Source organism: Oryzias melastigma, linkage group LG9 (assembly GCF_002922805.2).
Source record: "Oryzias melastigma strain HK-1 linkage group LG9, ASM292280v2, whole genome shotgun sequence".
Lineage (NCBI taxonomy): Eukaryota > Metazoa > Chordata > Actinopteri > Beloniformes > Adrianichthyidae > Oryzias > Oryzias melastigma.
The window spans coordinates 6,121,495-6,260,492 of NC_050520.1; the positions used below are offsets into that span (position 1 = coordinate 6,121,495).

General features: G+C 36.4%; 11 protein-coding genes and 2 long non-coding RNA genes across 18 annotated transcripts; 8 read left to right on the plus strand and 5 right to left on the minus strand.

The window, feature by feature from the left end:
* Positions 1-25,328: 25,328 nt before the first annotated feature.
* psat1 (phosphoserine aminotransferase 1) lies at positions 25,329-34,317 on the minus strand. Its single transcript, XM_024275377.1, has 9 exons — positions 34,122-34,317; positions 31,054-31,114; positions 30,884-30,953; positions 30,607-30,812; positions 28,346-28,518; positions 28,098-28,267; positions 27,759-27,887; positions 25,788-25,925; positions 25,329-25,705 (listed from the first exon to the last, which is right to left on the minus strand). The coding sequence occupies exons 1-9, from the start codon at positions 34,176-34,178 to the stop codon at positions 25,603-25,605; spliced, it is 1,107 nt and encodes a 368-aa protein (XP_024131145.1). The 5' UTR covers positions 34,179-34,317; the 3' UTR covers positions 25,329-25,602.
* Positions 34,318-36,728: 2,411 nt separating this feature from the next.
* Positions 36,729-41,277, minus strand: kiss1rb (KISS1 receptor b). The gene is made up of 7 exons (XM_024275375.2): positions 40,785-41,277; positions 40,469-40,682; positions 40,257-40,381; positions 38,331-38,466; positions 37,997-38,235; positions 37,780-37,932; positions 36,729-37,578 (listed from the first exon to the last, which is right to left on the minus strand). Exons 2-7 carry the CDS (start codon positions 40,680-40,682, stop codon positions 37,348-37,350), a joined length of 1,098 nt encoding a protein of 365 aa, XP_024131143.1. The 5' UTR covers positions 40,785-41,277; the 3' UTR covers positions 36,729-37,347.
* A 3,074-nt stretch (positions 41,278-44,351) lies between these two features.
* On the minus strand, positions 44,352-49,669 carry isca1 (iron-sulfur cluster assembly 1). Its single transcript, XM_024275374.1, has 4 exons — positions 49,511-49,669; positions 47,245-47,298; positions 46,567-46,672; positions 44,352-45,249 (listed from the first exon to the last, which is right to left on the minus strand). Exons 1-4 carry the CDS (start codon positions 49,589-49,591, stop codon positions 45,101-45,103), a joined length of 390 nt encoding a protein of 129 aa, XP_024131142.1. The 5' UTR covers positions 49,592-49,669; the 3' UTR covers positions 44,352-45,100.
* A 1,153-nt stretch (positions 49,670-50,822) lies between these two features.
* On the minus strand, positions 50,823-69,914 carry tut7 (terminal uridylyl transferase 7). Of its 3 annotated transcripts, none has more exons than XM_024275601.2 (29): positions 69,801-69,914; positions 67,734-68,178; positions 66,356-66,519; positions 66,130-66,246; positions 65,877-66,054; positions 65,702-65,790; positions 65,499-65,550; positions 65,302-65,371; positions 63,344-63,470; positions 63,144-63,263; positions 62,931-63,065; positions 62,632-62,809; positions 60,292-60,947; positions 60,047-60,197; positions 59,137-59,223; positions 58,958-59,058; positions 58,792-58,849; positions 58,087-58,190; positions 57,502-57,591; positions 57,306-57,419; positions 57,151-57,228; positions 56,904-57,081; positions 56,784-56,831; positions 56,618-56,709; positions 56,422-56,537; positions 56,155-56,351; positions 55,790-55,866; positions 55,650-55,713; positions 50,823-52,013 (listed from the first exon to the last, which is right to left on the minus strand). In XM_024275601.2, the coding sequence occupies exons 2-29, from the start codon at positions 68,107-68,109 to the stop codon at positions 51,955-51,957; spliced, it is 3,876 nt and encodes a 1,291-aa protein (XP_024131369.1). In that variant the 5' UTR covers positions 68,110-68,178; positions 69,801-69,914; the 3' UTR covers positions 50,823-51,954. The 3 variants fall into 3 exon arrangements, with proteins under 3 accessions (XP_024131369.1, XP_024131368.1, XP_024131367.1); XM_024275600.2 differs by lacking the exon at positions 50,823-52,013 and adding an exon at positions 53,754-54,063 and having other exon boundaries at positions 55,790-55,863; XM_024275599.2 differs by lacking the exon at positions 50,823-52,013 and adding an exon at positions 53,755-54,063.
* A 1,101-nt stretch (positions 69,915-71,015) lies between these two features.
* On the plus strand, positions 71,016-72,735 carry LOC112148556 (cyclin-O). 2 transcript variants are annotated; one of them, XM_024275764.1, is made up of 4 exons: positions 71,016-71,567; positions 71,740-71,925; positions 72,005-72,241; positions 72,368-72,735. In XM_024275764.1, exons 1-4 carry the CDS (start codon positions 71,088-71,090, stop codon positions 72,536-72,538), a joined length of 1,074 nt encoding a protein of 357 aa, XP_024131532.1. In that variant the 5' UTR covers positions 71,016-71,087; the 3' UTR covers positions 72,539-72,735. The 2 variants fall into 2 exon arrangements, with proteins under 2 accessions (XP_024131532.1, XP_024131531.1); XM_024275763.2 differs by having other exon boundaries at positions 72,005-72,735.
* Positions 72,736-73,594: 859 nt separating this feature from the next.
* LOC118599137 lies at positions 73,595-74,135 on the plus strand. The gene is made up of 3 exons (XR_004948430.1): positions 73,595-73,846; positions 73,918-73,990; positions 74,062-74,135. It is a non-coding gene; the product is annotated as an uncharacterized LOC118599137 (long non-coding RNA).
* A 382-nt stretch (positions 74,136-74,517) lies between these two features.
* LOC112148101 (multicilin) lies at positions 74,518-75,807 on the plus strand. Its single transcript, XM_036213443.1, has 3 exons — positions 74,518-74,817; positions 75,017-75,127; positions 75,207-75,807. Exons 1-3 carry the CDS (start codon positions 74,584-74,586, stop codon positions 75,621-75,623), a joined length of 762 nt encoding a protein of 253 aa, XP_036069336.1. The 5' UTR covers positions 74,518-74,583; the 3' UTR covers positions 75,624-75,807.
* A 3,502-nt stretch (positions 75,808-79,309) lies between these two features.
* LOC112147940 lies at positions 79,310-81,220 on the plus strand. Its single transcript, XR_002919555.2, has 3 exons — positions 79,310-79,910; positions 80,333-80,375; positions 81,017-81,220. It is a non-coding gene; the product is annotated as an uncharacterized LOC112147940 (long non-coding RNA).
* A 2,104-nt stretch (positions 81,221-83,324) lies between these two features.
* On the minus strand, positions 83,325-85,989 carry gpx8 (glutathione peroxidase 8 (putative)). The gene is made up of 3 exons (XM_024275656.2): positions 85,554-85,989; positions 85,153-85,414; positions 83,325-83,764 (listed from the first exon to the last, which is right to left on the minus strand). Exons 1-3 carry the CDS (start codon positions 85,758-85,760, stop codon positions 83,601-83,603), a joined length of 633 nt encoding a protein of 210 aa, XP_024131424.1. The 5' UTR covers positions 85,761-85,989; the 3' UTR covers positions 83,325-83,600.
* Positions 85,990-89,117: 3,128 nt separating this feature from the next.
* On the plus strand, positions 89,118-94,506 carry LOC112148902 (cell division cycle protein 20 homolog B). The gene is made up of 7 exons (XM_024276321.2): positions 89,118-89,151; positions 90,199-90,416; positions 90,715-90,809; positions 90,907-91,135; positions 92,075-92,200; positions 92,271-92,404; positions 93,560-94,506. Exons 1-7 carry the CDS (start codon positions 89,118-89,120, stop codon positions 93,708-93,710), a joined length of 987 nt encoding a protein of 328 aa, XP_024132089.2. The 3' UTR covers positions 93,711-94,506.
* A 1,237-nt stretch (positions 94,507-95,743) lies between these two features.
* Positions 95,744-113,313, plus strand: mthfd2l (methylenetetrahydrofolate dehydrogenase (NADP+ dependent) 2 like). 3 transcript variants are annotated; one of them, XM_036213667.1, is made up of 9 exons: positions 95,744-95,988; positions 97,761-97,945; positions 98,028-98,150; positions 99,350-99,502; positions 102,485-102,592; positions 106,634-106,702; positions 107,797-107,889; positions 112,936-113,061; positions 113,169-113,313. In XM_036213667.1, the coding sequence occupies exons 1-9, from the start codon at positions 95,846-95,848 to the stop codon at positions 113,282-113,284; spliced, it is 1,116 nt and encodes a 371-aa protein (XP_036069560.1). In that variant the 5' UTR covers positions 95,744-95,845; the 3' UTR covers positions 113,285-113,313. The 3 variants fall into 3 exon arrangements, with proteins under 3 accessions (XP_036069560.1, XP_024132087.1, XP_036069561.1); XM_036213668.1 differs by having other exon boundaries at positions 95,936-96,074; XM_024276319.2 differs by lacking the exon at positions 106,634-106,702.
* Positions 113,314-119,126: 5,813 nt separating this feature from the next.
* Positions 119,127-120,424, plus strand: LOC112148660 (protransforming growth factor alpha). Its single transcript, XM_024275913.2, has 5 exons — positions 119,127-119,252; positions 119,350-119,475; positions 119,565-119,685; positions 119,783-119,938; positions 120,067-120,424. Exons 1-5 carry the CDS (start codon positions 119,219-119,221, stop codon positions 120,116-120,118), a joined length of 489 nt encoding a protein of 162 aa, XP_024131681.1. The 5' UTR covers positions 119,127-119,218; the 3' UTR covers positions 120,119-120,424.
* Positions 120,425-124,336: 3,912 nt separating this feature from the next.
* Positions 124,337-133,993, plus strand: LOC112148513 (proepiregulin). Its single transcript, XM_024275696.2, has 5 exons — positions 124,337-124,519; positions 128,665-128,751; positions 129,478-129,601; positions 129,682-129,828; positions 133,101-133,993. Exons 1-5 carry the CDS (start codon positions 124,480-124,482, stop codon positions 133,165-133,167), a joined length of 465 nt encoding a protein of 154 aa, XP_024131464.1. The 5' UTR covers positions 124,337-124,479; the 3' UTR covers positions 133,168-133,993.
* The last annotated feature ends 5,005 nt before the right edge of the window (positions 133,994-138,998 follow it).

Sequence of the window (138,998 nt, forward strand, 5' to 3'; positions counted from 1 at the left end):
ATTATTTTGCCCCTGCCTTTTGTTCCAGACCTTATGAAACCCAAATGTCAAGTGAGGCGAGGGCCTCATATCAAGTCCTGTCAATCACAGCCCCCTGCGCACCTGAAGCTCCGATCCCGGATTATTGGCTTCAACACAAGGGCTGCCTCCGGCACGCAGACGCCACGACCGTCTTTTTTCTTCTAAAGAGGAACTTCATTTGGCAGCTGATGTGCAGAACATTGTAAAGAAGCTGGATGATGTGTATCAAGCTAGAAAAGTGCATGGAGGGGTATGTATGCCAGGGAGGTGCAGAGAGGCTTATTGAGGGACGGGTGGGGGATTAGGAGGAGAGAGGAAGGTCTAACAGGGTATAGAGAAGGTGGCGAGAACTCCCGACCTTACATCTCTCTCAGTGCACTGATCCCAACCAGATATCAGCAGCTTTACATTTATCTCTTAATCTTTCTGTCCCTTCTTTGGTCTTTCTCTCACACAAATACACACTCCTCACTTTATACGGTGCTTGCTTTTCTTAAACAACATATTTCTTCACTTTAACCTTTTGACAGCCATCATCTCAAACTTGCCCCGTGTTACATTCTTTATCTTACTCTGTTTTTTAACCTGATCTTGACTCTTTAAATGCAGCTTTCTTGTCCCAGGAAGCACTGAAGTTGCAGCTGGTGTTCTCTTTTTGCACAGCGATGTGGTCTTGGAGTCACTTTCCATTTTAGTAGCGCCATCCAAGTATGTGGCTTTAGGAAAAAACAATTCAGTCACGTTTTATTTTTCCATATATTGACCTCATGTGCAAAAGTGGTTGAAGCTGAAATGCCACATGAAATAGAAAACATTTTTAGATGCCTTTTTATCGCAACAAATATGCTTTTTCTAGAGATAGTTTATATTTTCATGTGTGTCTCTTTATTTAAAAGATTGGACTTATAAATATAAATTAGGGGCATAACAATTAATTTCAACAACTCTATTTACATCATAAGTTGTGGTTGATGATCCAATTCATAGTCAACATTGAACAATCAAATTCAATCGTATTTACTGACCAAAGATCAATCCAGGACATATTTAGCCAAAACCATATGTGACTCAGATAAATATTTGGTACTGAACATCACAAGTGAAGTTTTCTGCAAGATAATAAAGCATAAATTAAATATGTGTACAAACAAACAAGTAAACAAGAATTAATGGCAAATCCATTAACATTTTAGCTTCATAAAGTCCAACGTCAATATATAAACGGAACATTATACAACACTTTATAGTCATGTCTTTGTAAAATTTAATGATTTTCTTAAGCTTTTCAGAGAGAACTATATCCATATATATGGTCATAAATTACCTTTGGAACACTAAAAAACTAATTATGTATGAAATATTAGTTATTTTTGTGAGAAAAGTAGTGTTTTGTGGCGAACATTATTTTCGCTATAACCCTGTTTACATGTCTTTCATTATGTTATTGTTCTTGTAATAGATCAAATGTGATACTTTTTTTATGGCTTTCAAACCTTTAAATATACGATCTCACAATTGCAGCCTTATTGTTTGCACAACAGCTTATAAATGTGGCATAAATATATGTAATAAAAAGATTTTTTAAATTCTTATATTTAATAAAAGCATGCCATTTCATCTGTGATCCTGCAGCTGTGTTCCCAAAGGTCAGTGGGGTGTGCAGAGACATATTTACTGGCAGTAAAGCACATTGTCCTTTCACCGGCACATCACCTTGGTATATGAAATGTAATAAAAAACAGAGCCCCTGTCTGTAATTTGTCTGTCGTGGCTGCAGTGTTCCACTAATCTTAGCTAATCTGAGCCCTAACCACTGGTTCATGCTCTCAAATCTCCTGTCCTTACAGCAAGCTGCATCCAAATCCCCCATGGTTGCCCCTTTAACACGTCATTAATCCCCGGCGGCCCCCTCTTTGAACAGGGAGCTTGTGTGAATGGATAACCAGGCCTCCTCAGACACTGAGACAGAAAGGCGGAGGCAGCGGAGCGCTGGATTTACTTCGCTACCAGCAGGTTAATCCTGCCTCCACACCGAGAGAGCTGGAGGTGGAAGGGGGGTTGGCAGGGTGTGTGTTTGAGGGGAAGTGTGTGCGTCTTGACTGGAGACAGTTAAGGATTGTCTCCATCTTGGTAACGACTCCGGGGTAATATCAGCATCTGGTGCTCAAAGTCATCCACCAACCCCACCCCTGAAATACAGATTGCTGCCATTTCTTTGATTAGATTACAATGGAGAGATGCAGGAGTTGAACAGAGAGGAAAAAAAACGGAAACAGCATGAAGCCACCAAACGACAAACACACCAAGATGCTGACGATGGAAATGAAAAGAGGCAGATCTGGATGGAGAATAATTAACTGCTGGTAAAAGCAGGTACAAAAGATGTGCAGCCAAGCAAAAACTGTGAGGTTAAGTTGAAAGGTTGATCATAGGAATGAAGATGTCATTTTAATCCAAGCTTTTGGTGATTATTTCTTCCGTTTAGCGCATTTATGAGGCACCGGGGCAGCTGCTACCCAAACCACAAGTCCTTTTCTTTATCTGCTGGGTCTTCGACAGTCAGTTGGACTTTTAACATTTTGTCTCCTCTTCAGTTTAAAAGAATAATCAGCCACTCGGCAGGGCTCTGGCAGCTAACCAGGACTAATTCTGCCTCCTGCTGGCTGGTGACACACACTGGGACAGCTATGATTGGCTGTTAAGCGCCAGGGGGTACACCTCTGATTGTCTGCTTAGCATATTTTCTCCTTTCACACTGATGGCACACACCCGCTCTTATCCTCATTAAGCATCGCCACGCAAAAGGAAGCGAGGAAGTTATGGATAGCGGTGAGCACGTGCTCGTAGATTGCACGCCACAAGGGTGAGTGGGAAAACAATATTCCAGCAAAGTCCCTCTTCCCCACTGCCGCCTCCTTCTTCTTTTCCGTTGCTCCTCTTCCAGCTCAGCACAGATCAGACAGAATGTCACCTCTACAAACTACCACCAGCTAATTAGCTGTTAGCCGTGTTTGTGTTCTTGACTGATGACAGGATCATTTACTCTGGTCTCCAGCTGGCTCTGTTTGTCAGAGCCATCTCATTAACATGGCAAATTAGTCCCGCTCAGTCAGGGTTCTGCCTCGCCCAATGAGAACTGAGTGGAATGTAAATCAAGCGGGAGGCGGAGACATGGAAGTCGCACGTTTATAGTGAAGAGAAGTAGAAAAAAAAACATTAATGTGAGATTGTTTACAAAAAATTTGAGACGAACAAATGATCAGCCTTTCTCTGCTTTTGAGCTGCTCCGTGACCATTTTTAGCCCAAGGACGTCAAGCGAAAATGGTTAAATCATTACTCTAAATTTGTGAGATTCATTCCTCTAAAACAAGCGTGTCATAAACTCAATCGCACAAGGGGCCAAAATCCAAAACACAGCTTATAGGATGTGGGGCGAACAGGATAAACATTCATTAGATGCTCTAAAACTAATTTAAAACAATAAAACCATAACTTTTTAACATAATTATGTACTAGATCAATAGCATTACCTGCAAAAATGCTAGTGTCAATGCTGTAAGCTGAATGTGGCGGCTGAAGATGCTGAAATTGATAGCTAAAAATGCTGAGGGTGATAGCTGAAATCACTGAAGTTATAATTTCTGAAAACACTGAACCTAACAGCCAGCTAAAATATGAGTCAAATGCCAAATTAGCCTAAAAAATGAAATAAATAAAAAACCCTAGGTTAGCTAAAACAGCTAGCATTTTTACGGAAAAAATAGGTAAACTTCAAAATAGCCTATAAAACTGAAAAAAAGCCTAAATTAGCCAAAACAGCTAACTTGTAAATAGTATGCTAACTCAAAAATAGCCTAAAAAACTTTAAAAAAGGAAAAACCTAAATTAGCCAAAACAGCTAGCATGTAGCTTAAATTTTAGCTAATCTCCAAAATAGCCTAAAAATGTTGGGAAATGTCAAAATAGTCCAAAAAGCTAGCAGAATGCCAAATTTTAAAACTTTACAACCATAACTTTTTAACATAACTAATAAAAGAATATTATTTCAGAATAAATAAACTTAAACCTTAAATAATTTTCAATATTTTACTCTCTTATTTTGTCAAAATTATACAAGGTAAAAATAAATGAAAGATAACATCTGACCATTAATAACAATAACATAAAACGATCTGGAGGGCCGGATATAATTACCCGGAGGGCCGGATCTGGCCCCCGGGCCTTGACTTTGATACTTGTGCACTTCCCAGTCTAAAACCCAGATATAATCAACAGCAGCCATTCATCAAGTCAAGGCCAAGCAGATACAGTGTATCTCTGAATAAAAAATAATAGTAATAAAAAACCTGAGGGAGAAAAAAAAATCAATAAAATAAACAAGGCACAACGGATTAGCAACCGGCATAGCCTGGCAAAGGGAATCGTGTTTGTCATCATTGCTTCATCATTCTGCTAAGTGAGCTGTTCATACACTCCAAATGTAAAACAATCTCTTTAATCTAATATCCCCTCATCAGGTTTTTTTTCCCCTCATCAGCAGGAAGTTATTGATCAAAGTCTGGCTGCTTTCACAAAACCGCGGCAGATTTTTTTTAGCACATCCATAAGTGCCTTTAGATTTTCTTTCCCGTCTTGTATTTATGTTGTGCAGGAGGTTTCTGTCTCGCCTCATCTTCTCCGTGTTGTTTCGCTCCTTCGGGTCGACCTCTGCCAAGCTCTGGTTTGTCGACAGGCCGAGGGAGGGAAGGGGGAGTGCTGGCGAGGAGGTGGAGAGTGGGAGGTGGAGCAGTAATGTAAGAAAATTGGAGGATTAGACGGCGAGCCCTCTTCCTGTCTGCATCAACCTGCCCCCACCACCTTCACCTCCGCCTCCCTCGTGTGCCTCCCCTCAGACTCTAACAACACCGCCTGACATGCTGACGACCGCCTCCCCCTCCCCTCTCTTCATCCTTTACAGATCTGTCATGACGATGAAGCCCAGACTTTCTCCCTCTTACTCATTTTTTTATTTTAAGGCAGAATTACACTCCATTTGTGTCTCCATTATCCCCGATGTCCTTCTCAATTACTTTGCTCACTTCCCACCACCCCTCATCTTTTATGGTCTTTGCAGTGATGGAGCTTCTCCTTTGCAAGTAAGACCTCCACACCTGAGGCAAGTTTTCATTTTTCCTTTTTTTTTGTGTGCGATTTTGCAGGGCGCAGAAACCTGCCGGCCGACACCACACGACGCGGTGGAGGCTGATCCGGGAGTTTGAGAGTGTACATAGAAGGGTCTGAAAGGGCCTAAATGGACTCGAGATTGGACTCTCTGAGGTCGTCATCAGCCCAGATTGGAGGCCATTAGGGCCTATTTAAAAGAATTACTTCCAGGATGCAATCAAAAACCCTGATAGGTAATCAATGGCAACTAGATCAGGGCACAAAAGCAGCCCATGTGTCTCAATCAGCCACCATTCAGCATGACAGGGAGATCAGTATCGGCCACATGCTGCATTCACTTGTAATGCATGCACAAGTGCACGGGCTGCACATATTATACAGCCAGGAATACCTGAGACACACATGCGTCTAGCTCTGGAAAAAAGGGCACAGTCTTTCGGATAATGTCATGCATCAACAGAATAATTATTTGCACGCTGCTCTGCTTGGAGACAGTGATGTATCAGGAAACAAGCAATGCCTCCCACACTACCCCCCCCAAGCTTTAAAAGAAGAATTACAAGGAGAGAAAGACAAATGAAGAGGGCAATAGAGAAACAAGGAGAAAGTGGGAGCAGAGGGATGAGTGGAATGGAGGGAGGAGGAGGAGGCTGTGGACAGACAGCTTGATTTATTAGACCTTCTAGTTAACAGGCCTTCTACACTGACACAGATTGTACACACATCTGCGTCCACACTCACACCTGAAGCCTTCAGCCAGAGTGATGAGATGGGAAAGGTTGTTAATGCTGCTCAATGATGCGTGAGCCGTTTAGTTCAGACCGAACGCGCCCTTCTTTCGCAATATGCCCAGGCGAGCAGAAAAAGAGAAAGGGGGGAAAAAGACAAAGCAGCAAGGCCACAAATTGGGTCAATATGCTCGGTTCATAAACAGAGCAGAACCTTCCAAGGAGGCAAAATTAGCACCGACGTGCGAGCTGCAGGGACTTGTGGGTGGGCGCAAACATGCACACATACATATGCAAACAGAAATGTGCAATAACTTGATTTATTGGGGCATATACACCAGTGCATATGAATAAAGAAACACATATGCCAATAGGAACAATAATAGTTCTGACGTGAGAAAACACCATCCGAAAAGGGATATGAAAAGCATGGCGCTACCCTGCAATAAGATTAGGCCTCAGTAGATTTGCCAGCGGGAGTCCCCAGTATAATAAAATCAGATTAAAGGACGATCATATTTATTTCCAGTATATACAATATATCAAGGTTGCTCAGTCGCTCTTATTGTGATAGGCTGCAAGAAGGCGAGCCTCTGTGTACTCTCCTTCCTCTAAGTTGACATTAGCCTGTGTTTAATGAGCTTCAGGTGTCAAGGAGTCGGGAATGTAACGGGATGTGTTGGCAAGGCTTATTGATTTATTGTTTTTCAAAGAAGTTTTTGTACTTCTGTTATTGCCTTGCTGCCACTGATAATGTCATTTTGGAATCATTTCAGGTGAATGAAAGCGGAGGGACGGTGTGTAAATGTGGGCTCTTGCAGCGGGGAAGGAAAATATTGGAAAATAAGGTGGCATGGAGAAGTTAATATGACTTCTGACTCGTAAACATATCTGTGAGTCTGGGAATAGGGCGAGGTATTTGAACAAATGCTTTAATTTATAGACTGGAAACAGAGAGAAAGAATATAAATGGAACTTAGAAATATCAGATTTATCTTTGTCATTGTGTGGCCAGTTAGTAAATTGCGGAATAAATTCATATTATTTGGTTCTTGTTATATAATTGCCGAAAATCATCATCCTTAGATGTGATACAGATATAGATGTGATTTTTCAAGAAGTAAAGTTAAAATCATGCCTGGCCCAAAATGTAAGCAAAGCGGAATTGTGAAATTAAGAATGTATTGCATGAAATGCAAAAAAAAAAAAAAAACATTAAATCACTGGTTTTATTTAAAGTCCCACTCCAACTTAATTTTTTTCTATTGCAAAATAATTCCCAGTGGCCTTAAATTATGATAATGGAGTTTTTAATCAAAAAGACCTATTTTCTGCAGAGCAGCAGGAGCTCTCCCATTAGCTCAAAGTACCTCAAAGCCTCAAGCTAACATTAGCGCAGCAAAAAGAAAAGAAATAAAGAAAAACAACAAGCGATATCAGAGCTTTCACAAACGGGCAGAAAGCTGGTTCCATGTTCAGCAGGTTTATCGCTAAGACAGGATGACAGGTGTCATAAACACGGCTAAAAGTCCATAAAGCTAAATCATGGTCAGGCAAGAAACAAGCATGGGAGTATTAGAGATCAGACGTTTGGTAGAACAGGACAAGCATAGATCGAGGCAGGCGGCAGGGAAACTATGTCACATAAACAGATCAGGTCCAGATAGAAACGCTCGGTAACGAAGGCAGAGTGGCACAAACAATACTTCACTCTGAACGAGGTTCTGTGCAGAAATGATTCACGTGAATATCAAGGAACTGTGCGCTGGGGCTGGTGGGAGATGTAGTGCATGTAGCACTCTGGAGATGCCTCCCACTGGTGGCTAAATGGGAAGATAGAGCTGACAGGATCCAGCCAGCTGTACAGTTTAGAGCCAGATATCAGTTCAGACCAGGAAAATGAAGATGTTGATGGATCTTTTTGTCTTTCTGCAAGATGATTTAGACCTGAAACAAGGAAGGAAGACTAACTGACCCATCACAAACCTGAGCTCTTTCAAATGTTGAGTTCTCGTCTGCTCTTGATCCATCAGGGTTTGAGTAGAGAAATACTCAATAATTTAATTTTACTCTTAAGTTATTTTATATCATGAGATATATGCTACAAGAAACATGTTAAAAAGACCAAAAACACAACTTTCATTGAAGTGGGTCTTTAAAGTGTAAAGTATTTTTTAAAAAGTTTAAATTAAGTGCCTCTAGAGAACAATTAACAGATAAAAACTATTTCTAATTCAGTCAAATATATGTATTTAAAGATAGATGAAAGGATTCAAGTTTCAGTGAAACAGTGAGAGTGAAAATCTATTATGAGTAGACCATTTTCTGATCATCTTTTGATCTATTGTAAAAACGTTCCCAATGGTCTTTTTATTATGATTATGCAGTTTTCTAGAAAAAATGTCCTGCAGAGCGGCAGCAATTATAGCAAAGAAATATTTAAAAATGCATTTTTTAGCTAAATTTTCTTCTCCTCCATACTCAGAAAAAAATGTCACAAAAAACACCAAAAGCGTTATTTTCATAGGAGTGGGTCTTCGATAGAGGTTAGAAAACATGGGAAAAAGTACTTTTTGCTGTCAGTTTGGCCCACGTGGTGTGTACCCCAGTAATGGGAACAGTCAGGTAAAAGGAAGATGAAGAGAGCAGGAGGACACTTGACAGGAATGGAGGAGTTCCAAACACGAAGTACCTGCTGGCTCCAAGAAGCCAAAATCCCATAGACTTCCACAGAGAAATAAAAAGCTATGATTCAGTCATTATCTTTATCAGAATAACTATTATTGCTCTGATAATTTGATTTAACATACTATTGTTAATCCTTATTTTTTTTTATCATTAATCTTTCTGTAATGCAAGTTATTAGCCAATATCATTTAAAATAGACTTTTTTAAGCTTTTATTTATGTTAATTCTTCACAAAAAAAATCAACCACAAAGCATCTCTGAACATTTGTCTCCAACCTCTCTCTTTGAGCACCAGCCCCTTCCAATCCCCAGGAATAATCGAAACCCTACATTCATACATATGCGCGTGGAGGAACAGCCCCTTCTAGGAAGAGTTTGTGCTGCCAGCTCCACCCTCAGGTTAAGGCAAACATCCACTTTCTCTGCTGAGCAAAACGTTTTTTTTGTTTGTTTCATTTTAATGTTTGTGTGAGTGACACGGAGACACACTGGGAACGTCAGCTCTAGGTTTATTTTATAAAATGGCCGGCGCCCACAAGGAGCAAAGGGTGGAGCCTCAGAGATCCAGGCGTCTTGCATACAGTTAGGAAAAGAGCTCACTAAAATAACTCATATTTCACAATAATGTGTCCTTTGGTGTGCTAATGGTAATATTTGATCATATAAATGGATAAAGTTTACTCTGAAAGGCCTAGAATAATATGATATAACCCCTTTAATTCAGTTGTAGGAGTTTGGGAGATATTCACTTTGAAAATGTCCCCTACAGAGAACATATTGTTGTTAGTCAAGAGGCTGCACACCAAAATAATGAAGAGTAACAACTCATAGCACATGTAAAAAAATAAATAAATAAACAAAAAGGGACATCAAACCTTCCAGAATGTCTGACTTTATTCGGCTTTTCCTCAGTGATATAAAACCCTGTCACTAATGGCATGTTTTGTACGAGCACCTTGACTCTCGCTGAAAATAAAGCTTTTAGCAACACAAACACCAATCCATGGTTCACACCAGTTTCTTGACCATGGAAATCGTCGCTCTCTCCCTGAATAAAGCCGACTGACTCTTTGCATCTGCTCCCGGCCGGATCTGTGCTCAAACCATCTGGTTTAAGGCTTCACCCGGCCCAATGGAAGCAACTGTCTAAACAGCGCTAGCATCACTGGAAGGGGCGGCTTGTTTTCATAGCCTGATAATACAAAGAGGGTTAAAGGCTCAGTTGGATTAAACTGATTCCACCGGGGACAGACAGATTTAATGTGATGCTTATAGAAACAAAAAGCCAACAGTCATTAGCTGTTGAATAAATCACAATTATGCTTAATTTAAAGACCAAAATAATTTTCTGGAATTGATTCCATAAAAGTTAATTAGCTAAATAAGTCACATTTAAGTCAAGGAGTTAATCCCTAGAGCTGCTTCAGGTATCCTTAACCCCCAAAAGGACTTTTTATTAATGGATCCTTGGAGGTTAAGACCAGAAAAATTGTATTTTAATTAGACAGTTTTATTATTAAACTTTTGGGGCTTCAGGAAAAAGGAAAAACTTATCTGATCAACTTTAAATTAAATTAAAAAGTCCCTCAATGACATTTTTTTAATAATAAAAGAAAACAATCTTAGTAGTGTTCTAATTATGATTGTGAAGTTTTTAACTAAAATTCCACAACCTTAATGTTTTAAAAAGTCATTTTTCATGTTGATCTGAAGCCTCTGTTTCCAAAATCTACTCTGAGGGGGCGTGGCTTTTGCCGCAGAGCTAAGCAGCTCCCCTTTGATCCGGATGTCAGCTCGGACGAGAAAGTGAAGAACTTCCTCCAAAATCTGATTCTTTCTCCTTCCAGTTCACCAAAGACTCTTTTAGCTAATTCTCCAATGTCTATTGACGTTGCTGTGATCAATACATTCAATCATTGGTTTCTCAGAGTTCTTGATAAAATAATGAAAGCTAACATCAAAATGCTCTTTCATTGATTTACAATCCTTTCCAACTGCGGTCAAATGAGCCGCCGTTCACATTTCCGTGGTCACATCAAGAATCTCCGTGGAGTCTGGTGGAGATTTTCCAGCGTTCTCAGTCCTGCTACCGTAAGTATTGGATGAAACTCAAAACCAAAATTATTTTCTATTATATTAGAATAAGAACAATCCCAGAAATACATGTTAAAAACTAAAAAAAAAAAACGTGATTTTCATCACAGGGGGACTTTAAAGAATTACTCATGAAAACTGGATTGTTGGTGTATTAAACTGGTTATTTTTATGTTTGTTTGTTTTGTTTTGTTATTTTTAACTCAAAATGGCATTTCCAAGTATTTTTTATACAAATTGTTGTAAATCAGGAGCAGATGAAAAAAAAATGCTCTTACCAAAAAGTTTTTTTTTTTTTTTTAACATAGAATGTAGGCTGGGCGGACCAGTAGCTCCCTGCTCCGAGTTCTCGGCATCGGGAAGGGGAAGAGGAGGCGGGCTTGCTCCGCACCAAAGGATCTAGATCCCAGAAGCAAAAATCTAACTGCAGCTCTGCAGAAACTGAGAAAAGGATACAAGCTTTTTGATTCTAGTAAAAATAAGACATCAAATAAGACGATTAATTTAATTGATATGATTGATCAAGGTTGGTATTTTATTTAAATTATTTAATATGAATTTTTTGGTGGCTTTAGAAAAAAAAGGGATCTGATCAACTTTACTAATTAAAACATACCTACAAGGATTACATAAATATTGACAAAATATTTACATTTGATATTTCTGCTGATATATACAAAGGAAAGGAAAATTGCAAGCGGCCCTGAAAATAATCAAACAGCCTCAAAGGCAAAGTGGTCAGCGCAGACCTTTCCACGGTCTCCCAGCCCACATGACTAGATGTCCCTTTCCTCCTCTAAATGCCACACAATTATGAGTGGCTCCAGGTTTGGCAGGCCAAGATAGTTGGGGGCTGTTGAGGAGTGAGATTGCATGTGCGCCTGCATCAGCATGTGTGTGTGTTGGTGCGTGTGTGGGCTGTGTGAACAGACAAGTCATCTTATTTACCCACCTTGGTTTAAGGGGTGGCCATCGCCCGCCCAGCTAAATGCCATGCAAATGCTGCTGCTGCCGTCAGGCTGCCAATCACGCCTCTCTTGGCATTCAAGGCATGCCGCGGGAGCATTTACAGCGCCTGTGATCTTTACTAAATGAGAAATAACCCTAGCCTGTCCAAGCTGGCCGCATCGTTTAAACAACCCATCCCCATATTCCCACCGGAAAATGCTGTGGAGTGAAGACATTGCATTGTGTCAGAGGAATGATAAAGAAAACAAAGAGGGTGGAGGGAATGTGGATAGATGTGTGGGTGGTAAAGGAGGTGTTTTACTCCCAGAGTACAGCCTCATTATGATGATGTGATTTGCGGGAATGGCAGCAGTGGCTCTCGTCACTAATACCAGCTCCCCTGAGCCATGCAGCCGCGCTTTATTAAACTTTATGAAAGGCTTAGCTGCCCAATTTATGAGCCTGCCTGCTGTGGACACGGCCATGCAAAGACAGGAGAAACACTGCAGCTCAACACAGATGAGATTACCCAACGAAAAGTTTTACCCCTGACGGTACTTTTCCCTCACTTTATTCAGATAGGCAAACAAAACAAAGTCGCTCGCTTAGATTGTTTAGTAAAAATGTAGTGAAAAGCTGTTCATAACGAACAGCAATCACTGGATATTTATTTTAATCACATTTGACGAATCAAACTAGTATTTTAGTTTTGTAGAATGTTGAAAATTATCAGTGATGTTTAATTGTTTTATTTTGATTATAAACATTTGCATTTACATATTTTAATAATATTAATCTTCCTTACATTTTCAGATCCTTTGTCTTCTTAAGAGGACTATTCTTAGCAATTCTAACATTTAAAACTAAATCTATAATCTAAATACATAGACAAAAATTAAAAGGAAAATTATTTTTTAGGACTTAAAGTTCCAGATTGTTTTAGAATCTCAAATTTTTTTTTATAAATTCACATTTTCCTGTCTGTATTTTTACTAAAAATGCCTTTCTTAAAGTATGGCATTTTTACTTTTAAACTAAAATGACCTCAAACTCAATAAGGCCAGAGCATGTGATTAGGTTCATTCAATGCCTGTTGTTAGTCGTTTAACCGGATGAAAATTGGGTTTTTGGTGTTTTTAACATGTTCTTGCAACATTGTTTTTTTTTCAAGAAAATTAAGGTCTAAATTACTTTTTTGAGTATTTCTTTATACAAATTGTTGTGAATCAGGAGAAGACAAAAATGTTAAAATTTATTGATTTTGGCTAAAAACAACATATTGTTAATTAAAAGAAAATAGATCAACAGATGATCAGATCTTAATTTTTTTTTTAAACAGTACAATTTAAACAGCTAATGTCTTCAAACATTATATCAATGCAACTAAACAAATACAAAAAGAAAATACCAGTAAAATCTACAGTGGAGGTGATGGTTTACAAACAGCTAAAACTGACTTGTTGTTTTCTGATGGCTTTGTATTGTGTGAAACATAATTTTAGGAAAACTGAACGTATATTTATTGATCTTAGCTTATTAGCTGCTAATATTGCAGACTCGAAAAACACCGGCAGACCTAACGTGATCCATCAACTGAAACAAATGTTATCCTCCCTCCTTTTGGAAAGAATAACATATCCATAAAGCTAAACAGTACACATTTAAGGATGTTTGGGGGCCTTTTATCAACTAAATTTTGACTAAATGACTCCAGCCTACATGTATGTGGTTTAAGACTCACTCCGATCATCTTTTGATTCATTTTAAAAGCGTTTCTAGTTGGTCGTGTCTTGATTTCTTTATCATTCAGTTATCCATGCTTCTGTTTGGTGCAGTGCGATTCATGTGTTGTCCCTCCCTCCCCATTCTCCCCAGACCCTGGGATTCAGACCTTAGTTTTGGTCTTCTGGGATCTGGAGAAAATAGCCATGGAGGTTAGAAGAGGGGACTTGATGATGAAGTTGAATGTAGAACTGCTGATGTTCCAGCAAAGACTGAGGGAGCATTTATAGGTGGGGGGACAGGTGGCAGGAATCAGGAATCAGCCCTGACATCTACATCACAAATACACTCATTTTCAAACAGTATTTTTGTGTCTGATCCTGATTTACATTAAATTGAATAAATAAATTAGGAAAAAAAACATTTTGAGCATCCATTTCTTTAAAAATGTTAGAAAAAACCACAAAAAAGACAGTAAAAACACAGAAACTTTAATTGGAGTGGGTCTTTAAAGATTTCTGTAATATTAGCAAGCCTTTTGGTTCATTGTTATATTTTTTTGTCGTTATTTATTTATTTATTTATTTGTATATGTGTCTTTGTTGAACAAAATATCATTCAATGCCATTTCTACTGTTGTGATGACCAACTCCTTAACCCTTCAACACCGGAGATCCAGTATTTACATTATTTGATTTACTGTAACTTTTCAACTTTTAAACTTTTCAAGGTAATTCCTGCAGATTCTGAAAGTGGTATCAGAATCTGTTGGATTTACATAGATTGCATTAATGGTTGAAAAGTTACAGCATGTTAAAGATTTTGTGTTTAAACATCACCATCTCAGGTGTTAAAGGGTTAATAAAAAAATGTAGAAAAATATTGAAAATTAGCCCTTACACCGTTTGGAGATTAAAATTCAGTGGGTTGTTCATTAAAGAAGCAAAAAACTACTTTTTTTTTTTTTTAAATCAACCTAAATAGACAAATAGAAGATCCTCACTGTTTTTGGAGATGAGCTTGACAGTTTCAGTAAATAAAAATCAGTTTTTACTCAGAAACAGTCTTTGTTTTTTAAAAAAAAAATAGTGACTCTCTTCAAATGTTGTTGTAAAAATTCAAAACGATGCTCATACCTGAAATAGAGCCACATCTAAGTAATGGGCATTTGGTGAAGGAGCATTTTATTTTATCTACAGATCCTCTTCCAAGAATAAATGTGAGGATCTGTTCCTACACTGTGTACCATGGCTGCACACATTACTCGTGACAGTCATGATTAAACACAGAAATAAAGCCTGCATAGCTCTGTGCACCTTATTCAATCCACTCCTTGTGGCAAAAAAAAAAAAAAGCCTTATTATCTCCTCTGTCTTTGCTGACATTTTGTTATCACACACTGACAGACACAGACAGACAAACACAAGCATTAAATATTCACAAAAGTGTTTGTATTGGCAGAGAGACAGCCAGGGAAGCACACCACACACAAGCGGACGCACACATGAACACAGATCCCCAAGCAGCAATTAGTCGGGCCCCACAAGAGTTCCCTCCTTCATCTCGCTCTGCTGTAGGCGCAAATTAAATTTGTCTTGGTGTGCTGTCGCTGCTCTCTCATACATGAACAAGTCAGGGTCACACCAGAAAAAAAGGATCACAAAAAACACAAAATCATACATTTTTTTTACTGATTTGAATCTGGATGAAACAGTCTTTATTCAGGTTTCCTGAAACTGATTTTTACACCAATACGATTTTAAACAGAGGTAAAAAATGTCAAAATATAAATGGTTTCCTACATGATATTTTCTTTATTTTCCCAAATATCTCAGCAAGTTAACGTTCAAAAAAACATGATCTGATTTGATTAGCCAGGTTAAGAAAAGATGTGCTGACACATTAATCCCAATAAAACACATTTTCTAAAGCTTTTTCCCTAGATAGTCGCTGAAGTACATTTTTACAAATATTTCTCGTCCGTAAACTGTTGACGTTGCTCTAAAGAACACACAAACTAACTGTGATCCATTGAAATCATTTTGTTTCAATTTTGCACACATTTTATTAGAGGATTTGCTAAATTATCTTTTAATTTACTTCTTTTCTGTAAACAGTTTTGTTAAAACGACAAATAGATTATCTTGGAAAGATACAGCTGCATTACAGACGCAGAGGGAATTCCAGGTTGATCTGGTTCCATTATTTTTCTCTGTTTAGTGACGAAGTATCAACTTTGTCATACTGTTTGCTTTGGGGCGCAAACAAGTCTACGAGACAGCTTTGAAGACAGATTGAGCTTCACTACACTGTTTATTAAAGCTTAATTAGAGCTGAGGGCTAGAGAAATAAATTAGCAACAGCATTAAATATCTCATGTGTAAAAGTCTAATTAAACTGCAATCAAATTAAATACATACCATTTGTCTGCCAAGCTCATGGAGAGTTCCGTCCAGCAGGTCATCTCAATGTACCCTCTGAATAAACAGGCTGATATATCGCCACTGTTGGATTTTTAGTTGCATTTTTAAAATGGTCTCCTATGCTTTGCCAAAAATCGTGGATATTTTCCAACAGGATTGATTTAAATTGAGAACATTTGCTGGTGTTTCTGGCAGAGGTATTGATTGTTTTCTCTTTGACTTCCAGACTGAAGCTCTTTCATATAGTAAATTAACTGGAGCTTGGCGCAGTTCCACTAATAACCACCGGGGGAGTTGCAAACATCAAATCAGTGTTTATTTTTTCACAAATCTATCTTTTATATGATAGGGAGAGGTATGATTATGAGAAATGTTAATGGTGGCGAATTTCCATAAAGCGATTAATTTTACTTTAGATTTTACATACATTTTAAAAATGTGGAACAGTCTCAAGAGTATCCAGATTTGTTTGTTCTACTAAAGGTGCAACATTTTGACTTCCACACTGAATCTCTTATAAATATAAATAAATAAAACTCAATTTACTGGCTACCAACTAGATTTCTTCGCTCATGTAAAAAAGATCCCATTTACTCTGATGTAATGATATCCATCATTAAAATAACAATAATAATGTTTCGCCACTATGACCTGGTTTGCTCTTTTTTTTTTTCATTATGGTCTTTTTTAATTGAACTTTTGTCTTTCAGATCAGGACTTCTTTACATTTATTTTGAAAACTATCATTTTTCTTCTTATATTTACTGCTATTTTTAACAAATATTTTAATTATTTTGGGGGGGGGGATTGACAATATCTGGTTATGGCCAGGAGGAAGTCTTAGTCAGAATCAGAAATCCTTCCCTACCCCTCTGACTCCTCCCCATTGCTCCAATTGTAGGCCCATTTGAAGGTGTAGCGGTGTTTGAAGGGTTTCCTACACTAACTGGAGACTTTTTATACTTTAATACAATGTTACACTTTGTAAATAACACTTTGATAAAGCTATTGTTACATTAACTCACATGGAGCTCCAGACCAGTTCAAACAGTTCGTGCTTTAAGGACCTAAAATGTATTTTTCCTCAGAAATCAAAGCTATAAATGATCTTGCTGGCAGGACCAGGGACACAGACCACTCACAATCCACATAGTGCTTGTGGTTCAGAGGAGAAACACATAAGTTTACACCTAAATATAAGTAAAACCAGTGTTATGTATTTTCTGAGCGCTGGCCACCACATGCTAACATAGAGTTAGTAACTTCTGAATTTATTGATGTCATATCCTGGCAGAAGTGGGTCATGTTACCACTTCCAGTCCACCTTTGTTAACAAGAATGATATACATTTCATGTGATCTCCTTTATTTACTTTCTATGGATGTGTGGTTAACAAGCTAAATAAAGCGGACAAATTGTGACAATGACTCAGTAAAACAGTAAAAAAAAACACAGGTTTAGTGCCTTGTCATGACTCGGAAACCATCAAGTTAGGACGTTTGAGCCCCAGCGGCTTGTAATGAATGACTGGGCAAATGACAATGTATTATGGCACTCGAATTAATGGCCCTCTGCTGCTAATGAATGACAAGGCTAATCGTAGGAACGGCTTGTTGCTATGTGGTTTAGATAAATACTCCTGCAAGTGAAGTGCTTTAATTATCCCCAGTGTGTTTGTGCCTGAGCGCCGTCGCCACCGCTTTACTGGAAATGCCTGCTTCAACGAGACAAGCTAATTAAGAGCGATTTCCCCGCTCCCCACTCATTAATAACACAACAGCAATTAAGAGGAGCTAGCGGAACACAGTGAATTTGGCGCTAACAAGATTAGCCCTATGTACCAATGGGCTTACAAAGGAGGCTGACACGCACACGGGAAGGAAAAGCTGCGAAATAGATTTAAAGAAACGAGATCCTGAGATGGAAATTTATTAGAAGGTGTTAGCGGGACAAAGAGAGATGGTGTTGACATGAGAAACTGAAAAGAGAGTGAAGAAATATGAGGCAAAATCACACAAGAAGAGGAACAGAGAAATGAGGAAAGCAAATGATTTTTAATAAGAACCAGGAGAAAATAGAAAGAAAAAAAACAAGATTACATTTAAAACTGTATCCGTTAGAAGCTTAATTTTCTTTTTCTTGTATATTTTTCTTTATGGCCACCCTGGACTTTAATTAAGTGCCTTGAAAAGGTAAATTGAGTAAAAAAAAAACACATTTAATTACCAGTACATGAGCTCTTTTGTGGGAATAATAAATACTGTAATCTTTCAAAATAAATACATTAATAAAGTCAGTAATTCGTTTATGTCAAGAGTTCCTGTGATTGTGAGTTTTGTGTGACACTGTTACATCAGATTTAAAAATAGGAAAACATTTTTAACATTGAAGTGATGACAAAAACACTAAGATTAATGTGATTATGTCAAAACAGAGCAAAAAAACGATCTAAAAGTTATGATTAAACGTTTGTGAGATATTTGAAGTATTCATTAAACATTAAAATTATGAACCAACCTTAAATTCTTAACTTCTCAACGACCTTTTCTGATGAAAATCATGGTTTTTTAGGTTTTAACATGTTCGTGTGGCATTTTTCTGATGAAAAATGTGATCATAATTGGATTTCTGTGTATTTTATTATTTAAATCACTGTTAATCAAATAAAAAATGTCATTTGGAAAAAACTTGTAGCTGCTACAACGCCAAGCCCTCGCTCTGCTTCTGATTTATCCGCAAATAGATCCATGATCGTCTTTGATTTCCTCATTCAAGCTCAAAACTGTACCAACATTGCTCACTGTTTTTGTTGCATGTTAGGTTAAGGTTGTGAGGAGCTGTAAGCTAGCAGGAGAGAATGTAAAGTGGGGTGTGGTTACTTCCTTCTAACTCAGAGGTGAATTTCTAATTAATTTTTGGCACTCTGCTGAACCTATATGTCCTGGAAAATGATACTTGAAAAGAAAAACAAAAGTTTAGCTAAAAACAACATAACTAGAATTAATAGCACTGCTTCGAAAATGGTTAAAAAGATGATTGGAGTCGGCCTTTAAACAGTCTTACCTTAATTTTCCCATTTGTTGGTGCCATAAAATACACCAAACACCAACATTAATGTGCAATTTTCATATTTTGCTTCAAATATTTCCCCAATAAAATCATCAGTCATTCTTGGCAACATTTTCAACTGAGCAGATTTTGCTTTTACTGCTCTTACTTTTGTTATATATCCTTCTATATGTTTCAAGTTTTCTATTTTCTTCTTGCATTCTTTGAAGCCAAAAAAATTTCAACCATAGAAAAGGAATTAAGCAGTTCAAGAAAACCTTTTGGACGCAGTGAAGACTGTTTTAAATGCAGCCGCATATATGTAGTGTATCTATGGAAAACAGCTTCTGTTCTGCCGTGTGTGTGTGAGTGTGTGTCTGAGTAAAGAATGTCAGTCACAGTAACTTTTCATGCTGCATGCATGAAGCTCTTGACATGAGACTCAATCAGCAGCGCTAAAGCCTGCCTCCACCTCCTCTACCTCTGACACCCTACTTTTGAGTCGACTAATCTCCACTGTAGGATGTAGAGGAGCCATTTGATATTGTCTTCCCCGGTGTTTTTCATTATCACCGTCTTACCGCAGCCTGCCGGTGGCATTACCTTGAAATTAACAGGCTTGACAGAACGAGAATCACCACACAATCCTGTCACAACCTCCCATCTCTGCTTTAACTCTTCTCTCATTTCAAAGCCCGCCTGCCTCCTTTTATCTTTTCACTTTCCTTTTTCTCCTTCGAGGGAGAGAAGCAGCGGGGTCACCGGGATAATTTGGGGGGAAAATGACTTAGAAATTTGGTATTTTGACTGAATCCACGCAAATCTGGGCTAAAAAATAATAGTGCGGTTAATGGAAACCTAATATCAAATTGTTTAGTGAGAAGAGAAATAGATATTTCTTTGAATTTCAAAAAATGAGATGTAGAAGTGTATATTATACAGACATGGAAACGTACAAATAATAACTAACACACATGAAATTCAGTTTTGAGACATTTTTCCATCAAAAATGTTAAACCATTCAACCTTAAATCAATTTAAAACCTGATAGTCTTAATTAAAAGATGGAATTTTAGGCATTAAAAGCATTTCATTACAGAGTGTAACAGTTTATATTTAACATAACCCGTCATAAATTCTCCTTTTTTTAGAAATTCACTTAAAATGAGAAATTAAAGGAAAATAAAATGGCAAATAAAGTAGGAGCTAGAAAAACTTGATTTTATTCAACACATTTTCTGATACTTTTAAATTTTTATAAGATTGGTTTAACTTTACAAACATCAGATTCATTTTAAATGTTTGAATTGCACAATTTATTTCAACATTTGGCTTAATGGCTAAACAGAAAAATAAAAGAAAGAGAATGTAAAATTCAGCAGGAAGTAATCAGTAACGGGATGTTTTTTAACAAACTAACATTCGTGCACGCTTCATCAACATCTCCTCAGATACTCGGATGAATTCAACATCCACATGACATAGCGTGCTACTTTTCAACATCAATAATAGATTAAAAAAATAGGAAACAATTTGAGATTTCAATTTAGCACTTCTGAGGCTGCAGTGAGAGATTTCCTCACAATTATCAATCAAAGCAATGTTGAACCACATTTCAAAAGCATTTGTGTGAATAAAGAAAAGATCCCATCAACTAAAGTGGGACCAAAAAAACAACAAAAGATGGAAGTGGTTTAGGATAATAAAACATTTCTGGGTATAATTATCTTAGAATAAACTTGCAAAAAGAAGAAAAAATATCAATTCCAGCAGATCCTGAAAATGCTGATGGTGTAGAAGCAGCAGAGTGGACCTAAAGGTCAGTTTTTGAGGTCATGGTTGGAAAGGACATCAACAAACTCGATCAAATCAACATTTAAACAGTGACGACTTACCTCATGATACAACATGCTCAGTGTGGCGATTGTTTGTCAAATGAGGTACATCAACCGAAATAAAAGGATAAACATACAAACCTACTCCCAGCTTTAATATGACTAAATATATCTGCCAAGCAAACAATGAAAAATTAGTTTTAAGCATTTCTGGATTTATGTTTAATTTTTTTATGACACCTGATCACTTATTTTGTAGCAAGCCTCTAGTGCAGAGGTGGGCAAACTTTTTGACGTAGTGGCCACAAAGGGTCCTAAAATTTGAAGAAAAAACAGGAGTAAATGAGTTTAATAATCCATCTCATAAGAGAAACAAATAGCATGCAATCTGGACAAAGCATGTTTTAATTTAATTTGAAAATAAACGTATTTATTTTAAATTCCAACACTTTGGAGTTCATGTCAAAACTGTGACTTTTGTTCTCGTTTTAGTGCCAATTGCAACAATGGGTTGATATCACGCATATTATAGAAGCGATTTGTTCATAATTGGTGTTGGGATAATTGGAAAAATGAAAATATGCATGAACTTTGAAAAAAAATCCAACAAATCTTCCAACATCTCCTGAATGCAGAATGATTTTATGCATCTAAACAAAGTTAAAGATATGTATGGTGCACCATCAGAAAATAAAACAATAATAAGGGTTATCATCATAATTTATTCTATTTTGGTGGGCCAGATTAAATAGTTGCCCACCTCTTCTCTTGTGGATACTTGCAGAACTGCAGCTGCGTTTGCTTAAAGTTACGCTCCGATCATCTTTTGGAGAAAGTTGTAAAACCAGTTCTAGTGGTTTTTTATTTTTATTTTATATTTATCGTGATTTTAGCTTTTTTTAGGACATAGTTTTTGCAGAGCAGCGGGAGCTCATTTCAAATTCCCCTCTGACTTGTGGGTGGGACTATTGGCAAGCCTGCCCTTGTTTCCCATCATCCCTTTGTTTACAAAGTGATCCTTAAAGCCCCTTGCAATCCCAACCGAACATTAACAGAGCAACAGAAATGACCAGAAATCTTGGAGTTTTAAGAGAAAAACCAGCTTGGGTGAGGACAACAAAGATGCTCATGGATGTATTTGTTTATAAATGGATGCATCAGAATGAAGCAGAGCAGAGAGCTCCCACGTCTCTGCTACAAGTCTTATCAAGCTGCATTTTTGTCTGCTGCTGATTGACAACAACTTGAATAAAGAACCAGAACCAGAAAATGTGGAAATTAGAGAACAGCTGATTGGATGATGATTCACAGAATCACTTCATGTCAAATAACTTTCAGTTGACAAACATAATTATTCAATCAACGAGTTTGAGTTTGTTATTGTGTCTCATTTTTTATCATTTAATTTTGATTTCTGGAAATGACTTTTGTTTTGCAAAATGTTTCCGAATTTTTTTTTTTAAACTGTGTTGCTGTTTTTTTGTTTGTTTGTTTTTTTTTTTTGTTTAATATATTTTTGAGTTACACGATTTGCTGATTTGATTTTTTTACTTCAAGGCCACCGTAGAAATATTGCTACAAGAACAAATGAAAGAATCTGTCCTTTTTAAAAGGATTTCAATCAGTCTGCAAATCTCAAAGTTTAGAGTTGTAAATCATTGCTGTTCTAACTATAAATATTAACATGTTTATGGAGCTGGGATAAGAATTTTTTTTTTTAATTGCATTTACTACATTTCATTTATTTATTTATTTATTTATGGAAGGCCCCTTGAGATGCAACATCTCATTTTCAAGGGGGTCCAAAACATTCAAAACTACATTCATTACTATATCCAAAGCTTGTTTTATAAATAGCATTAGCATGCTAACCATAGTCCAAAAGTCAAACGAGTCTTTCCCCATTTAAACCAGCAGGTGAATGCATGTTAATTCAGTTGCTGTAAATACTATACATTTATTTCAGTCATTGCTTGACTTCCTTTATTTTGCTTCATGGTGACTGTGAAGTGAAATTACCGCAGGGGGAAAAAATCAGCTTCAACAGGAGAATCATCTGTTGATCTGCAGAACATGCAGATCTTTCACTGCACTAACAAATGAAACTACAGAGAAAGAACGCTTTGTCTGATGACAAAAATACAACACCGAGCAGTCTGTTGATGATCAGGTCACAACGTCCTTTAAAGCTGAATTTGAAAAAAAACAATACATGAACTAAGAAAAGATCTTCCTGAAATGACATTTAGAAGAAAATGTAAAATCACACTTTCTTATCATTTTGACACGTCTGGCATTAGGCAATATCTGAGTCTGGAAGATTTCTGCACACAAAGCTCCAGAACAGGTCCAACACCTCCCTCCCTTGGTGCCTAAGGTCAACACCAGGATTCAGTTCTCCTCCCATTTTTTGGTATTGATATTTGCCAACAGCCAAAATTACTTTTTGGAAAGAATCATACAGGGTGTCATATAAAATAATAACGAGTGGATCACCTTTACCTGGTGTTTCATTACATTTCAAAATGAAACTAAAAGAAACGCACATTTTTTTCCCCCCCTGTGGTCAGAAGCAGGACAAGGATCGACTAAATTTGAAGAGTTTTATTGAACATTATTTCTTTAAAGATTCAGTTTGGTAAATTAAATAATGTATTTGTAAAATAAATGCTATAATTCTAAGTTACTCTTTTAATTTAGCTCTATATTTTATACTGAAGCTCTACAATGAGAATCTTTATATCACTAAAATATTTCATTTGTATGCATGGATAGTCATAGAGAGACTTAAAGATTACAGGTAAACCATAAATGCACTTTTAAATATTTTCAAACTTAACTTATTTAGGATATTTTCTACTCTTTTTGACCAAAACTCATTTGTCCAGTAAAATGTCCAATTTCAGTTATTGGGTTATATGTTTACAGATCATTCAAGAGCTTTATATTTTATTATTAAATAATGATAACCCAATATTTGCACTAATAATGCAAAATGCAGCATTGTGCATCAGAAAAAATAAAATAGCTGAAGTTGTTTGTGTTTTTGGCCTTGTTTTTAACAACATGTTGCAAACTGTATGCACAATAATTATCAGGCTGATTATGTAATTGCCAATAAAAGCTAGAAAAAAATATGAAAATTATCATAAAAAATGTCCAAATCAGCAGCAAATAATCAGAAACCTTTTTTTTATTTTTTTAAGTTGCTGTATCAGAGTTGTGGCCAACATCAGAAATCCCTCACAGCTGAGATCTGAACAGAAAAGACAAATATCTTTATGGTGTAACACTCCCACCTAGCGGTCAGCTGGTGTAAAGACAACATTCGTTTTTTGATGTGTTAATTTTAAGCATTTTCTTCAGTTGAATATATTTGCATCAGCTGAATATTTGTTATATTCTACTAATAACCACCACCTTTACTTTATATTTTGCAAAAATGTAATGATTCTACCGTTTAGAATATTTTTGTAGAGATATTTTTAATATGTTGCAGGTCACCACATTTTTTTTTTCTAGTTTCAGGTGTTTTTGTAAATTCATCGGTTGCACTTTCTGCTAAAGAAAAAAAAAAGTCTAAACCAGGAGTCTGCAACCTGCAGCCCTTCAATTAACAGAAAAAAATTGATTTTTGTTTTAAAATTTAACTGCAAAGCAAAAAGTAATGAAGTAGTAAAGTGAAAAAAAATATAACTAAAAACTCAAACTTTATTAAACTCATTCAACAGTTAAAGGATAGGATCAAAAGTTGTCCTGAAATATTTTAGTAAACTTTTCTGCGCCGTGTACCTCCGAAAATAAATAAGAGGTCAGTAAGCGCAACCAGATTATAAGGCGCATTTTTGATTTCATTTTCAACAAATTAAGACTTTAATTGTGCCATTTGTTTCAAAAAAATCCAGAAAGGTTCACTTTATTACTTTAAGGTTTTATGGCGCCTTAAAATGACCTCATACGCCAAAAGCTCAAAAAAACAATTAAAAAAACAGCTAAAAGGTAAAAATAATTAAAGATAAAGTGTATAAATAAGAGAGATTAACACCAGATAAAATCAATAAAAGATAAATTCTGAGAAGCACCACAAACGGTAAAATTAACTGTTTTCTTTCACTGCTGACATTGCCCTACCTACAACTATTTATGCTGCATTGAGATTATCCTACAGGGTCTTTTATTTTGAAAGGAAGTCATTTAAACTTCTGTGATAGTTGTAAACTGTCTCAAATATTTTTAAAAAACGTTTTTTCCTTTATATTCATTTTTATAACAATAGTAGCAATTACATAAAAACAAAGAGTTTCTTACTTTGGGTAAAGTGAGACTTTGTAGCTCCTGATGAATTGCTGTCAGTGAGATATCAACCTGACAACTCTGACTACCGGTATATATAATTCCAATCTGTAGAATGTTCTTGCTCTTTAAAAGCCTTTTAGCTTCTTTCACTCCATGCACACTCATTTTATTCATTTAATCCATGTACAATGTTATCCTCTGTTCTCCTTTGTATTTTATTGTTATAAGTTACATGTTTGATTTGTGCTAAATAAATAAATAAATTCTAATAAAAATGTCTGTAATGTTTTCTGTGATTTACAATCACATCTTGAATAAAAAATGCATTTATTTGCAAAACATCATGTTTCTTCAAGAAAACTTTAAGCGAGACGCAAAATCATTTATTAGTTTGTAAATTTACATATTTTAAGTGACTTTTTTACATTACAATGATGTTAGTCTAAACATTTTTTTAAGTTCTTCTAAACATTTATGTAAGAAAAGATCTTATCTAATGATGGCTTTGATTTAAAAAAAAGGATGGATCTTCAATGTTCCCAATCCAAAATCAATTTTTAACTAAATCTAAAGTTTTTATTTTATGTTAAAGCTAAAGTTGAGTTCTACAGTATGATGGAGCAGTCCATCTGCATTCATTGATGCTCTTTGAGGAATTCCCTCATGTAGTCCGCCAGAGCTTCAGTGTCCTCCAGCGTTACGGCGTTATACAGAGACGCCCGCATTCCTCCCACCGACCTGCAGGGGGAGACAAACACTGACCTCCAATCCTCACAGCTGAAGTTAAACATCACTGGGGTTATATTTTAGTAGAACTGACCTGTGTCCTTTCAGTGAGATCATTCCACGTTTGGATGCTCCTTCCAGAAACTTCTTTTCCAAGGCCTCATCTCCTTCTTTCTTGCCGACTCGGAAAGGAACGTTCATGCGGCTTCGACAGGCCGAGTCTACAGGACACCTGGACATGTCGACGCAACACTTTCACTTTGTGCTTCAGTCAGTTCCTGTTACAGTTAATGTAACAATAAATGTGTTTTTTTCTGCTTTAGCACAGAAAATAACCCAGTTTTGTCACCACAAACCACAAACAAAGATTTGATTTTGTGATTAGAATTATAATGAACCATTTTTAAAATATTGGTTTTCAAAATGGCGTTTGATTATGAAATGGAATCTATTTTTTAATTTTTTTCCTCGTAAAAATAGGATGATTGCCTACACTTTAAACAATAATTTTGAAGAACTATGATTTTGTTTTATTTTATTCTTTAGTTCCTTCATACAAAGTTTTACCAATATAAAGTATATTTATGTATCATTTATGTATTATTTATGTAAGTTTATTTATAGTCAGTTTTTTTATACTAAGTTTTTAGTAAATTTGTTTATTTATGTTTATTAATGCAGAATGCATTAATGGTTACAACAGAAGATTAAGCTTTAATCATACATATACTGCTACTTTGAAACCAGAAAACAAATATTTATTGGTAGAACTTCAAAGTGCTGCATCATCTTCATCAGTAGAGGCTGTAATCATGATACCAATTTAACCAGTTAGTCGAGCAGTTTGTGTTTTGGGTGTTTTGGGTGTATATGCTGGAAAACCCCAGAACAATTTCCTTCAGTGCTTATAAAATTATTTTTTTCATTTTGGGTAGCAGCAGTTAACAAAAAACTAAAAGTAAATAAATAACTGTGGTCAAAGTTCACACAATGGGTTCTCCAGGGTTAATTTGAACTTTCATTAAATCTTTAACAGGTAAGGAACTTTGTTATATGACTGCACAACATCCAGACTCGTCTACAGACATTTTCATCACACAATCACACAAAACTGGGCTTTTATTTTGAAGGGCAACTCTCAGGGGAACTTAGCTAAATAAAATGCAGAAGTTCATGGACTCATTTTGAACTTAAACATAAGTTTGAAACTTTATTTTCATTCCTTTCTTTTAGGGTTGCCAGATCTGCCTCCATCTAACCCCCTCCTCCACATCCTCCCCCTCACACATCCATGAACCTCCTGTCTGCTTTTCCTCTATAGATCTCCAACCTCAACATCATTTGCCTTCCTTCTCTTTTTTTCCATCAAAGTAATTTTCATTTCTGGGAAACAACATGTTGGATCATTTATTTTATTGTTTAAAAACATGAATATTTAACACAAAACAAAAAAACACGTAATAAATGTTAAAGCAAAAAATGTGTCACAAATTTAAAAAGAGCTTTACACTTTGCAGTTTGACTAATTTTCTAGATCTTAAATCCATGTTTTATTTAGAGTTCCACATTGACTTAAAAGTTTAAGGAGAAAGTGTCAGAATGCTTCAGAAATCAAATGTGCCCCATAATAAAACTGTAATAGGCTATTATTGATCAAATACCTGGAAAGTTTAATGAAAATCAATTATTTTTAGTTCTATGATTGATCATTGTCTGTGTGACATCAAATAGTGAAGGTTTGCCACTAAAATAAATGTTAAAAATGGATTTATTTTAATATATGATATGTAAAAAACGGTTTATAGTTTTTCTTAAGAACTTTGATTAACTGATAAACTGTGTGCGTTCAGGTAAGGTGGGAAATCTGGTGGTTCTCTGGTTGAACACTTACATATTTTTTCTGGACTTTTAAAATTAAATGAATTTTTAGTTGTTTGATCATTTTGGTGAGCACCAATTAACAGCAGACAAATAATGAGAGTAAAAATATAGAAAAAAATCATAAATACATAAATAACAGTGGCCAATTTTGAGGATTAAAAAGATCGATTTTTTCCATACTTACACATAGAAACCATTTGAAGCGTTGATGATGTCATAAATGATGGAGGACTTCTGCTTGTTCAGCGTCTCCATGGCGGCGCTGCCACCATTGTTCTTGATCCACTCCAGAACGAGACTCATGATGTAAATGCTGAAACCAAGAGTGAAATTTGAACAATCACAATTTTTGTTACAATTTTACAAACTAAAATGTTCATAAATCTGTCATTTCTTCTCATGTGTGATATATTTGTGGTAAGACACACATTTGATTAGTAAAGATGAATATTACTACCTAAAAGACTTTAGCTCATGTTAAGACTGGAAAAAGAAATGTCAAAGTTTGTATCATCATGAGTACCTGAAACATGGAGGAGTGTTGTACAGGGAGTTCATTTCCACCTGCACCTTGTAGTCCAGAACGATGGGGCACTCTTTCAGGGCGTGGCCTATCAAATCTTCCCTCACGATGACCACGGTCACACCAGCACAACCCACGTTCTTCTGAGCGCCGGCGAAAATGAGTCCAAACTGCACAACGCCAGCACAAAGATTCAGACTCGAGTATGCGGCGCCGTCTCTGAGGCTGCGGAGGAGCCCGCGTCTCACCTTCGACACGTCTACAGGTCGCGACAGGAAGTTGGAGGACATGTCGCTGACGAGTACCGCCCCGTTGGTCTCGGGAGTGAAGTGGTACTCCACGCCGTGCACGGTCTCGTTGCAGCAGTAGTACACGTATGAGGCCGAGGGGTTCAGGGTCCAGCTGCTGGGCTCGGGAATTTCTGAAGACCATCGATGGGGGAAAGAGATAATAAAATATAAGAGTAAGAAAACCATATTTTTTCAACTGATCTCAGATACTTTCACTTTAATGTTATTTAGCAAAGTAACATTTTTTGGTGTTTTAATTATGATTTTTTTTTTCTGCTCCTGATTCATAACAATTTGAACAAAGACACATATTTAAGCTTAATTTACTTTATATATGTCCTCAATTACCAGAAAAATGCCATAAGAACTTTTTAAAACAACATTTTCATCAAAGTTCATTCAAGTTGACTCAAATGCTGTAAATTAGAGTTCCTAATTTTTTTAGTGATGAAAAAAAAGACAATAAAACAGATCCAAATCATGACACTACCACTGCCATGCTTCACCAATGAGATGAGACGCTTGGGTTTAAATTCAGCCTCTCCTCTAAACTCATTTTTACATTAGAAAGCTGAAACAAGAGTTTTGTTCAAGAAAATACAGCTTTCCCTTTGTTTATCCCTTGAGTTATCTTGTAAAATAAACTACAACAGTCAAAATCTGCGAAAGAGTAATCATCTTTAATTTTTAAGCAGGGATTTGATGCCAATGGTGTTCACACTGGACAAGCAGGGAGGGGCTACTTCTTTGTTTTTTTACTGTTTACTAGCAAATGTCTGCCTCTGACATTTGGAAGAGACTTGGTGTGAAATGGTTAAGCGGCACAAATCTCGCAATTTGGCCAAAAAAAAACTAAAAAACTGTCCTGTTAATTATGAATATGGATTCCCGTCATCTCAGGAGAGAGTTCTTGGTCTATTTTTGGTTGAAAAACAACCGCAGACTTCTTCAGGCTGGATGCCGTGTCTGGGTTCACCAGATAATTCAAATCCATACATCACTACCAAATCTGAGTTCCTGATAGGTCAAACTTCGACATGGTTAAACTGGCATCGTGCGTTCAATAACGACACATTTTGTTCGTATAACTTAAGTAACGGTCATAAGAACTTGTCCACCAGACTTTTAAACACAAAATACCAAAATACGCATCAATATATACTTTTCATTGGAGGTTGTAATGCATTTTGTAAGTAGAACCTAAAGAACAGTCGTTAAAAACTTGTATAGCTACACATTAAACAAGAGTTTTGAACGTGAATGCCCCAAACATCAATTAGCATAAACTTTTTAATGGAAGTAGTAGCGTGTTTAGTACGTAAAAACTTGTGTAGCTTTGGGTTATATGAGAGTTTTGAAAACAAAACCTAAAACACACATAAACATAGATTTTCTTATTGGAAATGGCTGCGCATTTTGTATATAGGACCTTAAAACTGTTGCAAAAACTTATGTAGCTATGGGTGATACGAGAGTTTTAGGCACAAAAGCCCAAAACACACATCAACATAGACTTTTCATAGGAGGTGACTGCGTATTTTGTAGGTAGAACCTGTGAATAGTCGTAAAATCTTGTATAGTTACATGAGAGTTTTGAACACAAAAACACGCATCACCATAGACTTTTCACTTTAAGTAGTTGCATGTTTTGTACGTAAAAACTTGTGTAGCTATGGGTTATATGAGACTTTTGAACGTGAAAGCCTAAAACACTGACCAACAGAGGCTTTTTATTTAAAGTGGCTGCCTGTTTTGTACGTAGAACCTGAAAACAGTCGTGAAAACTCGTGTAGCCAACAAGAATCTTGAACAAAAAAGCCTCAAACATGCATCAACATAGACTTTTCAATGGAAGTTGCTGCCTATTTTGTACATAAAACCAGAAAATAGTTGTAAAAACATGTCTGGCTATGCTGTAAGTTTCCTAACACCTGAGAGTCCCACCTTTCTTTCTCTGTTCAGGTGAGAAGTTGGTCGATAATCACGACATATAATTTCCTCCGACAAACACTCATTGTGGACGAGTTGCTGTGAAAACTCCCATCAGACACAACCATGTGGAAAATCCCTCCGCCTTTCACTGGTGACTGCTCCATTGTGTGTTATGCAACAGCCTGGAGCAGCTGCCAGGTTTCTGTCGGACTGTCTTGGTGTGACCCGAATGAAATTACCCTCCTCATAAAAACTAAAACCCGTCGAATGTTTCCGTGTGAACTCACTGGTGTAACTGTCCATCTTCGGGTGGACGACGCGGACTTTGCCGTACTTCTCTGCTTCTTTAGCCGCCTTGGCCGACCACGTGCCGGTCACGATGTAGTCGGCGCATCGGTCCTCTTTGAGCCCAATCAGGTTGAGAGGAACGGCGCTGAACTGTCCGGACCCCCCACCCTGCAGGAACAGCACCTTATAGTTGTCTGGGATGTTTCTGGGGAAGAACACGTCAGACTTTTAGGAGAGAGTTTTCGGATTTCAAGAGCTGCAACAAGAGTCACTTACAACAACTCTCGCAGAAGACTTTCTGTCTTGTTGATGATTTTGTTGAAGTCTGAGGAACGGTGACTCATCTCTGATTTAAAGAGAAGAATTCCATTTGAAATCCAGACTTTTTTCCCCCCCAAACCCCAGATTTGTGACAGATTGAAGCTTGATGGATGGATTCTACTCACCAAGAACACTAATACCGATGCCGCTGTAGTCCAGCAGCTCCTTCTGCGCTTGGAGAAGAACCTGCAACCCATCACGTCAGAACACGCAGAAGAATAATCAATTTATTTATTTATTTACCCATTAAGTTTAATGGATTCTACGTGCCATGTGTGTTCTGTATCCATACTGTAAATATCTCTATCTATGATTAGAAGCAATAATAATGTCACAACAATAGAATCATCTTATTTTATTAACATCTTAAATAGATTAAATTCATATCTATACATTTTTATTCATGTTTTCCTTTTGCTAAAATTGCCTAAAATAAATCTAAGGAGGTTAGAAAGGCAAAGCTACTAAAGTTGAAAGGGCATAAAGAGATTGTATTGCTATAGGAACACTTTTACGTTCTTATGATAATTCAGGAAAAGTTCATTTTTGACTCAAGTGCTTTTTATCCCATAAGTCGAATCTTATGCAGTGAAAAGTTTAAACTTACCTTATAGTTTAAATACAGAAAACACAGACAATATTTGAGAATATTACATCAATCTTAAGATGTATTTCTAAAAAGTGTAAAACTTTTACGTTTTTTAATGTAACTTTCTTAATGGGTAAATAGTGCATTTATGTCAAGGAAAATGTAATTCTGCTAAAAAAAATCTAACATTTTCTATAAAAATTCAAGACATAAATAACATAGGGCTGCACGGTGGCGCAGTGGTTAGCGCTCTTGCCTCACAGCGAGAAGGCCCCGGTTCGAATCCCGGCTGGGACCTTTCTGTGTGGAGTTTGCATGTTCTCCCCGTGCATGCGTGGGTTTTCACCTGGGACTCCGGCTTCCTCCCACCGTCCAAAAACATGCTTCATAGGTTAATTGGCGACTCTAAATTGCCCCTAGGTGTGACTGTGAGAGTGGATGTGTGTGTGATTGAGGCCCTGCGACAGACTGGCGACCTGTCCAGGGTGTACCCCGCCTTCGCCCTTCAGTAGCCGGGATAGGCTCCGGCACCCCCGCGACCCCGAAAGGGAAGAAGCGGCCAAGAAGATGGATGGATGGATGGATAAATAACATAGGGATGCACCATATTTGGTCACTAAATATATATTTTGCCAAATTTTCCATTAAAATTAAGTCAATTTTTTGCCTTTTGTGGGAGTGAGTTTAAGTAAAGCCGCATCATGATGCGATGATGCAAGTTAATCAACGGGCATCGATGATTTTCAGACTGTTGGTAGTCTGGAAGTGTTTTAAAGTGACTGGGAGTGACACAGGAGCTTTAATTTGTTTCAAATGTGGACCTAAATTATCAAGAGATGGTACGTCTGCTAAAACCTTTGGCACCACTGCATGAGTATTTTATTTAAACACCCAAAACAGAACAACAAATACAAGAGAGAGAGAGAGACTGCTGCAACCAAAAGGAAAGCTAGCAGCGTGTTAGAAAAAACAAAGAAGTTTGCAAATAGTAGTGCCAAAGGTGATGGAGTTTAGGCCCGATCCGAATACTCTCCTTCTCCCTCAGCCCTAGGTTGACTTACATGCTATAACTGTGTTTCCATAGACTATCAAATTGCAAAAATTTTGTTTTGTAAGATAAATGATGATGAGCACCAGGTGCCATGGCAGAAATTTGAATGTATCTGCTGTAAATCAAAGCAACTGGACAAATATTTTCTGTTTGTTTTATTAGCCCATCTACTGCTAAAAGTAATTTTTGATATGATATAAACACTTACTTCCTTTTAAAAACATGTCTAAAATGTATTCTTAGCCATTTATGCTATATTTAAGACACTATGAAAAACAAAACATCCATATTTTATAACTATTCGACTAATTATTTTTATTATTATTCAGCTTCAGACACAAGTATTAATTTTGGTGCATCCCTACAACAAAATAATCATATTTTTTGCCTAAGCGCTAAAATGTAATTATTATCATTATCGTTTTGCCAATTACAAGTTAGGACTACACAGTAACAGGGGACAATCTGTCCACATTTTTTTACAAAAATAAAAATAAAAAACAGCCAATAAAACAATTGTGTGTGTGTGGGATACAAAATAAGTCAAATTCATTCCTTAAATAAAAAAATATGATTAGTTTTATGTACCGAGTCACAGATGTTATGTAGCATAATGTTTTTCTGTTGTTTGTAGCAAGCCTTTATGACTTAATTGACCTAAAAAAAATCAGATTGTAGTAAAAAGACATCATAAAATGAAATTAAATTGAAGGATAAACATTAAGAATTGAAAACTTAAAAAAAAATAATAATCATATTTTTTGATTATGGAAACAACTCCTAAATTTGTTTATGTGGATGTTCAGAGAGTTTCTTCTCAGCATCATTAGATTTAAACTGTGATCTTCATCTGTTGCTATGGTGATCAGTGGAGGTGGTAACTGCAAAGATGGCTGTATTTCACCCACAGATGCATTTAACGTAAGGCAAACACAACTTGCCTTAAGTGTGCTTTCTGTGTGACACCTCAGCCTGAGAGGTCGTTTTAACTGAATCACATGAAGGCAACTTGGAAATAATTGGATTTGAGGAGCATAAAACCTAACAAGATTAATGATCAGATAATAAAATAGAAGAAAAAAGTTGTGGATTCAAGCCCAGACAACAAAATCTGTAAAGTTGAATCAGTTTTCTTTCTCTGTTGTTTTTTCCGCCATCTAGCGGCTGGATGCGGTGCTGCAGCGGTGATTGGGCACAAAGCAGCAGGTTTCCACATGAATGAATGAGGCTGATGCAACTCAGCTTACAGTTTTCTGTCTGCTGCAGCTGCTGGCAGAAGTCCAGCTTTTAGCTAAACTTTAAAAAACGGCGTGTATTACACAAGAAGCTGGCAAAACTCGAAATACACGGCAAACAGCGCAGTGAAACACGCGGAACTCTTCCCCGTTTAAAACAAACGCATTAAAACAGGTGCAAAGTGCATTAACAAGCGCACATCTGCACGAACAAACTTCATTAGTAATGATTTCTAGAGTCACATCCCGCATTGAGCTGGATCAGAATTAGCTTGTTTGGCGCTGATTTATCAGAGCGACTTGAACGCGCAAACTCACAGACTGAGGCAGTTTTGCGGGTCCGGCGCCAAAGTTGAGGGTTCGTTTCTTCTCCATGGCTTTTAGCAAACTGCGGCGTGATGGTGAGGTGATGAAGGTGATGAAGGTGATGCTGTTTGTGCCCGCGTGCGCCGCAGTGTGAGAGGGTCTCCCTCAGTCTGGACTCACAGCCGGTGAAAAGCTTGCATAACGTGCTGCGTTCACGGCCTCCTCGTAATGTAGGAAACCAAACCGGTTACTCATTCTTCGGTTTGAAACAGACTGTACTTAAACTTTTACATGGATTCTGGACTTTATTCACCACAACTACAAATAATAACAACAACTACTTCTAGTAGTAGTAGTACTACTATTATCCTATCACAATTTATTTTACCACTGCTATTACTAGTACTACCATCACTTATACCATTAGTACTACAATTACTATTAATGGTAGTAACATTAGTAGAATTAAGTTACCGTAAGAATTACTATTAGTAATATTACTTCAGGGCTGCACGGTGGCGCAGTGGCGCAGTGGTTAGCGCTCTTGCCTCACAGTGAGAAGGCCCCGGTTCGAATCCCGGCTGGGACCTTTCTGTGTGGAGTTTGCATGTTCTCCCCGTGCATGCGTGGGTTTTCACCGGGGACTCCGGCTTCCTCCCACCGTCCAAAAACATGCTTCATAGGTTAATTGGTGACTCTAAATTGTCCCTAGGTGTGAATGTGAGAGTGGATGGGTGTGTGATTGAGGCCCTGAGACAGACTGGTGACCTGTCCAGGGTGTACCCCGCCTTCGCCCATCAGTAGCCGGGATAGGCTCCGGCACCCCCGCCACCCCGATAGGGATGAAGCGGTCTGGAAGATGAATGAATGAATGAATATTACTTCAGCAGAGTTACCACATTGCTACCATAACCATTAGTACTACTACTAAAAATGCAATCATATCTATTACTATTAGTACTAGCACTACTAACACTATCATAACTCTTAGTATTAGTACTACAACTAACTACTACTACAATAATAATAATATTATTACTATTATTATCACTACTGCTACTAATACTATCATTACTATTACTATTAGAACTACTACTACTATCATTGCTATTGGTATTGATACCAGTACTAATACTATCATTGCTATTACTATTAGTGCTATCACTACTAATAAAACTATCTTTACTTTTAGTACTACTGCTAATACTATCATTGCTATTACTATTAGAGCTATCACTACTAATACCTCTATTAGTGCTACATCTACTAATACTACTATCATTACTATTGCTGCTAGTACTTACTATTGCTATTAATGCCACTACTAATACCATCATTACTATTAGTAGCACTAATAGTAATATCTTTACTTTTAGTACAACTACTAATACTATCATTGCTAGTACTACAACTACTAATACTATTATCATTAATATTGCTGTTAGTACTACTATTGCTATTAATACCACTACTAATTCCATCACTGCGTTTACTATTAGTACTATCTCTACTAATACTAATATCTTTACTTTTAGTACTACTACTAATACTATCATTGTTATTACTATTAGCACTATCACTACTAATACTACTATTAGTACTACAAATACTAATACTACTATCATTACTATTGCTGTTAGTACTACTATTGCTGCTAGTACTACCATTATTATTACTTTTAGTGCTACTATTACTACTGTTACTATGAGTACTACTGCTATGACTACTATTACTACTATTACTCTTAATATATATTTTTAGAAATATCTTGATTGAAGAATTAAATAAAAAAAAACAATAATCACACCTTTTAAGTTTTGCTAATTAAAAAATCCAAAAACGTTTGGAAAAGTAGTACACTTGCAGATTATCTTATTAGGTGTACTTGAGTATAAGTTAAAGTATTGCAAGTCTTCTACAGACGATGCACGATTTGTTTAGGAAGTACCTCAATACCTTTTCAAATTAGTTTGGAACGTTTAAAGTTTACAATACAAAGAAAGTGTAAGTACTTGTAGTACTTTTAGGCTTCTTTTCTTTTTGCTGAGGGACATGTACTTTGAAAAGGAGTCATGTTAAATATATTTTTTAAAGAAGCAAATATGGAACTGCATTTTTTATTTTAAAAAAATGCAGCAAGGTCATCAATTTTTCCAGCAAACTTACATCACTTTTTTTTCCAAGAAAAAAAGTGTTGTTTTACTTTTATTTTGGCTTTTTGTCCTTCAAAAGGCTTTGAGTTCTTGGAAATTCTCGGCTCTACTCCTCTATCTTCCCTGCACAGATTTTCACTGATGTTTGGGTGAGACAGAAGGTCAAAGTCATAACAAAACCTTGATTTGGAGCCTGAATTTTAAGGTTGCCCAACAGTAAAATGCAATCTCCTAGTAAAGTCAATTAGAAGGAGGAAAATAGTTTTTGTTTGTATGAAAAATACTAAAAACCACAGCCTAACAGGGCAGTTTATTGTCAATATGTGTTTTTTGTTAGTAAATTACAATAAACTAGTCAGATTTGTACAGATACCATTATATGAAGTTTACTTTTTTTGTTTTCCAACCTCATCAATAGTTAAATAAAGATATATAAATAACACACCATCATTACAGTGCTGTTGAATTTTAATTATTAAAATGACCACCTGACAAATGATGTCACAAAAAATCTATTACTGGTCTTATGTTAGCATGTGAGCCCATCAGCCACTCAGTGAATTTAACATCTAGAAGTGAAAAGAGAATCACATTTTTAGCTTAAGTTTAGCTCTTTATATTCTCATTTCAAATCTGTTATTAAAAACAGTTTTTGCACAAATAGTTGAATAAAAATCAAAGTGAGGCTTCATTAAGCTGTTTTTCTAAACCAAACATCCAAATGACAAATAAATTAACAAACATTTAGATTTACATATTTAATAAACAAAAAAACACTATTGAAGGACATGAACAAATAGATAAGAAAATAAAAATATCACCAGCTCACAAAAATCTAGCAGGACAGGATTTGGATGGAAAGCTTTAAGTAAAGTTGCTCCAGTCAAGCCTCAGTCTCCCTGAATTAGGCAAACATAATGACAGTAATGTAATTTAAGCTGCTCGTGAGGAATCATGTGAGGCACGCACGCTCACTTTTTCTTTAGCCCACAAATACTGAACCTCCGTGTGTTTATGTGCAGCTCCAAACTCCGGGTTTATCAATAATAAATGAGCGCGCAGCATCTGAACGGCCAGCGTGACCTTTAGGACTCCGATGAAAGGAAATGCATCTCAGCGTCTCCTTTGGGTGCCTGCGGATCTCTCCCGTCCTCCGTGTCCAAATGTCCCACCCGGACTCGTCTCCTGGCGCGCCACAGGAGGAATGCTGGGAAAGCGTGTCTGAAGGCCTTCCTGAAGTTGTTGCCCATGAAGGCATAAACCAGCGGGTTGATGGAGGAGTTGCAGTAGGACAAGCAGTGGCCCCAAATTTTTAGCTAAAAGAAGAGATTGTTTAATTTTTCAATTGCTTTTTTGCTTTTTTGTTACATTTAATTGTAATAATTTGATGAATTTAATCATTTTGCTTTATATTTGAGCTTTTTATTGACAGGCGGTGAATCTCCAGACTTGAAAGGCCTTCCTTACTACCTTCAAATTGAGCCAAAACTGACCATTGGCGTCATGTTCTGTCTCACCTTGTATAAAAAGTAGCTGCGGAGTCCGAACGCTTGCAGCAGGACGCAGACCTGGATGGGGCCCCAGCAGATGAGGAAGAGGACCACTATCACCTTCACCATGTGGGAGACTCGAGCTCGGACGGCGGCTGCTCGCTCCGCCTGAGCCTGCAGCTGCAAAGGCAAAGGTTTGCTCCAGAAGAATTCAAAGGACCAGAAAAGAGACACAAGTTCTAACTTGGTAGCTGCTGTCTACAGGGTTCACACTGGGTCGGCCAATGCGCTTCAGCATGAAGGTGTAGCAGGCGATGATGGTGAGGAGGGGGAGGAGGTAGATGGCCAAGAAGTTGTAAATGATGAAGGCTCTCTGGACAAAAGCAGAGGGGAAGACCTCGCTGCAGTAAATCTGGGGGCCAAACCAGTATCCTGCCTCTAGACGGGTGTACACGAGCACAGGGACGGACAGAAGCGAGGAGCCTGCAGAGGATGGAGGACAATGTTTTGTTCTGTAAAGCTTTGAAAAATTATAGAATGGAACGGTTGTGTCAGAAGTGATGGAGTTTGGGTTTTACCTATCCAGACGGACACGGAGACGGCCAGAGCCAAGCGGGGAGTGCGGTGTCGCAGCGACTGCAGAGGATAGACCGTCACGTAGCAGCGGTCCACGCTCATGGCAGACAGGGTCATGCAGGTCGCCTGCGCAGTCACCTGACAAAAACACAAATTATTCTCTTGGTCTTTTATTTTGTTTAAGCAAAACCTTAAATAGAAGAAAAAATAGATAAGAAAAGAAAACAGAAACATTTACTTTTAACCTGCCACAAAAAGTTGTATCACACTATAAAAAAACTTTCAGTTAAGTTGCATAAATTAGCGATTTGTTGTGATAATTTTTTTTAATTTTATGTTTAAAACCAGTTTTTATTTGTCATTTACTTATTTTGTCAGTGGAATAACTGAACTGATGATCTGAGAATTTCTGCATTTGTGGAGGTTTTCATATGTAATGAAACGCTTATTTTTTTATTCAATTAATCTATTTGTGTGAATGCTTGGTAGGCATCATAGACTGTATATAAGATATATACAGTATATTATATATATATATATGTATATATTATTTTTACAGTCTATGGTAGGCATTCATACTATAGGGATTTAAGCAACAAGCTAGTTTTTTAAACTTATATATCTACTAAGGTTTTTATGTGAATTTGGAGTTTAAATTCAAAATTCAAATTCAACTTTATTTATATAATGCTTTTCCTGCTTTCAAGCATCTCAAAGTGCTTTCCACAGTAACATAAATATCAGTATGACAGAAAGTTGAAAAAGCATTCATAATAAAATAAAATAAAAACAAATACAAATAAAAACACATTAAAAATCCAATATCCAATAAAAAACATGTGGGCATGTAAGAGCTAAGTAAAAGCTATACTAAAAAGATGAGTTTTGATTTTTTTCTTAAAAACCTCCACAGTGGATGAAGCTTGAAGCATGAAGTTTAGCTCATGTTTAAGCAATGCATTCAATCTTTTTGCAAAATTAGGGATTTTTTTGGCAATTTTACCAAAGAAAAATCAGATATTTAGGTCAACTTCAGCACTCTTTCATAATTCTTTAATAAAATTTCCAGCCTTTTAACAAATTTAGCATTCTCAGCAAATCCCTTCAGTATTTAAAGAAAATTTTGTCACCATTTTCAGCAAAATCTTCAGCATCTTCAGCGTTCACAGTAGCATTATGGAAGGTAGCGCAACATTAATAGTTATATTTTGGCTTTTAGGTGTCTTATGGTCCATCATTTGTATCTTTTCTATCTTTTAATCTATTCAATGTCTTCTCAAACTATTAGCCTAAGCGCTTATCTTATGTTCATCATTTGATTTATGTCTTCTGTGTTTTATGACTTTTTATTGTCTTTTGTTTAAGCACCTTGTGCTCTTTGCATGTTGTATAAAAGATGCTCTACTAATAAAGTAACTGATTGTTTAATAAGTGTATAGCTTATTTTGATTCTTAGAAATGTCTATTTTTGTAAAATGCTTATTAATGCATCATAGCCAACACAAGTACCTGGAATGTTATGTTTGAAATTAGTGATTACATTTAGACCTTTATCAAAAATATCAAATTATACTACTTTATAGTTTGATTTAGGGGTGGATAAATTAGGATTTGATTGTCATACCAAGCAATCATGTTTTTAGCCAAGAGGAGGAACATATATAATAAAGATTTTCTTCTTACCTTTTATTTTAAATTCCCTCTCCAGCAAAATAATTCACAGTTTACCTTTCTTTTTTGATCGTACACTCATTTATTTAGTCTTTCAATCTGGATTTCGATCAATTATAAACAATAAGTCTCTAATAAAAGTCAGTATTTGTTAATATAAAACCATGGTGATGACTTTAAAAGGAGTAAAACCTGAGATAACTCAAAGTTTTCCAAGAGTTTTACAAATAGGAAGTTTGATTAATATAGTTTTGTACCTGTTGAAGGTAGTTAACCAGACGGCACATAAACTCCCCAAAGATCCAGCTGGGCAGAGGGTACAGAGTGGCGGTGAAGGGCACACAACACACCAGGAACAGGATGTCAGTGGTGGCCAGATTGACTGCAGGAGAACACAACAAATGAGGGAACACAGTTCAAATGTAGAATCCATTTCATCAAATAAAGATTTATTTGAATCTCGAGTCACCTATGTAGAAGTTGGTGACAGTCTTCATCTGCTGATGCTTCGTGATCACATGTATGACCAGCGCGTTCCCAACCAGACCCACCAGCATGATGAGGCCGAAGAAGGTGGGGACCAACCAGGCGTCCACCAGCTGCGGCGGCGCTTGGCTCTCCAGAGAAAGGTTGCACACTGATCCACAGTTCAGGCTCTGACTGGTAACCGGTTCTGCAGACATCTTAACAAAAACAGACACTTTGATCTTACAAAAACTATCTTAAAACTGCTTTTTTAATGATATATCTGATTTTACACCCAATTTTGTTTAAAATAGTCCTACCTTTGTTTGGTTCCTTGCGTCTGTCTGAGGTTTGCTTTGCTGAGCTGCTGTTCAGCTTTCTCCTGGAGATGAAAGCACTGCCACACATAACCACAACCGGCAGGGAGGTGGGGGGGCGGCGAGGTGGCGCTTTAAACAAAAGCTCCATCATCCGCTGCAATCACCCAGGACTGAGTGCTCCTTCAAAATGACTGCAGTTACATTCGATTGAGGTTATAATTAACAAACCCTCAGTGCAGGTCAAATCTGGAACTTAACACAAAATACAACCGAAACAAGATGTTCCAGAGCCAGTCCGGACTGAGTTTAACAAAATTCTTAATTTTTGTAATAAAATTGACTCAAGAACAATTAAAATAGAGACCTGGACCTGTCAGAAACAGGTCAAAGTGACTGTTCAAGTCATTAAAGCTTTATTTATAAAGCACTCTTCATATAAAGCAAAGTGCTTTGCGGGCTTAAAACAATTAAAAATGAAATTATAAAAAACTCCACACACACACACACAACATAATGCAACATAAAACGACACAAGAACAAAATTCAAATTAGAAATAAATAAAACACAGCAGAAACCTTTCCATTAAGAAAAAGGTTAACAAGTTTGAACAAATATTGCAAAATCTAAAGAAATGAGTTGATAATAGAATACTGAACATTTAAAGCTCAACACACAAAATCTAATGCTTCCTCTTCTTCTTTTCTTTTAATTTCTGCTGCATTGAACTCAGTTTTTCCATGAATGAAAATACTTTTTTATGAGGACAGATCGGTCTCATAATTTGGAAAGGCTCACTAATGCACACGCTCCGGTCCTCAAATATATATTTGGAACTTTTTCAGAAGAAGCTCCAATGACAAGAAATGCAATGAAAAGTGAAGACGGACCAGAAGCAAGAAATTAGAACTGACTTGATTCTTATGAAGACTGCAAATATAAAAACGAACCTGGATTTTATGGAAGATTCTGGAATCATAAAACACATAACTGATATTCCATGAAAAGTATCCACTGAGATGTGAATAAAGTTCCCCCTAAAACCAAAAATCGCTTTGACCAAAAAGAGAAAAAAACATTAATAAGTTCTGATATGAGATTTTTAACATTTGTGGAAAATCTGATAATAAAGCTAAAAAAAGTTTGAATAATTCTATATGACCATCTGTCTGTGGTAGTTTAAAGAGCCAAGAATCCACTTTTTGAGTTTTTAAGTGCATTATGATGTTAATTCCTCACAAAAACAGCCCCAAAGTTGAATCCTGATCCATTCTCACATTTCTGAGGGTTCCTCTAAAACCATACACTCTGAACACCAGCCGTCTCAATCCCTGAGAATCATCGGGTCTCCACATTCTTCCATATGAATGTGGGGGAACAGCCCCTTCCAAGAAGAGCCTGCGCTAACAGCACCGCCCCCAGACTGGCACACACTCTCCCCACGGTAATCATGCACATCGTCCATCTCATTTTCCAGATCTGACTCTAGGTCAGTTGTCTAAGGCTCCACAATATGCGCATCCATATTTGTAAAAGTTTAGATTTTGTTAGTTTTCGTGGGCGAAACGCAGACATACTGCTTTGGGATGATGTCATGAAATGGGCGGCACACACAATGAGAGAAAGGCGGAGCCTCAGAGATTGAGGCGTCTTACTTTTGGGTAGGAAAAAGAGCTTGTGAAAATAACTCATACAAGATTAGCTCTTTAGTGTACCAAAGGTAAATCAAAAGGAGTGATGAAATGGAAAATGGATTAGATGGATAACAGGAAAGTCAAATAAGACTGAATCAACTGGATAACTGAAGTAACATTCGGAGCAAATTTTCTGTTACAAATACGATCTGTTCCAAACTGTTCCAATCTTTTCTTTTTTTCTGTCTGCATCTGACTCACAGCTATATGAATACTAAAATACTCTGAAATGCGATTTTAAGCTTCATTTTCTTTATATATATGTCCTCCATCATCAGAAAAATGATGTTAAAAACACTAAAAACACAATTGTCATCAGAGTGAATCGTTAGGAAAAACTTAAAAAGATTTGATGCACATTAACCTCAACACAAAGCATTTCTCACCATAAAAAACAAACCTAAACAAAAAAAAAGGCAAAATTCAAAGTCACTGAACAAGCAAGAAAAATTAATATTTTCTGTTTTTGTTGTTGAAAACACTTGAAAGTTTGTCAAATGTGCACCCAGAACACTGATTGCTTGTTGTTCACCAAACAAAGACAGTAAATACAGGAGATGAGGACGGAACAACCTGATCTTCAGCACAACAGACTGAAGCTGAGGGATTCCTGCCAAGCAACGAATAGAGATGCAGGAAATGAAATGTTCTTTATTTCATTACTGTTGAGAAATTAGAATGTTTTTAAACTTTTTTAGCATTAACAAATGAAGAGATTTCCTACTTATTACTGTTTGTATTATTGTAATAATTATTTGATGAATACAATCTTTTTAAATAAGAATATTCAGATTATTGTTACTGATTAATATAAATGATTTGTCTGTGGATGATTTGGAAATTTGATTACATCAATGATATTAATGATTCTTTAGAACTTGAATCTGTTACTGTAGAGTATAAATATTTGATATTAAGTCCTGAACCGGATATTGATAATTCATGTAGAGTAAATGGGTGAGCCGGGGTTGGGTTATATAAGTTCACTTCCTTCCACTCCCTTTCAGGGAATCTAGATGTAATTCAATGTGATGGTTTTTTTTCATGTATTATTCCTGATTGCTTGAAATAAACCATTTTATTCATTCATTCAATTTGTTTTCAACAAAATTACTGAAAGTTTGTATTGGTGGTTGTTTCCCCCCAGTTTATTAAAATGAAATCTTATGTAACCTCACAAAAAACAAATAAACACAATAAAGAAATTCTTTCTAAACTTTTAAAATGCATATACATATTTTTTGCAAAAGCAACTGTCCATCTTGGTGTTGCTTTGGATGCTTAAGTGTGCTGAAAGCATGTTGCTTTCCTCCAAAACCTTTGATAAATCCAACATCTGAGGAAAAAAACTATAAAACAACACTTCACCCAGCAACCACTAGATGGATCCTTGAAGTCACACTTTACTCAAAGAATCACAGATAAAATCATGTATCCGGTCTCAAGAAAAATAACAAAAATTTACATCGTTTTTATTTTTTTTTATCAATTGTGGCTTACTGTTGCTAAGAATGCAGTTTAAACTTAATCATTTTTAAATGCTTTAATGGTTGTTAATCAAACTCCTGGTCTACAAACCAGTTTTATGTTTTTCAGAAAGAAATGATACTGTATGTAAATAGTATTGACTCCTGCACTAACAAAAAAGCTGTTTGAACAGTTGAAAAGTAGAATTCTTTTTCCCCTTTACTTATCTTGCAAATGTAAAGGCTTTAATCATGTTTTTTGTTCATTTTCCTGTCAAATGAAAAACAAAATTCATTTTTATCACTTTATATTGTAGCAAAACATTGTGACTTCTAAATATTTTTAACACTCACGCTGCTTCCATGGTGACTGACATGTAAAGCAAACAGATGAAGCAGAAACAAGAGCTACATTATTACATTAGCTTTTATTTCTTTCATATATACAGAGGCATATTGCACAGGTTACAAATCCTTAAAGCACTGAAGTCCTTAAAAACCCTAAAGTCTCACTTTGACCGATCAAAGTTAGAATTAGAAACCTGTGTACTTTATGGAGGGTTGCTTTCGTTTGTGCGTTTGCTGCGTTTTGTTTGTGCGCATGTGATGGTCAAAGAATTTACAACTTGTATGTACACACAGATAAATAGAGTTTTACCTTTACAGAACGGTAAAACAGCTTCCAGACACAGACTCCTCCATGTTTTCTGCGTAACACTGCCTGACTACACCTGCTGAGTAGAGCGGTTCAGTAACAGCTGATGGGGAACTTACCAACATCAACTGCTGAATTACATTCTTGGACCATTTTTTTTCCCATCGTTTTGTGAAGAATTGGCTGAAGGTCTAAGAAAATAAGTCCACAAATGTGTAAAAATAGAAATCCATCCACATTAAAAGCTTTTTTTTCTTATAATGTAGAGTCTACAACAAAAATAACATCAGAATCAATTTATTTCTGACTAAATGGATTTGAGAAGCGTGTTTCCATTTCTCCTTCAAGGCTAAAAATATTCAAACTTGGATTTTACGCCTGTGTGAGTGGTCTGCAGGAGGGGCCACGGCAGGAGGAGGTAGATGTCCACGCGTCGACAGATTTCCTCGCCAGCAGCGTCTCGGATGCAGGGAGGTCACAGCGTGATGGAGGCGAGGAGCTTCTCATATGTTGAAGCTTTCTCCACAGCCACACGTCCCCTTGATGTTAGGATTGTTGAAGATAAACTCACTAGACAGCTTTGACTCCACAAAGTCCATCTCAGTTCCCAGAAGGGTCAGTTGAGCCTTTTTCTCAATAAAGACTGTCACACCTTAAAAAAAAAGAGGAATAACTATTACCACTCAATTATATCCATGTCAGATGACATAAAGTTCTGTCTCTTTATAAACTCCACTAGAATGCTTAAAAAAAACTTTTCATAAACAAAGAAACCCTCCATTTTTTTCTTATGTATGACCTGAACTAAATCGATTTGATTTGATTCACAATTGCCAATTAGTTCTTTTAGTGAATCAACTTTTTACAGAAAAACAAATATCGTAAATGGTAAATGACGTATACGTTTTTCTACCTTTTTACGCTTTTCTACCTTCCTCAAGGCCCAAAGTACTTTACAGTCTCAGAACATTCACACTGGTGGCGACCTTCCACCAGAAGCACACATAGCTGGACAAGGCAGAATCAAACTTGCAATATTCTGATCAGAGGTCGACCGCCCTACTGCTACACCACGCTCACCCCTAATAATTATCAGCCTGGGATTCAGAATAAGAAAAAGTGCTGAAAATGCACAGATTTGGTCTGTGTTTGGATTATGTTTTTCAAATACTTGCAAAACTTTCAAAACTTAGCAGCAAGATAGATTCAAAAGATCTAATAAATTATAAGATAAGATCAGTAAAACTTTGTAAGTTTGTGATTCTTTAGTAATAACTTGTGTGTTTCCCCGACTCCCAAGTTCTTCCCTGTCTCCTATAGGGATAACATTATTTTTTAAAAACCAAAACATAATACCTAGCTGGTCTGGTTTCTTACTGCATTAGTTTTTTTTTTTTTTTTACATTTTAATCTGATTCCTTGAAATTACTTTTTTATTTTTGTACACTTTTGTTTCTGGAATATTGTTTTAATTTCTAAAATGTAATGTTTTTGTTATTATTATTTGTTTTGCAATTTTAATGGTCATTGTGATGTTTAATCAAACATCTTTCAGTGCGGAGTGATTTGTTGATGTAATTTTTACTACAGGACTACCATAATAATATCATTGTAATACTGATCACTAATTAAAATCCCATTAGTTTTCCCATTTGTCCCTCCAGCATATGACCCATGCCCTGGGGGAGGGGTGAGCTGCAGACACAGCTGCATTCGGGAACCATTTAGTGATTTAACCCCTCCAATCCAACTCCTTAATATTGAGGGTCAAGCAGGGAGGTGTTGAGTCCCATTTTTAGTCTTTGGTATGACTCAGCCTGGATTTGAACTCACGACCTTCCAGTCTCGGGGCGGACACTCTACTCGCACATCGCAAGTTTTCCTCATTTCCTGCCTGCAGTCCCAGTTCACAATATGAGGCACTCTTTTACAGCACAAATGTTTAATAATTATACAGAGAGGTCCTTACCGTCCTGCAGCACCTCCTCATCAGATTTGTCCTTCTCTTTTGTGTAGTTCAGTGTGTACGTCAGTCCGTTGCAGCCGCGTGTTCTCACTCCGACTTTTAAACCGATCTAAGGAAAGATCAAACATGGGTCAACATGTACTTTTACTTTCAAATGACAGGAGAAAAAACAGCCCAAAAAGTGTATTAATGAGCATAAATGTAAAACTAAAACATTTCTTGCAACAAATTGAAACAAAATTATATTTAAACATCCTGTTAAACAGTTTTCTTCAGTTTTTTTTTTCCTTGGCAAAAGAGATAAATCTGTTACACTCCAACCGTTACATAAGTGGGTCAGAATCCATCCTGTTTCTGCTGACATTTCAGCCTTCCTCCCCTCTGAGTGAAGCCTCTCACTCCCTTGGGTCTTTAAACACATTGACATTTCAAGCTCCAACCCAATAACCAATGTACTGTTGTTGCTATGCTCTTATTTTTCAAATGTTCCACTAAAATCTGACCATATATATATATATATTTTTTTTCTTGGCAAATATAAATAAAACCAGAAGCAGATTTCCCTAACATAAGTCAGGAAAAAATGGCAAATATTTATTGTCATATTTTCACAGATTTACAGTAACTTTTGCAGCAGAATGGAGAGTTTTTAATGAATAACAGTCCCGTTCGGGTCCTCACATATTCTGGTTTGTCCTGCAGCAGAGTTCTGATCTTGTTCACAGCTGCTGGAGTCTAAAGAAAAAACAGAAAGTACAAGTTACTCCTCACAGGAACAGAAAACACAGAGCTCAGTTGGGTGGTGTGTTTTTTGTTTAATTTTTATTTTTTCAAACTGTGACAGCTCTGTGGATTCTTTTGAAAGAATGAACTTAGAGAAACAAGAGAATGTTTGATTCTAGTGTGCATTTCTTAGCCTGCTGTGATTCCTTTTACTGTCAAAACATTGGAACAAAGACAGACAATGAGTGTAATCCGCTGTAGGAAAAGTGAAATCCCAAAATTTGGACCAGGAATTTGGGAGCAGAAGGAGAACAGGATTAGGCACCAGGTGCTAATCCCCTAAAGTCTTTACAGTGGGATCACCTGTGTGCTGAATCCAAAATTACAGGATGTCCTGCATCCCAACCTGGTGATGTTTACGCTCTCTGAGGCTGGTTTTATGGTTAAATCTATTTAAAATATTAAACTCCAACAGCATTATCAAAAAATAATCAACCGTGACAGTTTAAGGAAAAGATGACAGCAAATCCCTTATAAAATGACCCCCAGAACATGCACAGCTGCATCGGTTTCACAACCCACTAGCTTGCATTTACAGAAGTTAACGGTTTTTATCAGTCAAATGCACATTATCTCACAGCAGCACAGTCAGAGCAGCTGATATGCACCAACAGAACATCTTTATCAAAGCCAGACATGACCAATAACAGACACTTTTAAGAATTTTAATTTATTTTTTTCTATTTTGATCAGTTTTGTCATGAAAAATATTTGACAAAGCAAAAATCAGCCATTTTTGACTAATTTTTCTGTTTGATTATTAATTCCAAATACATTAAACAGTGTTTTATTTTATACTACTGAGAGTTTAGGTTTAAGAAGGGGCTAAACTGATTTTAACTGGGGATGCAACATTTTATTTCCCCCATAATTCAATTCAAACCTCAATTTATGGTACACGATTTTGGTTCGAAATGATTTGTGATTTACAAAACATCAAAAAAGCTACAAATTCAGAAAAATCCTTGTTTTTAAGTTGCTAAAAGGCAAATAACAATGAATAAAAAAGCTTTCAGTTGGCTTATTAGTCTAGTGTAATAAAAAATAATAATGATTTAAATATTTAAATTTAGCCCAACATGTGTTTGACAATTAGGCAAAAGTACTGAGTAGGGACGCGAGGATTCAGTTCAATTTTAAACCAAGAATTTTGGCATCAATACTTGCAACCTTTGCTTTTTTTTCCTTAAGCTTAATTGAGAAGAATTGCTTTATGAAAAGCAATGTAGAAGAAAAAGTTTGGTCAACATGACATCTTCAAAAAAAAAAAAAAAATTATGGAAAATTACTGAATTATACAATTGTTGTGCATGCTATTTAGGACAAGAGGGAACTTTAATCCTTAAATTTGAAGAAACACATCATTAAACGTCCTGCAGATCCTTTCTGTTGTTTCAAACTTTTTTCTACAATTTTCACTAAAAAGTATCTTTAAAAAGCTTGTCTCAAAAACATAGATGTCAGTAAATAAGTATTAACTATTAATTAACTAAAATATTTTTTACATTTGGAATGATGGGTCAAAAAGAGACAAAAAGAAAAATTCCTAGAGGGCGTTTTGTTTACAGTTGCTTCTGCATGATTCCTCGAGTTTTGTCAGCAAATACAATCCCAAAACCTCTAATAAAGTGTTGGGAAAGCAAGATATAAGATCAATTTGAGTTTATAAAATGGTAATTTTTAAGAAAATATGCCCCCGGGCCGGTTCAACTTGTTCCGTTTCAGACCAGAACCTTATCAAGAACATCTCAGACGTGCCAAAGTGAGCCAGAATTGTACAAAAAGTTTCGAATCAGAGATTGATCCCTTTTTAAGGCTTTTGTACATTTTTCCCTCTAAGCTAACTTTGACCGAAAGCAGAAGAAAAGACGTCTCTTACGTTAAAAATATATCCTTTATTTAGAAAAAAAGAGAGTTTTCTGTAGCTTAAATAAAACGTCAATATCAACGTGAAAGTACAACATTACAGGAAAATGGATGTTTATTATGGAGATCCTAGTTAAACGTCTGAAAGTCAACTCAGCCCAGTTAGCTAACTACTTAGCCAGCTTACACAACAACCACAGAAAAACATCCACAACGAACGTACCGTTTCAAAAAAATATACAATAAAATTTCCAAAAAAGTCTTATATATCTTATTCACCCATACATATCAAACTTACCAACGTTAACGCTGCTCGTGTGGCTAAAATCTTTCTTTTATTGACCGCCCGGACGGTCGCTCGCACTATGGAGGCAGACATGTTGATACTGTCAAAATCACAACATAGAATTGCGCAAGCGTGAAAAAGTAGGTCGACGCCCCCGTGGACTTGACGTACAATGATTGGCTGTTGGTGATGACTGGCACGTGTGCTGACCAATGAAATATGTTTTTTCTTTCGCTGAAGGACGAAACATGCAACTCATGCTAGGTTACGTAACGTCATTGTTTTAGAGCTTCTGTTTATTCTGATTATTTAAAGGGTCAGTCATGTCTGTTTGTAAACAACTGAGAGCTAACTTTCATAGAAAATGTGTTAGTGGGACGATTAACCTAAACGAAGGCCCTTTCTGAAGCTCTGGAACATTATGTTCCACCCACTAGTGACGTCACAACCACACCCCTCTTTCAAGCTGTAAACAAAAAAGGCTGAAGAAAGTCGTTTAATATCAGGGATTCATTTACATTTAAAGGGAGTTTCTCGGTACTGGAGTAACATAATAGAAGCAGAAAACATGAGTAAAAATTGAGACTATCAATAAAAAATTAGCTCTGCCTTTTCCGCTTTGTTTTTTCCAATTTGCTGCTTCAAAGCTTTCATTTGTCTTATTTTGAAAAACCAATCATTCATTGAATTATTCGATTTTTTCATAGCAAAAGTTGAAAATGGCAACTGATATTAGCTGTGTTTTTAATGATCCAAATTCACTTGCAAAATTGTTTAATTACATGCTTAAAAATTGAAGTCTAAAGGTTTTTAGCGGACACTGAGCTCCGCTTCAAAATAAGAGACTATCTAAATATGGGCTGAGAAATACATTTTACAGTGTTATCTAATCTGTAACCTCTTATATTAATATAAAAATACATTTAAAGAGAATATTAAGTAGTCACGAATGCTGTAATCAGGTTGTGGTTCATGTCTTTTTAAAATCTTTTATGACTGAGGAAAGTTAATTGTAGTACTTAATTTGCACAACAGATTTGGTTAATATCTTACTTACTTTAGACTTTTATTAAAAAATAAAATAACATCTAATCGTGTTGTTTTAAGCACAAGTAAGCTATTCTGAAATAATCTGGAAAATTCCTCAATATCCCACAAAGACACGTATTCTGAAAGGTAAATGAAAAAAAGAAGGAACTGTCTTGGATGTTTTGAGGTAATAATAATTTTTAAAAATCCCCATCCACACCTGTTGTGCATAAAAATATGTAAATATGTATGTATATTGGTTTTTGGATCTTAGTTAAAAAAACACACTCAAAACTTGGATTAAGCTTCAGTTTATTAAACTTGTGTTTAATCCACAATGAGATTAAATTTCAGTTTGTTTTGACACACAAAACAGATGGCAGCATGCCCCTTCTGATACGTTTCTAAATACCAAATTAAAGTTTTAATTTCCATCAAAAAAAAAAAAAAAAACACTTCGAAAAGAAAATTTGATCACAACAAAAGACAGAGGACACTCCATTTTTATTGTTCCAAAGAAATAAGGAAGGCTTTGAGACACAACAAGCAGCAACATTTTTCAGATGTGGAACGTCACAATTCAGCAACCAAACTGTGTCACAAACAGACTTAAAGGTTTATGAGTGATTGCAGTGTTCATAGCAGTGCAAGCCACCAGCTGGACCAGTGTAAGATGATCATTTAGAGCCTGTAAAAACCCCAGTGTAAACTCTAAAATCCTTCCTTTGAACTTTACAGCGCTTGGAGATGCATAGTCTTAAGGACGTGCTGGCAGCTGAGACAGTGTATCGCGACAGGAACGGTAGATAAAATTTCCATAAATCAAAGAGCTTTTAGAAATAAATTTACTGAAACGGATCCCTGCCCCAAAAAATAAAGAATGTAAACTGCAATTTTAAAACTCAAATGTTTTTCTTTTTTTAAACGTATTGATTAAATACTTAAAAATAAAATGTTTCTTTTGGGTTAAAAATAAAATTCAAACTGATCACTTTTCAGGATCAACCAGAAAACCATCTCCATAATGCTGCAACGGTGTTATAAAACACTCGACCTGCATGTGTTTGGATTCAATAGGATAACGTTTACAGGTCTTCAACATTTTTCGTTGCTGAGATTTAAACTGCAATGTCATTATTTTCCATTAGATGTGACGGAACACTGAACAAAGACACAGAAGCATGCACAGTTTTTGCTAAAAAAAAAAAAAAATCAACTTTTAAAGAATCCTCTGAAGAGGAGAGTGGGGGGGGGACTGCACGAACATAAAAAGGCTATCGATGGCTTCAAGTCAGGTTGTTCAGGCTTTGGTTTTGAACGGGTTTTCCCACAAGCCCAAGGGTACCAAACTGAAGGTGTTCTGGACTTTCAGAGGAGCTCCACCGCAGAAGAAGAACAAATCTGGTGGAAGGAAACTCTTCTGTCGCTTATTCCACTGGGCTCCTCCTGTGACTGGGCCGAGCCATGCTTCGATTGGTTAAACTGCCTGAAAAAAAACAGAAAACCTCTAACTTTATTGTCCACAAAACAAATGAAAATAGGCTTTATTTTTTGACATTTCACCACTTTGACTACAGATAAACAAAATACACCATAGTGATTTTCTTGGTCCTTTCCGTACGTTTTTTGGCATGTAAAAACTCACACTTTCAGGGATTTCAGCAATCTTAGTATCAAAAATTCAGCTCATTCAGGATATTACAGCTTGCATTTTTGGTATTCATAAACTTTATAGTTTTTTTTGTAATATTGAGCAAAATAAGCCCCGTAGGAAATGAATGAAAGTCTTCAAACTTCACATTTTTAAGTAGATTAGCAACAAACCTTTCATTATATCCATGAGCTTTCTTTTAATCGTTTATAGTAATTAAAAAAAAAAATGAGTTTACCTAATATTGTAGCGACAGACAAACATTTTTGGCTAATTTGTTATCTACTGGGGTTTTTAGGCTAATTTAGAGTTTGGCTTGTTAGCAACAGGCTAACATTTTCACTTATTAAGAGAAATGTTAGGCTATTTTGGAGTTTAGCTAGTATTTAAGCAATGTGCCAACTTTTATGGATAATTCGGCATCATATGCAAATTTAGAGTTTAGCTTCAGTTATAGCAACAGGCTAATGTTTTTGAATAATTTCGTTTATTGACGAATTTTTGGAGTTTAGCTAGTATTTAAGCAACAAGCTAACTTTTTTTTGGCAAATTTGGCATCTGTTAAGGTTTTTGGGGGGGCTTATTTGGAGTATAGCTCATATGTAAGCAACACACCCGAATATATTTGCAAAAATAGCGATTTTTAAGCAATTTTACGATCAATTTTTCTGAAATTTAGGTCAACTTCAGCGCTCTTTCATAGCTCTTTAACGGATAATTTCCAGTCTTTTAGCAAATTTAACATTTTTCAAATATTTTTTGCATATTCAGAAAATCCCTTCAACCAATTAAAGTATGTTGCATCACCACTTTCAGCAAAAAGCTTCAGCATCATCAGCGACTCCTTTCAGCAAAAAGCGTTCACACTAGCATTATTGCAGGTAATGCAACTTTTCTAGTTTCATTTTATCTTTAAAGTCCCACTCCAGCTATCTTTTTTTCTGTTGTAAAAGCGTTCCCAGTGGTCTTTTAATTATTATTATGCAGTTTTTTAAAAACATTTTTGTCAGCGCAGCATTAGTTCATCAGAAATTCGCCTCTGGGTTGTGAATGTCATGGAAGTAACCCTACGTTGACGTCGCAGCATTCCCTTGTTTACACACTCTTCCACTAGCTTATAGCCCCTCACAACTCCAAGCTAACATCAATGTTGCAAGAAAAAAAAAAAGGCAAGAAATATTTAAGCAATCCTGACGCATACTTTTAAGCCAGATGTCAGCTCAAATGAGAAAAATGAAGACAATGGATTATGAGCAGAATTATAGCTGAGAAAGGAGACTTTGGCCCAGCATGGCAGTTGTTGTGTCACAAAACGGAGCTTTTTTAAACTCTGGGTTTTCATCTGCTCAATCACAATCCAAATAAAGAAACTGGATTGTATAAGAAATGGTTTATTTCAAGCATCACAGCAGAAATAATACAAAATTAAGACAAACAACAGAAATTTGAATCTAAACAAAGATAAATCAAACATAGGATATTTAGTCATAAAAAACGATTGGAAAATACACAAACGTTAACATACATTTGTGAATAGTTCAATATTTTTTTTTTACCTAAATTATCACTATCAGGCCTTAACTTCTGATCAGTCATTTATGCTTTAATAATACAGATTTAGGTCATTAAAAAAAATCCCTGGTATCAATAAATCACATAATAAAAATCAAGTATCTAATGATTTTGCTGCTTTTGATTGACACTGCTCATTCATTCACTCCAAGTCCTCTGAATTCTTCAACCGGCTGCAAAAATGGTGCTATTCCATCTTTTATTTCTGTTATGTGCGCAATCAGTTCTTGAAGCCTTTTTCTGATCTCTTCCGTGTCGATTGTTGCTTGGTTTTTCTTCGGGGCCGTGGTCAGCTCTCTTTTTTGCAGTGATTCTGCAATGAATCGAGTTTTTAGACGCTTTAAGGTGGTTCTAGCATAGGAGAGCTGCCGTGATGCGTTCGCTGTCATTCACCCGGAGAAAGACTGAGAAACGCAGTTTTAATCTTAAATTATTCTATATATGCCCTCCATCAACAGAAAAATTCTACAAGAACATGTTAAAAACATGATTTTAATTGGAGTGAGTCTTTAAAAATTAAAGTTTATGATCATGCTTAATTGTTGTGAAATTGCAATTGTTAAATTCCCTTTTGCAAAAGCTTTTATCTTGGAGTTGCTACATTCCTAGAGCATGTATTTCTCCTGTTACAAACTCATGACACGACACCAGACAAAAGCTGAAATGAAAGTTTTGTATCCTGTAAAAATGTCAGCAGCACAGTGAAGCAAAAAAGCTTTCTAAAAGGACCTTTCAAAATAAGAGTATTCATACAGTGGTCCCTCGTTTATCACAGGAGTTTAGTTCTAAAAATAAAACGCGACAGGAAACGTATAAGAAGTAGTCATCTTTATGAGAATGATTCTAGATGTTTTAAGCTTGTAAACCCCCTCATTATTACTAGGGCTGGGTTGATAAAATCGATCTAAGCTTAGAAGATCAATCCATAAAAGTAGAGATTGATCGACATAATGTTAAAGTCCACTAGCTTGATGCTAACGTACAATTGGGTTTCCCATAGGATGGCTAATGCTAATATTTGCTTGACCTAAACATTCATTGGTGATAAAATTAACATCTTTATATGCTCACAGGCATGAATGTTCCAAACTCTTTTTAATGTCAAGTAACCATTTGTGGTCTGAAGCACCGTTAGAATTTGCTCATACTTTCTTCTTCTTCGGGAATAAGGCATAATGCTTTAGCACAATCGCCACCTAGTGGTCAAACTGAAACACACACCAGGAGAGGCAGAACAATTGTTGGAGCGTCTCCGTTTGAGAATCCATTTAACAATGCATGCTATTAACAATCTCAATATTACTTTACTATTAAGTTTTACAGTATCCAAACTGTATCAGATTAATATGGAAATTTTCAAAACATACATAGATTATTAATGCATTTCTAAACAAATTTTACAAAATGTGTAAATCGAGTAAACTGAATATTAAATTGAATTTGGAAAATAAGAATCAAATTGATCCAGGCTCTGGTGAATCAAATCGATTCTTGAAACTATCGGCGATACCCAGCCTTACCTATTACTTTATACACTTATCTCAGACAGACATTTTCACACTTCTCTTGTGGTTTTAACTCTGAATGTTCAAACATTTGAAGAAAAATAAATTCAGTATATTAAATTAAAAAAAATTATCTGTGAGCGATAGATTTGTCAAACTGAACGCATTCTGTACAGGAGACACGGCACAGGGGAGATTGATTGACAAGATGAACAGCCAATCAGGATAGAGAACACATTGTGCTGTAAAAAAGAAAAAAAAAAGAAAGAAAAAGCGTGCAAAATCGAACAAAGAAAAATACTGTGAGACCACAAAAAGAGAACCGTGATATAGCAATGGACCACTGTACCACAAAGAGTTTACAGTAAAATAAGAATATGAAAAGTATAAATACCTGCTTGAGGACTCAATACCACATGTTTCGGTTTTCTCTTTTTCTCGTCTTGCGTCACTAAACCCTACAAAAATGAAAAATGTTGTAAACAGGACCTAAGTTAAATAAAAAAAGAAAGTCTTATTTTACTGAAAACGTACCTGCTTTTCTTTTTCTCTTAAATTCTTTAAGTGGGCTGAAGAGGCAGGAGAGCCGCTTTCCTTCTTTAGTCTACCTGCTGATGAAAGCAAAATTTATTTAAAAAAAAGCAGTTTCTCCTCCTCAACACTTCAATACATCAAAATGATAGTTCTATATTCTGAAAAATTAAAAAAAAAAAAACTTTAAGACAGTCAAAATCTTTGAAAATGAAATAGGTGGGAAAGGTTACAAAATGATCCAACACAACATCCAAACTTCAAAGAGAACTTTATTGCTTGTGCTGTTTCTGCAATTTGAGACAACATTCTTTGGATGAAGTTTGGATGTCTTTTTTTATTCCTAAAAGGATAAATTCCTCTGTAACCTGCGGTGTTGTTGTAAAGCTGGCAGTCCTTCTTGATGTGAGCCGCTGAGCCACATAAGAAGCAGCAGCGCTGCTCCAGTGGATCCCTTTTCCTGTGGTGTTCATTCCTCTTTCTGAACACATCCCTGGATTCATCTCCATCCATGTTTTCCTGCTGGTTTTCCAGCCTTTTTTCGGAATCCCTTCTCGGCCTGGACCTGGAAACGCAACAACGTGTTTGTCATTTACGTGTGGATGAATTCATTCCTTTTTCGGGACTCAACTCACTTCTGACGCATCGAGCAGTCTTTCATGAAGTGGCCCACCTTGCCACAGATTCTGCAGCAGCGATCATTGGGAGCCACCTGACCTTCAGTGAGAACTTCGGGGTCAAAGAAGTACTCCTGTGGAACATCGAGGGAGGAATCCAACGTCAGGGTTTTTGTTGGAATAAGTGAGCGATGTTTAGAGTGCAGAGACTGACCATATGACTGGGATAGATTGAAGGTAACACTTGAAATGGAGTACCAAACACCGTTCTACCATTGATGAAAGCTTTCATGATGAAGTTGGTCACTGTGGATGGAAAAAAATCATTTTCTGAAGACAGCAGCCAGATTTAAAGTGTGGAAGACGGATAAAAATCCTACTTTTCCTGGACAATCCAGCACCCAGATTATGATTCAAGTCAAACGGATCTGAAATATTAACAAAGACATCTTAAAATAGTATTCATTGATGAGTAATCTGGTTTTGTTGCAGGAGATCACCTTCAATGACGATATACTTGGACGTCCACTGTTTGCTGAAGGTGGTGAGGCGGGCTTGCTGTCGAATGCTGACGACGTGCTCCTTAAAGTCGAAGTCCTCGGTGTAAAAGCGGAGCAGACCGAGCCAGAGCTCCCCGATGCTCTCAGTGTTCTTCCCATGGTGTGGCCAGTGACTGGGCTGCAAGAGGAGGACAACGACATTTTATTTGCAAAATAACGCTCTCGAACAGAGATCCAAAACACTCACCAGGGCTTTCAGGTCATCAAAAAAGTAAACGTTCCAGCCATCCACAAGAACTTCAGGCTTCTTCCTTCCAAAATAGATCTGCAAGAAATCGTTTAATAAGCTGAGAGGGAAAATGTACAGATAGAGAAGACTCATTTTAGTCTACTCTTTCACACCTCCTGCAGCACAGGGATGACTGGAGGGTTCCTCTGCTGAAGGAAGAACAGCACCATCAGAGTGTAGGCGTAGGAGGAGAGGCTGCCCCGGGAAGCATCCCCAATGTCACACATCTGTGAACCCAGGAGATCCAAACAGACAAACCTGAGGGGTGATGTCGCTGCAGAAAATACTAATTCATAAAAACCTGCTGACCTTAGCAAAAACCTTCATGACGTAACAGAGGATCTTCACTCTTCTGTCAATGGCAGCATATGAGGCCAGCAGGTGTGTGTTATGAAGAGCCTGCGGAGAAAATGTTTGTCTTCAAAAAGACTTTAAAAATGAAAAAAAAAGATAGTTTCCATAATCATTGAAGTATGATGAAGTATGAATGTGCCTAAAATTCTTTATTTCCTTCTTTTTGACAGACAGGTATTTCATCGTTCATCGCCACGACAACTGACATTTTGTTGGAGAATTGCACACGTCACTCTGATTTATCAGGTAGCTAAATAAAAATATTTTCCAGTAAAGTCCAGCCAAGCTTTCACTTAATTCTACTGACTGAAGCTCCGCCCACAATCGCTGTAAAGCTAAAATGTTTAGCTAGAATTGTACAGCAAAACTAAGTAGAGTACTAGTCTGAAATGAAGTACCAAGATTCACATTTATACACAGTAATGGTAGTAATGTACACGTCGGTACCAGTACCAACTTGGCACAGGGTTTTAGTCCTCAAAGATCCACAGTCTTCATGAAGCAGACATGAATGAGTGTGAAAGGAGGAGTGAGCTGTACCAGAGTGTTGTAGAGGCTGATGTCTCCCTCCAAGCTGGTGCTGATGTGGTAGAACTTTACAATGGGGACTTTGGCTGTAGTGATGGGCAGGATGTTCCTCAGACCTGGTGAGGCAGAAAACCAAAAAGTTAACTGATGGATAAACACAGCTGTTGTGTTTATCTTCACGCTTTCAGCATCTACTGTGCATTCACAAGTCGACAAAAAGATTCAAAAACTGATGAAAAGCGTATCCACCCGTCTGTACTTGACACCGGTTTCCAATAGTTGACGGGTCTAATGGGTGTTTTTAACTGTGAGACGCCAGTCTCTAAAAGTGGCTGGACTTCTTTAAGATTCACTCATCTTTCTACACAGTCGTGCAGACGCCAGGTGTCTGTGGTTTCACATTTTGTGTCCGAATTTCACCATAAAATGAACCCGTTAGCCATCACCATTCTTTCTGTGATGAGATGAAAGCCGGTCTCCAGTAAACACCTGTCTCTAATAAACACCGAGCTGGCTGCCAAATTTGTGGAATAAACGCCGGGGCTTCTTTTATGGAAAAACAGATGGGCTTTCACTGAGAGTCTTGAGTTTAATCAGGAGAATGTCAGATAACAAAAACAGAAACCACAGTCATATGATTAACACAACAGCCACTTTTGGTTTAAAAGGATTTAGTGAGAGTAAACCTCAGGCACTGTTGTCAATCAGGTGTTGTACCTGGGTTTTTCTTCAGACATCTTGCCAAACTTTCAATGATTTTGATGCAGTCAACATCCTGTTGAAGGGAAAAAGAAAAAACATTAGGATTATAGTTGCTGTAAAAATAAAAAAGAAGAAACTAGAACCATATTTTACAGCAGATGCACAAAAACAAATGACCTACATCTATGCTTTCTTGCCCCTCCAAAACCATACAGATGTCTAGATCACTCTTTTTGAAGCCAAACCCATTTTTGGACGAGCCGAACAGCTGCAGCTGGGCTCCTGTGAAAGGAATGTATACAGAGGTCAGTTCATTGGAGTCCGTGGGTCTATTCTGATGAAGGACGGGGTTAACTTTACCAGCAAACTGCCGCCTCACAAAGGTCTCCAGCTGTTGAAGGATGAGCTCTCGAATGCTCAGTTCCAGTTCATCTGGAGCAAAGTCCCCTGAGGAGAGAAGGATTGTAACTATTTTAGAAAAGTCCTGAGAATTAAATTATATTTTATAAAAAGAAAACATTGAGTAAGATTGTGCAGGTCTTTTCTACACTTTTCCAAATTTTCATTTTTTAATGATCCATTTATTATGTATTGAAACATTTTCTAATCAGAATTTAGGATTAAAAAGAGTAGACATAAATGTAGTACATTTATTTACATCCATCCAATCATACAACAATTACTAGGAAAGCTCAGGTTTTTCTTTTACTATTTTGATAATTTCTTAGTTTTAAGATTTTTAGTATATTATAATGACACACAACTGAATTTGATCTCAGTGATTCTTTCTTTTTTATGTTACATTCAGGGTTTGAGTGTCAATTGTGAGATTTTTAAATAAATGCATTAAAACATGTCAAAAGAAAATGTGCTACCCAAAAAGGAAAAGGACCTGGTCGCAGACAAGATGGCACCCAAACACAACATTAAACTTTTCATTAGCCAGAAGATGAATGCATATGACGCACTGGAAGATTCCTAACCCTAACTGGTGTTTTTCTAGGCAAGGGAAGAGCGTGAACTTTGTTCGAGGACTTCTGCTCTGGCGCCATCTTATGGCCATGTTGTTGTCTGCAGCCAGATCATCTTCCCAAAAAGAGCTAGCCACCCCTCTCCCCGGCTATCTGGAGAATCTGACATTATTTAAAAAACTACAACAGTTTTTTCATTAAATATAAATAAAAGCTAATTGTTTTTCTTTCTAGTTCAATCCTTTTGAATCTTTCTTTGGGTTAGAAAAGTCTGACAGAAGGGTTCTGGCAGTACTCACTGTAGCACTGCTCACAGACTCGGTCAAGGACGTAGAGAAAGTCTGATGTTAGTGGAGGCAAAGGATGCAGCTCCACCTTCTTGAAATCCTCTGGACAGTCTTTCTTCAGATGGCCATCCCGCTTGCACAAGCTGCACACCACGATGTGCGACTATAAAATATGAAAAGACTCAGACAATAAACACAAACTCCTATTCTTCTTCTTCTGAAGAATCCAAAAACATGTTTGATTTCTGTGAACGCACCTTTCCTCTGGTAAAAGCTTGTCGGGTGAACTTATACACCAATTGTTTTTGGTGTTTGTTTTCTGGACATTCATCTTTAACTGTTTCTTGGACGGGTGGAGAGGAAGACCTGACAGGGGCCAACTCCACCTCCTCTTCTTCTTCATCCATTGAAGCAGGAGTTCCATTAATCGAACCCTCCTCATCAGACAGGAGCTCCTCTCCCGACAGCTCATCCAACGGGAAAATCTCTTCTTCTTCTGTGGTAAAGCTGTCCAAGTGCTGGCGACGCCGCTCCGCCTCTTCATCCTCCTCCTCCTCTGACAGACTGCTTTTACCCATGTCCACCTTTTCCTTCTGCCCTTCCTCATCCGAGTCACTGCCTTCAACTTCTTCCTCGATGATGCAGTCCGAGTCGTCCGGATCGTTTTGGGTCTCATATTGCTGACTTGCGTTCAGCGACTGAAGGGTGAGCAGACTGAAAGATGACAAGTCCAGAAGCTCATCATCCAGATCCGGAGCGGATTCCTTCTTGGCCTCTTTCTTGTGATTGGCAGATGGCAGACTGAGTGGAGAAGCAAAGTACTTGTAGGTGGTCTTGAGGCAGTGTAAGATGTAGTCACACGTTTGCTGGCTGTTCACGGAGCGGGCCACGTTTCTCTTTACTGCAAATGGATCTGAAAACAAAAAGCACTTTAGTCAGTCATAAAGGAGGAGACCTGAAGCCTTTTTCTGCATTCAACTCTTCAGAAAAGAAGGGTAACTTTTAGAGCTTTTGTACAGTATAACATAAGCATAATAAAGACCACAATGACAAAATAATAAAAAAATATTACACTTTACAAATCAAAACAAAATACCAGAAACTAAAACATAAAAAAACCTTTCAAAAAACAAAAGCAATTTCCAGAAATCAAAATGAAATGTTAAAAAAAGCAAAAATGAGAAACCGCTAACTGTAGATATAAGAGGACATCCCTGATTAGATGACTCTTGTTCATTATTTCAGCAGTAGGTTATTTAGCATGAAAATATCTTCCAACAGAAGATGATTTTCTTTAAGCTTCTGATAACTCTTTAACACAGTTTGGGCAAAACATCTCTCTGCTTCCCCTCTTTTTCAAAACTCAAATGTCATCAAACAATCAGCAATCTCCCATTTTAACGACCCTCTCTGAATTCTTATTTTGTTTACAATTCATTTTTATTTTTGAAAATTACTTTGGTACGGATCCCCTAAAGAGACATTGAGATGAAAAAACATAGAAGTAAAAAAAATAAATAAATAAATTAGTTCATTTTTGTATTTTTACTCTAATTTTCAGGAAAAAAAAATGTTTTACTTCAATTTTTAGAATAAAAAATTGCAACTTAAATTTTCAGAAAATATTTTTTTTTTACTTCAATGACATTTTTTTATTTTTTATTTCTTTTTTTCACTTTGAATTCCCCGGGGTGTCAAATTTAATCACACAAGAGGCCAAAATCCAAAACACACTTTAGGACGTGGGCCAAACAGTATAAATATTTATTGAACACTCTAAAACTACATTTTTAAAACTTTAAAACCATAACTTTTTAACATAATTGTGAACTAGATATATAGCATTACCTGTAACAATGCTAGTGTAAATGCTGTAAGCTGAATCTGGCTGTTGAAGATGCTAGTGATGATAGCTGAAGATGCTGAAATTGATAGCTAAAAACACTGAAGTTTGATAGCCACTAAAATATTAGCTTAAATGCCAAATTAGCATAAAAACTGAAAAAAAGCCTAAATTAGCCAAAACAGCAACCATGAAGCTGAAATATTAGCTAAACTTGAAAATAGCCTAAAAATCTTAGTAAATGCCAAAATAGTCCAAAAAGCTTGCAGAATGACAATTTTTAAAACTTTAAAACTATAACTTTTTGACATAATTATGAATAATAAAAAGGCAGGAATACTATTCCAAAATAAATCAATTTAAACCTTAAACAACTTTAAATATTTTACTCTTTATAAAAATATTTTTGTCTAAATTATATAGGTTAGAAATCAGCGCAATATAATATCGGGCCATTAATAACAATAAATTAAATTGATCTGGAGGGCCGGATGGAATTACCTAGCAGGTCGGATCCGGCCCCTGGGCCTTGACTTTGATACATGTGCTTTAGGGGCTCTGTACTTTTGCTTTTCAAAATGTTTTTTTTTTGTTTTTATTTTTATTTATTTATTTTTTAAATATTAATTTTCAAATTTTGTGTTGAGTGATTTGCACTTCTGGGCCACCGTACTTTTTATTTCTCCCCATAACTCCACATTGCTTACTGATAAATTGTGACAAATAAAGACGACAAATTGTGAACGTTTTCAACCTTCAACAGCGATGCGTTTCTTTGGCCAGTCTTTCATCTCCCGGGACAGGACGGTGCCGGTCCGCACACTGATCACATTGTCAGCCATGTTGAACTCCAGCGAGTAGAAGCGGAGCAGTTCAACCCAGAGCCGCCCGGCTTCCTCTGTTGGACGGGGGGCGGGAAACACCAGTGGGACCTGCAGAACCACACAGCATTCTTCAGTCATTTTACAAACCAAAATAGATAGACGGATAAAAAATCCAAAAGTTAAGAGTAAACTGCCTCTTATTACAAAGAAGTAGTTTGTTTGAAATGACCTTTCCCTTTGTAGAGGAGCGCTCTGCTGGCTGGGATGGTTCCTTGGAGGAGGGGGTGAAGGTCCAGTGCACAAATCCATCCTCTGCATGAGTGAGATTGAAGCCTGACAGTCTACTGAGTGAAAACCCTTTAACCTGATGAGAGTCAGATGCTTGAGTTAATCACCAGTTGAAGTAAAACACGAGTTAGTGCTTTTCGTTTAAGAAACACACCTCAGAGTTCAGGTAAGTGGGCAGGAGAGGCTCTTTGCGCTTCTGTAAGAAGTAGATGACCATGAGGGCAAAGACGTACGGTGGCAGCCCGCCTACTTCCGGGTTATCGACCTCGCAGATCTACAAGATTCAAGAACAAATTTAATGATAAAAAGTGTATAAAAGCTAGCAAAGCGGCGGGGCGTTAACAGGAAACATACCCGAGCCCATCGTCTCAGACCCAAAACCAGCGGCAGGAGGACGGGTTCCCTGCTGCTGAGAGCCAACAGGTAACAGGTGGTCTGGACGGCGTTTTCATTCCCCGCACTTACTTTGCAGATGAGGCCACTGTTGGCACAGAGAACAGTTTTTTTTTTTAGTGTTGAACAAACATTTTCCCTTCCCTGGTCATGGATGAGCAAAATAAAACAGATGAATGTGTTTTGTTGCGTTAAAACCTTAAAATTAAGAATGCTTTTATATTTTGTTTGCTAATTAACTGGCACATATTAATCTGAAATCTTGAAATAAATTTAAAAACAAAGAATATAATCAATAAAATTAGTTTAAGAAGTTTTAATCAGAAGTTTGTAAAAACACCAAAAAAGGACAAAGCACAATTAAAACAAAGAACTTTAAAAATATAAGACTTTATAGAGAAAATCAATAAAAAATAACATTTGATTGAACATCAATGAAAAGATCCTCACAAAAGTGGTCATTAAAAAGCAGATTGGGAAGGAAATCTGTCTTTATACATATTTTACAAAATTACGAGATTCACAGAGACAGTTTTTTCCCCAATAAGACTAAACGTGTTCCTCTAAATTGGTGATCACATGTTTAGAGTTTTTCTTTTCCATTTTAAAGATGTTTAGCCCCATCAATGCGTCAGTGAAGGTTCTCAGTTATCCAGGTGAGGTCTGGAAGTTGTCATTTGGACTTAACCTCTTAACCCATGTGTGTCAAAGTCAATGTCCAGCAGATCATTTTATATTAGCTAGTAACATATTGAAGCATCAATAAGATTATGGGGGGTGAGAGATAAGCTATAATGATCTTTGTTGTTTTGGGTTTCTTTGTGGAACACAGCGTTTTACATCACAAAGGTGTCATCATCCTCTCCCTCCCCTTAATCATGGTGCAAAAGAAATAAACATAACTGGATCAAATAATTAAGGGCAAAACAGAGTAAAACAGACAGACAACAAAACTCAAAATAATTTGTTTTTGCTAAAAAGCATAACTTTTACTTTTATTTCCATGTTTTGTTTGTTTCGTTCATATTTGGATAATTTTAACAGGATATATTTTATGAAGATCCAAATCTTTTGGGTTATTTATAAGTGTAATTTTTCATATAAAATTACAGAAAAGTAAAGAAACTAAAGTGTTTTTTCTTTTAACGTTTAGTTTATTTCCAACTTGTTTAATTTTACAAAATATATTTTTATGGATATTAAAAGGATATTGAAAGTTATTTAAAGGGTAACCAAACCATAAATCAAATTTGCTTGGCTGTTGACTTCTATAAATAAGTGCCGTCTGTTGGTCATTGCCAAATTTTTGACAAATTGAAATAAACTGGTTTAATTCTTGAAAACATAGTTAAAAACCGTGTGTCCTGCCCCCTACAGGTTGATTCGAGGTTGAATTGTGTGATTGGTCAAACCATAATGAAAGTCCCACGTCATGATCTGCAGCTCCAGTAATGATAACAGTCCTGTTTCCCAGCCCCACCCTCTCTGGCTGGATTTTCAAAAGTTAAGTTTTTAAAGTTTTAAAAATTTAGTTTTAGTGTGTTCAACAAATGTTTATCTTGTTCGGCCCGTAACCTAAGGTGAGTTTTGGATTTTGGCCCCTTGTGTGATTAAATTTGACACCCTTGCCTTAACGTCTCCATTTATTTAAAGCTTTTATTTCAATTACCCTAATTTTTTACTAAATTGGGGTAATTTAAAGCCCAAGTGGTTTGATGAATATTTACATCAGTAGGCGTCTAAAATTTTCTCTCTTGAAAGCTTTTTGTTCAGATCAAACCTTTTCACAGCATTTTCAAACGGCTGAGCAAAAAAGATGGAACATAAAACAATAAAGTTGGTCTCTGAAGGTATGACAAATTCTAATCAACTCTAAATCACAGAAATTAATAAATCTGTAAAGTAAAAATGTTACAAACCTCTTCTTTTCTTTACAGATAACTACTGGAACTCTGGCATGGAAATCTGCTTCCAGATTAACAAAGAGAGCTGAAAACAATAAAGAACAGGTCAGCTTTAACCATCTATGACAAACTGTCTGTTCTATGGAGGGTCTTCTTACACAAACAGAAAAAAACAAAAACTTTTGAGTTGATTAAATACGATTGTGACGTACGACATGTGGAGAGGCTCTCTTTAACCACCAACAAAACATCTGGCTGATGCATCTGTGAATACAGTCCATTTCAAAACCTTCATACAACGTCTGTTCTACAACCACAAAGTCCATGAAGCAATCATTCTGCAAAGATTTCCTCTGATTCGGATTCAAACTTTTGACTTTCTTTTACAAACTTATTTGGACTCGTAGAAACTCACATGAGGCGGATACTCAATGTCAATGTTGACATCAGAGTCTTTAAATCCAAACTTAGTGCAGGAGGACCCATAGAGTCTGAGCTTGACGTCTATAAATAAATGAAAACATGAATGAAACAGTGGAACGCTGATAATAATAAAGAGATCGTATTGGGTGAACTCTCAGGTATCTCACCAGGTAGGACGGACTGAAGGAGCTCTTGCATGATGGAGACGGCAGACCGTCTGTTCTCAACATCCTGATCTTTGATCCCATGTTCCTGCATGACAGCCTCCAGTGCTGATGTCACTGCGCTGACCTGCTCTGGACCAGGAGGAGGAATCTCTGTCAGCATCGCCTCCTCTTGTTTCTCCTGTTGGCAACAAAAGAATTTGATTATTACAAAAGTATTATGTTTTGGGGTTTTTCCCCACATCTTAACACTCACCCGGACTCGTTTTTTGTGCCGCCTGTCTCTGATATGCCGGTAAGCATCAGACAAAGAGTCCAGGAGAAAGTCACACAGTGCGCAGGCATAAAGTGCTCCAGGGTTACTGCGGGACTTCTGAATCGAGACAAAAAACAACCAATCACAAGGGTAAAGGGAGAAATATATATATAATATTCAACTCAAATGTGTCCACTGAAACAGTAAAGAAGACAGGGTTAAATACCTTGGTGAGGCTGTAAACTTCATCCTTTTTGAGCCGTTTCTCTGCTTGCCGCAGGCTTTGCAGCTCTTTGACTGACAGTTTACTCTCTTCAATCACAAGGTTTGCGTTCTCTTCAGCAAAAGCTCTTTTCTCTTTGACTCTCCAGTTGTTTCTCCACCTTTTTCCTTCAAATAGCAGAAATAAATGACATGTCAAAACATCCAGTTACGTTTGTTTTTGAAAATTACATTTCTTACAGCAGTGCAAGCTACTCCAAGAGAATCTGGCCACAGAGAAAAAATATGGCGCTCGAAAATTAATAACCGGAAGCATAGGGGGCAATTGAAGCACTAACAACAAAAACAGAATCAATAAAAAAATAATAATATTAATAAAATAGATCTTTGGGGCAAACAATAAAAGATCACATAACTATAAATACAACAAGGGAAGTTTTTAATCTGTCATATTTGTTTCTATTCTCAGTTTCTTAAGGAGCTTCAATAATTCCAAATATAACTTGAATTCATTTATAAATATTCTACATTTTGTAGAAGTCTTCATATATTTATATTTGTGTATGTTAAATTTAGCAAGACAGAGGATTATATTCAAGCAGATTTCTTCTAATTTATTTTCTCATAGGATGCCAAATATGATGGTATTTAAAGAAAATGTTGGTAGTTGTGGAAAAATATTGCTTAGCCAGTAATGTAACTTTTTCCAAAATATTTGTATTTGGAGACAGAATGTACATATCTTTTCATTTATATGAACTGAATCTTAAAAGTTGTTTTGACGGATAAATATCATTTTGGAAGTCCCTCCACCTGCCTGAACCGGCCGCAAAAAAAAAAACATAATTTGCGCATGAAATCATTGGCCGGAAGTCCTCGCCCGGAACTCCCGTTTTAAGCTTTCAACCTTTTTTACCCTGTTTTCTCTCTGTTTTTAACCCCTTTTGCCGTTTTTTTTTTTCTGACACTCTGTCATAGAGAAAACGGCATTTCACCAGCTCAGATCAGCTGATTAACAGAGAAAAAATTCATTTCGCCGGCTTTTTCTCCGGAGGTAAACGGGTGTAGTTATACAAATTTGTTAATATTGACTTGAAAGAGAAAAAAAAAGATTAACATTCTCTGTCACATTTGAAGCTCATCTTGCACACTAAACTGCTAAACGATGACAGTTTATTCACATGTAAAAACTTAAAAACTGATAGTTCTGAAAAGTTTTTAAAATATAATTTTCCGCTTACACAACCGGCTAAAATCCGGCTAGATATTATTTTTGGCACTATCTTGCCTGTGACCAGAGGCCCCTTTAGCTACACAGACCTGTAAAATTTGATTTGTTCAAAAAAAGTGTCATTTTAGAGGAGATTTTCCTTCATGCTTACCAGATTTCTGCTCCCTGTCCTCCTTTGAGCCCTGCATGCTCCTCCACGGCTGTTGAGAGAAAGTTCTCCAGTGATCTTCTTGACCCCCACTGCTGTTGTCGGGATCAGAGAACCACCGGGCGTCCTCCCTTTGAGAAGGGCTCAAACCACCTCTGAGTCCACCAGGGGAGTAGCTCAAAGGCCCAAACCCTCCCTTTTTGGGGCTTGCCTTGTAGGGTCCACCCTGGTTCTTTTTGCCCTGCTGACCCCCCGCTGCTCTGGAGCCCTGTCCCTGAGACTGGTCGTGCATCCTTCGACTTTCTGCCTTGTCTGATGCTGCTGCTCCCTTCTCCGAGCCCCCGTGCTTGAACCTGTGAGGTTTGCCGGAGTTTTCCATGGTTCACTTTGTTAAAATTGCAGAATGAAATGTCCAGGTCATTTGAAATTAGTCCTTATGCGAGGAGGCCTATAGAGCAAGCGATAAACAAAACATAATAGATCATTTAAAAACATAAAATTTAAGTCTATTTCCTAAAAAATCTAAGCGTCTGGAGTCAAATCTTCTTTCTCCAAACGTGTCATCAGTCATCCAAGGACTTTAAGTCAAGATATCAGCTTCAAGACAACACAACCTTGATAAGTAAAAACTCTACCCGACATAAAAAAAACACACATTCGATTTTTTAAAGAAATGCTTTAAAAAAAATAGTAAAAATGCAAAAATTACTTTTTGTGATGCACAAATTTGTCTGGATTCATTCAAAACCGGCTGAGATTGTTGTTACAATTTCTCTGGTGAGTTTTAAAATCTTCCTGTTTTAAGCCTTTCATTTTATAATGTATTATTTTTTCATGCATGAAACAAGATTAATTTGTTGACTTCTATCCTATTTATTCTTGTAAAACATTTTGAGTCATATTAGACAAAATAAAGATTATTTAAATGGTTGTCCAATCCCAATATCAACAAATATTAAATACATTTAAATTGATCCATAATACAAACAAACATATCATACATAGCACGGTTCTCTGATGAGTTATATAATCAGCTGTTTGTTCTTTCCATGTAATGATTAGACTTGAGTAAACCTGGCAAAATACTAAATTGATTAAGATGCACAAATGCCAGGTTCTATTAGACTTGTAATTTCAAACTACAACTAACTTTGGGTTTGTTTGACATTAGAGTGTGTATTTTAAAAAGGGGATTCTTACATAAAAACTTAATTTTAGCACATTTTTGAGAACTCTGAAAACCACTTTCAAACTTGTTTATAATCAGAGGACTGGAATTAATGAACACACTTATTTGTATTCATTCATATATACAGACACTGAATTAAAAAATAAGAATGAAAAGTGCAAAGTGAAACACTTGCAACATGCAAGTAAATAGCTTGAAATTGATTTTTGGATCGGATTATATTATGTTAGACACTAATGTAATGTAGTTCAAAAAATCAAAACAAAAAAGAACCTTAAAGTGTATGTGTGATGAAATCATATCACGCATGCTTTGCCCTTTATGCTGATATTTTATTCATTGCATAACCCATTGTATTTATTACTGAACAGCATTGTTTTCATTGCATACAAATGCATTTGTGTATTATGGCTTCTGACTGTTAAATCCTGCAGTCACTTGATGAATAAAAATGTACACTTTTTACTTCTCAGTTTGCATTACTTGCCACTGAAAGGAATAACCATAGACAGTCTTTCTTATGCAGTCAATGGGAATAACCAATCGGGGCTAACTATAACGTAAGACGTTGAAAGCGGTGTGGTTTATTAGCACAGACGTCTGTTCTCTGGTTTCATCCCAAGCTCCACGGCTTCCTTTATTTAACAGATTTATTAGTTACCTACCATGTTTCTAACGCAACCAGTTAGTCACCAGACGCGACAAAACAACGGGATTGTTAGCCATTAGTGTTAGCCTACAAGCTAGGACATTAAGCTAGCTGTTAAGCTAACCACCACAGCTTCTTGCTCGGTTTTGATCAACTTTTGAACCGACAGTCATTTTCGAGAACGCCACGAGTTTAACACTAGTGATAATTACACTCAGACGGCTTTAAATACCTTTAGAAAGTGCTCACGAGACATATTTAAAGGCTTGTTCGGCTCTGACTTTGCACAATGCTTCGTCTCCAACAGGAGTTTGAAAGATGACGTATAGGGGGCTGGTTTGTTGACGTCAAGCCCCGCCCATAATAAAATAAAAGAAAATAAAATTAAATTAAAATGTAAAATGTAAAATTTACATTTTAAATTTTAAAAATTTAAATTTAAAACTTAAATGTTTACATTTTTAAATTGTATTAAATTATACAAAAAATAAATGTTATACTAAAATTAAATGAAAAAAAATAAAATAAAATAGTTCAATGCAATGTACATTTTTGGTTACCTCTAACTTTGAAAAATGCAAATGTGTTAAATATAGCTTTTCCCATTCAGTTTCTTATAAACAACAAGCTTGTTTGCATAAACACAAAAATATGATAACTTTGTGATTTGTAAATCTGATAATAGAAAATCTTTTCCATTTAGAATGTGTTAAAGTGTTGATGCTTAATAAAGAGAACACTTTGTATATATTTATTTGTTTGTTTTTGTTTGCTCGTTTGTTTGTTTGTTTGTTTAATTCAGTATAGTTTAGATTAAATGTATTTATTACCATTGGTAAATTTTTTACAAACAAGCCATGCGTGCAGTGTCAAAGCTGAGAGTTTATCTCCAAAACGGAGTTCATTATTTCAATGTTTTGTTTTTTTTTTACTTAATTTTGAAAAACTCCGAAAAGTAGGCTATTTTAAGATAATCAAAAATTGCTGCACATCAAATAAATATGCAGGAAGAAGTTAAAACTTTGTGGGAAACTTTAAGCAAAATATATTTCTGAGGGAAAAATGTCAATAGATTTGTTTGTTTACAAGATTTATTGACAAATCTGATAGCCAAAAAAAAAATCAGATTGTAATCTTTTTTGTGAACTACCTCATTATGAATTATTGTTAACGTAATGGTGAATAATTTAAAATATTTTTAGATTTTGTTTACTTCATCCACCATATTTCTTCTATAAATTATATTCGTTTTTGGCTTTTCTGTCCACATATTTTGGGCAAAACACATTCAGAGGGAGTTTTACTAAACTTAGCTCACTATATTTGTAATTTTAAATTTTAGTAAAGCTGATATACATCTAAAGTGATCCCAACTCCAATTATTAATCTGACAGCATTTTTTTTTTTTTTTAGATTAAACAAGCTTGTGTAGTAAGTTGGTCACGTGGGAACACAAACTCCAGGAGGTGAACAAAAGCCATATGGCTGAAAGGTTTGATAATTAATTCCTAAATGGGACATGTGCTTGTTTGGCCTCCGTTGCCATGGTGACAGGAGAAAGGTGAGCTGCGGGAGCGGGGAAGACCCCGGGAAAAGTGACGTCAGCACGCGGGACCCCCCTCTCCAGCCATGCAGCACGAAGCTGTTTGTCTGGAGGGCGACGCAGAAGCAGCCTCCAGAAATGGTGTCGTTCAGAAGAAAGGAGAGCTCCAAAGGCGGACAGATGAGCGGCGCAGTCCCCGCAGGAGAAGCCCTCACGCCAGCTCAGCAGAGGCGGACAGGCCGCCTCAGGAAACAGAAACTCAGGACATTCTTCAGTGACTCTGGATTCGAGGAAGATCTCCTACCATCTCCAAACTCCTCTAATTGTGGACTTGAAACCCACGAGTCTGGACAGCTTTCCAGCTGGTTCCTTCAGTATGGAGACGTTGGCTTCAAAATCCAGAGGGAGAAAGAAACGCAGCTTTTTCCTTGCAGCAGTTTGGCCCGTCAGCCACAAGTAGGCAAAGTTTATTATGTAAATTTAAAGCCACATAATATAAATATATGATTTACATGTCATTTGACATTGCACCTGACAAAACTGTCATATAAATAAAAATGCAAATAAAAGCATTTATTTTAAACATTTTGAGGCTTTAGGTCAGAACTTAACATTTCTATTTTTGCAGCTGACTGCAGAGGCCAGGTGTAAGCTGGTCAGCTGGCTCATTCCTGTCCACAAACATTTCCGCCTGTCCTTTGAGTGCTGCTGCCTGTCGGTGAACATCATGGACAGGTTCCTGGCATCCACTCCCATTGCTGCAGACTGCTTCCAGCTCCTGGGCGTCACAGCGCTCCTGTTGGCCAGTAAACTGGTCAGTCTTCTCTTTTGCATCAATCATTCTCCCGATTGTTTGGATTTCATGATTTAAGTTTCCTTGTTCTCTCTTCCAGGTGGAGATTGGCTCCCCGTCAGTCAACCACCTTCTGTCCTTGTGCTGTGATGCTTTCACTGAAGAGCAGCTCTACAATCTAGAACGCCTCATCCTCCTGCGCCTCAACTTCAACCTCACTGCTCCCACTCTGGCCTTTTTCCTGGACTATTTCACAAACTGCTTTGAGGCAATCCAGCTAAAAAACAACTGTCCTGGCACGTTAAAGACCACACACATCAGCAGCTTTGCACAAAAGGTGTGTGAGTTGACTCTGGCTGACTATACTTTCAATAAATACCCTCCATCTCTGACTGCTAGCTGTGCCATGAGACTCACCTGTGAGTTTCTGAAAACATATTTTGCTGAGAACTCCTCCACGCAGACCTCATGCAGATTCACCGATGAGGCCTGCACAGATTCCCTTCAGCCGTTTGAGTACATGGAACCTGACGACCGCGTGATGACCCACAACCTAATGGAAGAATGTCAGGAGAATATGAAGCTGTTGGTGTCTTTAAACCGGAATACAATGGATGGGATGTTAACTGTGTGAACAGTTCTCTATAATAAATGAAAAACAAAACTTCCTGTTATGATTACCTACCTATATGTTTACAGTAGTAATTATTAAATTTTTTAAAAGTTTTGTTACTTTTTGTTACATTAAACCTATTTTAAAATAGTGCAATTTCCTGTAAACTTCTCTATTTGTTGTACCTTTATCATGAAATAAATGATCAGAAAAATGAATTTGAGTTGACATTGTGACATTTTGTTTCTCAACAGCTGCTGTTGTTTAAAAAGGAAATATTTACACTTAAAAGGTTAGAATGACTAGATGTCATTAAAAGGTTTGAATCATTTTACTTTTTTAGGATCATTAAAGTAATGCATTTTCAAAATACAAATTAAAAGTTCTACTTCTATTTATTTGTTCTTTCACAAATCATATATCAATACAACATAATTCTAAATTTATTTATGCTTTAAACTAATTCATCCTTCTAGGACACGATACATTCTATCCCCAATAGGAACTGTTTGGCTTTTTTGTTCAGTATTTTCAAAGAAGTTTTTGGGGTAACACTTTAGATGAGGTGCTGCAAAACACTGAAAATATTGTTGACAACGTTATTTAATACATTTCTTAAGCTTGTAAGAAGTTTATTAATATGGTCTTTGTAGACAATATTTTCCCTTCAGAAGGTAATGAAACAACTAAGTATTCAATAAACCTTATTCAGCTTATTATGCTAACAAACGTCTTACTAAACACATTAATCATGTTTGTTAATGTGTTAATAAATCTTGATAAAGAATCTTATTATAAAGTGTTACCAGTTTTGTATTATATAGTTTGTTGTTTCTTTTTTCCAAACATATTTGCGCATTTTACGCACTGCCGTCCAGGAATTACGCACAGACTATTTGGTCCAAAGAAGACAAATGTAAAGGACGAAAGCTTGTTGATGTGAAAAGTTGGTGTTTTTCCATTCTTAAGGGACCCCACGATCGTGAGGCGTCTGCGCACCGATGTTGTATTTGGAGTCAGAGCGCAGGGAAACACCTGCTGCTGCCGCGCCGTTGCGCGCGGAATCTTTCGCACCTCAAGAAACCCCGTCTGCGCCACTTGAATCTCCGAGGACGCCGTGACTCCCTGGAGACCAGTGAGTGGATTTGATTGGGTCGGGCGTACGAAATGGCGGCAGAGAGACACACAAACCGGGAGGATGTGGATTATATGAGTTAGAAATCAAGTCATGTCGCTTCGGGTTTCTGGTCTTCTATGGAGATGTTGGGAGACAGATTTACTCCGCGCACTCACCCCAACCTAATGGGACAACTTGGAAAGAGAGTAGCTGTAAGCAAAGTCTCCTATTCTTGGACTTTGACAAAATGCTTGAAATGTTTCATGACGCAGTCTTCTTTCAGAATAAAATGCCGGTGCCACGAAGCAGCAGTCCGGTCAGCGTATACGTCGAGCTCCCAAGCATCGTCGATCAAGGTAAACTTCACACATGGAGCCAGACTTTTGTAGGTTTTCCTTTTCATTTCCTGTTCATTTGTGTGTTACAGCTTTTTCAACTATTTCGTGGGATGATTTGGAGGGTTGCTCCTCTGAGTCAAGACCAGATTCGCTCATCTCCCAGGTAAAGATAAAACCTTATAAAGTCGTGTGTTTTTAAACACTTTAAATAAAACTTGTTGTTCATCCCTCAGCTCCACTTCCTTTAGTTAATATTTGACTAAGTTGTGGAATCCCAACGCATTGGCTGAACCTCTAAAAGTTTATTTCCACATTGGCACAGTTTCGTGCGCGCACATTACGCACAGGTCTACAGCAAGTTGAAGCACAAATACTAAGTCTTACAGTTTACAAGTCTTACTGTCTCACTGGGTGAACCATTTTGGTGGAGATGTTTTGTTTTAAGACAACTAAAGATCTGTATGCATGTTTATATCTAGTTTTGTTTGACCACAGACGAATGAGTCTGATCCAGACGACCAGTTCCTTGGAGAATGTGCACTGGATTTAATAGCAGGTTTGAATAAAAAGTTTTGTGGAAATTCTGCTTGATATAAAAGTCTTCTAATCTCATGACTTCTGTCGGTTTATCTACTGTAGATGCTGCTATTTTGGAGAGCAGCCTATCTCCAGCAGATCTGGTTCAGTTTCAGGGATGCATCTTTCCTCCACTCACTCCTCAGAGGCAGCAGGAGATTTCCATAGAAACCGGAAACTTTCATGCTGAGGATGGAGCTTTTTACTGGGAGAACATGGCCGACTGTCACGGACAGGCACTGGGAAAGGCTATGGTTGTTAACAATGAGGTAAAACTTTGAGTAAAGGCCATTTTAAACTAATAAAACCGTTTTTTTTTTTTTTGTAAGTTGCTTCAAAAATGATTATTTTCCTTAGTGACAAACCTGTCACTGACATGCTATACTGATCAAAGCAAATTTGCTGCACATGTAGCAAGGACGAACTTCTAAACCTGACTTTATCACTGATTTTTCTTTGTTTCTGCAGCTTCACCAGACTTTTCACAAGCAACAGGAGGAGCTGGACAGCTTGGAAGAGAGGAACCTTCACCTCAAGGAGCTCGCCAGTCGAGCAAAGCACCTGTCTCTGGTGTTGGAGGTGAGATAATAACTGAAATAATAGAAATTTTATAATAAATCAATATATCTAACATGAACTTGTGCATCATTTCTACTAGAAACTGATGACAGTCAGAGAACTCCACATGGAAGAAGCGGTGACGCCGTGCATTGATGCCCCTCAGGGTTCCAGTAAGCGTCAGCGACTGAATGAAGATTCCTTTGATTCGGTGGAGGACATGCTGAGGGACATCAGCTCCCGCTGCAACGCTGTCCTGCTCACCAGCTCCACAGCACCAAGACTGCCACACCAATCAGAGGCCATACGCGTGTTCGGCTCCTTCTCAGGTATCCAGATGTCTACATTCAGCTCAGCTGTAGATGGAGCTCAGGCTGAAGAGTGCGTCTCCTCGTTCAAAACCTCCGTCAGAGAACACGGCACCATACGGACCAAAGTTTTTCCACACGGACACGCGTTCACCTCGAAGACCCAGCAGGGAGGATACCGCTTTCGCTGGGTACCAAACCACAGCTGAGCTTCTGTTAATGCTTAACTGTGAATCTATAGTCAAATCAGTAAATGATTAAATGATGCTTTTCTCAGGTAGCTTGAGGATCAGCCAGAGGTGGAACCTAACGATGGATTTATACTGCCTTCACTTGCCTTTACAATGTGATTTTCTACACAATTTAATTGTTGATTATTTTTTATACTTATGTTTGCCCTGAAAATAAATATATTTTTCAAGTTTGGAATAAAAGTTGATTTAATAGTTTGCACTGACTCTGATTTTTGATTCCAAAGTGTTTTCAAGTGAAATATCTCCTGTCGTGTGAGCGTTTAACAAATGTAACCCCTGACCTGCTCTGAGAATCAGACACTTCCTTTGCTTTTGTCTCTGTCAGAGAGGCTGTGTGCTCTGAGTGACGTCTGCATTAGAGACAACTCTCTTATTTATCCTTTTTTCAGACATTTAAACATTTTGTTTACTTGGATCACACGAGGTGTTGACGTCCGGCACTAGAGCGCAAACACTTCAGCTTTTTACAAAGAAGTGGGTAGAAAAGAAAAGTGTCTTCTTTCCTCTGAACCTTTTCAATGATTCTTTTTCTGAAGAATTGGAGTTTCACTTAAACTTTTTTTAGATTTTATTTAAAATTCTTATCTAACATACAGTAAATAACAAAATCAAGAAACTGTAAATATTTTTTTAAATAAAGCAGAAACTACAAAAATCAAAGTAACATAATGTTATTTTATAAAGCTGAGACATGATACGTTTTAACTGCTTTTTTGATAATATTGGAAGAAATTGTATTTGAATGAAGTTTGATTTTTACAATTCACTTAAAGAAATTTGGAGTTTTATTGCTAAATATATGGTTTTATGAAAACGCTATTTTGCTAACAATATAATATTTTGCTAAGAAAATCAGAAAATGTGTCAGTATTGGATATGGAAATATAAAAAATAATACAAAACCGCAACAGAAATAAAATTCTATAGGAAGATATGTGAAATTTAGAGTAATTAGTCATATAATGGATTGGAAAACATGCATACTTCCACATACAAATGCACTTAATTCATTTAATTCTTTTTCGCAAACACTACAATTAAACTCTTAAGTATTAGGTTTGTCAAAAAGGAGTTCAATAAATTGCTTGCAAGGGAGAGGCAGGAAGCAAATTTAAATAATTCCACTTAACTCTTTATTTTCTCTTCTCAATATCCAGTTCTTAACTTCTGATCGGTTATTTATACTTTCACAATTCAGATTCAGGTCATAAATGATAATAAATTACACGACAAAGATGAAGCACGAAGCATTAATTATGTAAGTAGGGTTATAATCATTTCTGAAATCATGATACCATATCCAGATCAAGTATATATATATAAAACCTTCTCTTCATGCCTGTTCTTGAGGAGGTTCTGATACCCCTCACATCAGTCAAGCTGCAGGAACCCTGAATGTTTTCTGGACTTGTTTCTGTTTTGCAGTATTTTGTGTTTTGTAGTATTTGGGCATCTGGGATCTGCCCTTTCGAGGAGGGGTACTGTGAGGATTGTGAACTTTGGTTTTTGTCTGTTATGTTACGGTACTTGGTATGGTTTACTGACTTCATCTGTCACACCAGTTTCAGGTTCATCATGATCACATGGGTCTTTCTGTCAGTTACTCTCAGTCTTTATAAATGCTTGGTTTTCAGTTCATTCTTGTCAAGTCATTTGCTCGGCTTGGTTACTCTTTTGTTTTTGTTGTTTTTGGCTCATTATTAAATGTTTATGTTTCTGTCACCTGGTCTCCTGCATATTAGGTCCAACACCACCAGTTCAGATAGATGGCATATCACTGTAAATACTGTTATTTAACAGTTAGACACATTTGTATTTTCTTAATATCTGGAATATATTAGAGTTATATTGTTCTACTTTTATGTACAGTATATACAAATCAAAATTTTTTTGTTTAAACTATTAAAATATGAAACCACACAAAAAAGGACTTTTTCTTTATTTTCAAAATGTTGGTGCTATTTTATTTTTATTTTCTCAAACTAGCACTTTAATCATAAAGTGTTTTCATTAGTAGACAATTAGTTACAAGGAAATTCTTGGTAAACAATAGCTTAATATATGTCTTCATAGTTCCTGATGACTCCCCCCTCCGTACAGACAAATGCTCCACAGCTGGTGGAGTGAATGAAGTACCATAATATAAGAAACCTGGGGGGCATTTAATGAGCTAAAGTCCTCAGGCAAAATCTTTCATGCTGCTGCATATAACTGGGTCTCCCAAAGGTTGTGTGTGGAAGGGAATCCAGCCTGAAACTCTGTCAAATCACCTTTTTCAAATCAGTGAAAGATGATTCCCTCTGGTGACCCCTGACAGGATAAACCAAAAGGTGAACAACTCTCTCTCTCTAATAAATATAAGAACTTCCACAAGTGATACGTTTATTTTAAATCCATTCAAGTATTATATGGATAGGAGAATTTATGATCTGACTGCAAAAGAGTGAACTTTCATCAAGTTAGAAAACTATCCTAAGCGCTAAGATCAAAAGTTTAAAGTAAATTGTTCACATAGACCTAATAACAACAACGACTATAATAATAATAATAATAATAATAATAATAATAATAATAATAATAATAATAATAATAATAATAATAATAATAATAATAATAATAATAAATCTTGGGAAAGTAGCTGATCATTTAACTTAAAGTTTTGCTTGAGAAATACAATAAAAATCCACATTGCATCACTTTAACCACAACAGCATTCTGTTAATACAAACTTTCACTCAAAAAACATTTTCTTTTTTTCAACCAGTTAAAACTAATACACAAAAGTTAGTCCACTTTTACCTCAAATTTTGGTTAAAAAAACAATCATTTCTTTTTTAATAATTATAATTATTAATTTCAGTTTTTAAAGTGTTTTAAACAACCATGTAAGTAAAATCAGTTGAGCCTTTTTTTTTAATCAAACGTCAGCGGATTTATTTATTTATTTTTCTATTAAGTCAAAAACACATTTAGTGCAACAAAGACAGAACCCCACAGCAGTTTATCAGAGGGAGGATTGAGGACAAATTCTACCGCTAAATCTACCGCCAAACTGCGGGAACCACGCAGAGGTGAAAAGAGAAACGAGCAAACACAAAGACTTTCTAATGGGACAGAAGCTCAAAGGAGGGAGGGACTGGGGCAGGTGTTATGACTCGGATTAATTTAGTCTTATTTTCATATTTCTACATTTTCTTAATGAAAGAAGTTATTTATGTCCAAATGTTTTTTTTACAGAAATCTGCAATTCTTTATTAAATCAATATTTGTCCTTTTTGTTTATTAAAAATATTTCGTTTAGAGAAAAAATAAGAAATATAAACTGGACACATTTTTTATTTTTATTTTAAATGATTAAGAGAGAGAAAAAAACAGATTTGTCTCGTGGGACAAAGAGCTCCAACCAAAAACTTATGATTTTCCTTCTTTTCATAATTATAACAGCTTATTATTATTATTATTATTACAAATAATTGGACAAGTGGCGCGCGCCTGCTCACGCGCTGTTTCACGCTGCAGTTTTTCTCTAAAGGTGAGAACTGTTTAGTGAGCGCGCGCGCAGCTTCAGATAAGACTTTTGAAATGACTGAACCTTCTGCTTTTATAAATACAAGTCTGTCACGTTAATGGAGATGGAGGGAAATCTAAAAAAGCAAATTAGATAATTGAATTATGTCATTTGATTTTAAAAAGAAAAGAAACGTTTTGAAATTATTGAATTTGGTGTCATTTTTCATGCTTGTGCTCTCATTTTTCTAGGTCTAAACATTTAGTCAACATTCAATTTTGTATTTAAAAATTGAAAGAACAGTATTGTAAAAAAAGAACTTTTATACCATTTCCATGTTTTTTTTTACATTTTCTTTTAATGTTTTATGATTATTTCTGTCCCACAAACAAATGGATTTAGATCTTTTTTAACTGCATGTTTTCAGCAGTTTCTCCATAAATGCCTTCATCAAACATCATCACTGCGTTCTTTGCTTTGTTTTAGAAATTGTCTCCAGTGGAAACAGACGCGGAAAACGTCACTGAACCGGAGCGGGAAAATGATCCCCAGCCTCCGAAAAAAAAAACAGAAAAAACTTGGAGGTGCAGCCAATAGCAGAGCAGAAAGCGGGGCTTCCCGCTCAACTGTCCGCCCCGCAGAGGTATTTATGCGGGAGGAGGCAGCAGGTGCAGCAGTTCACTGCATCACAGGGTCAGCATGACAGGAGAATTGAAGATGCAGCAGAAAAACTGGTGAGTAAACCGTCCTAAAGCTGACAAGAGTTGGTGTAAAGAAGGAATGTAAAGATTTATTTTAACTATTTCATTCATGTCATCATTTTTGGTTGAAGATCTGATTCACTGACCTAAAATTGACCCATCTATACCAAAACTTCCACCAGTGTGACTCATAATAAATACCCGGTACAGTGCTGGTGAAGTTTTCCACATTCCCGTATCCGTATAGGAACAGAAATCGATTCATTAATTAATCGTTAAACCCCTGAAGCGCATGAGTCACTTTTAATCTGTTGCTGCTGCTACCAGGTAACCAAGCTTCTAACTAAACACAACACTGTTCTCTAGCTTTTCACCTGCAGATCTCAAAATCTGAAAAGTAAAGACTGAATATTTTCTATTCAATCACCTGAGTTTGATCTGTTTTGTCTCATCAGGATGCAGAGAACTCCAGAAAAAAGGAGATTTGCTTCCTTTGAGGTACGAACAAACGGAGGCTCAAGCTAATTTACTACTGCAATTAATACTATACAAAAGTAATTAGATTACACATTTATATGTATTTTTTCTAATAAGACAACACATTTATAATAACTTCTTTAATACAGCAGACAATCCTAAATCTAAAGCAGCTGTTAACAGAAGAAACTCTATTATAGTTACATTATGGCTTTTCATATTTTACTACTTTAAAGTGTGTTTCCTTTAAATCTGTTCACTTAGACTCCATGTTTGTATTTTACTCTGCATAATCTCAACCCTACAAAATTAAAAAGCCTATTGATTTAAGAAAAAAAGTTTTATTTTCTGTCTTGATAATCTTATCACGACAATTTTTTGATAACAAAATTATCTTAGTTTGAAAAACTGACTAGAATTGTTTCTTTTGAATCAAAATTCCTGGTAAGATATATGTTTTTTTTGTTTTTTTTACCAGGAATAGGGAGATTTCTTATTTAAAGAAAATCCTCGAATGGGGGATTTTCAATTTTAAGAGGCCTCGCTGTTTTTGCATTGTATGTCCTATTTTTTTTGTCTTGTTTTAGGCTGATTAGCTTAACTTTTTTTTCAAAGCACAAAGGCCTCCTGTTCTTAATTGATTCTTCCTGTTTCACGTTTAGGCTGAATATTCCACTAATTTGAAGCATTGGGCGACACCTGCGGCTTCAGAATCACATGTGACTCATTTGTGTCTTCATTGGAGCTCTCTGGCTTTGAAGAAAAATGTTAACACTTTCAAAAAATCCTTTTGCTTGTAAAAATTTTGCTTAATTTCTTTCAGGTATTTTAAGTTTTTTCATCTATATTTAGATTTCTAACATGCAAAGTAATTGAGCAAAAATGATGGTAAAAGTTTTTATTTACTCTCAGAATGGTTTATTTTTTCAAAACATTTTTTATATTATTTCCAGGCATTTATTTTATAAAACTTTGAGTTACACCAATGTTATAATAGCCATAATTGATTGTAAAAAAAAATGGAGCATCAAAGCAACATTTGTAGAAAATACTGCTTGTATTTTTAATTCAAGTAAACCTGCTGCAGCAGGAGAATCTTATTAAACACCAGGCGTTATCTTATTTTGAAGGGAGCTTGAATGTGCTGCTGTCAAGAGTTAAACAAGCTTAAGTTGTTATTTGTAGAAAAAGACAACTACATTATATTTTAATTATTTTAAATATATGAAAAAAATGATAAACGTGACTTAATGGCCACAAAAACACAAATAAATGTTATTTTTCTGAACAGTGAAGTAGAACTCTCTTTGGATTTGGGCCTACATGCTCTCTTAGCATTGACTGAATTATTTAAACTGTTTATAATTATCTTTTTTTCACAGCAGTTGTCTTAAATGACAACAGCAGCTGAGAATGGACACTTTTCCCTTTTTTTAGATTTAAAAAGAGCCAGGAAATTCATAGTTCATCACTTTGCATCTAAAATACTTTCTTAGAGGTAGGTTCCATCTTTTCCTGCCTCCACTTCTAAACCATAAATTACATTAATGTAAGTAATGTAATGTAATTATTTTACTATACTAGCCCTCGTCTTAATCTAAAATGCCCTCTGAAACATTTGTAGTCAAAGAATAAGTATGAATTCTGCAGAAAATATAATGAAGGTATGCTAAAATGGGAAGTACTTTCATTCTCATTAACATTTTAAGGGATTACTTTTGGTTTTAACTTATTCTGTTACTGAACTGCCGTCCTCATCGCTACCACGACTCAAAGTTATGTTGGTTTTAGAAGTGGTGACTGGTGGTGAGGCAGTGCAATGTTAGCTGGCATGTCATCTTTAGTCAGCTCACACTGCTCTGCTGCTTCAACAGTCACATTTTGCCCGACAGAAGGTCTGATTTTTTATTTTTATTTTTTTGGGACATCTAAGCTCAGAAGAGTGTCTGTTGGGTGACTGGGAGGCAGTGTCTCGTTAGCTGGATGTTTTTTCCAGGTGCCAGCTCACCTGCCGCTGCCCTCCAGCTGCTCATTCTACCCACCAAACCAAAATAGAAATGTGTTTTGGGCTTTACATTTGTAATAAAAACGTAATCAAAGAATGATTACTTGTTCCCGTTACAACAGAAAATTATTAGTTTACATGATTTAAGCCGGGGCCAAAATCCAAAACACACCTTAGGTCGTGGGCCTAACAGGATAAACATTTATTAAACACTCTAAAACTGCATTTTAAAAAATTAAAACTATAACTTTTAAACATAATTATGAGCTAGATATATAGCATTACCTGCGATAATGCTAGTGTGAATGCTGTAAGCTGAATTTGAAGATGCTAGTGCTGATAGCTGAAGATCCTGAAATTGATCGCTAAAAATACTGAAGCTGAAATTACTGAAGTTAATAGCTGAAAATGCTAAAGTTAATATCCATCAAAAACATTTGCTAAATGGTAAATTAGCTAAAAGAAAAAAAAAACAAACCTTAGGTTAGTCAAAACAGCTAGCGTGTAGCTGAAAAAATAGCTAAATTTCAAAATAACCTTAAAAAACTGAAACAAGCCTAAATTAGCCAAAACAGCTAGCTTGTAGCTGAAATATTTGCTAAACTCCAAAGTAGCCTAAAACAATCTTAGTAATTGCCAAAATAGTCCAAAAGGCTAACAGAATGACAATTTTTAAAACTTTAAGTCCATAACTTTTTACATAATTATGAATAATAAAAATGCAGGAATATTATCCCAGAATAAATCAACTTAAACCTTTAATAACTTTTGAAATTTTACCCTCCATAAAAATATATTTTTTAAAAATTATACAAGTTTAAAAAAGGTCGCAAGATAACATCGGGCCATTAATAACAATAAAATAAAAAGATCTGGAGGGCCGAATATAATTACCTGGAGGGCCAGATCCGGCCCCTGGGCCTTGACTTTGACAGGTGATTTAAACAAACCAATATACCAGTAAGTGTCATCATGAGAAAGAGATTTTAATGTAAACTTTGGAAAATAAAAGAGAAATGTAACAGGTAAACTTTTCAAACAGGAATGATTCATTGAGCTGCAGTGACGACCTGGTTTCATTCCCTCTCTGTCCAGCCTCTCGCCTGCAGCTGACATTAGTGGCTAATCCTGAGCGTTGACTGGATGGCTCATCTCCTCATCTCACTCACTGCTACAGGTCGATTACTCCTGACAGTCAGAAACCTAAACCGTCAGGAGGCAGCAGTCCAGTTTGAGATCCATCATAGCTCCGCTCGTTTCTTTAGGATGATCTGTCGGACCAGCGATACGGCTTCTTGTCGAATGCTCTCCGTGGGCTCGTCTGTTCTCCAGAACCGGACGACTTTGCCTTCTGGATCAACCAGAAACTTCCAGAAATTCCATTTGGGAAATTTTTGCACAGAATCTAAAAAGAAAAAAAAAAAACAAGAAAAAGTAATATAGCCATAAAGTCAGTAGTGCACTTATTTGTTTTAAGTATTGATAATCTGATTTATTAGTTTACAAGTTATATTAGAGGCAGACATACTTCTACAAGAAAAAAAAAAGAAATATAAACTGGAATAAAAAAAGAATCTCAAGATGTACAGGAGTTGAAAATAAGACTACAGAGATGATATAACATCTTTTTACTGTAAATTTCCAACAAAGCTTGATTGCTTCATCTTTGAGTTCTGCTGGTGATTTAATCTTAGCTTATCTTTAGTAATTGATTAGAGGAGATTTGGTCCTTTTACACTTTTGTATATGTTTTTTTGTTTTTAAATGTGAAGCGCTCCAAGTTGCATAAGGTATGAGAAGCGCTTTTTATAAAAAAAAATGTTTTATAAAGTTTGATTTGATAATATATTTATTACCCTTTGGCACTCTATTTTCTTAATGAAATGGGATTTATTTTTGGTGAGTTATCTTCCTCCCTGGAAGAGAGATGCGTCGACCGAATTTTGCCACAAAATGAACTCATCAGTTATCATGATGGGATAAACGCATATTTCCGATTTTCTCCTTTAAACGCCGGGTCAGCTGCTATGATTTTTGGAACTAATGCCCGAGCTACTAAAAGTAGATATACAGTATTATGCAGATAAAATTAAAATGTTTTGCTGAAAGTGAGTGTGTGTTTTAGCCTGGGGGCAGTGCTGGCAGTACAGACTCTACCTGGAAGGGGCTGTTCCTCACTTTGTGACATCACAATGTGAGAACCCAGTCGTTTTTTTTTTATTTCTAAGGGGCTGGTGATCAGAAAGCAAAGCTTTAGAGGAATGATCAGAGATGTATGAGCGAAATACAACTTTTGCGGTTGTTTTTTGACATAAATTAACATTATAATACACTTAAAAGGTCAAAAACGTTGATTCTGCATGAAATAGTGTAGGTTCTTTAAGTAATAAAAAACCCTTTAAAATCATATTGATTTCAATTTGCTTTTTTTCGCCTGTCATGGTTGTCACTAGTGAAAATTGCAAAGAAAAGCAGTTTAATTAAAGTTTGTTATGATAATTTTTAAGAGGACTTATTTTTTGGTGTGTTCTGTGCAGCTAAAAAAAACTTTATTTGTATTGTCAAATTTGCAACATTTCATAAATAAATACACAAATAAAATGTAATCCGTGAATTATTTTCTTTTTTTTTTTTAAAGTCGAGTTAGATTATTAACGTGTTATTGCAAATTAGGAAAACTTAATGCACACATTTGGAGTTTATAACTTAACTTTTCTAGTTAAAATCAAATATCTGCATGTTTTAATCAAAAATATTGGTATTTTTACTGAAAGTTTGGATGGGAACACCGACCTGTGAGGAATTTGAAGGCGGGTTCCGCTTCCGAACCAAAAGTTTTGATCTTGCTGAAGAACGGGAAGGTGAGGCCGTAGGTGTTCCTGGCGAACGCCTCGATGTCCCGACTCAGGCCCAGTTCTGTCTTCCCGAACTGGCCGCACGGGAAGGCCAGGACGTTGAAGTGAGAGGTGCCCAGCTCCCGGTGGAGCTCCTGCAGGAACCTGAAGTTCGCCTCCGTGTGCTCGCAGTGACTCGCCACGTTTACAACCAGCGACGCCTGAGCGGAGAGAGACAGACAGCAGCCGCACCGTTAAATCACAGCCCCGCCACCAACACGACCACTGCAGACGACACACGCAAACTTCATACAAGTTTGCGGGGTTTCACCGCAAGCTTTGCTGATGATGTGGACATACTTTTCCTCGGTACTTCTCCAGGGAAACCGTCCTCCCTTTGGCGTCTTTGACCTCGAAAGAATAAAAATCGCTGGGTTTTCTGGGTTTTATTAGCTGGGTATGTAGAAGGAATAAACACCCTGCTCCGACTGTCATGCTCAACAAAACTCTAAACATTTTTGCTTTACGGATGGAGGACTTGGTGGGGTATCCTCCTAGCTCCTCCATTTTGGAGGTGGAAGTGAGTTTTTTCTACAAGTTCTGAGGAAAGGAGGATCCGTCTGGCTAGCTGGCAAAAACTACGACGACACCGGAAAGCCAATTCCTTCAAAATAAAGACTAATTTCAATGTCGGAAATGCAATTCCTTCAAAATAAAAAAGAAATGTCCAGATTTTGTTTTTAAATGTTGCAGCGGTCTGCAACCTTCAACGTTTAAAGAGCAACTCGAGTCAATTTCTCAACGACTACAACCCTTAAATCACACTTTAGAAAAACAAGACACTGCATGCACTAATATTTAATTGTTGTATTTTGGTATAAATAAAACACAAACAAATAAACTATTAAACAATTTTTGACAGAAGTTCACATGAAGTCCTTTCAAAAATAAAAGGACTTATTTTGCCTTTTGTGGTGCATCATAGACAGAAATCCAATTAACTACATTTAAATTAGACATTAAGTTACTTTTATCATATTTTTCTAACAATGTGGTTCACTTAAAATCATTGTATTTGTTCAAACAATGTATTCTGGTTGTACTTACTGACCACCACTTGATTTTAAAAAATCTGTTCGACTTTGTTAAACCCAAACTGCTTGTTGGAGCATTACAGCTACCATGGTAAGGAGCCTCACAGAGTGATAGATTACTTTCTTTTGTGTGTACTTTACTACTTACTTTTTATTTTACAGTTACTTTAGAAATATTAAAAATGCAACTTCTCTGGGTATGTGTAATGTTATATTGTTGTATATTTTCGAGCAATTCTACGACATTGTAAGGTGTTACTCTACATTTTAGGATAAGCCAAAAATGAAACATAAACTATCATTATTAGAAATAGTCTTTGTTGAATTTTTTAAAACGTAAAATTCAGTTTTTGCAGTGCAACTCTACTAAAGTGAACACTTGTTTTTAAAGTTCCTGTTGGCAAAGTGGACATTTTGTTAGTTTTCTTAGCAAAATTGTTTTTTTTTTTTTAGAAAGATAGGCCTTTATTGCCATTGTCACAGGACAAAGAAATTGGAGCAACCGTTGTTTGAGGTTTTAAATGTATGAATTTGATGATTTGTTATGCACTGTAATGTTTTTAAATAAATATCCTTTTCAGGGACAAAGTTTTGTCAATGAAGTCACATACAAGCGTTTCAAGAACGGGATCATCCAGAAAAGTTCCAGACAAGCTCCTGCTGCGAGTACACCGATGGCCTCTGGGGGGCAGTGTGACCCCAGGCGTGACCTTGATGCAGTCTGTCAGAGGCTGGACCTAGAAGATCCACAGACCCACCAGGAACCAGAAGATGAAGTCCAGCTGGGAAATGATCTCGGTATTGTGTATATCACACTTGATTTTCTTGTGTTGTTTCTTTCTGTGACATAAAAATGTCCTGCTTCATGGTCATGCATATCAGGCAAAGTTTTAACGGTATAAATTCTAAATTAAGGAAAAAAACGACAAATGCTGTTTATTCATACTTTTTAAAATTTCTTTTTTAATTTTTAAATTACTTGTCAGATAATTTTGGGAACTATTATATATTTACAGATACATCTTTTTGAGTCCTAGCTTCACTTAAATGGCGTTTTTGTCATTCATTCATAAAATACTTTTGTTTTTGAATATAAAGTGTTCTATTAAAGAAGATTGTTTAGCCTCCAAAAGCATAAATATACAATTTAAGAACGAGAGATTGAAAATTCAGACGATTTTCTGTAAAAATTTACAACTTTATTTTCATAATTATCATGTTAGTCTCACTATGTGCTGATTACATTTTTGTTTTGATTTCAGATTCTATTCAATGAATTCTGATTTTACATAAAAGTACCTAAATTCAACCATTTATCTTTGACATTCTGACTGATTTCTCTACATTTGAACTCATTGAGTTTTGACTTATTCTAAAAATTTTATATCCTTATTCTGACTTTGATCTTAAAATTTTGACCTCAATTAGGAGTGATTTATTTGTGTATGCAATTAAAAAATCCTCTTTACCTCTTAAAGCTATTTGCAGTTGTACATTTGATTTTTTTTTTTACTTTTAGTTTTTCCTCTAACAAAGTTGCATGTTTAAAATTTTAACTTTATTTCTGGAATTCTTCATTTAAATCTAAATCTACCAGAGGGAAAAAAAAATCTAAATTATCTAATGTAGAAAATAAACTTCCATCAGATTGAAACCTCTTTTACACCCTTTTTCTTTTGAATACATTTAATCAAATCAAAATATGTCTTATAGAAATCGGTTATGAAATTTCTTGTAAATGAAAATATTTATTTTTTGAAACAGGAATTCCAAAAGTGGGAGACTTCAGGGAGGCACTCGTAGTATCAAACCGATCAAGTAAGCCTTCTCCCAAAAGCAGAGAGAAGCCAAACAAAGGAAACTCCACAGAACAGGTTTGCAGCAAGTCACATGACTTTTTCTGTATTTTCAAACAGAATCAACTGAAATCTATGCAAATTTATATTACAAAATAAGAAACATTGTCATCATACATTGGTAACTGTGAGCAGGAATAGTTTTTTTCTATTAACTCTTACGTATCCTGAAGAGTCCTATTGACCAAAGTGCAGAAGCTCTATTGTGCAAATGCAATTTTAAGATCCAGTACAGGTTTAATAAAGAAACTTCTGTTTGTGACAGACAATTCTCCATTTTATGATTGCAAAGGCAAAAAAAAAAAAAAAAAAAAAAAAAATCAGAAAATACACAGAATACTCTGAAAAGCTAAGTACATTCTGCAGTATTCTCCTAAGGACTCACCAAGGCTTCACCTCCTCATTGAGCTCACATCTAGGAACAATTGAGTTGATCAGTGTGAAATCTGTGAAGCATATTTATGTACTCTGGGAGGAAGTCAGAGTGCAGAATGCATCAGATTTTTTTTTTTTTATCTTTGGTGTTTATAGAGAGTGACGTTGGCGTGGAGAGCAGCTGATCAAAACTGGAGCTCCAAACCCTCAGGTACAGCGTGAAAGGTACAGCAGTAGCTTCTGACTGGCAAGTGAAGGGACACTTTACCCTTATTTAGACAAATGAAACTCTTGTTTAGGGCAACATGTTTTAGCTAAGAGCCTATGAAGATGATTTAATGAAAGTTTACTTTGCATGATTTTCTTAGTAGTGATGAGTCAAACGCTTTAAAGCGTATTCAGCTGATTCTGCACCGTTTACTTATTATGTCTCCTCTATGCATGCTTAAAAGCAGTTATTCCAATAAATGCTACTTAAACTGAAGTCTTAGTTATTGTGTGTATCTTTTATTGAAGGGTCAGATACTAAAAAGCAAGACTTGCAACCTTTTGCAGTTCTGAAGAAAGACCGTCTAAGTCACCAGAGGAAATTGGTGATGATGTTGGGAGCACCATCACTGCGGAACGACTACTGTAAGAGAAGATGTGATTTTTACAAACGTGCATGACTTCAAATGTCTTTTTGTGTCTTTGTTAAAGAATGACTCAACAATTAACATAAAAAAAATTAATTAATTACAGAAAATATTCTATGGTTCAGACAAATTGGTCAATTGTACGTGTTTGTATAGAGAGAAAATGGTTTAATTGGATTTGTGTGCGTGTGTAATTCTTGATTTGTAACATGTGTCTGCATGTTTGTGTGTAACTTTAGATTTGTGTGCACAATTCTTGATTTGTAACTCATACAATACATTTTGTTTGTAACTGTATGCACTTCCAACTGCATATACACACAAACAAAAATGATAAAATAAAAAAAATTAAAAAATTTACATAAACACACCTTAAAATGACAACAGCTTAAGACTAACTACACACACAAATCTTTAAAAAGTATCCACCAGTTCCCTGATGTGAGACTCTTTTCACGTCTCCAAGTTTCGTATGTAAATGATGCGTTTAAATGCTGCTTTATAGTTTCATAGTTTTCTTATCAGCTGCACAGAATTGCGAATAACTCACGCTCAAAAATCCAAACCTATGCACAAACATGCAGACACAAGTTACAAATCAAGAATTACGCACACACAAATTGGACTGAACTATTTTCTCTCCATATTTTTTAGTTTTTACAGATCACAACAAGACATTTTAAATGCTGTTCTGAGAGAAATCAACAAAAAAGGAAGTTGAAACTTCATATTTTGATCTGTTTTTAGTAGGAATATATTGTTGAAAAGATATTCTAGTGATTAACTAAAATATTGCATTCAAATCCACCAATTCAGGGAATGAAGAGGAAATGGAGGGAAAATTGGGACACTTTGTTAAAGAAAACTCCTAATTAAAACAAAACAAACTTTAGATGAGCATAGAAAAATATATATTTCCTTACTTCTAACAAAGTTTGATTCATCTATTTGTCTTCTGTCTATCTAACAATTACTAATCTACAGTCCATCCATACTTTAGAAGCACTCAGTCTGGTTCTCTCCTCGTCTGGTTCTTGTCTTTCAGACTCTGATCTTCTCGACTGTAGTGAGAGTGGAATGATTGCGTTAGCGCTGGGCTCCTCTGTTTATCTTTGGGATTCAGAAACTCAGGCTCTAGTGGGAGTTTTGGAGCCGTTTCCAGCTCCAGATCAACCGCGCTCTGAGACTCTGTCCATCTCACGTCTGTGCTGGAGCGGAGACGGCAGAATGCTCTGTATTGGCAACAGAAGGGGGGAGGTTCAGGTACAACATCCACTACAAACAAACTACAGAACTTAGATAAGTGATTAAAAGTGATTTACATGAATCTAGATGTCTACAGGTGGATGCATCAGAATGGAGCAGAGCAAGGAGTTTGCTCACAACAATTTGAATTCAGGAATATTCAGAAATACAACTTTAAGCTTCATTTTCTATATATATGTCCTCCATCTTCAGAAACTTGATACAAAAACATGTTATAAACAGCAAAAACACCTTTTTCATTGGAGTGGTTCTTTAAATGACATTTTGTGTCTTTGTGTTTTCCTTTGGCCCTCAGTTATGGGATGTTGACCATATGCAGAACCTGAGATCTCTGCAGTCACACTTTTCTGCAGTCGCAGCTCTCTCCTGGAAACAGGAAGTACTCAGCAGGTGCCGTCAGATTCACTGAATCAATAACTAACCATCTTGAACAGTAAGTACAACATAAAACCAGAGTATGAACTCTCGTGTGTTTACCATCTCACAGCGGCTCTGTTCTCGGACACGTCCACCACACAGATGCTCGGGCTCCTGCTTCGCTGGTCGGTGCTGCTGATCTGCAAGAGGAGATCTGCAGCCTGCAGTGGTCTCCAGGAGAAGAATGGATGGCGAGCGGCTCCACAAAGGGCCTCCTTCATATTTGGGGCAGTGATATTGCAGGAATTAAAAAATCTTCTCAGGCTATTGAGAGGATGAGGCAGCCCAGTGCTATTAAGGTGGATGAAACCAGAACTTCATATTTTTATACCTGCTGTGAATCTGGATCAGTGTGAATTAATCTATCGTGGCATTACAAAAATCTATGGCTATGTCTGAATTCTCTCCCTACTCACTATATAGAGCGTTTGCCATTTTCTAGTACTGTCCGAATCTACTAATTCCAAAGAAAAGTGAACGAGAAATTTCCCAGAAGTCTTTGCGAAAAACTAGCGTGCATCGATGCTCACTACATTACCGAATATAGACCACAATGCACTGTGGTCGAACAATTTAGAAGAAAAAAACATGTTTAAACGTAATTTTTGAATAAACCATCCACATTTTCATCATCAGAACACAGTGGAGTCATAAATAAACGTCATGAAATGTTCGTATTGATTTGATTTTCACTTTGTGAAATTGGTGACGTCATATTCAGCGTTCAGAAAAACGAAAGAAAAGTAGTGAGCATCATGTTTAAATTGACTTTAAATTCCAGGACACTAAATAGTCCTGCACTATATAGATTTTTAGTAGTCAGGGATTAGGGTAGAAATTCAGACATAGCCAATATTTATTTAATTTAGTCAAATCAAAACGGATTTTAAGATAGAAATGCTATATTTTGATTTGTTTGTAAGTTTAACCTGATAAACTTTAATGCAAATGCTCGATTTGGCATTTAGTAAATGTTTAAAGATCTCTGTAAATGTGAAAAATTAACCTTTGTTTTTAAGTTGGAGCATGAGCCTAATATTTTATTTAATCACTTTGCTGTTTATGAAATATAATTATTTTTGAACAAAGATCCATTAGATGTTAAAAACATCCTGCAAGTTAAAAGTACATTTAAAATCACAATTAATTTCATATTATTTGTTAGAAATGGTAAATTTGGTGATTTTCACAGTCACCTGATGAAGACATCCACTATATTGTGTTCTTTGTGTCTTCAGGCGATGGGGTGGTGTCCATGGCAGAGAGGGGTGATAGCTACAGGCGGAGGTTGGAAGGATGGAGAACTCAGAATTTGGGATGCACAGTTGGGGACCTGTTTGAATTCTGTCAGCACAAACTCACAGGTACAGCTCCACGATCCAGGATCAGTCATTTATTCCTGAACGATACACTCCTTCATGGCTTCACTTGCAGATCTGTTCTCTTCGATGGGCTGGAAAGAAGAGATATCTCATAACTAGTCATGGACTTCCTCATAACTCGGTCTACTCGTGGACTTGGAAGTTTCCCGACCTCACTCGACTCCATCAGCTTGCAGGTTATAAACGGCAAATTTGTGAAATATTCAATAACATTGTAGCAGTTAAAAAAAAGGTTCAGCTTCAGCCCTGGTTGAAGCATCAACTGGGTCATTTCTGAATAGTTTGCATGTTCTCCTTGTACATGTGTGGGTTTTCTCAAGGAGTTTCCTCCCACAATTAAAAAACATGCCTCATAGGCTAACTGGTATATCTATATATCTAGATATGGTGTGCATGTGAGTGTGTGGCCTTGCTGACTTGTTGAGTGTGTACCACACCTTCAACCCCCATGACTCTAAAAGGGATACAGCAGGTTCTGAAACTGGATGGATGAATTTTTCAATGCATTTTTCCTCAAATTTGGCAGGTTAATAGTTTTCTAGCTGCAGTGAAGAAAAATAAATAAACAAAAAAACTTGATCCATGGATCCTCAATAAGGATGAGTGATATCACATTGGCTAAGTTGTATCCAGATTGTTTTCTTCTGTTATTTGACTCCCTGTTCTGCTAAAAGCTGAATTTTTCATCCGTCTGTCTATCTTCTAAAACCGCTTTAGTCCCTTTGGGTTCATGGGTTTGCTGGAACCTATAAAGGGTGAAGGTGAACAAATTGACACTCCATTGTAGGGCCATACAGCGGTCACACCTAAGGGGCCATTTAGAATCACTAATTAACCAGGAAAGAGCATCTATGGGCCTTTATAGACGATGTATTCCATGATTATCAGACATCCAACCCCTACTCATGACTGACTACCTGTTTTTAGGAGTGTCCAACCGATTAGAATATGCACAAGCATGGTATGTTGGAAACATGTAGGAATGAGGCCTTAACTTGAACAACCCTGAGTTAACTTATGAGGTTTTTTTTGTCTGTGGAAAGGAGCCGAAGTGCCTAGACAAAACCTATACATGGACAGGGAGAACATGCACACTCCATACAGAGAAAAACCCAACTAGAACTTGAATCAGAGCCAACTCACTGTGAGGCAAAACCACTGCACCACCGTGCAGCCATAGTAAAAAAAAAAATCATTATTTGAAGCCAGGTTTTGTTTCAGTTGCTTATTTTTAAAAACACCAGTTTTGAAAATGTAGTTGTTCGACTGGCTCCAGATATTTCAATCAGAAAGAAATGGAAAATGTTAATCAATTTGCATCTGAATAAATAAACTTATTAGGAATGAAAGCGGTAAAGGCCTCATCACCCTGACTCAGTCCAGTTTCTTTTCAGGTCATTCTGATCGAGTTCTGCACGTGGCCATAAACCCTGATAACACTCACCTCTTCTCTGCTGGAGCAGACCAGCGCCTCCACATCTGGGATCTGTAGTTCTCCACAGCTTTCAATGCTGATTTTAGAGTTACAGTCAAACTGTAGTTATGAGGCCAGACCAAACCCATCTTTTACAGAGAGCATATTTTTTTAATCTACGTCAATATGAGCCAAATGCAAATTTAAGATATTGTTTTATTTTATTCTTTTGTAAAGTAGCCGTCCAGTAGACTTTTTTTATTTTAGTGTTAAAAGTCAAAGTGTTTTTTTAGAAAACTAAGAAAAGAATCATGGGATCTGTAAAAATTGAGATATATCACATATTCTAGAAAATATTTCCAAAAATATTTTTTCAACAAAATTTAATGGCTTCTAAAACTATTTTTTTTCTTTATTTATTATGTTTTTTTTTTAAATCCTCGTGAAACCTCCTTAACCTTGTTTAGTTCCTTTATTATTTTGCATTTTACAAACGAGTTTATGTAGTTTTTGTGTCTGAGAATGTGGGTTTTAACCCCCTTCAGAAAGTTCATGCATTCTGTCTCAGTTTCACGTCTCGTTATATTGTCCGTCTTAGTGATGAAGCTGTGGAAGGTTTTTTCTTTCCTTTATGTTGCACTTGGTTTTCTTGTATCATGTTTTTTTGTCTTTGAGCCTGTGCATCATCTGTGTTGACCTTTTGTTTGCTTATACTCAACCAATTGCTGAAGCTAAAAGAAAGTGTTTTTGATGGATCCAAAGACAGTCTAACTTTAACTGGACTGTCTGCATTTATGCAGGTGAGACTGTACAATTAAGGTAAAAACATGAAAATTTCTGGAAAAAATTATAGATACCCAGCCATACAACTTTTAAAATAGTGTGTAAAAAGTGATGTATCAAATCTTGTCAAATAGACATGATAGAAAAAAAAACAATTGATTTACAAGTTTCCATTTTTTGTGGACGAGACCTTTGTAAATGCAGAGCTACACTAAGGCAAACATAATATGTGCTTGCAAAAGCTCATATATGAAAAAAAGATGGTGTGGGTAACAGCCCAGAGACCACAAAAATCAACACATTCTCATTCAAAGGCCCAGTTTAGCCCCTTTACACGACTCCTAACCATAGAATTATACTATATATTATAAATTATACTATATTATAAATATAGCCAGCGATCTTTTAATTATGACAAAATAAAAAGAAAATTTTCTTGGACCACGTTTGTGCAGAGCAGCAGGAGTTCTTTAGAGATTCCCTGCTGAGTTGTTGATAAGGAATTAAGCCTCCGCTGATATTCCACAATCGCTTTGTTTACTCTCTTGCTAGCTTACAGGCCCTTAAATCTCCAAGCTAACATTAACGGTGAAAGAATAATGGTGAGTAATATCAAAACTATCCAGCAGTACAGTTTTGAGCCAGAGGGCATCTCAGATGAGGAAAATGAAGACTTTAATGGATCTATTTGTCTGAAGTGGATGAATCAGAATGGAGCAGAGCAAGGAGACTAGCCCTCCCATTTTACTTGCTTGTTGCATCAAAAAAGTTTTTTTTTAAAGCAGCAATTTTGTCATCTGCTCCTGATTCATTTTGATTTGAATAAATAAATACTCAGAAATGCAGTTTTAATTCTAACTTTTTTAATTGTTCTTTATAGTGAAAAAAAGCTAAAAGAACATGTTTAAAATAAAATCTGATGTCATGCAAGATGCCACTCTGTGCTTCCAGGTCAAATTATGTACCATTTCAAAACAACGTGATAAAGATCAAAAGTGAAATTAGAATGTTTAGCTAAAAACTATAGCTGGGTTAGAAAATTAAAAGGAGGTTGTAAAAATGCTGGTTTACCAAATACAAAAGTCAATTTATGACCAGATTTAAGGTTAATGTGAGTTTGGAACTGCCTTTATTACACATTTGAGAACAAGAGCAGCAATTTACTATTTTTTTTAATAATACATTTTTCAACCAAGTCCTCATTTTTATGAAACAAGACAAAATTATAAACTTATTTTTAGGATATTTTTAATTGATATGTATTAAGAAATCTTTAATTTATCAAAGACAATCTAAAGTATCCCCTGAAAGTAGTCAGTTACCTCCACCATCTCTCTGTCACAGAGTACCACCTGTACTCTCCGTCTGCACGCGCCTCTGCCCATTGAGCACGCGCCCCCTCTCACGCGCGCTCCTATACTCACACAAACATGGCGGCCAACACTTCACCGCTACGCTCCTCCTTCAGGATTTGCAGTCCGTTTAACGTAAACTACCGCTGCCACCGGGCCGTCCTGCGGCCGCACAGGAAGCACGACAGTCCGCGGAGACATTTCCACCAGTCTACGATCAGGTAAATATCAGCGGCGGGGAAATCGGCGAGGATTGGGGCTTTAATTGCGGCACGAATGTATGAAGGATGCGCCGGAGAAGGAGGCGGTACGTAAACGCACCACGGTGGATGATTGACAGCCTTTAGGGTGGGCAGTGAAGAAGAGCGCGGGTTTGGTGGATATGGATAAAAAATAAAAATGTCAAAATCGGTTCTCATTTTCATACGGAATGAGAGAGAATAACGACAGCTGAATCGGCTGGAGTGTTAGTTCACAGCTGTCGACTAATGATGACGAGGCTGCTTTATTCTCCTCCTATCACTCTATTAAAAGATTTATTAGTTGATTTTTACAGATTTATTTAATTAATCAAGTCATTATTCTATGTCATATTCACAAATGTAAGTTTTCATATTTTTTAACCTGTCAATCAGGTCAAGACTCGTGACTTGGAGTATATTGGGCTTGTGCATCTATGATTAAACGTTTTATTTCATTTTTTTAAAAATGTTTTTAATTTCTATTATTAAGAAAATAGCCACGTCTCTGCTATTTCTTGCGAATCCCCCAGTATTGAGCTAAATTTGGGACAATATTATTTGAAACCCAAATAAAACAAATTGAAAAAAATGCTGGTGTTTTTCCTAAAAAAAAAGTAAAATGTCCAAAACTTTTTGCTATTCTAAAATAAACTTAATTATTTTCCTCTTCAAATGTTTTGTTTTTCTAGGTTTCAAAACAAAACATTTCTATTTCAAAGCTTTTTTTTCCAGTTTCAATTTTTTTTTCTCTTTCAACTCTTTTTCTTTTTTAGTTTTCAAATCTGAAAATTTTAGTTTCAAAAATTTGGACCCTGTTGTGGCGCGTTGGGGCGGGGCTAACACAAAGGACCAATCAAAATCGATGAGGGTGATAACTTATGCCCTGGTGCATTCACTGACTCTGAGAACTTGGATAATTACAGTCAGAAAATGATTGTTTTGTCTGTACTATCATAGTCTGAAGTTGTCCCAAGATGGGTGTAAAAAGCAGAGTTTTGTCATGTACAAACCACGTGACCAAAACACCTTTGTAGCCCGTTCAAAGCGCCATATTATTGTGTTACTGGGGTGGAAAGCTTCCTTATACACGATAAGAAAAAATAGAACAAAAAAGTTTTGGACATTTTACTCATTTTTATTTTATTTATTTCATTTTTTTAATTTGTGTTATTAAGGTTTCAAATAATATTGGCCCACATTTAGCTCCATACTCTTGAAATTGCTTGGTATGCTTGTTTGATAAGATTTCAACCACCATTTTAAAAAATATAGAACAAACAAATAAACCAATGAAACTTCGGTCTGAACTTCATAATTGGGTCTCACTTAAAGTTTTTAATGTTCCTACTTGTTCTTTATGGACAATTTGGACTTAGAAGTTTCTGATGTAATCAACCTTGTCATCATTTTGTGGAAATCATTCATATAGATAAATATATTGATATTTGTAAGTCATATAAACATTTTTCAAACATTAACAAGAAAAACAACAGTAATTTATCAAAGTATTGCTACATTTAGGTTTTTATAGGTTGTCTCTCCTTGTCTCTGCCCCTGTTTTTTGACATTTTGGGATGCTTATTTCTGAAAAATACCTTACCCTGACTTAGTTTGCTTCTACATTCTACGCATGTAATGTCCCAGCTGTGTAATTTTCATTCTACTAATGGTCCAACTTCGTGTAAAGTTTGTGGTTTTTGTGTGGTTTGTGTGTATTCAGTGATGCTTCCTCACTGTTGCGTTGTCCTCAGGCATGCAGCGGTGGTGTTTTCTGGAGCAGAGTTGGCTCGTAAGCTCCACAGGGAGATCCAGCGTGATGTGGAGGAGCTGGTGTCTCAGGGTAATGTGAGACCTCACCTGGGAGTGGTTTTAGTCGGAGACGACCCCGCCAGTCGCACCTATGTTAGGAACAAGACTCGGGCAGCCAGCATCCTGGGTCAGATATTAGCCACGCTTGCCTCCTGGAACGCCATTCTAATAGATATCTAATAATAATTGTGTAATATTTACACTTTCAGGTATTTCCAGCGACACGGTGGTTCTGCCGAGCTCAGTGTCGCAGGAGAAGCTGCTGGAACTGATCGACAAGATGAACCGCGACTGGAAGGTCAGCGGCCTGTTGGTCCAGCTGCCGCTTCCTGGTGAGCGAAGAAGCCGTAGCGGCATCCGTCCATGTGAAATTAGTAAACAGTGTTTGTGTTGCAGAAAATAGAGGGGTAAAAAAACACATCACCTATTTAAATATGACAAAAATCTAGCAAGTTTAGGACTAAAGTGATGTTTTAAGTAACAATACTGATTAGCATTGATGTTTGGTCTTTTGGATCAATGCTGAAACCAGTCAAGTTTGGTTCCACAGATCCATGCAGCAACACTGACACCTAGTGTTCATGATAAGTATTGTAGCTCTTGTTTAAAACAAGTTTACAGTTACCTCGTATGGAAGCATATTGTATTTTATAATTTAATAAAAAGAAACTAAAAAAAAATGATCTTAGCTCACATTGTGGGTGTGGTTAACTTTGTGAATCGCAGTTAGTTTTTTTCTGATTTTTAAAAATGATTTTTGATATAATTTTTTGTTTTTCAAGATTTTTTTATTTGCAACCTAGTTTTTTGTTTTTACATTTTATTTTATTTTGTTATATATATATATATATATTGTCCATTGTTTGCTCAATTTTTTTTCAGGACTGCAACAGTTGTAGTTCTAAAGTGAGAAGTTAAGGACAGGTCTACAACTTGTAATGTTCCAACACGCTGGTTAATCCTAAAAGAAAGATTTATGATATTAAAGGTTTCTGTGGAGTTTGTTTTAACAATAACGAGTACTTGTGATGTTTTTGAGAGTATTTATGATGAGATATTAAGAAATGGCTATTGTATGTCTGGGGTCGAAGCCCAGAGGTCTGACCTATGGATAAAAAAAAACTGCCTGTAACTCATTTTCTGTATTACCACAAGCAAAAATAAACACTTCATAGTGCGTAAATTAAATAGACACGGATCATATACATCGGCACAGAATGCGATACGCTTCCATAATCTCAAAAAAATACAAAACCAAGTAAAGAAAAAAAAAAGAAATAAATAAAGGAAACATTTTTAATGTCACTTTCTGCTATAGTTTGACCCAAATATACAGTATATTTTAAGCTCCACCTGCCTGAGAAATAACTATTTGGAATCTTTTGCATTTTAATTGTCTGAGCAGTTGAATCTTGATTCTTCTAAACTTTTATGATCTCATCGTGTTTATGGAACATTATTTTGCTTGTTTATCCTTTCCAGTTTTTTTCATCATATCTAGTTTAAATAAAAATTTGTCTTGACTTTTCAGAGCACATCAACGAGCGAGCCGTCTGCAACGCCATCGCTCCAGAGAAGGACGTTGACGGCTTCCATATCGTAAACATTGGAAAGTTGTGCTTGGATCAGAGATCCATGATTCCTGCCACACCGGCAGCTGTCTGGGAGATCATCAAAAGAGCAGGTAAACCAGCAGGGGGCGCTGGTGATCAGTTAAACTTAGATTTGTACTCGGAAGTTTATGGCAACCAGTTGATGCCAAAACAAAAGTTGTTTTTGTGGGAAATGTGGACGAGATTGAGAGATTTGATGGTTGTGATGCTTTCAGACGTCAGAGATAAAGAAACCAGCAGAAGGCAGGAAAAGACCCTGAAGATAGTAGAAGACATAACTAAGACTTGTTTGGCTTTTTTAGAACTTTTTTGGTTTCCTTTGAGGTTTTTTAAAAAGTTTTTTATAATTTTTTTTTTTAGAGAGATTTTGGGATGTTTTAAGAATTTCAAAATATACACGTAAATTACATGAACCTGATGTTCAGTAAGTGAAAATGTGAATGGACAGTTTAAAAGAGTGTTTTTAAATACTTAAGCAACATTAAAGGTTTTGTCCTTTTCTTTCTTGGGTTTGTCACATTGAAAAAACTTTGATGCATCAAAAAATAAAAACTTTTATACTAAACTTCATCCCTGATTTCAACCAACACTATTGCAGCCAAAAATAAGTGCTGCCTCCTTCTTGTTGGCCGAGTTTCTTTAGGAGACATTTTTCGTTGCTGATCTGCTTCAATAGACATCACCTCATTCACTCTTGAAAACTTTTCTTTTATTTCTTAGGTCATTTGTTGAATTACTGACCGTTCAACTTAAGGATCCACTCAATTGGACGTTGTGTCCAAAGCATGTTCTTGTGGCATTTTTCTCACAATGGAGAAAATATGTAAAGAAAATTCAGTTTAAAATTGCAATTCTGATTTTCTTTTTTTCTTTTTACTTATTCAAATTGGCGTGAATTGTGAGCAAACGAAAAAATGCTGATAAAATACTGCCATTGACTGTATAAGGGAGAACTGGACACAGTGAGTGTGATGTCACCTAAAGAAAACGCCTTTCTTCCAGTTCCGGCAAAATGAAGTCGATTCAGTAGCCATTTTCCCACAATTTAGGCTTTCCCACGATGAAACCAGACTGTGTTAATGAGCCGTGGTTGGTCCTATTTGGTCTGAGTCATCGTTTCTATGGCAACCACTCTCTCCAATCTACCAGCTCAGTGGCCTTGTGGTAGAGTGTCCACCCTGAGATTGGAAGGTCGTGAATTCAAATCCCGGCCGAGTCATACCAAAGACTCTAAAAACGGGACCCAATGCCTCCCTGCTTGACACTCATCACTAAGGAGTTGGACTGGGGGGTTAAACCACCAAATGGTTCCCGAGCGCGGCTGTGTCTGCAGCTCACCGCTCCCCCAGGGGATGAGTCAAATGCGGAGTACAAATTTCACACACCAAGGTGCGTGACAAATAGTGGGACTTTATCTTTAGCTTTAATCAAGAGTGAGTTTGTTGAAAAGCCACACCCCTTCTACTGAAAGCGGGATCACCAAATGCTTTTACTGAGACATCTGATTGGTCAGTTTATAACTTGAATAACTTGCAATAAAGAAATCAAATCACGATAAAAAATGAGGATTACCAAGAACATGCTAAAGTAAAGCACGAGAGTAAATAGAAAGACTGAGTAATAGCTGTTCATTTCTCAATAGAAGTCTATGGGATTTTAACCTCTACTTTAGCCTCAGCTACTTCCTGTTTGGAACATCAAGGGGGAATGACTCAGTCCAGTTATTATATACAGTCTATGGGCAGGCCACACGTTCCCTGATCCACTCCGTTCTGATGCATCCACTTGCAAACAAATGGATCCATGAACGTCTTCGTTGTCTTCGTCTAAACTGACTCAAAACTATACGACTAGACAGCTCTAGTATTACTCGTTAACATTTATGTTACATCTGTAACGTTAGGTTGGGGGTTTGAGGGGCTGTAAGCTAGCAGGAGAACGCACAAACAGATGGGTGATGGGAAATGCTCCAGGGAAATAGTTATGAACTCCTGCCACTCTGCAGAAACTATGTCTTAGAAAACAACACAAAAAACACTGGCACCACTTTTAAAATATATTACCAGAAGTATTCACACACTAGACATTAAATCAAGCAAAAACAGAAAATTCCGTTGGAGGAAAGGTGATTTATTTTGCTGTGGAAACCCTAAAAATGTTTAAAAATCTGTTTTTACAACACAGAATTAAAGTTTTAGGTGTAATTTGACAAAAACCACAACCAATATTTTTTAAAGTAATCAACTTGTTTTTGAATAAAAATCCAAGACAAAGATTTCTTCGGGCCACAAATGTGGATCACAGATGATCGAAGTGGAAGTGTTTGTCTTCCATTCTTTACTTCTTAACACTTCATAATAATTCTATATTGATGCATCAAAAAACAAATTTTTTTTTTGCTGAATTTAATCTTAAATGCAATAAATTAGATTTTTGTCTTCCAAAATTCCAATTTAATGTGCCGTTTTCACAACTTCCACTTTAAAGAAAAGTGTCTCTCACCGCATAAGACATAAATGAAGTTAATATTAAAGTATTACTATATATATTTGCTAAAAAACTGTGCTGATCTGACTGATGTTCATGTTCATGTTCTCACAGTCATAATTTGTGTCTTCACTTGTGAGGAATGATTACCCTGAAGCTGCAGCACAGTGACACTTTTCCTGTCAGAAATGAGACCCCTGAGTTCATTTTTCTTCTCAGAATCTCCTAAAATTGTCCTCCAGAATAATTTGGCAGAATTCAGAGTATCCTGAATTGTGCTCTTTGAATTCAGTCCTTTCTGTGATTGTAGTTTACATTTTTAGTCTCAAGTGAGGTTGTAGTTTGTGATTCTTTCTGAAGTTTTGTCATATTATTGTGTATCTTAGTTATCAATATACATTGATTTATTGGTCATTTTCTTACATTTTTTGATTTTATTTAACATTAAAAGTATATAAAAAGTGTGTGTGGAGTTATAAAATAAATTAAATCTATACATTTTTTGACCAATCTTTAGCTCGATTTAGTTTATCAGCATGAACTCTGTTCTTTGGACGCGTCTGCAGGCATTGAAACGGCGGGAAAAAATGTCCTGGTGGCAGGTCGCTCCAAAAACGTTGGAATGCCCATCGCAATGTTGCTGCACAGCGATCGCATCCACGAAAGGCCTGGAGGTGAGGAAGAACCTGTCGCAAAAACTGTTTACGCTTTCTCCTGCAGTTGTGTGAGAGCTGTTTGTAAGGGTGAGTCAGCACCAGCAATGTCATCGGATCACCTTTGTTTGAAGGAAATTTGGTTTCCTCTGACTGGTTTGTAGCTTTTATCAGGGCGTGAATGAATGCTTGAATGAACCCACACCTTTTTTTTTTTTCTTTTTTACCAAGAAATAGGAAGAAGGCATTAGTTTTCAGAAGGATTTGGCAGTTTGGATTGAATATGAAGGAAACGCCAATCAAAACACGCTGCAACACTTGTGGGCTGTTTGTCTGTTTTTTAAATAAATAAAATAAGGAAAAAAAAAAAACTGAAAAATGAAATCGTTAAAAGATAAACAGGTTCAACCATGTTGGAAGCCAGCAGGTACAGGCTCTCTGAACAGGATTTCTGGCATTGTCAGCTTATTGGTGGTTTGGAAAATATCAAAAATTCTTAGAAAACACCAACAGCAGGAAACTAAATGAAACGGTTTGGGAAAAAGTTACATTTCAGGTTCACGTTCTGAGCTGGGTTAACAGAAACAATAATAAAAAAACTGGAAAAACTTTCAGTATCTTTGGCAGGATGAGGAGGAGGATGTTTGACCTGCTCAGCATTTCATGGTCACTACAGTTAATCAGCAGAAAACGTCATCAAAACACTCATCACCCTTACCTGCAAGTGTAAAAAAACTATTTCTTAGAAATAGTGCAAATAATTTTGACCTTTTGTCAAAGGAGAACTTCTCTAATCTTCTAGCAAAATCAATCTATTTAGTGTTTTAAAAAAGCTTTGCTTTTGGGTGTACTCAGACTGGTTCACTTAAAGCCACGCCCCCTCAGAGGAGATTTTGAAAACAGAAGCTTCACATCAAAAATTGATTTTTAAGACATTTAGGTTAAGGGATTTTTGTTAAAAACTTCGTAATCATAATTAAAACACTACTGGGAACGCTTTAAAAAAAATGTCATAGGGGGACTTTAAAGTGAACCAGAATTAGTTTCCCCCAAATTTCAGTCTGAATACACTAAAGTTCTTTTGAGACGGTCACGAAATACAAAGTTTGAATCAATCAATTTATTTGTATAATAGGGAAACAGATCCGTGTGTAAATGTATTTGTGAATTTTTGTGGGACTCTAAAACATTTTGGGCCTTTAAAGAATGTAGTAAAGCCCTATATACAGTAAGTATACACAATTTACCAGTTTATTCCACAACTATATAAAATGAGTTTTTAGGCATCTGTTTGTTTAAACACACACAAAATCATTTTGATACGTAGTTAGGAAATGAGCAAACACCCATTTACTGAATTTTACATTTTCCAGGGTTTGGGGTTTTTATTTGTTTCTTTCATTTTTTGTTGTTTTTGGCACCTAATGCAGGAAAAAAACAATTTAATCACTGAGCAGTTCAACAATACATTTGTTTATAATGGATAACTCTAGCTAATGTTTTTTGAGACACATTTTTATCATAAAATAATGCTGAAATGTGTTTAAAAACTTAACTTACAACAATCGTTTTTTCATTAAATTTAGGCTGCTATTATTAGAAAATAAACTTTTTTATGTGATCTGATTGTTCAAGTTATCTCACTTTATAAAAGGTTTTTGTCTTGACAGGTCTTATTATTTGAAAACAACTTTACAAACGTCACACAGTATTAGTGTGGTCTCATTTTAAAATGCTTTCCGTGTTTCCTTTGTCTCTCTGGATTTGGTGTCTGAAATCCTAGCAGCTTCATATAAAGGCAGCCCTTCGTTTTGGAGCACCTTTACCCTCGTTGGAACGATGTACCTGAGCCGCATCATTTGGGTGTAACCAGTTAAGGATTGTCAGCGGCTGAAGATGAACAGATTGACCAATTCTTGTAGTTTTTGAATCTCTACGTCTGTTATCAGAACATTCCACGTGAAGGTGCTGGCTGGACATTTTTTTTTGTAAAAACTGATAAGAAAAGGATTCTTGTGACTCAGATTGAGGGTCCAACTGTTGGGGCAGCGAGCTGTAAGGAAGTAAAGACGGGAAAAACGTCCTGATTGTTATAAAAAGTTCAACAGCCCGTTAACCCTTGTGAAACTACGGAAGTTTCTATTTAGGCAATAATTGGGGCAAACTGGGGTGGAGAAAGCTTTACTGTTTCAGCTGAATCACCTGTTTTCATGCCAGGTTTTTTTTTTTTTTTTTAATTTTTCCTCCAGCTGTCGGACCCGCGGTGCCCGGTAACACCCCGTTTCTGTAGGGACTTGTTCATTCTCCGCAAAGCCTTTTCAGGCGAACCGACGAGTGAAATTCCAGTTGGAATCTTACAGGAAAGCTCCTCGTCTTCTCCTGTTTCAGTCACTCTGTTATATGTTAACTCACAGCGCGGCCGTTGACATGGGTGTGTTGCATTTATCTATAAACAACTGATGTGTTGTTTCGTAATTTCACAGCTTAAGTGTGAACGGGGAGAAACAAATCAGATTGAATTTAGTTTCTGTCTTTAAGCGTGTTGTGGAGAAGTAACTACAGGTCTGACAAACAATAAAAAAAATGGGAAAAGATCTACTTGAAATAAAACTTATCCAAATAAAACTTATTTCTTACAGTTGTGAATCACTTTAGCAGGTGCTCTCATTGCTAGATCTTGTTTCTTCCTTTTCTGTTAAGATCCTTTTCCTGTAAAAATGTGTTTGCTCTAAAAAAGCAGAAATTATGCAGAAGAACAAAAGACTGAGAGGAGACAGACCGAGTTAAAGAGTCAACGAAGGGCAGGTGGTGCAGTTAAAGAGGTCAGAATCCGCAGGCAACAGCAGAGCAAAAAGTCAAACAATAAAAAAGAAAACATGAAAGAACCTAATACATAAACCAGGATTTCTAGAGGTTAAAAGGACAAAAAACTGAACACAAAATCAAACAAACACACTTAACTAGGAGTGTAACGGATCACAAAAGTCACCGTTCGGATCATATTTCGGATCACTAAAAAGTAAAAAAAAAAAACACCAAGATAAAAGCCTAAAATTACTTTTTTGAAAATCTTTAAAACATATATTTGAGATATAAAGCACCTCAAAGCATAAACAAACACATCTTTGAACATAAACAAAAATATCAAAACATGCAGTTTCTGGTTACATGGACATGTCTGGAGACCAAATCTACAAAAACTGAGAGAAAAGGATGCTGAATATACAATTTTCCTTTGCCAATTTCCAGCCAATTAGAACATCCTAGAGCAGGGAATGTTGGAAAACATGCAGGAATGGCCTGGAGTTGTCCATCCCTGAGTATGGGATAAGGACATGTGACAGCATCACCCTGACATCATAAGTGTGTATAACTTACATTGTCTTAAGAAATATTCCACAATACTCTTGGGCCAAATCCAAATTCTCCCCTTCTCCGTTCCCCTTCATTTAGCCCCCCAAACGGAGCGTTAAGAATAAATAGTGTCTCATATTTTGGACGTCACTTTTGTCGCGGAGCTTCCTGTGCTTAAATATACATAACAACAGCAGTTTTATAACTTTAGGAAGGTGAAAATGTGCATGTATGTGCATTTTTGGCCTCCTTATTCAACATACATGCAAGTTTTAAAGTCTGTTTTTGTTATGTGCATTGAAAGTGAAAGCAGTCGACCAATCAGGGACTCAGATTTGGTTGTGACATATGGTTAGATTTTTTTTATTTTTATTTCACAGACATGCCAACTGTATGAAAAAATTGATCATGAATGATAAATTTATAATTGGGGTTTATGCCTGGACGGAATTATGACACCAAGTTTTTTAAATATTGTAGCAAGTTTTGCAAGATTTACTCCACATTTCACACCAGGTCTCTTCCTATTGCCGGTAGATGCACTACAATCTGGTAGTGACGGTCCGGTGTGAACGCCGTATGTTAAAAGTGCATTCAAGAACCATTGCGTTCTTGAAAGTTCAAATGCCCGGTGTATACATAGCATATGGCTTAAAGCAGATCCTAAAAGAGATAACTCTCATTTTACAGTATTCCCTCCTTATTTAGGGACTGGAGGCAGAATCTGCAAATACGGAGACCTCCATCCCTGTCTCACCTCCCACCCCCACGGCCAAAGTATGTCCGTTACCGATCCATACTCATTAAAACCACTTCTGATAATGCTTTGTAAAACATTTTTTAAAGAACATTGGAGTATTGCTCAACAGTTTTTTTTAAATTCAGAACAAAAGACTGGACAGCAGCGTACTTTATTATGCGGGGGAACAGTGCATATGATTTTACATACTATATTAACTCATACTGTTATTTTTCATTACAATTTTTTATGTATTTTAGCGTAATTGTAAACACATTTTATTGCTCTGTAATTGGCCGGTCCAGAACCAGAGAAACTCATTTTGTTTCACCTTGTTATGAATTAACACTAAAGATCCTTGAAGAACTCTAATAGTTCATGAGAAAACTAAATCTGAACACAACTTTTGAAATAGCCTGAAGATACATTTTTAAATCAGCATTTTTAGAAGCTTTCTTTATTAATCTTTATTTTCCAACTTCACTTCACAGTGTGCTTACATGACACACTTTAGGAATTTCATCACACGAGAAAACGCTTAAAACTCAAGCTCAGATTTTCCTCCAAAGACTGTTCAGTTCAGGTTTGTTTTAATGCTGGTATTACAAATAGATAAAACCAGTTTTTCTTTTTCTTTTCTGAGTGTGTTTCACATCCTGAGAGGACGTCGCATCCCACATAACAATGGCACGAACAGATTTAAGTCCCTAAAAACCAGACCTATGAAAAAAAAAAAAAAAGTTGCACATTTCGTCAGGTATGCGACCCTGCAGGTTCCATGCACTGGAGCATGTCTTTTCTTGTTTCTTGGCTTTGTCATCCCAGTATACCCTGATCGTTTTAGTCTCGCTCCCCACAGGAATTACCTGTTAAAGAACAAGAATAAAAACGCCCGCTCAAATCCTAGATAATGATAAAGGTCTATTTTTGACCCTGCATTCTTTCAGAGTGTTGATTAACGACTAATTCAGGTTTATTGTGTTTTATTTTAAGCTTACTTTGGGTAATCTGACAGAGCAACATGAGGAACAAATAATATCCACTATTGCTAAAGTTCCATTCTCACAACAAAAGTGAGGAGATGAATGTGTGTTTGTCTGAGTTAATACTTAACAGTCCTTTTACATCCTAGGTGACGCGACAGTTACCATCGCCCACAGGAGAACGCCAAGGGAACGTCTCAAAGAGCTAACGAATCTGGCTGATATCATTGTTGCAGCCGCAGGTAATCAAAGCCAGGACAACCAGTAAGACAACTACTCACTAAGTCCTGCACAGGACTCAACTGAACAAAACTGGGCCAAAGGTCTCCCAGTAGTATGAGCTTCAAGACATTCGGTTTTACTGATGCATTCTCGGTTTGAGACATAATGATAGAGGCTTGAAATGTAATAGTGAACTAGCAGATTGACTAGAGTATTTTGCATTTTTTTCAACACAGAGAAGAACCGTCTGTGGTGCAACAGTCTCGTCCTGTGCGGCGACACCTCATGCACCCCTATTGTCATGCATTCCAGCAGAATGCTTCTGCTGGTATCACTTTTACATCATGTTCTTGAGCTAACTGTAAAATCCTAAAAATAAGGACAACATTAATTTGTTTGAAAATACATTTAAAAAAAATGCTTAACTGTTTTTGGTCGAGAGATAATAGCATATGTGAATTAAAACTTTTTAAATGTTTTTGTTTGTATTTAAGAAGAGATTCAAAATCACATTATTATGATGTCACACAGCTAAGAGGAGTCCATCCAGCTTCCTTATATGTACCTTCCACCTTAATAGATTTGGTGACTGTTTTTAAAGTTTAGCTGAATGAATTATCATCAGAATACACAAGGGGGATGATAGGAACCTGTGGAATATGCTACAAATGTTAGCAAAGAATAGAAGAAAATCACTGTTCAGCCTGTTCAACTTGTTTACGTACTGTCCAAAAGTAGTTTTGTTCATGAGTCACTTCTGTCTGGTAGACTTAGTTAAAGCAGCAGCTGATGTCTGCTCCTTGGTGCAGATGCTGTTAAGGTTTTACTCCAGGAGTGTCAAAAGTCAGTCCTCGAGGACCAGTGACCTGCATGTTTTCCAAACAGCTTGCCATTGAAGCTCCTTATTTGCTAAACACACCTTATCCAGGTAATCAGCAGCAGATAAGGCAGGGTTTCTTAAAAACCAGCAGAAGACCGGCCCTCGAGGACCAACTTTCTACACCCCTGTTCTAGTCACAGCTGCCCTTATGGGCAAATACAGGCTGTGAGTGAAAAATGGGCAAACCTATGCAAATCATGCAAGTGGCCTGTACTAAACATCAAAGTCGCAGACCGCTCGGTGAAGCTGTAGAGGGAAAATGTTCCTTCTCATTTTTATCTATGGGTATGCTGCGGGGGACATGACAATGCGAACACAGATTTTTCAAGGAGTCCATTAGTGTTCTAGTGATGCGTGCGCAGTCTGTTAGAAATGAAGAAATTAGACAATTAGAGCGGAGTTTGTGTGGATATTCTACAGGCACATATGTATCACCCCATGAGTTCATCATCACTCGTATGTAAGTGTGTGTAACTTACATCGTTCTTACAAATACTTAACAATATACTTATCACTCACACAATAATGGTTCATTCCAGTTTCATGACGTTCCTTAAAGTGACCGTATGACCCTCAAGAGCACCTCAAGACTCACCTGCTCTCGCCTTGATGCTGCATTCACACTGGCCGCGTGTGGTACGTTCAAGAACGTGCTCTACTCTACACGGTTTTATGAACGCACAACTAGCCAGTGGTGTTCACAGCGCCAGACAAGCAAGTAGTAGCAGGGAAGGGATTCTTCTTCTGTTGTGTTTTCACTATTTGTTAGCGCAAGTCCACCAATTATAATAGGTACAGGCTTGGTGCGCAAAGTCACAGCGTGCGATCAAGGATCGCCCAATTTATGTAGAGTCCATGACCAGACTTCAAATCTTGTGTAAGGACGTCCGATCACAAGCATTCTGGACGCCAAAGCCCAAAATTCTGGTCTACTAGACTGAGTGGCCGCTTAAACATAAGTCAACGCAGTCAGTCTGTGTGCTCCTTGAGATGTGGATGTTACTTTCTGGAGCCCACCAAGTTACACCCTAAACAGCCCCTCTTAGTCTCAAAGTGCTGGCACAGTGCAGAGAAAATGATGCGGTCTGCCTCTGCAAGGCGGGAACTGATTGTGAAAAGATCTTACTAGTCTTTACTTGAAAAGATGTCGGTGGAATTAAAGCAAACGTTTCCCTGTTTTTACCTGTCCCTGTTTAATTTTCATCTGTTTTATGAAACAAAAGTGAGCTGAGGTAACAGGAATGTGAAAACATCAGTCAACGTGAAAGACTCTTGTAACATAGCACCTTCGGGAGTGTCAGGTTTGGAATAAACAATCTTTTTGTATTTGTGCAATGGAAAGGATTTTACTCGATTTTCACTTCATTGGTTTTGTTTTTAACGTAGATTTCCATCAACCGTTCAGATGTGCTCTTGATAGTTTAAACTGACGTGCTGTTAAAACCAGGATTAGACTGCTGTGAAACTGGCTTAAACAGCAGTAAGTGAGCAGTTGGCCCAAGTCCTGCTAAAACCCTCCAGTATTTGTGTTGTTATTGGGATCAGGGTCTGAAATTCATTTGTAATGACATTACATCTAAATCTGTAAATTAAAGCAGAAAACTGGAATCTGAGAAGCATCAAAATCAAGAGATTTATTTTTTTGTTGGATCCAATCCAACAAAAATGATGTATTTAGTGTTTTTTTAGCATTTTTCTGATAATGGAGAACATATATGAAGAATTTAAGCTTAAAACTGCATGTCTGAGTATTTCTTAATTCAAATTGTGGGGAATCAGGAGCAGATGAAAAAATGCAGTTGAAAAAGCTTCCAGTTGAGATGTAGAAGCTGCGATGGGCGGGTCTAAGTCTCCCTGCTCCGCTCCAACGCCGATACGACTACTTGCAGACAAATAGATCCATGAACATCTTTGTTTTCCTTGTCTGAGCTGACATCTGGCTCAGAACTGTACGGCTGGATAGCTCCAATTTTTCTTGACATTTTCGTTGCACCACTAAATGGGGTTGTAAGCTAGTGGGATAGAGAGGCAAAGAGATCATGGGAAATAAGTGGAAGCTTACTTCCAGTCTCGCCCACAAACTCAGAGTTGAATTTCTGATAACCTCCAGCAGCTCTGCAGAAACTATTCTCCAGAAAGCAGCACAGGTTCTTTATTTTTGGCATATTTATGATTAAAAGACTTCTGAGAATGCTTTTAAAATAGATATTGGAGTGGGACTTTAATGCATCTTTCTTGCTGCCTTTACCCCTCAACAGGTCATGACTGAGGATTATCTCATTAAAAAACTTTAACGAACAAATATGTTAAAAATAAATATAAAAGTGTCCTAATTTTGCCATTTTAAAATAACCTGGATCAGATTTAGTTTTGAAATTAAAATGATCTATTTTGGCCAAAATGTTGTTTCTTTTATGTATTTGAATTCTTTGGATTTGTAGTCGATCGGTTGGGAATGATTGACCTGAACAGTTTATTTACATAGAGATTTATCACGTACTTTAGTTTGGACACGTTAGATCAATACAAAGATACAATACAAATTTCTGGAGAGTAACAGTAGGTTATAATATATTTACCTCTAAGTTATTGTTGAGACTGTTGGTGTAGTGCAGAGGTCGGCAACCTTTAACAGTAAAAGAGCCATTTGGGCTTGTTTTCTTCTGATCAAAACCTAGAAGGAGCTGCATCGTCTTACTTTTTATTTTAAATTTTAAATTTGACCTTCTTTTTCAGTAATAAATATGAATTATGTCTATTTTTTAGAACAAACAAAAGCAAAAATATAAAAAGACCCTAGATGATCTGTGCCAAACAGGATGATCTCAGTTCAGCTCTGGACGGCTAGTAACCAATGTTGTGCAGCATAAGATAAAATGTGCTTTTAACTCATAGAAGATCAAACTTTTTTACCAAAGTTTTGCTTTGCATATAAAATCTGTTCATTCTGGAGGTAGAGTTGATCAAACAAGACGTCTTCAGGTCAACATGATGTAAAAACCTACATAGTTTATCATCTATGAGCACCTCAGCCATCAATTTATAAATGTAACTAATCTAAATTAAATAAATGCTAATTAAGTAATCCTTACTCTAAAAAAAGGCTATTTATTTTTCTGTTATTTATCTTTTTTGTTCTTTTCCCCTCTTTGTCCTCAGCAGTCTTACTCTGCTGGGTTTGTTACTTCAGTTTGAGGTTGGATCTTGGTAGTCTTAGTTTGTGGGCTTTGTTTATTTGTTTTTGGTTAGGCAGCCATTAGCAGGGGGCTGCTGACTCCGACGGTCAACATGGCTAAGTCAGCAGTCTCAAGCACTTATTTTATGTTTTGCCAAAGAGCCACAATGGAGAGATAAAAGGGCCACATGTGGATCTGGAGCTGCTGGTTGCAGACTCCTGGAGTAGAGCAACCCCGCCCCCCCTTCCCCTCCAAATTGTGGAGCGGAACAGGGAGCTTTTGGCCTTCAAAACTTATTTTCTATGTCAAAAATACGTTTTTGTCAAACTTTGTTTTTTCATCTACTTCTGACTCACAACAATTTGAATAAAGAAATACTCCAAATTCAAATTTGAGCCATTTTTTTAAAATTAATGAACTCCATCAGAAATAAGGCCACTAGAACATCTTAAAAACAAATTTTTTATTCGAAGGGTTTTTTTGTTTTAGTTACTAACATCTGCTGTATGCCAGCACCTACAGTAAATCACCCAGAATCCAAGATTGCAACACTGAACAAGAAATATGTCTTAATAATCTTAGCCTTTGGCATTACAAAAGTATTTGCAGGCGCAGAAACCTTTGTGGCGCCTGCACCTCCTCGAAATTACCATATCTTATTGCATGTGCTACTTTGATTTATGCGCCTCTGCTCTTCTTAATTTTTTTTGCAAGTTTTGCCAGAAACTTTCATGGAAAATTAATGTACTGAATAGCAACCTAAACTAGAAGCACACAAAGGAATAAATATATATTTTTTTAGATCTTGAAGAGTTAAATGCACCAACAGTTACTTTTATTTAGTCTAAATATGGGTTATTTTAATCTAATTTGTCATGATGGCTATTTTATACATTTTAATCAATGAAACACTTTGGCTGAGCTCTGGATTTTTGTTTTTTTTTCTTTGATGAAACATAAAAAGCTAAAATTATTCTCAATATTCTTTGCTTCCATTTCTGTGGCTTCAGGAGTTCCTGGACTGATCACAGCCGATATGGTGAAAGAGGGGGCAGCTGTCATTGACGTAGGCATAAACCGCATCCAGGATCCAAAAACGGGGAAAGTCCGGCTCGTCGGCGACGTCGACTTTGAAGGTGAAGGAAGTAAACTGTAAAAATTCCCATTTCTTTATGGAATGAAGCCCTGATTAAATGTTTAATTCTTTGGGAAAACGTGACTAATCCGCGATGATTTCCTGCAGGAGTGAAGGACAAGGCGGGTTTCATCACGCCGGTTCCTGGAGGCGTGGGTCCGATGACTGTGGCCATGCTGATGAAGAATACTGTGACTGCTGCCAGGAATGCTCTAATGCATTAAACCTAACACACTATTTATTTTAATGAACATTGATGCACATATTTATTTAGAAGCAAAGACATCTGTATATGTTTGTACATGCTCTTATTTAACGATGACTAACTTCATATTTGCAGAGGATTTACCTTAATATAAATATTATGTTTATAAGATTCTTTATTTAAGTTATTTATTATAGTTATTTAAGATTTCAATATTTAAATTTTAGACCACTATTTTTTTCTACTGAAGCCACTTTGGTTTATTTGAAGTGCTCTGTACTTTTTGAAAAAAGTAATTAAAATATTTGGGTAATGAGATGTTTTGTGTTTACTTTATTTTTCGCAAAAAAACTAATTCAACTCCAGAAATCCTATTAAGTTTCTGAAATTTATGAAACAGCATGTTGACTATCAGTAATAACTTGTAAAATTACTACAGATTATTTCTAATTCTGCAATAAATTTACAAATACATGAAGTGTTTGGTAATTCTAAATTTGAATATACTTTTTTAAAAAACTAAATATTTATGAAATAGTTATTGAATTTTGTGATTTGAAATGTATTTGCAGTTATATTTGTAAATGCATTTTCTAAAAGAACTATTTACCACACAGTTTTTGGAGAACACTGTCATCATGCGCGGTTAGCTAACCAATCCAGATGGATCCTATTTCATTAGGTGTGTCCAAAGTCAGTCCCTGTGGTCCGGTATCCTACTGGTTTTCCAGACACCCTGCCTTATCTGCTCCAGATTACTTCCTCGTCCGAACTGACATCCGGATCAAAACGATACGGCCGGGACATTTCTGATATTGATTGACATTTTTATGTAGCAGCAGTGAAGATTTACACTAGCGAGACAGAGAACTATCATAATCAGACAGGGGGGGCATCAGGGGCGGGGCTTCTCAGCTCAGCACCGAAAGCCACGCCCCCTCAGAGGAGATTTTGGACACGGAGGCTTCAGATCAACATTAAAACATGGTTTTTTAAGACATTTACGCTGTTGGATTTTGGTTAAAAACGTCATAATCATAATTAAAACACTACTTGGAACGTTTTTTTTTGTTTGTTTTTTTTTAATAAAAAAAAACTTACCATGGGGAAAAACCTGACAATGATTTTCTGAATTTTTTTTGTTCTCATTTTGTCTCTCATACACCTATGAAGAAAATGACAGCCCTCTATCATGTTTTTAAGGGGAGAACTTGCACAATTGGTGGCTGACTAAATACTTTCCTTATTGTTTTCATTTCACACATACTGTAACATCAGAACACCATTGCTAAATAAACATTGTGAGAACATTCTCTTCTGCTCATGCATAAAAGGATTTCTAATCAGTAAAGAATCTCTTTTTACGGAATGATGTCCTTCAGTCACCACGACAGTAAATTCTTCAAGAGCTTCAAAGTCTTTGAAGGGTTTCTGTTTGAATCTTAATCCACTGGAAGAACTTTACTGAGTTTTGCATTGTTGATTTGCGTCAGTTTTATTCTAGCCTCTCACCTACATTTTTGTGTCATTATTTCAGTTTCACACCTGCAGATTTCTGTTGAGTTTCAACAATCTTGGTATCAAAATGTTCAGCTCGTTCAGGACATTACTGCTTGTACTTTTGGTATTTATAAACTTCATAGTTTTTGAAATATTGAAGAAAATAATTCCCATAGGAAAAAGAATGATAAATTGCTCAAATCCTCCTAAAACTCCCACATTTATTTTCAGCTAGATACAATTCAAAGGTTGAAATGTTCAGCAACTACTGTTTTTTTAGGGTAATTTGGAATTTAGTTTTTAATTTAGCAACAAGTTGGCTGTTTTTGGCTAATTTAGAATTTTTTTTAGACTAAGTTTAGCTAATGGTTTAGCATAATGCTAGCTGTTTTGTCAAAATTAGACATTTTTCCATTTTTTTAGGCTAAGATTAGCTAATAATTTAGCATAGTGCTAGCTCAGGGGTCGGCAACCTTTAACAGTAAAAGCGCCATTTGGACTAGTTTTCTACTGATCAAAACGTAGAAGGAGCCACAAAGATTTACTTTAGCCTTTAAGAAATTTGGATAATTCATTACCATTTTAAAAAAATAATAAATATGAATTATTCCTACTTTTTTGGCATGATCAAAACCAAAATATAAAAAGAAACTAGCATCTCTCAAAATGTGAGTTTTTCTTTTTCCTTTTTACCTTTTAGTAGGTAAAAATGAAAAAAAAAAATAGTAGATCCCGAATTAGCCAAAAAGCTAGCTCGTTGCTTAATTGCTATCTAAACTCCATAATAGCCTAAAATTCCTTAGTAAACTACCGTAAATTACTCAAAAATGCTACCCTGTTGGTAAAATAGAAGCTATACTCCAAATTAAGCTACAAAATCTCAGTAGGTGCCAAGTTACTCAAAAACTTTAGCTTATCGCTAAATGTTTAGCTAAACTCCAAATCAGCATTAAAAACTCAGTAGTGGCTAAATTAGGCAAACAAACAAACAAACAAAAAAACGTGTTGGTTAATAACTAGCTAAACTCCAAAATAGCCTAAAATTTCTTAGTAAACTAAATTGCAAAAATTAAAAAAGCTTACTATTATTTTATTTTCCTCAGTCAGAGAGCCACCATGGAGAGATAAAAGACCCACATGTGGCTCTGGAGCCGCAGGTTGCAGACCTCTGTGCTAGCTGTTTTGTCAAAATTAGACATTTTTCAATTTTTTTAGGCTAAGTTTAGTTAATAATTTAGCATAGTGCAAGCTATTTTGTCAAAATGAGACATTTTTCCATTTTTTTGGGGGCTAATTTGTCATTTAGCTAATGTTTCGGCTAGCTTTCAGCTTTAGCTCATTCAGCTATTGGCTCTGGTATCTTCAGCGTCCACATTCTGCTTACAGCATTCACACTTGCACTGTTGCAGGTAATGCTACATATCAAGTTTAAATGTTTTTTTAATCTTAAAATATTTTTATAAGCTATGTTTTTATCTGTTCTTGCCTCTCTTGTGTTTCCATAACTATAGCAACAGACAGGAACATTACGTTTAAAATGCTGTTGACTGGGAGATTAGTATCATCAAATCAGTTTGGAGCAGATCGACAGACAGCAGACGCCTCCATTTATCAACACGGTTTCCAACAACACCATTAGGGATAAAAGAGAACGAAAACTTTGTCCTGAGGAATACAAAGGTTTTAGATAAGCTTTTTGAAGCAGTAACCATGTAAAAGTTGGTTTTAACTCTCAGCAGAGTAAAAGAAGGCAGCATTGATCTCAGGCGAAGGAACTTTAGTAGCACTGCTGTCTGTCTGCAGGCTTCCGGAAAAACAATTCCCAGAATCCTCTGTATGTTTTGGCACCATCAGCCCAAACTCAGATCAACGCCATAAAAAAAATAGAAAGAAGAGGAGCTACATGCCAGACTGTACAGGTCTCAGCTAGCGTGATGAGATATGATATGCAGAAGAAAAAATGCACATTTGAGGGCCGACATGGAAAAAAAACTTGTTAAAAAAATATATTTTGAATGTTTTATTTTTTCTAGGTTATGAACATCTAGAGTGCTGGAACATGGTTTTAGAACAACCATAGATAGGAGAAATTCACATGTATCAGTAAATGTGCAGTTATTAAACACGGTGGTGGGGGAATAATAGTTTGGATTATTGTATCTACATCTTTCCTTTAATGTATATGTTATTGCTTTTAAAAACCCACTCCTATTATCTTTCATAAAAGCATTCTCAGAGGAATTTTAATTAGGATTGCTTCGTTTTTAGCCAAAATAAAGAAATTTGTGTACTTTTCTAGAATATAGTTTCTGCAGAGCGGCAGGAGATCATTAGAAATTCACCTCGGAATTGTGGGCAGGACTATAAATCCACTTCCTGTCACTCCTTTGTTTACAGTCTCTCCTGCTAGCTTCCAGCCCCCCACATTCCCAACTTAACATCAGCGATGCAACAAAAGTGTTGAGCAGTCTCGGAGCTACCCAGTCGTATAGTTTGGAGCCAGATACCAGCTTGGATGAGGAAAACAAACAAAGACATGGATCTATTTGTCTGCAAATGGATGCATCAGAATAGAGCGGGGAGCTTGAAGCTCACCCTGCGTATTTTCCACGTCACAAAAACGCTCTTTTTCAAACGGCATTTTCTCGTCTGATCCTGATTCACCAGAATTTGAATCAATAAATACTCAGAAATGCTATTTAAAGCTTAATTTTATTAATACGTGTTCTCTATTGTGAGAAAAATGCCAATGGAACATGTTAAAAAACAGATACTAGTGGGATTTTAGGCGGGTTCAGAAGACGGATGGATGGAAAACAATTTTTGATTTCAATTGACTTGATTTATGGACTTTAGTTACTTTATTTACCCTTATTTGAATATTATTACAATGAACATTTTAGAGCAGGTCCTCCTGCCTTATCTGCTGCCAATTACCTGGATCAGGTAGCCAATTAGGAGCTTTAACGGAAGTTTTTTTGGAAAACGTGTAGGACGCAGGCCCTCAAAGCCAAGAGTTTGACTTTTTTAGAAAAAAAAAGTCGTTTGTGTTTGCTGCAATGTTATACAAAAACCCAACCAGGATGATGTGAAAACAAAAACGGCTTTTCACAGCATTATGTTTACTTAAACAGCATTTCTCTGGGTTCAAACTATGGACTGTAACCCTTGAAATCCCATCACCTCAGTGTGTGAAATTTGTTCTCTGCATTTGACGAATTCTCTGGGGGAGAGGTGAGCTGCAGACACAGTCGCACTCGAGAACCGTTTGGCAGTATAACCCCCTCAATCCAACCCTGTAATGAAAAATGTCAAACAGAGAGGCATTAGGTTCATTTTTTGAGTTTTCGGTACAGCTCGACCGGTCTCAGGATAGACTGAACCCGCTTGATTCACAAAATGGACATTGTCTACAAACCATCAGAAAAAAGTTGCATTCTTATTGTCATAATTATTTGGTTTAAGGAGAAAAAAGAAAGAAAATAGAAACAGAAAAACACAAATTCTGACTAATCAGATAATTGTTTTCCTTTTAGTAAAGGTATGAGCTCATTTGGAATGAGATCCAACTACTGCCGTGCATATGAATGCAAAAACGGTTCCAATTCTAAACTTGACATGACATCACCTGAAGACTTTGAGGTCACAGACTTCCAGAAAGAGACACGCACAACACAGACACCCTGTGGGAACAGAGTCACTCAGCCGTTGCTCCACCTTTAGCTGCGCTCGTCGATTCCCTCTGAGGCGTCACGACAGACCATGATGTTATGGAAAGATCCGTTTTTCTGTTTCAAAAACGAACGAAACAGTTATTATAATGAACCGGAACTACAATCTGGGAGGAATTTTCCTCTAACTCAACATTTATTCTAATCAATCATTTAATTGTTTAATCAATGAAAATGATTTCTCAGAAGTTTCCAAATGTTTTTTAATGCATTTTGGACACTGAAAAGCAAAACAAAGACATAAAAAAATCACGAGTGACTGTTTTTTTTCAATAAGAATTTGATTTGTTTCTTGTCTCTTAAACCATTTCATCAACAATTTTTTGTCTGTTTACACTTTCTTGTGTCTGTCAAACTCAAAAACAGCCAAAGAAAGTTTAGGAGATGAAAACGGTTAGCAATAACTCATTTGGAGGAAGTCTGACTTTCACAACACCTGTATTTATGGGTTAAGCAACCTGCACATGCCAAGAGTGCGTACTTGAAATGAACCCGCAGTCTGCCCACAGGCCTGCGTGGGCTCTTCTGAGGAAGAAGCCGCGTTTCAGGTGAGAGCACACCTCCACCATCACCCAGCAGCCAGTAGAGCGCCTCTGCATATGAAAAGAGGAAGTGATGATGCTCCGGCCGGTGATTGGCTGTCGGAACGGCTGCATTGTTTCCAGGAGGATAAATTAGCTCCTCGGAAGTGAGAGCAAGGAAAACGACCTGAACTCAACAACATGTTGACACAAAGAAGGAAAAACGTGGAAATGGGTGAGTTTCTGCTTTGTTTTGTGAAAGATTATGGTAGAGATTATGAATTTAAAGTGAGTTTTTGGCAGCAAAATAAACAGATTTTTCCGTTTTTCAGTTCTCCTCTCAGCAGGGATGATTTTGCTTCTCGTCATCACACCGGGGCGATGTGCCATGCTGAGCACCCAGTCTGTTACAAGTCCCCCAGTTGTGAACTCATCCCTGAGTCCACAAACAGAAAACAGTAAGTCACTCAGTTTGATTTAAACATCTAAATATAAATGATTGTTTTACTGATGCCAAGCTGACTAATGGAGTTCTCCATCTGTGCAGGCAGCAGTGTGGAACCTGAAGTCAGCATCTCACACAGACCGTGCCACAGTAAAGATGAGGGCTTCTGTGGAAACGGCGGTCAGTGCATCTACCCCCAAGACAGCCAGAGGCCGGCCTGCATGTAAGTCCAAACGTGGGTTGGGAGGTTGGACCTCTGCTGCAACGTGCTGGTTCTTGTCCGCCTCAGGAATGCACTCACAGGTTGGTCTTGTCTGCAGCTGCAAAGCGTCGTTCGCGGGCCAACGCTGCATGTACCCCATTGGATCGGGAGGTCGCTCTGAGCCCGAGCTGGAGAAAGTGATCGCCATCGTTTGTGGGGTAGCCATGATCATCTTCACCCTGATGCTTGTCGTTTACTGCTGTGTCCGTAAGAGGTGAGCAAAAATGTATCAAAATATACTTAAATTTATAGTATATTGAACCATTTTAATGCTTGAAATTGGGTTTTAGTCAATAAAGAAGCAGCTACATGGTAATAATTTATGGTTTTATTTTTTTGCAGGTGTACAAAATCAACACCACTCCTAAAGTCTACATCCATGAGTTTGATTTGACCCTCAACGCTCCTCTTCATCATCGTCATCAGTCCTTCTGGAAAAACTCCTTTTGAGAAAATACTATTTATTTTGTCTGTTAGCTAAAGTTCACTGTAAAAATAGAACACCTGAATAATTGTCATTTTTGAGTGTAAAACAATTTAGGAATTAAATTAACTTTTAACTTAGGTAAAAAAGTGATTAATAATATATTTATTTATTGTGATATTTTTTATATTTATTTAAATATTTTTGTAAAATGTTATTAAACCTGTTTAGTTGCCTGAATGTCTGTGTCCACTGTGTTATTAAACACTAAAGTTATTTAAGAAGTTCTGTTTCTCGTGTTTCATTTTTATTCATTAGACAGTCTATTAATCCACAGACTAATTCGTCCGTTAAGCCCGTCAGTCACCTGTTGACACGAGAACCTGCTCAAAGCTGAGGCGACGAGACTTGTGGTCTCACGGAAACGGAGCGTGTGCGTCAGGATTTAGGAGTGTTTCTTTGTGAATGCACATAAATATAGTGCAGAGAGTCTTTTGTTGGATGTTATGTAAAAAGATTTAAACATGTTGAAACATATTGGCACACGGCTCAACTCTTTGTTAGCCTTTGGAGTAGAAAAGTAGAAAACATATTTACATTTTAAACATTTTTTTAAAAGGAAGATTGCTCCACCACATTTAAATCATTAGTAAATGTTTTTATTATTACTACTTCCTTTATGTCAAATATCCTGTAAACCATAAGGTAAATAAAGTACAAAAAAAATTAAAAAGTGCCATATTTATATTTTTGCAATAATTTCTCAAGCATTACTGCCAGATTAGTGAATATATTTGATTTTAATGCACAAATTCACAATTAAATATTAAATTTATTTTAGAAGTTTCATTTTATTTTGAAATGAAAATTACTTCACATACCTAGTAATGGAAAAATTTATTTTTTTATTCATAAAATTGTAAATTCTTGCATAAAACGACATTTTTGGCTCCAAATGTTAAAATGATTCTAAAGGAAAATGTTTTATTTTAAAATTAAATAAGATAGACTTTCTAAACAAATATTACACAAAACTCAAAATTCCTTATCTAAAACCTAACCTTATTTAGTGAACTGTGTAAAGTTCAGAATTTGAACAATGTGTAACACTGAAAACTGTTTATTGTAATTCCTGTTCGGTCATCGCTCTGGAATTGTGACTGACTGGTTAACGCTTGAATTCAGTTCAACATGCAGCTAAGTTTGTTTAGTAACAGTTAAAAGAGTGAAACTGAAGATGTTTAACCAGTCAAAAAAATGTTTGAGATCAACGTCATCCAGTTTTTAGCATCCTTGTACGACCAAATTCTCTTAACTGATCTTTTAATCTGTTTTAAAAGCGTTCATCCTGGTTATTTCATTATGACTTTGGCCCAAATTTTAAAACCCTCTATCGTTTTCTTGGACATAGTTTCTGTAGAGCAGCAGTAGTTCATTAGAAATTCGCCTCTGAGTTGTGAGCAACCCCACCCCCCTTTCCCTTCCGTTGCTGAAAGCTCAGAGGAGGGAGCTTGTGGTGCGCCCAGCATATTTTCTACATCACGTTTTTTTGACGATTTCTTAATATATACGTCCTCCATCATTGGAAAAGTGCCACAAAAATGTGCTAAAAAACACTATTTTCATTGGAAATTACAGAGAATATTTTCATTGTCATCCCTAAACTGGGAGACTTGATGACTGATTGACACCAGGTGTGTTCTAAAAGGGGATCGACCAAAAAATCATGTGACTTTATCAAGACAACAGGAAACATGAATCATTAAAACACAGAAAAAGAATTATTCATTTTAAATCATGTTATAAAAAGATAAACTCCATCAATATGGATGTTTATGCTCCGTTTTAAAGTTAAGAAAATATATTGTACATAAAATTGTGAAGCTGAAAAATCTCCTCTCAGAAAAGACTTTTTGTTTTACAGTGGGAAACTTCCTGATTTACTGCTGAGTTTGACCCTTTCAAAGTTCAAACAGCCTTAACTTCGGACTTGCTAAATCATGTTCAGCCGTGAATTTGTCTCTGCAGAAATGAATGGAATGTCATTTTTGATCAGTATTTAAAGGAAAAATGTAACACTGGGCACAAATTCAAACATTAACAGTTGATGTAGCAGCTGAAATGTACTTTTTCTGTTAAAAACAACCAGATTTTACAGCTTCAGAGCAACGTTTAAGGACAAACTGATAATGTCAGACTGTAATGGTCCTTCAAAGTTTACAAAAACAAGAAAGACTAATGTGAGAAGATGGAAACTGATTTGAAATGAGAGCTGGGAGGATGTTTTCCAGACATGAGAGCACATGCAGACTTTTGATGGGTATGCACAGATTCTATTTGGATTTTTTTTCCCTCCAGAAGCAACAATTTTGCAGGTTTGTCAGTTATGTAGGTCATCTTCAAAATGTCCAGAATTCAGAAAAGCTGCTGGTGTCAGTTTGCTATAAAGCCCTGGATGCGACATTAAGAAATTATGATAAATATTAATCATTTGTGGGTCAAATTTGCATTTTGAGACCACAAATTGATATTTTTGGAATCCTACTATCAATTTGTGGCCTCAAATAGTAATTTGTACTCATAAAATGCTAGTTTGTGTACACAAAATACTAACTTAAGCCAAAAAAGTAGTAGACTGTACACAAAAAACACTAGTTTTAACCCACAAAATATTCATTTGTATCCACAAATTAGCATTTTGAGGCCATGATTTAGTATTTTGTGGCTACAAATTAGTTTTTAGTATATTCAATTCCCAATACTGATTTACCACAAAATGCTAGTTTATGTAAACAAAAGACTAATTTGACCCCACAAAATATAATTTTGTCAACACAAATTCATACTGGTGTGCACAAATAAGTATTTTGAAATATTAAATTCGTAACACTAAAAATATATGGCCACAAAATAATAGCTTGTGAACACAAAATATTTATATGTGTGCACAAATTAGCATTTTGAGCCTCAATTTAGTGTTTTGCAGCCACAAATCAGTGTTTTATGTCCTCAATTCCTGTTAATTTGTGGCGACAAAATGCGAGTTTGAGTACACAAAAAACTAAGTTGAGTCCACAACTATTGAATTTATCCATGCAAATTAATATTATTTTGGTGTGCTCACAAAATGAGAATTTATTCACACTAGAAAATAGTTTATACACACAAAATACTACTTTATTTTCACACAATTCTAGTTTGTGTACACAGACTGCTCAAAAAATGAAAATAAAATGTTAACTATTCCCCACAACATAATTACTTTTCTATGCAAATTGGTGTTTTGTGTGCACAACTTAGGATCTTCCCATCCAACCACTAAATTGTGACCACAAAATGCTAGTCTGTGTACACAAAATTCGAATTTGTCAACACAAATTTACCAAGCAAAATGCATTACAGCTGTGAAACCGTTGATATAACTGTTGACTGAATAATAATAATACTAACAACAATCCATCTGTTTTTATTAGGTGTGCATGTTTTGCATTATGGACTGTGAGTTTGTAATAAAGTGTATCTATTTTGTGTGAAAATTGTGTATTTTAATATCTTCAATTCCTGCTACTAATTTGTAACCACAAAGTTCTAGTTTTTGCACACAGACTTATAATTTGTGAACAAAAAATGCTAATAATATACTAATTTGAGTAAATTCTTGAGAGTGCAAATTGGTATTTTGGCATCCATAATTCCTACAACTAATTTGTGGCCACAAAATATTACATTGGAACCACAAAATTCAAATCTGGGGTTAAAAATTACTAATTTGAGGGAAGTTGTACTGACTGACTGGATGGATGGATGGATGGATGGATGGATGGATGGATGGATGGATGGATGGATGGGATGGGATGGATGGATGGGATGGATGGATGGATGGAATAGCCTATATTTAAAAAAGGGGGGAAAAAAATCAACATTGCCCTATGGCAGATTTTTATTTTCTTTGATTGTGGAATGTGGAAATAATCTTCCTGGTTGCTTTGAAAATAAAAGTTTCTTAGTTTACAATAACGTTTTTCAGTAAATTGAGGAGGAAAATGCCCAGATGAATCATGCACAAAATCCATAAATGATCTTTTAGTCATGTTTACAAATTGAAATATTACGCTTGAGAGTTACCAAGGAGCTCAGAATAAAAGCTCCTTCAGACTCGACGTCCTCCAGCTTCAGAGCCACCACACCCAGCGCGCAGTGAACCCACTGGTTTCCAGGTGGCGTGTCGCTGCAGACGCATCGCCTCCTCATTCTGCTCCGCGTCGTTTGGACACGTTAGCTCGGAGCGCCTCTCATCCTCGCGGACTCAGCGCGCGCGCCCGCCAGCGGACATGGGGATCTGCAGACTCTCAGCGCTGCTATCACTGATCGGTAAAGTCTCTGAAGTCATATTTTATCTGATGAATGTTTTTTTTTTATTATAAGTGTTGAGGTTTGTCGGCGGCGAGCAGAGAGGTGTGTCCGCTAAAGCTCAGGATCAGGCTGACACAATCAGAACAATCACATTTACAAACGTCTTTTCTCTGCGTTTATACAAGAGCTAGTGGATCTTTTCTTCAAATCACAGACCTGCTCTAAGTGTAAAGGCGTCTGCTCCTTTTTCTGAAGAGAAAAACACATTTTCTTTCAAGTTTATCTCACTTTTGTTGATGGAAAACGATATTTTTGGAAAACAGAGTCAGCAAAAATACTTTTGCCATGTAAACAAAATGTGTTGAAATTGTAAAAGTAATACTTTTTTAGTTTGTAAACAGTATAAATGTTCTTAGTCATTCAAATAAACATTTTAGTTTCAAAGAAAGTCATGACATAAAGTGTTGAAATGTGATATGCTCACTTTAAATATCAAGTTGAGAGTCAAGCATCTCAGAAATTTTTAGTAAAACGGACATTATTCTAAATTTTTACTTTATTTTGAAAGGTAAAACTAACTGAAAATACCATGTAAATTGTGTATTATAATGTTCATTCCTCGCTATTAACAACTCCAAAGCAGTATTTTCATCTGTTCCTCTAAAAACTATCACTCTGAGCACCAGACCCTCCCAAGTGAGTTCTCATGAGCTGATGTCACAAAGTAAGAACAGCCCCTTCCAGGAAGAGTCTGCGCTGCCAGAACCGCCCCCAGGCTAACACAAACACACCCAATTTATCCACAAAGCTAGCAGTGATCAACAAAACATTCTTGGTTTATATGGACAGCACTGTTTATTTTCTAATTGTGTCCCGTCTGCAATATCTACTGGGTCTAGCATTTAGACGACAGTCTTTGATGGTGACTGGGGTCCAAAAAAAACGCTAATTTGATTTAGCATTTAAATTATTAGCTGTGGTACATGGCAATAACACTATGGTGAGGAATCTGTACGACGTTTCAGGTGTTTTCTGAAGATATCCAATATACACATCAATTTTTACAAAAATTTGGATGTTTGTTTTTGTGGGTGAAACGGAGACACGCTGCTGAGGTCAGCACTAGGTTGACATCTTGACCTGCAAGAAGCGAAAGGCGGAGCTTTAGAGATTAAGTTGTCACTCTTCCAAGTAGGAAAAGAGCTCACAAAAATAACCCATATTTCATAAATAAATAGCTTTTTGGGTCTTAAAGGTACAAAAATGGTCATATATATGGATATAGTTCAATTTGTAAGGCTCTGTAAGAAAATCATGGTATAGGCCATTCAAAGATTGAACACCTCTCAATCCACAAAAACCATTGGGTCTTGCATTGTGACATCACAAAGTGAGAACAGCCCCTTCCAGGAAGCATCTCCGCTGCCGGCTCCGCCCCCAGGCTAACATGCACAAACACGTTCTCTGTTGAGTCTGCGGTGATCGTCAATTTTATATGCACCTCCATCCATCCGAGGCTTCTTACGTCTGTGTAGAACAAGGAGCTCACGAAAATAACTCATATTTCATTAAAAAATATAGTTCTTTAGTGTGCTAGAGGTCATATATGATCACATATATGGATATACTCAAAGGGCTTAAGAATAGCATGATATAGGCCATTTGAAGAAATGTTGTTAAATAAGTTTTTTACCTTTGTAAGAGAAAAAAAAAATTCAATATCTATAAAATGAATTAACTAACATAAATAATAATGTTTTAGGGATTTCTGAAGATTAAACTGTTGCTGCCTACAGAATCTATCACCTCTAACATTGATTAGAAATTGGAACCGCAAAATTCAAATTTGGGGTTAAAAATGACTACTTTGAGGGAAGTATTGACTGACCGACTGACCGACTGGATGGATGGATGAATGAATGAATGGCATAGCCTATATGTTATCACCTCTAACATTGAGAGTAGTTTTACTTAACATCCAGTTTTACTGTTAAAACACACGTTAGTGGGTATTTATTGTCATTTCTCGGTCATCTCTTACTGTTACCAGAAAGCGGCCTGTAATGAAGGTGATGGACGCTGTTTGGTAACAAGACATAATCACAGGTCACAATCTGTGGATGGGATGCTAACATTTATAGAAAAGAAAAGTTTTGACTTTTGAAAACAAATACAAACAAAAAAGTAGGTGAGTTTTGTGATCTTTGTTTCGGTTAAAGACTGAAATTAATCATATTAAGTAATTATACAAAGTTATTGTGTTTCTGGTGTTTCTAACACATTGTTGAGGCATTTTTCTAATGATGTAGGACAAATTTAAAGAAAATTAAGCCTAAAATTGCATTTTCTGTGTATTTCTTTATTCAAATCGTTGTGAATCAGGAGGATGGTTAGAAAAAGATTGTATTTGTGATGTGGAAAGTATAGTGGGCGGGGCCACAAACTCCCTGCTCCGCTCCGTTCTGATGCATCCAGTTGCAGACAAATTGATCCACGTACGTCTTTGTTTTCCTCATCTGAACTGGTATTTGGCTCAAAACTGTACAGCTGGATTGCTTCAATATTGCATTGTTGTTAGTGGTATTTTGGGGGTGTGAGGGCCTGTAAGCTAGCGGACGGGAGTGTAAACAGAGAGCTCTCAGTAATGGTTGATGGGACGATGTGAAGTGATTTTAACATTTCCGTCTGTTAATTTCTGATGAACTCCTGCCGCTCTGCAGAAACTATGTCTGAGAAAACAGCACAGGTTTTATGATTTCGGCTAAAAACATAATCATCATAAATAAAAGATCACTGGGAATGCTTTTATAAATAGATCAAAAGATGATTGGAGTAGGACTTTGAGGTAGACCTTTAAGAAAAAAATGAGTTTTCATTCCAGGTCACTGACCTGGAATGAGATCTATGAGGTGATTGATGTGAAAGACGCCTGAAACACTGATGACATTTCCACCAAAAACACAACTCTTATCATGTCTTTCTTCATCCTGATTGAGTTGACTGTAGCCCTCATTGATAACCTTCCTCTCTTGACCTCCACTCCTCGAATCATTCTTGTCACATCAGGTAAATAAGAAGACAGAGGCTACTTTACAGCAGTGGTCCCCAAACTATAGCCCATGAGCCAGATCCAATCCTCCTCTACATTTAGCAATGCCCCCAAAATACTATGAGATGCATATATATATATATCAGGATCCACATAGAACATGTTTTTTTCTGTGAAGATTACAGAAAAGAATGAGTCAAATTTTGTTATGTGTTGCTTTCTGGAAAACCACAAATGCTTACATTTAGGTCGTGATCCTGTTAGCCTACAAACTGACCCCGGCCCCCCATCAGAGAACAAAACAGTTACGTTTCCCTCACAAGAAAAAGTCTGGGGACTCCTGCTTTAAAGAATCTAAATGAATATTTACAGAAAATCCTCTTCATCTCAGTGAGCATTAGCAGATTCATAACTCCTCCTGGTTTCAAGTTTCTGTGATTGTCGGCTCTGTCTGAAGGAATGCGGGCGTCCTCAGACTCTGCATTGTGAAGCGGTGCAGGCCGGTACAGGCCAGTCGACCCACGTCACATCCTGGAGCTGGAAGATCCGATCTGTACAGCTCGTACGTCGCTCTGCCCCGCGGTTATAATTTTTTTTATGCTGGATTTTTCCTGTGTGGTCTTATCTACTTTATCTAACACTTTCATTCTAACTAATCCGCTTAACGACATCGTTTACTACTGTTGCAGCAAACAGTGAGAATGTTGAAGAACAATATCAGTTTACTTTTGAAAAACTGCACGTATTTGATTTAAAAAAAACTTTTTAAAAAATTATTTTGAAAACTTTTCCTGAAAACCTCCTGACTAAAGGAGGGAAAAGTCAAAAACTACAACTCCCAGAGCCCCATTCTTTCACATTTGGTGTCCTTGAGAAGGTTCAGGTTTACACGTCGTTTACAGAGGACAAATTAGCATTGTTAGCCATGAAGCTATGGAAGCTTCCCTGGATAAGCTGATTTGTTTACTTTATAAACAAACTGAACAATCACTTTAAGATTTAATTAAAAAAAAAAAAAAACGAATTTGTCTACTAAATAAATGTTTTATATTTGAAATATTTCAATGTTTCCTCAGTAAAATGTTGCTCTAACTCCAAAACTGTTGTCTTTCAGGAGGCGTTTTGTTTATTTTACCTCATTGTCTTGGGAAAAATGTCCCGATCAGACTGCAAAGTGGAGACAACTCCTCCTTATCTGAAGGTAAGTTCATGAATGTCATGTTTGATGGCCGATCTCTACACTGAGATTAGCTTTACAAGAATTCTCAATGTGTTTTCATCACTTTATGTAGTTTGTATGGTTGATAAGACTTTCCCAGGATGTCAGATTTATCAGTTTCCGGATAAACTTGGATGCAATTTCTCTTCAGTTTTTTTATTTTTATTAAAGTGGATTTGTAAAACAAAAAAAAATAAAAATCTAAATTAAGATTAATAAAGGCATTTTTTTTATAAACTTAAATGTCTGTGCAGCCAAATAGGAATATGGAAAATTGATGATAAAAAATATGATGGATGTAGAAATCATTCAAATCTATGGTGAGAATCCTAAATATTTCTTAACTTCTTTAATTATTTTGCATTTTAACCCTTATTAAGCCTCTTTTATGTCCTGAAATCTATTGGAGGTCCCTTCAAAACCAGAACAAAGGACAAAAAAAAAGATTCATCGACAAAACTGCTCACAGAATTATTGAAAATGTCCAAATGTTGTGTTTTTAGTTCTGTCCGTTACACCTTATTCTTTGTCTCGTTTAAACAATCCCAGTTCTTTCATAACACCTGGCGCTTTTTCTGTGGTTGTTGGTAACAAACCAGGCAAACAGAGACGCTTTCATGTCTGTAAAAACGACATGCTGCCGTGCAAACACACCTGCTACTGCAGACCAACCTGAAGTCTTGACAACAGACTTGCTGCTGTTTCCAGGGAAAGGCGAAGGGCGCCCTCGTGTGACGAGGTCAGAGGTCGCCTGCGACAGCGGTTTTGATGAGTTCTGCATGAACAACGGCAAGTGCATGTTCCTGGTGGACTTGAACGAGCGCCACTGCCAGTAAGTGCAAGGACCGCTCGTGTGATTGTGTGGGCTGCTTTTTTGTCACGAGTAACCAAACTCCTCTTTTCATGCTGCAGGTGTGACATCGGCTTCTCTGGTCCCAGGTGTATCAACCCCGACATGGTCCGTCAAAAAATGGCAGGGGAGGAAATCGTTTTGATCGTTTTCTGCGTGGGTTTGCTGTTGATAGGTCTGGCTGGAGCGTTGTACTTCTTCTTTAAGTGGTAAGGCTTTCACCTTTAAAAAAAAATGTTAAAGGAACACATTTACATGCTACAAGTATGAGAGGTTGACAAAACAGATTGTTTTAATTTATTTCCATCACATCTTCAGATTTTCTCCAATTTATTTATTTCACAAAACATGAATTAAATGTAAATATGGAAAGCATTTTTAATTTGACACAATTTCTGACTAGTAAAAAAAGACCAAAATGTTCACTAAAGTCTTAAATGTGTTTAGGAACATTTTCAAATAATTTACAATTCATTTTTCACAATAAAGCAAGATATTGCCGTGTGAACATCTCAGGGTCATTTGGAGGTTCACATTCTTGCTAAATTCTTCAGATAATTATCACAACTTTATTCATTTCAAAAATGCAATCAGCTAAAATGTAATCTTGTTTTGAATTGTTGGGGTTTGAATGATTGGATGCAACTTCTGTGTATTTTTAGGGAGCTGGGCTCATGTTTTTCACTAAGTGGAATGCAGAATTCTGATTTAAATTTTAATCAGGAAGGTATTTGGGAGAGGATTGAGCTCAACAAAATGAAGAAATAGCAAGTTAATAGATTAAGAATATTTAATAAAGTTTTAATTTCAATAATTTAGGTTATACAGAGAATTGGTTGGGATTGGTTTCCCCCTACAAAAGATGCATTCTGGGAAACTGTTTCCTGACAGTTCTTGTAGTTCAAAGTGAATCTGATCAGAAATGATTGGCGCTAAACGAAGGAAATCTGTGTATTTTGTAACTTTTTCCGCAAAAAGTAAATCACTGATGAGAAAATAAACAAGATTTCTATTTGTACATATGGTTGTAATAATTGAAATCAGCATAACTCAAATTACTTTATCATTATTAGAATATTTTTTTACTTGAAACAATAAATTACTTTTTTTCTACTCATAACCATTTAGGTTTTAATGCTAAACATCCAACAGACATTTGCATTTATGACACCAAAGGAACTCATGATTTCAGGCATCACAAATCATCTGTAGTTATGTGTTTTATTGTTATGTTTAAAATATTAACGGTGAGAGCCATATTTAAAATCAACCAAATGTTAAAGACAACCCCAACTTCCTGTTCTCGTTCAGTCTCGCTATAGCTCATCGTTCGCCTTCACCTGGCCTCGCCGATGATCCAGGTGAGGCTCAAGTCATCTCAAACACCTAATGTGTTCAAACCCTGCTGCAAATGTAGGGTTTGATTCTAATTGGTTAATCATCTGCAGTGGTGTGTCTGCAGCTCGATGCAGAAAAGCATTAGGGAGAGGTCAAAAGGTCAGTCTATGCTCTCAAAAAGTTACAAAATTATTATTATAAAACCAATCTGTCCGTCTATTCGACAACAACTCTATTTATTGGATTTGGTTTGAGTTGGAGGAGAATGTGTTGGGTTGAGTGAGCATCAATGTCAGCTCCACTGCTCCCCCTAGTGACCAGCACGATCCCATGAAAGTCCCGCGGTGACATCCTCTGTCAGTCGCTGGTGTAGACAGATCTCCAAAATATAATTTCCTCACATCAGCATCAAGCCAGGTTTCCACTTCGGTTCTATATATTATATCAGCAGGGTTGGGGGCATTCTGTGTACTTTATCATTTCATTTTTATTTGCTTTAAATCCGTAAAGCACTTTGTGTTACTGTTGAAGGAAATGTGCCCTATAAATAAAGTTTGATTGAATTTGATTCTACATAAAAAATTTGAACACGACTAAAACTTATAATGAAACTTATTTTTATTAGTCAATTAATGACTGACGTGTTTAACATAAAATACTTTTTTTTTCCTGAATTCATGAAACTATGGTTCTAGTATTGGTTCTGGTTCTGTTTTTACACCAGTTCTTTGGTTTCTGACCACCGGAGCAACGACACTTGGTTCTCAAAGGTGGTTCCTAAAATGCTCTGATGGGCCAGAGTGAAGAACTGCTTCACCCAGTTGGTTGATATGGTTCAACAACCATAAAAAAAACACCTTATTTTAAAATGTATCCTTCAGCTTCATAACAGCCTGGGTTCATTTGAGAAACAATCAAAGAAGGTGGCCGATGAAACAATTACACTTTATCATAATGTATCTATTTCTCAATAGTAAAATGACTCTATCACAATAGACTTTTATTTTGAAGGGTCTGAAATTAACACCCGTCAGTTACGAGCATCAAAACAAATCTCTGGCTAATAAGTGAGTATAAATTCAGTTTTTGACATTGAGATTTGTATTCATCACTGCTACTGCTCAGGTATTATTTTTTAAATTAATTTTACTTTTATTTAACCAGGTGAAAATATACATAGAAAAAAAAACATTTTTAGTTTAAAGTTACATAAAGTCATTACATCAATTAAACGGTTTTTAAAGCTGAGACAGATGCAAAGGTGCTAAGTTTTTAATGACAAATCCTTCGAGCACAATGCATTGTGGTCTATATTCACCAATTTTGTGGGAGATTTCTTGAGCGCTAGATTTTGGAATTGAAGGCAAAGATGGGAAATCCCCTATAGTGCACTAAAATAGGGAGATGATTTGGACACGAGCAGAGATTTTAGGACACTAAAGCAGTTTAGGTACTTTTGATGAGCTGTTTTTTAATTTAAGGAACATCGTTTGGATTGTCCCATCCAGGTCTGAGCTGTGTGGTCTGTTGAGCATGAAGTTCAGGTCATCAGGTCCAAATTCTACATTTTTTCAAGTTTTTTAATGTAAACATTAAGTATATTTTATCTGTAGAAGATTCTTAACAGATATGTTTTTCTTTCTTGGTAAACTGTGGTGAAAAAATGACAAAATATATTATTTTATTGTTAATCACCCTTTCAAAATTCAAGTTTCTCCACTGTTACTGCAAATTAATTGAAGTTTGTAGTTAAATAATTAAAAATACAAAAAGAAAATCTATTTAAAGAGTTTGAAAAACGACATTAAATGTAATTGCATAAACAGTATTACCGGTAATAAAATTTAAGCTAACTTAAAAACATTAGAACATCAGGAAGCATAAAAGCATTATTTCTCCACAAGCTGCAAACAAAAATGCAAATATGAAAAAAATGGCTGAAGCAGATACAAAGTACTAGAGGGCGTCTTTAAAAAGCGTCTTTAAAAATCATGCCGTCAACATTTTCCACAAAATTTGCATATTCATGGCTTACATTTTTTTCATGCACGAACAAGTCTGAGATTGCTCTGCAACCTGGAGCTTTAATTTATTTATTGTTTCAGCCAATAAAAAAAGTTGTTTTTTTTTCTTGTATTTGCAGGTACAAGAAAAACAAATTCCCACGGCAGCAGAAACGGCAGGGATACAGAGGCGTCCAGTTGGTTTAAGGTGTCACACATCCACCTTCTGAAAAGCACCAAGCAGGACTGTTAATGTTTTATGAATCTAGCTCAGCACACTTTGATGTTTCCCAACATGCTTAGAGACCGAGGGGCCGGTGCTCCTCGTCTCTGTGGGGCAGGCCGATCGTCACAAAGAGATTAAGATGCTTTCAGAAGCCGCCTTGTTTGTGGAGCGATCGTTTTCCAGCTGTACTTGTTCTTAAGTTTCGCCGACTTACACCTGATTTGAAAAGATGAATAGTGAGACGCACAAGAATCTTTTTGTGCGAGCGAAACCGCCCACGTGACGGTGGAGAATTCACTGAACAGAACCCCCGTCCCTGTAGGAACTCGCTCCGATCCGGGCTTTGTGTGCGATTAATGGTTTTGTCGTGACAGACAGGAAGCCGAGGATTGAATGAGACAACATTCTTAGAATTTAATTATCATTTCACGGTTTGTGTTTCACTTCTCTTCAAAGATCATTGACTAAATCGCTCAGTGACGGATTTAAAAACAGAAACTAGCCTGTAATAATTTCACCTATAGTCACCTGTTGTATTTATTGTGGTGTTTGACATTTGGGATTTAAAATGTTAAAAAAAAGTTTTGTTATTATTTATGTAGAAAAATGTAACTTATTTTCAAGTGTTGATTGACTGTAGTTTCACCAGTTGCTCTAAAGCTTTATAACTTCATATTTTTTATGTGCAGTTCCATTTCATGATGTGTGCGAGCGTTCACATTCTTGTCGTGCAGCCTGAAATTCTTCAACGTCAGATGACCTCGTAGCAGAAAAGCTATTTTACATAAAATGTTGATTAAAGAAATTCTTTCACATGTGTAGTGTGTGTGTTCTTCATTCTTTCTCACACTCAGCTTTGAAACTCTTCAGAAAATGTAACAAATTTGATCTCATCCGTCCGTCACACAAACAAAAATTACATTATGAACGAAAACACAAATAAAAACGTATGACTTTTATTATACATTTCTCGTTTATTCCATCACAATCAGAGCTTTGTCCAGGAGGATTTGTGCCTTTTCCCTCAGAAAAGTCAACACACTCATTAAAACAGCTCAGCTTGTTCCACGTAGTGTGCAGAGTTTCTGAGAATGCCCTCAGCTGGCAGCAGCATGCCACAACATGAGGCAGAGTGAAGCAAGCTGCAGCAGAAACATTCAAAAAATCTCTGGCTAATAACTGAGTGTAAATTCAATTTTTGACATTGACATTCTTACTCCTCACTGCTACTGCTCAGGTATTTCTTTTTAATGAATTAACCTTTATTTAACCTATCAAAAAACGTCCTTATTTACACCTGGGAAGTGGAGAAATACAGAAGGTAGATAAAAACACATCACAATATATACAAAAATTTTTAGCAAGAAAAATTATCAGTTAAAAATAATATTGGAAAAAATCCATAGATAAAAAGACATTTTTAGTTTAAAGTTAAAAGTTTTTCGGTCGTTAAATCAATTAAAAGGTTTTTGAAGTTGAGATAGATGCAAAGGTGATCGATCAGTTTTAGTACTTTTTGAAGGTCTAGGGATTAAATAATGCAAAGTTTGGTGGGAGTTTTTCAACAGAAAAGGACATTTTTAAAAAATTAAGATGATTTTTTTTTTTTTTCTAATTGTTGTGAAGCAGAAGCAGACTGACAGAGACTGAGAGCTACTTCATGGGTACTAAATCATATGAAGGGCTACCAGTTCAAAATAACAAATTTGCTCAGTTTTCCTTTAGTTATTCATTATTAATAATGAATAATGATACTCCTTTATGTATTTCTCACCATAAATATCAACAGTATCAACAAGCTAAGAAATAAAAAAAAATACTCAGCACTTTATTAATCATAATAATTGTTGTATTTCAAATGATCATTTACATCACTTCATTTCATGGGGAAAATGTTCCAATTTCTCTATGTTGTTCCATGTTAATCAATTATGTAATGTTAAAGAAAAATCAAATTACACATTTTTAAATAAATCTAGTCACATTTTGAACTAATGACCAAATCTGCAGCATTTTTAACAAAATGAATGATCTTTGAACTGAAGTAGGTCAGAGGTCACGTAAAAATATCTAAAGTTCATGTATCGTGAACTTATTTTTAAGACATTTTAATTTTAAAATCTGTTTAAATGCAAGAGTAATAAAAAAAATAGCAATAGAATAAAATGTTATTTTATTTTTTAGTGCTGTCGAATCTACAATTCCAAAATCAAGTGCCCTAGAAATTTCCCAGAAGTCTTTATGAAAAACAGTGTGCATTGATGCTCACTACATTAGCGAGCTTAGACCACAATGCATTGCGTTTGAACATTTTTGATGTCACATCCGCTGTTTGGAAAAAAAAAAAAAGTATGGTGTCCAAATTGCTAGTATTTAAGGAATATGCTAACTTTTTTGGCTAATTTAGCATCTACAAAGGTTTTTACGCTAATTTGGAGTTTAGCTATTATTTTAGTAACAAGCTAACGTTTTTGCCTATTTTTTTATCTACTGGGGTTTTTATAGGATGATTTAGAGTTTAGCTATAATTTTAGCAACATTCTAAAATTTTTGACTAATTTAGTTGCTGAAGAATTTGAGGCTATTTTGGAGTTTAGCTAGTATTTAAGCAACGAGCTAGCTGTTTTGGCTAGTTTAGCATCTACTGAGGTTTTTATGCTAATTTGGGGTTTAGCTATTATTTTAGTAACAAGCTAGAGTTTTTGCCTATTTTATTATCTACTGAGGTTTTTATAGGATGATTTAGAGTTTAGCTATAATTTTAGCAACATTCTAAAGTTTTTTGACTAGTTTAGTTGCTGAAGAATTTGAGGCTATTTTGGAGTTTAGCTAGTATTTAAGCAACGAGCTAGCTGTTTTGGCTAATTTAGTATCTACTGCGGTTTTCTGGGCTAATTTGTAGTTTAGCTCATATTTAAGAAACACATTGAATTTCTGCTATATTGGCATGAATTGAAGATTTTTATGCAATTTTACTAATTCTTTTTCAAAAATGTAGGTCAACTTCAGCTCTTTTTAATGGTTCTTTAACAAAATTTCCAGTCTTTTAGCAAATTTAACATTATGCAAATAACTTTTGCATTGCAAGCAAATCTATTCAGCAATTAAAGTCAAGTGTGTCACCATTTCCAGCAAAAAGCTTCAGCATCTTCAGCGACTACTTTCAGCAAAACACATTCACACAAGCAGTATCACAGGTAATGTAACTTTTTTAGCAATTAACAGGTTTAATCACAAGATGAAAATCTTTTAGCAAGCCCTTTATAATTCCAGATTTACTGCAGTTTTGCTAACTCTTGCTCAAAAACTTTTCCTCCAGTCTGTCTTTGAAAAGATCTCACAAGAATAGTAGAATAAGAATTAGTTGATGCGTTTTTGTTCCGTTTTTAGACCCATAATGGAGAATCAAAAGTATTAAAAACAGCTTCCATAAATGTACATCCGATCCTGAATGGAGGGTCTGACGTTTGGTTAATCTGCAACATTTTACGCTTAGATTAATGCTTCAATGAGCCATGATTAACAGCAACCTCTGCATGTGTTTTCTATGCAAATGACCGACATCTGTGACTCCTACACATTAACTCGCCTGCTCTGTTAAGACATACTTAAAAACACATTAGCATGCACTTACACACACTGGAGGCCCAAAAATACGCCCACTCAGTGGCTTCCGCTTGGTTCTAAATATAAACCTGTAGGTAAACATAACCAAAAATTCACAAAGTGCAGCTCTAATCTCTGCATTGGCCTTCTGCTATCTAACTGTTCTTACCTAACCATTGCATAAGTAATAGTAGGTTGCTCATGCTGTGAGTAATGTTGTTGCGGGAAGGGAATCCCCATTAGGTTGCATCCTTGTGTGTCCATTGACAAAACAAAATCTTCCACGTGTAGCACGCTTCGAAGTGTTTTGCAGCTGATATATTTGTGACGTTTTCACTTTTGTCTTTATTATTGTAGCAGCTAAGAGATATAACTTAAGAAAACAGGTAATAAGTTAAAAAATAAGTAATTAATAAATAAATAATTTAAAACAAAATCGTAAAATTGAATACATTTTCTTTAAAAAAAGCAACAAAATCTGCTAATGGGGTAAGAAAATTTGTCTTACAAAAATTGTCGTGTTATGAAAAAAAACTGTAGTCATTAAGACATATTCTAAGATTATTTGGCAATTGAAAACTTTTTTTTTACTTTCTTAAGATTCTGTTTTTGCAGTGTAGTCAGAGAAAACTCTGAAAAATTGTTTAAAAAAAAATCCCCTCAGATGAGCAGCAATATTGTGAGAAGAAAACTGAATGCGTTCTTACAACATCTAGAAGAATTAAAAGCTAGAGTAGCAGTTAGGTTTTTGTTTTTTCTCTTCATTTATGAACATATGAACGATTTTAAAATAGGCTTAACACTTCCATGTCTTAAAAATTGAATTTTAGGAATAAAAACATAAAAAATGTTCCCCAAGTACAGCTGGAGGTGCAGCTTAATACATCTACATTTGGAGAATTCTGCACGAACTGTGAAACCACAAAATGGGACTAAGTTTTGACTTAAGTAAGAATCAGCTGTAGCTGTTTTTTTCATCAGAAATTCTCAATAGTTCCTCTTTCAATTGTTTCAAGAAGTTAATTCAGTCTAAATTGTATATTCCAGAAACTACTGACCTCCTTCATTTATAAAAAATCATATTTTTGAGCAAATGTTGCACATAAGTGACTTTACATTCTGTAAGGCACTCAACAAAACCGCTCTGGTTTCACTAAACACTCAAACAGACCCGATTCACAGCGATGCTGCAATAAAACATTACTTTCAGGGGCGGAGCTACCCCCCTAAATTTTTGAGTCAATATTAGTATCACTATTGACAAAAAATAAATACAAGCTTATTTTAGCATTGTAAAAATAACAACAGCAATATCTAATTAAATCTTGAGCCCCTCAAGGTAGGTCAAACTGTGCCAGGGAGGCAGTTGGTACTACACTGGATCTCTGATCCGAAAGTTCCAAATTTGAGACCAAATTCCGTCTAATTCTGTCAGGGACAGTATTAGATAAACTGAAACATGAAAAAATCCACGAAGAAACAAAAAAGAGGCAAAGCATAACGGAAGATCTGACAAGGATGAACTGAAAACCAGACGCTTACATAGACTGCGGGTGATTGACAGAAATAAAAACAGATTATCGATGATCAACAAGAACCTGGAGCGACTAAAAAGCCCAAAACTTGACCAAAACCAACTGAAAAACCAAACTAAAGCTCGGAATCTGTACAGTACCCCTCCTCAAAAAAGCAGATCCCAGATGCCCAAAACACCTGAGAGTAGGGGACTAGCTGGGTGGACAAGGAAAGGCATGAAAGGGTGGGAACGATTCTCCTGCTGGGTTCAAGGTGGTCAGGTCATTCTGTCAGGGACTGGCAGTGAAGGATCCAGCATGCAGGAGACTGGAATTGGTGACAGAAACTTGAAACATTTAATAAATGAACTGACAAAACCCAGAGAGCAGCACCATAAGAATAGCAGCAGAATAATCAAAATGTCTAAAACAAACTGTCAAACACGGTGGTGGAAGGGGGTTCATATGGGCTTCAGATGCTGCTACAGTAAGTGAGTCGAGCATCAAATCTTTGGAGTGTTCTGACGGTCTTCTGATGGATAGAGCTCCAACCGTGGTCAGGTCAAAGGGTCAAAGCTCAGGTTGATATATAGCAGCAGACAAATGAGCATCTCTAGCTGTTTCATTTGACTATGAAATTGTGCAAAATGGATTTGAGCTGACAAATTTACCTAATGGAAACACAACAATTA

Bases quoted from the DNA above. Each gene is read 5' to 3' on its own strand.
- LOC112148513 (XM_024275696.2), top strand. From the start codon at position 124,480: ATGGGGATCTGCAGACTCTCAGCGCTGCTATCACTGATCG. The intron at 124,520-128,664 runs GTAAAGTCTCTG...GTTGTCTTTCAG, and splicing joins AGCGCTGCTATCACTGATCG to GAGGCGTTTTGTTTATTTTA. The intron at 129,602-129,681 runs GTAAGTGCAAGG...TTCATGCTGCAG, and splicing joins TTGAACGAGCGCCACTGCCA to GTGTGACATCGGCTTCTCTG.
- LOC112148660 (XM_024275913.2), top strand. From the start codon at position 119,219: ATGTTGACACAAAGAAGGAAAAACGTGGAAATGG. The intron at 119,253-119,349 runs GTGAGTTTCTGC...TCCGTTTTTCAG, and splicing joins AAGGAAAAACGTGGAAATGG to TTCTCCTCTCAGCAGGGATG. The intron at 119,476-119,564 runs GTAAGTCACTCA...CCATCTGTGCAG, and splicing joins GAGTCCACAAACAGAAAACA to GCAGCAGTGTGGAACCTGAA.
- isca1 (XM_024275374.1), bottom strand. From the start codon at position 49,591: ATGTCTGCCTCCATAGTGCGAGCGACCGTCCGGGCGGTCAATAAAAGA. The intron at 47,299-49,510 runs GTAAGTTTGATA...TTTTTTCTTTAG, and splicing joins CACGAGCAGCGTTAACGTTG to ACTCCAGCAGCTGTGAACAA. The intron at 45,250-46,566 runs GTAAGGACCTCT...TTTTTTTTTAAG, and splicing joins TGAGGAGGTGCTGCAGGACG to GTGTGACAGTCTTTATTGAG.
- psat1 (XM_024275377.1), bottom strand. From the start codon at position 34,178: ATGGAGAAGAAACGAACCCTCAACTTTGGCGCCGGACCCGCAAAACTG. The intron at 27,888-28,097 runs GTACTCATGATG...TCTTGGTTTCAG, and splicing joins AACACTCCTCCATGTTTCAG to CATTTACATCATGAGTCTCG. The intron at 25,706-25,787 runs GTCAGTTCTACT...CTCCCCCTGCAG, and splicing joins ATCTCACTGAAAGGACACAG to GTCGGTGGGAGGAATGCGGG.
- kiss1rb (XM_024275375.2), bottom strand. From the start codon at position 40,682: ATGTCTGCAGAACCGGTTACCAGTCAGAGCCTGAACTGTGGATCAGTG. The intron at 38,467-40,256 runs GTACAAAACTAT...TGTTTTTGTCAG, and splicing joins TGGTTAACTACCTTCAACAG to GTGACTGCGCAGGCGACCTG. The intron at 37,933-37,996 runs GTTAGAACTTGT...TTGCCTTTGCAG, and splicing joins CTGTAGACAGCAGCTACCAA to CTGCAGGCTCAGGCGGAGCG.
- mthfd2l (XM_036213667.1), top strand. From the start codon at position 95,846: ATGGCGGCCAACACTTCACCGCTACGCTCCTCCTTCAGGATTTGCAGT. The intron at 98,151-99,349 runs GTGAGCGAAGAA...TTGACTTTTCAG, and splicing joins GGTCCAGCTGCCGCTTCCTG to AGCACATCAACGAGCGAGCC. The intron at 107,890-112,935 runs GTAATCAAAGCC...CTGTGGCTTCAG, and splicing joins TATCATTGTTGCAGCCGCAG to GAGTTCCTGGACTGATCACA.
- LOC112148556 (XM_024275763.2), top strand. From the start codon at position 71,088: ATGTGCTTGTTTGGCCTCCGTTGCCATGGTGACAGGAGAAAGGTGAGC. The intron at 71,568-71,739 runs GTAGGCAAAGTT...CTATTTTTGCAG, and splicing joins GTTTGGCCCGTCAGCCACAA to CTGACTGCAGAGGCCAGGTG. The intron at 71,926-72,004 runs GTCAGTCTTCTC...TCTCTCTTCCAG, and splicing joins TCCTGTTGGCCAGTAAACTG to GTGGAGATTGGCTCCCCGTC.
- LOC112148101 (XM_036213443.1), top strand. From the start codon at position 74,584: ATGACTTCTGTCGGTTTATCTACTGTAGATGCTGCTATTTTGGAGAGC. The intron at 74,818-75,016 runs GTAAAACTTTGA...TTGTTTCTGCAG, and splicing joins CTATGGTTGTTAACAATGAG to CTTCACCAGACTTTTCACAA. The intron at 75,128-75,206 runs GTGAGATAATAA...CATTTCTACTAG, and splicing joins ACCTGTCTCTGGTGTTGGAG to AAACTGATGACAGTCAGAGA.
- gpx8 (XM_024275656.2), bottom strand. From the start codon at position 85,760: ATGGAGGAGCTAGGAGGATACCCCACCAAGTCCTCCATCCGTAAAGCA. The intron at 85,415-85,553 runs GTATGTCCACAT...CTCTCCGCTCAG, and splicing joins TGGAGAAGTACCGAGGAAAA to GCGTCGCTGGTTGTAAACGT. The intron at 83,765-85,152 runs GTCGGTGTTCCC...TTTTCTTTTTAG, and splicing joins CGCCTTCAAATTCCTCACAG to ATTCTGTGCAAAAATTTCCC.
- LOC112148902 (XM_024276321.2), top strand. From the start codon at position 89,118: ATGTTGGGAGCACCATCACTGCGGAACGACTACT. The intron at 90,810-90,906 runs GTGCCGTCAGAT...ACCATCTCACAG, and splicing joins AAACAGGAAGTACTCAGCAG to CGGCTCTGTTCTCGGACACG. The intron at 91,136-92,074 runs GTGGATGAAACC...TTGTGTCTTCAG, and splicing joins GGCAGCCCAGTGCTATTAAG to GCGATGGGGTGGTGTCCATG.
- tut7 (XM_024275599.2), bottom strand. From the start codon at position 68,109: ATGGAAAACTCCGGCAAACCTCACAGGTTCAAGCACGGGGGCTCGGAG. The intron at 56,710-56,783 runs GTAGGATTTTTA...TTCCATCCACAG, and splicing joins TGCTGGATTGTCCAGGAAAA to TGACCAACTTCATCATGAAA. The intron at 56,352-56,421 runs GTGAGTTGAGTC...TTGCGTTTCCAG, and splicing joins GACTGCTCGATGCGTCAGAA to GTCCAGGCCGAGAAGGGATT.